Raw genomic sequence first — 108,701 nt, 5'->3', positions numbered from 1 at the left:
ATATGCATTATAGACATATGCAGCATCTACATATGCATTATAGACATATGCAGCATCTACATATGCAACATAGACATATGCATTATAGACATATGCAGCATCTACATATGCAACATAGACATATGCATTATAGACATATGCAGCATCTACATATGCAACATAGACATATGCATTATAGACATATGCAGCATCTACATATGCAACATAGACATATGCATTATAGACATATGCAGCATCTACATATGCAACATAGACATATGCAGCATCTACATATGCAACATAGACATATGCATTATAGACATATGCAGCATCTACATATGCATTATAGACATATGCAGCATCTACATATGCAACATAGACATATGCATTATAGACATATGCAGCATCTACATATGCAACATAGACATATGCATTATAGACATATGCAGCATCTACATATGCAGCATCTACATTTGCAGTGAACGCATGTGCAACATACACATATGCAACATCTACATATACATGCAACATAGACCAACGACATAGACCAACGACATAGACCAACGACACATAGCAACGACACATCTGCACATATGACTTCTACTTATTTTTGACACAAATGGAACCCCATACACATATGACTTCTACTTATTTTTGACACAAATGGAACCCCATATTAATTTGGTTGAATTGACCATTTTTTTTGTAAAATCCCTTAAGATGATGCCTGTTGTGACAGCCTTCTGTCACACTCTGAAGCTGTGTGGTAACTTTTATATTTTTCATTTTCAAAATGAGTTGCACATTTCAAATATTTTCATTAGCCTGACTTTAAGTTAGTTTTTTGCAGTGCACACATTTTGTTAGCTTTCTTTGTCAGGTTGTTAGATTTTTTTAAATGCAATTGATTGAGTTCCTCTTTGAGTTGCCAGTTTCCTTTGGATCGGCTGCTGGAGGGCTGCAATGAGCTCCAGCTTTCCTCTCAATTGATCGTTGCAGGCTAATCAGTGGGTCACACCATTTGTAATGGGAAGGGTTTTGTTAATTGGTTAAATTTAAAAAGTACTTAGTGTCTTGCCAGTATTTATCTGTTAATTAAGTTTATTTGTTTGTAAGTTTGTCAGTCAGTTATCCCCCTTGTGTGCCAACAGTGGTCTGATCAGCCACTATTTAAGTTTACCTCATGTCTTGTTTGATAGGTCAGTTTGTGCTTGAGTTCTTTATTTTAGTACTTGAGTTGAAGTCTGTTTTGTTGACCTCTGTTTTTGGGCCCCGTTTTAATATTTTGAACACTTAAAAACAATAAAATAAATTAAGACCTTTTAATTTGAAAATTTTCAGTGGTTTTCTTGCTGGTTTGTGCAAATCCTTCACATCTGTTATAAATTGGTGCTAAAGATAAACTGAATTGAATGATGTATTATGCTACAGATTTTCCTTTCACTTAATTTTCCACAAGCTTTCTTGAAAATGTCTGCAGAAAAAAGCAAAAGAGAGAGAAAAAAATATTGAAATGTACCTATACAGTTTCAGGTTATGATGTTTTAGGGTTTTATCCACTAGATGACAGCAAACTTTCATCAAATATTCTACCTAAACTTCGCACAGGCAACATATATATAGATAGATATCTATATAGATATATAGATATCTATATAGATATATATATATATGAAGGCACTGAAGGCATCCAAACTATGAATTAACACATGTGGAATTATATATTTAACAAAAAAGTGTGAAACGCCTGAAAATATGTCCTATATTCTTGGTTCTTCAAAGTAGCCATATTTTGCTTTGATTACTGCTTTGCACACTCTTGGCATTCTCTTGATGAGCCTCAAGAGATTAAAGATGAAAACTTTGTGTTGCAGCTATTTTTTTCAGTCGTAAGATTTTGTCTGAAATAATTTTTCTCTGAATACAAAATCAAAAAAAGTCCCAATCCACACCAAAAAACAGTCCTTGAGGAGAAAATAGGTTTAATTTCGAATTGGTTTCAGATAATACACACAAAACCATGCAGGGATTTTTTTTTTTGTCTCTACAGAGATAAATGCTGATGAAGGTTCTCAGAGATATAGAGATAAATACAAAATTTTCCTTTTGTCTCTACAGCACCCTCTAGTGGCGAATCCTAGAGCGCACTGTCATGTTTTCATAGAGCACACATATGCCTTCCTAGTCAAATTAAATGAGCAGGGATGCCATAATAATTTCTTGGAGACAATTTCCAAATACGATTAGGAACTAGATGAACTAAACACTTTTCAAATAATGAAGACTGCTTTGTTGTTCTGTGAAACAGACAAAAAAAAAAACAAAAAAAAAAAAGAAATCTATGTCTGTCTGCACTAAGAACTCATAATAAATTCGATTTTGAGCTTTTTTTTTAAAGATTGCACAAATCAAACATCAGACATATGTAAATTAAATTTGCCTCAAATCAGTGTTTGATGTTTTCTATCTGCAGTTTTTAAAATCCTGTTATTAAACAACTAAAATTGATGAATGAGTAGAACTAGAAGGTTCATATAAAACAAGGACTTATAGAGTGTGATTTATCACCACTAAAACCTTAGATTTTACAGATTTCCTTCTGTATTTATCTAATACACACAACTACAAATGCTGCCTAAAGCCCTTTACAGTTTGTCACCTAAAAATACAAACCTTTTAACATTTAACTTGTTTTTATATGACGGGGGAACTCACATCAAAGCCTTATTGGGAAGTTAAAGCAATGTATTTTATTTTTTATTTTTATGAAGAGAAAAAACCCCAAAAAAACTGAAGCTTTGGTTGAATGTTTAGGGTTTTCATCCCTCCTGGAGGCAAGAATCCCCACAGGATGATACTACTATCGCTGTGCTTCACTACAGGGACAGTGTATTATTATGACATAGAATTTAATGATTTAAGAAAGAAAAAAATGGGTGCTCATTTTTGGATCTATTGTGGAGATTCTTCTGTATTTATCATAGGGATACAATTATATATATACAAACTCAGAAAGGATAGACATACACCATGCTGCAAATATTATGATACATACTGCTCCATTACTTTTCAATTTGAAATAGGTTAAAGCTATTTCAGAACATGGCTAAAGTTGGACCTGCTCAAATGATAAACAAGCTCTGAAGTGTTTTATTTTTTCAGATTTTTGTAATAAAACCCAACTAAATTAAAGTTTCAAACATCTCACTACTAATTTGCTGTGAAGTTGAAGACTTTGCAATGAATCCCCCTTTTTTTTTTTATTCCATCTGCGCTGAAATACACATATAATCCTGGTGGGTAGTGATTCTCAGCATGTTGTTTTTAAGTTTTAAATTATTTGACTTATGAATGCCATTTTGTTCTCATTAAACACCTCATCATATAATTATACATCTGAGTGTATGCATACATCAAGTATAACAGTTCAAATGTTTTAATTAAAGCTAAACTCAATCCATTCATGAAGGGTATGGAAATAGAACAGATCTTGTTTTTTAATGGTATACTTGGCTAAGAGTTTTTTCTAAGCAGCTGCTAAGAGCATTCACTGCAGCTGCATTTCCCTGGAATTTAAAGTGACATTACCTGAATTGAAATGGACAGTGAGCCATGGTGGAAAAGAGGGAATTAAAGGTTGTTTCCTGTAACTCTCGTGGAGCCAAGTGCTTAGGTTTTCCGCTCACTCAGGCCAAAACATATGGAAGACTTGAAATGAGTGCTTGACCTTTATTTGCACAAAAAACTTGAGATATTTTAATCTTGTAAACTTCGTAGGGAACAGCATTTTAATGTCAACATGGAAGCATTCAGGTTTTTTACACATTAGGAACAGAAATGTGTGTTTGGTAAGTAGCAGAAAGCTGTGAATAAACTTATTCTACAGGATTATAGATTTGAATCTGCAGAACTCACTTAGATAAAAAAAACCAACATATGCATAATTTAAACTGAATATATTAAACACCTAAAATAAAACACATCCTTTTTTGTACATGGATATACATCATCCCATATTTCTACACTTTATACATTATTTTAGATAAGTAAAATTAATCTGAAATATTTTTCATTAAAGAGGACAGATTAAGGATTAAGATGTAAGTAAATCATGGAAAAATCCAATGTTTCACAGTGATTGAAAAAATTATTTAGACTAACTTTTTCCTGCAGTTTTTGCTGATGACACATTTTAAGTTTTTCAGAATAAGAAACACTTAAATATCAAAGATAAGTTGAGTTAAACACAAATGAGCTTTCAGCTGATCTATAAAAGGGGGAAAGGCTATCAATACCAAACATGAACTATGTGGAAACTAAATTGTTCTTTTTATTTGTGTTAAATCACAATTTTTACTTAAATTTTAAAGGCCTGAATTCTACCTGGAGTAGAAAAAAAAGCACACGCACAAAAAAAAAAAAAAACGGTCTTACAGCAGGAGGTACTGTAGGCTACAGGAGTTCAAAAGTAAAATCCTTTTGTACTGATCTAATGAAAATATTAAAGAGATAAGGAACAGAGTGAGTGACACCACCGGGAGAGCTAATATCCATCAAAAATTACTGAGAGAGGGGAATAATGTCTCACCTACGGGGTCACAAAAGAATCCAGAATGAAATCTAAAACAGACTTGGTTTAGTTGAGGGGAGGGATTTAGCAATAAGAGCCACATTAGGAGAGATCTAAGTTGAAACCATCTTAAATCAGAAACAACATTGGCATGTCTTGCATTTACCAAATCAATCTTTTGATAGTCCCCATTAATTTTTACTTTAAGTCTGTAGGTTGAAGAGACAGAAGTGCTTTTTTTTGGACGGTGTGTTTCATGTTATCATTTTCCAACACGGCAGTGGTAGTGTGATGGCCTTGAACAGAACCATGAAGTCTGGTTCTGTTCACGGTATGGTTTCAAAAAGGTAGTGTAAATGGGGCTAATAACTCTTCTCCAACCTGAAATATAGTTGTTTTCTTCCATAAAAGAAGAATAAAAAACTTGCCTTCAAAGCGAAGTTGCATCTCCAAGTATGGGTGCAGCCCATTTCATGTCATTGCATCATACCACATAGTCTGAGCCGACAAATAGATTTTGACAACATGGACATTGGCAAGAAAGAAGAGAGGTTCCTGCCCCGTGCAAATTTTGTGCAAAAAGAGCCCAGTGGAGGTCTTTATACAAGCCTCTAATTAAAAAACGAAGAGGTGATCTCCAATGGAGGATCACCACAAACTCGTTTTATCCATTATTAATCAGGGTCTTTTAAATAGGTGTCCTTTCTGGAATCTGTCTTAAATGACACATTTATATGGAACGCACAAGACTAAAGACAATTTTTAGCCTTTTGATAAGTGTTTTTAGTCCTTTTGGGATGTTTTTTTCCCCAAATATTGCATTTATAGGAGAAGTTTGCCAAAACAAAAGAAACAAACCAAAAGCCTGACTTTTAAATTTTCTAATCAGCGAAGCTAAGATGGAAATTTACTTGTTCCGCAAAGACAGACTGCATTAAGAACCTCACCTTGATGCTTTGGCTCTGTGGAAGTGCAACGTTAAAGCCAGAACAAGGCCGGAGTTTCATTTCCACAGAGCCACACAGAACATGGTGGATTTTATGCAGTTGTGGGGTTTTAACAAAATTTTACATACTGTGTCAGATGTTGGAGCTCTACAATTTAACAAACATTTAAGTGATTTTTAGCTGGCACTTATTTTATATAAATTACTGAATATATAGTTTTGATTTGGTAAAAAAAGAAAGCGTTTTGTTAAAGTCTAAAGTTTGAGCTGGAATTTGCATAAATCAACATAACTAAGATTTTGATGAAGAGCTAGCAGTATAACATTTTTTTTTTTTTTTTTTGAGTTTTAAAGCACTAGTGGCTAATTTTTATGGACAGTAGGCTGACAGGAAAGGGGGTATGAGAGAGGGGGAGAAACATGCAGGAAAGAACTACAGACCGGATTCAAACCTGGGTCGCCTGTGTCGAAGACTAAGGCCTCCATACATGGGTCGTGTGAGCTAACCCCTGTGCCAGCCAAGCATGCCCACTATAACACAATTAAAGTTTTAAAAAAGTTGATTTTGCACTATAATAATGAGAAGCACATTTGATTTTAGAGAGGCATTAAAGTTGACTCTACCGTTAACATGAGTGGAGATTAAGGAACCTAATCAAACTCAAAACCCCTCCATTGAGGCTCTATTCAAACCAATCAGGTAAGAAGAACGACCCCAAGTTAATAGATTTATCTTGGTCTAAATGTTTAAATTATTTGGGTTTGTGTACATGCCGTCATTGGTTTTATTTTTAAATGCCGATGCAAGGTCACAAGATCTCATACTTCACTTGCATCCACTTTCAATGGGTCCAGTGATGTGAAGTAGAGATGTTTTATGGCCTCTGAAACATCTGGGAGGCAGAAACCTTTTAAGGGTTAATGTGCAGTGAGTGGAAGAGCATGAGATTCCAGCCTGAGTCAAAAATAGCTCCGACTACCTGCTCTAAAAACACAGTTACCGGGTAGTTCTTTATTTATATTTCTAAACTAAAAGACATAAATAGGACATACTGGTTGATGCAGAGCATATATTTTATTTTTTTTATGCATGCAAAGCAGAACAGCTTTGGCATACCAGCATCTAATATGAACCCGATCTACATTGTCTTAGATAGCTTATAATTTACGGTAAGTGTGTTCGTACTGGTGGGAAACACCTGAATGTGACTTTTACAAACTGGTTTTCACAGCTCCAGGGGAAAGGTGGACCTCAGTGGCCGTCAGGGTTTCAAAGATCAACACAGCCAGTATTTAAAACGAAACGAGCTGCATGTTTGAAGTATTAAAAGTCAATATTTCTCTGTGACACACAGACCAGCCACACAGTGGACTTCTATGTGCAGCACAAGGCGTCCATTGAAGGAAGTGAGATGAGGGGGCTGGTTTGGGGAGGGGTAACACTTCATGCCTCCAGTGAGGTTGCTCACAGATTAATGAGGGCTGCTTCAGATTGCATGGATTTTACTATTTAATGAGGTTAATTAGCAATATTGTTGAGTTAAAGAAAAATTTCCTTTAAGGAAGGATTCATGATTAGATTTAGAGTAAAGAGTATTTCACACTTGTTGACATGCATGGTAAAGATGTGTAAAAAGTTTTAAAATAAAGTATATTTTAATGAATTGTCTTAATCACAAAGTACCACTTTTAATTTGTGATTATTAGATTATTTTTTAAAAATGTTTTAACAGTTCAGGAACCATTATGGCTTCCATGTTCAGGGCTGTGTTTTCTGAAAGGTCATGGTTTAGAACAGGGGTCTGCAGCGGCTCTGCAGCCGCATGTTGTTCCTTAGACCTTCCTCGTGGCTCTTATTAACTTTGGCTAAAAATCTAAATTAAGCATTTTTTTTTTTTTCTAACTAAGGATATAATGAAAAATACCACAAGATTTTTTCATTCAAGAACTGCTCTGAATTTGTGCTGGAGAATACCACTAAAGGTACCAGGGTTTTTTTTGTTTTTTTTCCACCATTAAGTTAAAAATAATGTTCCCAATTAATTTTCCACAAATAGTAACATGAAAAAAAATATATTTTGGGGGGAAAAAACTGTAAATATTTGCGCTCTTTAAAAAAATTGAAATGTTTTTTTCGCCAAAAATTAAACAAATTATCTTAAGTAGATTTTTGTATGTTTTTATTTAGCTGGACTGGTTGCCTATGACTACAATCAGAAAGCTGAAGGTTGACTGATCCATCTTTATGTTGCCTGTAGGTGTGCAGGTGTGGGGTTAAGGGACAGTTTTCATATTTTATATGTAATGAGGGGATTTTTAGTTTTAAGCGGGAACTTTTTTTAGTCTGCACTGTTCTTTGGGGTGACTAGCTGTTAAATTTAGGACTAAGGTGTGAATTAGTTTTAATGTCAGGCCATAGAAAATGAATGGAAGTAAATGTAAGGTGTGTTGTGGATTCATATTCAATATTTATGTTGTGAATAACTGTTATATTTAATTCCCTGTAAGCAAGGAGTTTATATTTCTGATACTTAAGATTGTCAGGAATCCTGTTTCTGTGGTCTGTTTTTGTGTTTCCTTTCCTCCTCCACCAGGTGGTGCCCTGTCCTCATTGGGTCTCCCTGCACACCTGCAGCTCATCGCCTCATTACCTGTGGAGTGTTGTTAAGCTGCTGACTGCCACTACCCTCGACACCAGAGTGTTTGCCAATACTGGGCACTCTAGCTTAGTTTAGCAGAGTCTAACCTGAGTTTTTTTGTTTGCCAGTTTTTGGATTCTCTAGTCAAGCTGAGTTTTGTCAACCTGAGTCTTAACTTTGTTTTTGTCTTTGCCTCTCAGCAGGAAGTCATGCTGCAAACTGGATCTGTTCGGTCCTTCTCTCTCTGGAAGGTTCAACTGAGCTTCTAACTGAGCTGGGGTTCCAAACAGGAAGTTTGGATCCACTTTCCCCAAGAGGTCGTTTGAGCTTCGCATCAAGCAAAGGTTTCATCTGCACCTCATTCTGTTCAAGTACTGCAGGAAATCTGAGTGGCAGTAAGCTTCTCCATTCACCAAGGAACAACCGCAGTCTGAGTAACCCAATCCACCCATCACCAAACAACAATCTCTGGTACAGTCCTCTCAGTCTGGATTCCATAAAGGACATCTTTCCCTGGAGAAGTGAGTCTGCAACCTTTTCCTCAAATTCTAAACCTAAGATTCAAATTTCCCACTGAGCCTGAACTAACCGCAGTGTCTTCCCCTCACCTTTCAGTCCCTGTTGAGCAGTGCTCAGAGCAGCACTGGATTCATCACATTACTCCTAAAATTAACCTGTTTAAACTTTTCCCTGGTCTCGCTGTTTGGTCTTCTGCATCTTGGGGTCAGACCTTGATAAAATCATGACAAAGATGTTTATTGCCCCCACCCCCCGGTTGGGGTGTTCAATAATAAAATCATGGTCAAACAGTAAATTCTGCACATATATGGAATAAACTACAACTTATGTCCAAAATATAAGAGTTTATTAACAAAAAACATTCAGCTCCAAGTCAAACATATTTCAGCTTAAAATTCTTAACTAAAACTAGTGAAACTAAACTACTATGAACAAAGAGAAGGGAAGTATGGTTGAAAACTATTTTACAGTGAAAATCAAGTTCAAAATCAAATTTTATCCAGAAAAATTTGGTCAGATTGATATAATAGAAGCGTATATGCTGAAATTTAACTAAAAGATGCTTCTATAAACTAATGAGCAATCTGCAAACATTTGAAACCAGCATTTACATTTTATCTTCTTTCTAATACATATTTATCTACATATTTGTCATAATATATGTAGACCAATGACTTTTGATTGCTAAAGAGACAGATGTTTGCCTTTTTTTTTAAACACATCGATCTCTATGAAGCTTTGGTCTACGTTTAACTTTAGCCCAGCTCTCCCTGTGCTTGTAATGTTTCAGCGTGCATGGTGACAGGGGCGCTGTGAAAACACGGCAGAGGAGGTCATCCTGTAGTTTGCACAGGAACGGGGTGGGGGTGGGTGACTCTGCTGTGGTGAGCCCGAGACTGAGAGAGATGGATGTCCCACCCTGTGAAAGCAGAGGATGAGGCTGGGGAAGTGTTATTTGTCTCTCATGCTTGGCTGGGCACACGTCGGGCCAAATGAGGCCGCCACATGATTTATTGCTGTCATTAATTTTCTGAATGGTAGGTCACCACTGCCCCCTTATCAGATTGACAGCCAATTTTGCAGCTAGGCCTGACTGGTGTCTCATAGTGTCGTATTTTCGGCTTTTTTTTGTTGTTGACAGTGACAGGTTGAGATATACGTCAACAAAAAAAGATGCTACTCTAACATACAGTGCCTTGTCACAAATTTAACCATTTTGAATATAATTTGTATCCTAATCTCAATAACTAATACTTGGTTCTACCAACAATTAATGGTGACAAATAGTTTTTTTATTTTGTATTTTTTACTTTTATTTTTTTTATAACTGGGTAACCGTTTGCACTGGGAAAACAATCTAGAAATAGATTTACACCTCACCTCTCATAGTGTCGTATTTTCTGCTTATTTTTTTTGACAGTGACAGTATGAGATATACGTCAACAAAAAAAGATGCTAATCTAACATACAATGCCTTGTAAAAGTATTCACATGGCTTGGACTATCTCAAATTTAACCATGTTAAATATAATTTCTATCCTTATCTCAATAACTAGTACTTGGTTCTACCAACAAATAATGCTGATAAATAGTTTTTTATTTTATACTTTTATTTTTGATAACTGGCTAACCGTTTGCACTTGGAAAACGATCTAGAAATAGATTTACACCAGTAAAGTAAGAAAATTAAACTTTTCTTAAATTAAATGTATCTACCCTTAATTTGAGTAGATAAATTATGTTTGCCAATGGAATTAGTATTTGTTCTATATAAGATAATTAGACAATTTGCTCTTGAAATAAGACAATGCAATTGTTTTTTCTTATTTTAAATGTCAATTATCTTGTTTCATTAGCAACATGATTCACTTTCCTCCTCGATTCAGGAAAAAAATCCCCACTTATTTTAGGTGTTTGTGCCACCCTTCCCAGCAGCGCCTGCCGTCAATTTACGATAACTAGCGAGAATTCTCTCGAATCTCAAAAGAGGCATTTTGGATCCACTCTTCTTTGTTGAACTGATTCAATTTTAGCCACATTGGTGAGTTTCCAGAAGGGATACACACTCCTGTGAATTGGATCCGACTGCTACTACATAACAGGTGTTCCTGAGCTTAAAGTCCTGAGCTGATGGCTGAATATTCTCTGTAATGAGAAGTTGACATACAAATGTCCAAATTATGTTAAACGCTGACAGATCCATCTAATAATTTTGGGTAAGGGTAAGATAATATCTGTTGATCATGATTATATCAAAACGGATATTACGAAGTGAGGCATTGAAACGTAGAGTAGAGGTGAAAGGTCATATTTGAGCTGCCACTGAAAAGGAAAAGAAACTAAACCAGCAATACAACATCTAAGGTACAAAATGTTGAATTTAGAGCAACGATATGAAGACCCATTCAAAGTAAGCCAGATGTTACAAATATTGATTTGGTCTAAAACTAAAGCCTGAAGCAAAAACACCTTACAGCAGCAGGAGGCAGCGGCTGCAGTGATTGAAGTTCTGTCAATTCATAAACCAGCTGATGAATTGATGAAATCAGAAATAATCAGTCTCTTTCATCCTTTATGTAGATTATGATGGCAATTATAGGAAAATAACACAACAAAGATCTTTTAGTCAAAGTAACAAATTAAATAAAAATCAAGTTTCAGCTTATTTCTGGCTCTGTTTTAAAACAAAACCTTGAACTAAGTCTTAACTTGGAGTTTTTGGAGGGGCTTTACAGTTTGCTGAGCACAAACAGAAATGACCAACCCTCTCTATTCAATCGGCCCCTCAGACACACACACACACACCCTGTTACCTCCCTCCACCTCCCCGCTCCCTCACAGCGTGCGGCTGAGTGTCGATGTGTACCAAGTCTCCCCTCGTGGTCTTCATACCTCTCTCTTTCTCTCCAGCCATGTGAGGCACAGGGACCTGCTCCGCTCGTTTTGGTCTTCACACTCTGGAGGTGATGATGAGAAAGTAAGGGATTTTTTTTAACCATCATAAATTTGCAGGGTGTTTGCATGTGGTCTGTTTTCTGTCTTTGTGGGTGAATCTCCTGCTTTTTTTTCTGCAAACTTCAGCTTATCATCACCCTGAGCTTCTACCCATTTGTTTAGCACATCAGGTGATGCATGGTAGATGTTTCTGTTCAGTTTGGGCCAAAGTTGGATGAGAGAAAGATAAGACTGAAGGGAGTTTTATCTCAAATCAACAGCATCTGGTTAATGAAATGGTGCCTGATTTTTAATATGAAGCTATACCTAAGTTTGCCACTAGCTGCACGTTACAGTAAGTGAACAATGATGATTTGATTCTGTTAATAAGGGGAAAAAGCAATTTTGACCAAACTGTCCCTACGTCAAATAATAATTGCCTCTTTTATACAAAAGATCTGCACAAGAAAAACTATTGAATTTCTAAATGGCTAAAAAAAGTAAGGCTTTAAAGTGGCCTAGTCAAAGCACGGTCCGACTTAAAGCTTATAGAGTGACTGTAAACAAGCCACTGGCTGATTATTCTAACAAACAAGAGTGTTACAAAATTTCACCACAGGGATTTAAAAGGCTATAGCTAATTATTGCTAATTCTTTTTGGCAGTTGTTGTTGTTCAGTTTAAGCAATAGCCAGTCACACATACTCCTAGGTTGTTTGGATCGTTTGATTTCTTTAAATAAAGGAACAATTTGAAATTTGAATATTAATCAGAACAAATTTGGTATTACTTCAAAATCTCTTTTAATTTAGAACACTAAGTTTTAGCAAAAAAGTAAAATAGAAGAAGCAAGGGAGGAAATACATATTTACATATTTATTTTGTATTAACTAATGATGAAACTTAAAACTGCCAGTGTAATTACATGCTCCATATGTATGTTTTAAATGATAATGAAGAGCAGAGAGTAAGTAATTTCTCTATATTTCCACTGTTAAATTAATATAATAATAAAAGTAGGGTTTTCAAGCCAAGCTTTTGCTTAAGCATTTGCCAATTACAGTGTTTTAGTAGTCTCTCTTGTGCAAAACACTATGAATTTTAACTAAAGGGGTCTGGGGAACTATAAATGTACAAATAATGTTTAATAAGAAAAAAAAAAATTCCACTGACCAGGGCAAACCTGCTAAATATACCATGCATGTCAATGAACATGTCAATGATTTCTTGGTACCGTAAATGTACTCTAATTAGGCTAAGGACTCCAAATATAATTTCCCACCTCAATTAAATACATACAAGGAGGAATAAATTAGTTAATAAATTCAGTGTTGTGAAGTAAAGTGGAAAGAAACAGTGAATGAACAAAAAGAAAAGAGCTTATAAAAGATACAAAATCCCAGGAAGCAACCCACCATTAGTATAATTAATTAGCAACTGGTCTATTCTAAACTTGTGGTCTATAAAAATGTTTCTCATTACCAGTGGCTCATACAGGAACATGACCAGATGGGTTAAAGCAAAGAGCTTCCATAGACATTTGCTACCTTCTTTTTCCAAAGCACTAATGGTATCAGTCATAAACAGGTCTCCAACCCTTTAAATGACCACAAACCAGTGGTGATCTGGTGCTATTTGGAAGATTTCTGACAGAACATTCAAACAAAGTAATCAGAAGAGAGGAAGCACACATGAGGATTATAGAGAAGCTTTGGGATTACAAAATAGAGCTATTTTAAAACAGGAAAATATGTTGTTCACAGTCGTTCTAATTTCCCTGAAAGCTCATGCCGCAACACTCCACTCCTGAAGAAAACACAAATTTAAATTTAAAGATTGGCTGAAACGTCTAATTGAAAGGGCTGTCCTGTCATTCAGTGAATTACTAAAGCACTTCTTTAAAAGAAAAACACTATTTTGCCAGTTTTGTTTTTTTGCCCATACTAAAACCAGAAGTGTGACATCACTAGAGATCGGCTAGCCAACATGGCAGATAAAGCGATGAAGATTCTCACAAATCTTCGTCAAGTAAAGGCTGATTTAGGTCATCTGCGTAGGTGTCGCAATGAACAAAAAGCCGTCCTCCGCCAAAATTCTAACTGCCCGCAGACAGTGCCGCAGACAGGAGGCCGGCTTGTTTTGTTTATATGACCGAAAATGCGGAAAACAACTTGTGAAGTTGGACTAGCTAGAAGATGGAGATGCGCGAGAACGCTGGGACCCTTTCTCCACTTGGATCCCTGCTTTTTTTCGCCTTCATTTCCCTCCGTTGTCAGACTAAACTCACCCCCACTTCCTATCCGCCTCGGCCGTATCTAGACCCACAGTGTATAGCACAGACCACGCTTCAATATTGAGCATAAATCAAAAATATTTGCGTCAAGCTCACTGCGACACACTGCTGCAGGAGTATAACCAGCCCTTAAGCGTATATCAATGACGAACAGAATCCTGTTGATGAGCACGTCCTGCAACTGCTGCCCCATATGTTCAAGCCTTAATGCCTCATCAGATTTTAGGCCACTCAAAGATCCCACTGAGCAGATCAATGCTAAGGATCTTCAGATTATTTGGGATAACAGAAAAATTCGTAGATCAAAACCATAACAGCACCTCCTAACTCCTGTCAGTTGAGAGCATATCACCCAGTGTGACATCATTGTTTTTTTTGGGGGTTTTTTGGCGAAAGCATTAATTTGCTTAGGCTATTGTAAAGGACAGTTAGAAAACATCATCTAGTCATGACACCAACATTTAATTCTGAGAATGTCTTTTCCCACATTCTGTTTGTAGAATGTCTGAAAACGTCAAACCAATTGTGAGGTTTTAGATGAAGTGAGTTCATCCTTAAGCGCAAGGCACTGGTAGGACTGAGTCTATAAATATAGAAGAGGAGGGGAAAAAAAGGAAAATAAAAGGAGAAATTTCCTGAGACGATTTTTAGGAGAACATTGATATAAAAGTAGGAGAGATTTTTCAGACAATTTCAAACAAAACCAAAAGAATTTGTTTTAGAGAAAGAAAATAATGCTGATACATAGATCCTGCCAGTCACCTGATTAAGACTCTATTAAAACATCTGAAGCTTTAAGGTAGGAATTGGTTAAAAAAACACCCAGACAATTCAAATCACCAGTTTCTACATACAGGAGATGCCTTAAGTTACCAACTGCTTCTTATACTATGTATTCATTACATTTTCAGTTCATTTTTATTCTTTTGTTATTATTACATACTTGAGATGTTACCAGTGCATGTTGTGAAATTTCTGTCAACATATATATATATATATATATATATATATATATATATATATATATATATATATATATATATATATATATATATATATATATATATATATACCGGTACACATGTTATTTGGTATTTGGGTGCAGTGCAAACTAAGTAGGACTAGTCCTTCTTGGAGCTCTCTACTTGTTGGCTTTTTTCAGGTCCTCCTAAATGACTAAGGTTTGCTAGGTTGTCATGTACCAACATGTGACGGAAACACTGGTCATGTGAGGCTTTCCTTTAAATGGATTAGTCTGTCTTTTTTTTTTTGCTGCTCCTGCATGTTGTTGATCCCTGCTCTTTGTCTGGTGAAAAAGGTTGAGGATGTGAAGGAGTAGTGTTTACAAATTAGACATCTATGGGTCAGATTATGTTTGTTTATCTCCACCTGGTAATACTGTTCTATTCATGTCTCCTGCTTTAAAAAAAAAAAGCAATTTTTTACTCTGTTAGTAATTTATAGATTATCTCTCTTGGTCAACAGAAATTTACTTCAATGTATTTGTAGATCCTCAATATATAAAAAAAAAAAACTGTCTCTATGTACAAGACAAATTGGTCCAATGCATGTCAATCTATATTAAATCGAATTTGAATCATATTCATTTCAAATCAGTCCCATTCACTCCAGTCTAATTCAATCACGTTGTAAGATTTGATTTCATAAAGTTTATATCAAAACAAATTACTGATAATTTAAAAAGCCAACCTGGTAAGAGTTATCTAAGGAAACCCAGTGTATTGCTTTAAGTCAATGACTTTGCTGCAGTTTCTTATTCTGAGAAAGAACTTGGCAATAGTGGAGAGGAAATCAAAAGAAGAACCAGACAGATATCACCAGTCACCTGCTTCAACCAGAGGAAAAGAAGGAGATGCATGAAAAGAAATACTAAAACATTGGATGAGAAGTACTTTAGGAGAAACTGAATGAACACAGAGATAACGGGCAAATATGTGTAAGGTAAGATCACTATCAATAGAAACGTATGTCTAGGTGTCTAGATTTCTTAAAATATGTCAATGAACATGAATATAATCGAGGCTTTTGTTTCTTTTTGTCAATTTATACACACATGTGACATTAAATGTTTCCATTACAAATGACAGCATCGCAACAATAAAACTACAAATCAAAAATCTACAAGAATGAATCGATAGCGCCTGATGAAGCTGTTACACTCCTTACCAGTTGATAGTGGTAATGCACCTGAAAGATGTTTTCATGCTGCCTTTAAAGAAGAAGAAAAAGATGAAAACGGAACCATCTGTCATTACACAAGTGATAAAACAGAAAGGATTTTAAAACATTTATTTTCTGAGAAAATACATAATTAACCTTTAACACATTATAGTTTATTAAGCTTACTACTTTGAGGGAGGGAAAAAGATAATTTAGGTCTTTTTTTAAAATTTGAAATCAAGGTTGACCCGGATGTACATCTGGTTGCGCATGCTCACATGAGGTGATGGTATGGATGGGTAGAGATGGGTAGTTCTGTTATCTTCTGCTTCTTCTTGTTTAATTGTAAAATAAAAAAAATGAACTTCATTGATCAATTACAATGGAGAAATTAACTCTCTGCATTTACCCCATTCCCTTGTGCCCGTAGCAATCATGGGTTAAGGGTCTTGCTCAGAGACCTAGAGTGGCAGCCTGGCAGTCAGTGGGAGGGGCCTCCCACTCCCTTTAGTGATTGGCAAACAACCTTCTGGTACGGTACATTACCGCCACCAACTGATGAGGGGTATAACAGCTATATCAGGAGTTGTAGTTTGTACTTGTAAATTAGTTATTCGTACTCATAGTTTTTAAAAGTTTTAACTTTTACACTTGTTTTAGTAACCTTTAAACATGTTTTTTGACAGATAAAACATCTGATGTCACATTTATGTGTCAGTTGACAACAAGAAACAAATCTTAAAATGCATTCATTTGCAAATTAAGACACATTTGCATACATTTTATTTTTACTTTTATCTAACAAGGTAGGCATTGCTTTGTCTAGAAAGGGGCAGAGCTAAACAATAACTTGACCAGGGGAACTTTCTGCAGAAAGAAGTAATGTTAGGGGGGGTGGTGGCCTAGTGGTTAGGGCATAGAGCTTGAAATCCAGAGGTTCTGAGTTAAAGCCCCACTCCCACAGACTGCCACTCTGGGTCCCTAAGCAAAGACCCTTAACCCCACACTGCTCCCCGGGCGCCGCACAATGCAAGCCCACTGCTCCCCAAGGGATGGGTTTAATGCAGAGAGTGAATTTTGTTGCTTTGTACTTGTGACACTGTAATGACAATAAAGTTGAATTCTATTCAAAAAATCAGAGATGAAATCTGCTACTGCAGAAAGGTACTGCAAAATCACATTTGCATATTTTTTTAATAAGATAACAGTTTTAATGTTAATATTGTATTCAAATAACAACTAGAAGTGTTTGTTTTATCTAATCTACAGCCCTGATAAGGATTACCGATGATTACTTCATAAAAGAAATTGAACACCACCTTAAATCAGAGGTCTGACTCTGATTTAAGGTGGTGTTCAATTTCTTTTATGAAGCATGTTGTGTTTAAAAATCTTCTAAGAATCATTTCAAATGTTCCTTAAAGGGATTTTCTCCCGTATGCATTTCCCTTAAGATATCAAACACCTTCTAAACCATCCTGGCTTGATTCTGTCTTCTAGAAAGCTAAATAAATTGGGTTTACTGATAAGCAGGACAGCAGGAGGAGAAACAAGATGATCTGTGCAGCTGTGTGCCTTTTTAGGATTCCTTCTCTCTACCTCCTCTTGCCGGGGCCAAACCGCCATCATTAGGTTTGGCACACCACCAGAGCATCCATTGTTAGGGCAGCCATGGCACGTTAGTGTGTCTTTTTAACTGTGGCTAAACTCAGTCTATTCACTTGTAAAAGAGAGCAGCCATTGGCAGAAAGTTGGCAGGTTGCACAGAGAGGCCATTCACCCTGCTAGGAAGGAGCTGAGAACACTGCCTCGGAAATGGTCCTCTGTGAATATTTTGATGGAGATGCTTTGGGTGCCCTCTCAATATCCATTTGCTCTGAGTAGAAAATCTCCAATGAATGACTTCAATATTATTGCTGGTTACAGCTGGGTGATTGCTTGATTTTATGTCGGGGCTGCTGACTGAAATAGAATTTAAGGAATCTGCATTTGGTTTGTCGTCAGTCTTTTGTTTTAGATTAAGGAGGAATCCGGATCTGGAATCCCAGGTTTTCTGGCTGTGAGGAGGACTGGGTTAATTCACTGTTGCCTTTCAAGATATCTGGGCCGAGTCCAAGTGCTCGGGTGGTTTCAACAAGAGGCTGATATACGAGGGTCAGATGCAGGACCCCCAGCTTTTATTTAACAGGCTTGCAGGGAACAAATTACAGGGCCTCTGAATGAACAAATAATTACTTGTAATTAATTTCCCTGTCATACATCTTCTTACCACTAAGTATTTAGCTTAAAGCACTCTCGTGTCCTCCAGTGACTCGGCAGGCTCATATTTTGCTCAAATTCTCCATCTTTTGTTTTTAGAACACAACATATGATGATGTTATTTAATGGAAGTTCTGGGAAAAGTGAGAGAAACAGTCCTTTCATCCATAGAATAAAAAAAAAAATAGAAATAGCACAGTGTTTGCATCAGTAGGTTGTTTGATGTATTGAAGCTTGTGATCTAGTCACAAAGGGATTTAGCTATGCCCCGCTCTCCCCTCCTTAGAATCAACTCATTCATAATCAAGCAGTGGGTTGAAGGTACCCAAGTGAAACGCACCATGGGAGGGCCATCCTTTTAACTTCTGGTAAGAGTAAAACGTTCTCACTATAGTTTCTTCTGAGGACAAAGCCAAGAGTGCATGAATAGGTGGTTCTAGTGAGTAAATGAGACAGACTCTAAAATACAATAGTGGCTTTGGATGAATTTGAACAACCATTTTACAACTTTCTGTCAGGATTTGGTTGAGGTTTATGGACCCAAATGCAGAGGCAGGGAGGCAGAGGTGAGTTTCTTGTGGATTTATTGAAGAGTTAACAAACAACTGAGGAAGGAATCCAAAGATCCAAAAATCAAACATGAAAACAAAGTCAAACAAACCAGAACCAAGGCGACATCTGGGGGAAAACAATCATGAAGAAGAAAACTCAGAGAGACGGAGTTGGAGGAAGTTTGACAAGGAACCAACACTGAGGAACTGAACAGAGCATGTATTTATGGGAGACTGAAACAAAGAGAGGACTAACGAGCAGATTGGGAGCAGGTTTGAACAGAGCAGGCAGGAAAAGAGTTAGAGAAAGAGGAGAACACAAGAGGGCAGCAAAGGCCAACAAATAAAAACCTGAAAACAATCAGAAAACACAACAAAAAAAGAATTAAAACACTAAAACAAGAAAACATGGAGCAAAGTAAAACTAAAAACTCAAAAGAAAACATAACAGAACCAGAACTAGGACACTTTCCATTGCAATCTTTGGTTGTAATATGTTCAACGAAGGTTGCAGAAACACCGTTTGCAGTATATTGTAGGTCATGCAGCTTTTTCCTAACGTATCATAAGTCAGATTGATATGTGTAGTTAATTCTGATACAGAAAGCCTCCTTCGGAAAGTGTTCACAAAAGGGAGTATCAGTTTTATTTGTTGCATATGCTTGAATTACAGAGATAAAATACCCCTATTTACCCCTTTAAAAACACGTGAAAGGAAGATGTAGGATGCTTTAATTGACATTTTCGGTTGTAAACATGGGTATGAACTGTCTTCCCCATTTGGTCATCAAAGATCCTAAATGCTGCTGAGACACATGGTCAATATGCCTGCAGCACTGCTTAGAGGTCAAAGACAATTAAAACTAAACAGGGATTAGCCTGTGCCTGAGAGGACAGTCATGGTGATGGTAAAAACAGGATTTGGTGAAGTACTGTGGTTTGCATTTTTAAGGAACAGTAGTCTATTAATGCCTTTTTTACCCCTACAGGGTTATATAAAGACATGCCAGAGTTTGTCTATTAGTTGAAAAGGCCTACAGTTGTTTCTCTTATCTTTTTCCTCTTAGGCAGTTGCTTTAAAAGTATATAGTCCATGTGCTCAAAGTCAAGGATATGCCTCAGTTTGTTGTGAGATTACAACCACTTCACTGAGCTACCAGGGGTGAGTCACTGAAGAAGTCATGTGTCAAGGAAGGCGAACAGGGGGGAGGGACAAGCAGACGAACATAATTGACGTGTCATGGAACATGGAACCAATCGTGTACAATGGACCGTCTTTTGTGATTGGTTGGGGTTATTCATTGATTTCTCACTGTAGCAGGGACCATTTATTTTACTTTCACTTCCAGACCTTCTATTTAAATACTTGCAAGGCGGCTATGGGGAGATCTTTAGGCCAAATGGCAAAAAATGCGTTAGAAGAGATCTCCTACTGCACCTTTAATTAAAGCAAACAAAACAATTTTCCTTTTTTTTTTTTTTTTTTTTTTTTTTTTTTTTTTTTTTTACTAAAACAAGCAAATTTAATGAGTTAGGGAAACTGATCAGGAAGCCTTATGGAAACCTAGTAGTGAGATTGTATGAAAATATTTTACCATGAAAAACCTGCAGAACCTACATAGAACTTACTCAAGATATAGCTTGCCTGCAATTTAAGAATCATTTAAATAAATGTTGGAATTTATGGGAGCAAGAAGGCTCAGATTTCTTTACATGAGAAGTTTCTGTAGGATATGGCCCCTGATAAGCAGTAGTTCATGGGTAGATGTGCTTTGACTTTCAAGTATTTACTTTTGAGAGATTTAGCTGCTATATAAATAATGATTCATACAAAACTTTATAAAGGAGCAAGGTCTTCCAGAAAATTGCTCTTGTGAAGAGACCCCCAGGTATGATCAACAACAGATTTTGTGTGGGACCAGATTGCAATTATAGAAATGTATTGCCACAGGTGGAAAATCTAAGAAAAAGGTTAAATTTTAGAGGCAGCCATTGTTTCACAAACCGCTGAAAATGCCAGAATGTGCAACGTAGGGCAATATTTATAAAGGAGGCCACAGAAAATAGGATGAGCACATAGTAGTTTACATTTTGAAGTATTTCCACATCTGGAAGACCTATTAGATGAACTTCAAAGGTGGATGTCCTTTTGAAGCTTGGAGGTCTGGAAATGTGAACATCTTTGGGATTTATCTGACTCTAGAGTCTCTTTTTTCTGTTTCATTGTCCAGCAAAATCATATGTACATTGCAAACATGTATATCCTTACAGACCAAAGCATTTTTTTTTTGCAAATTTAAGCCTTTGCAAACATCCCTATATGTTGTATTTCATGTTTGAATACTCCACTGTGTTATTGGTCCAAGTAAGTAGTTATATTATGCACAAAGTACCGTTTACAGATATAATCACAAGGGGATCTTGTTGAGAGAAGATCTAAGAAAAGACAATTGAGCTGTTGTTTGTAAAGGGCTGAATCATTTCACCAAAGAAAGATGAATATTTAAAGAGCTTCCCCAAATCATGTGGCATTGACAAATGTTAGTGTGAAGCAAAAGAACTAAAGAGTTGTCCATATATAGGCATTGGGTTTTAAGAGGAAGCAAACAGAGCCATTTCTGGTGTAGGAATCTGTTAACATAAGAGCCGATGATGGACAACAGACCTCTAACAAATGACCTGAGGTCCATGTTTGTTTGGGTCAACATTATTTATTTCAAGATCTGATGAAGCATGCTCTCAGTGTAACATTTAATACTTGGCCTGTTTTCTGACTGTCAATTGTTTAGGTTTGCAGAGTCATTATTTAATTAAAGCAGTAAGTGCTAAGATGACTGCTGAATCTGCCTTCTTTTCTTTGTTTAAGACTCTCCTTGTAGAAATCCAAGTATTTAGGAAGCAAGATTAGTCCAAGATTAGTAATACAGCAAATACAGAGCTACATATATACAGAGCTGTAATACATGCTGAAACATAGAGGTTTCTTTCACTGGTTTTATTTGCTGTGCTGTACAGCAGCTGGTTCCTGAGTTAAGACCTTGGCAAGGTTTCTTCTACATGGAGGTTACATGTTTTACTTTGAGGTCCTGCGGGATTTTTCCCCCCTCCATCAATGCAAACATAAACAGGTCACATGAATTGAAGAGGGCATTTCAAATCTCCACAGAAGCTGTTATGGCTTTGTGGGAATTTTCCAACATCATAAATAAATGTTCCGACAGGCAAGCAGCAAACAGTGCTAAACCTGAATTTCTTCAACTTTACTTCCTACTTGACCCAGACTCTGGTTTCCCACTTAATCAAAAATAGCTAAGGGCTGATTTAAGCTGGAAGGCTAAATGTTTTGTGGCTAATATACACAATTTAGAGTCAGAAGAGTGATGCTGGGATGTACTGTAATGGCCCCAAAGCTGTGAAAGTAATGCAACTTTGTATTCCAAGGTCAGAAGATATTAAATCCTCCATAAATAGTCTTTTAGCTATTTTGATGCAGAGAATAGAGTTATAGTCAAGACCACACAAACCAAGACCAAGGAGTACTGAGACTGAGACAAGATCAGTTCTTGTCTTGATCTTGGTCTCTAAGGCTACGTTCACACTGCAGCCTAAAGTGACCCAAATCCGATTTTTTGGCCCATATGCAACCTGGATCTGATCTTTTCATGGCAGTCTGAACAACACAGATCAGATTTTTTCCAATGCGACCCAGGCCACTTGGCTATGTGGTCCTGAATCCAATGCAAATCTGATCTTTTCAAATGCGACCCGTGTGTGAACGGCCAGGTCGGATTCATCAGTTCACACAGGAGATCACACACAAGTTGCATATATTTGGAAATATAAACGGCAACGCAAAAAAAAATCGGAATTGAGCATCAAGGTCTGCAGTGTTAAGGTAGCCTAAAGGTCTTGGCCTCGTTTCATTACTCCTTGGTCTCAGTTGGAGTAGTCTTGTCTCTAACACTAGTGAGAAGCAGTGCATTTGCTCTAAGTCATTCCAGGAAGATGGAGCTCATTACCGTATCTCTAAAGGGGTGTCACCACCAAACAAAGGAGCCAAATTTCAGTCACATGAACTAAGAATCTCATTCTTTGGTCATAAATCACACCTCAAGACCAAATATGGCAGAACATAGCTTGTTATATAAATACAGAACATTGCTTTAGGGCGCAGTTATTTCTTCACCAAAACAGACATGATTAACATTTATATAAGTAACGATAAGGCTCCAACTCATGTATTCATCTCCTGCTTCCTTGTATTACCCATAAGTTAATATAGATAAATTACTTCTAAAAACTAAGGGTTTGTTCAGAGTCTATTTTACTGGCTAACCAGTTGAGTATGTTTGTGTTTTTACTTCTACCAGATACAGACGGACAGTCTGTGTATGTGTATAGTTTTTTTTTTATGGTTCAGCCCTAAAGAATCTGACTGACACCCTCATTGTTGCAGAGCACAAAAATCCCAGAACGTTAGGCCTCTCAGTAGCCCTGCTATACACTGCGTGATGTGCAAAGCCAAATTACAAGAGGGAGGCCAGCGGTGGAAGCTGTGATTCCTTTGCTTCATTGAACAGCAATGTAAGAACCAGCAGGTTCCAAAAACCTCTGCCTCAACACACAGTCAGGTCTCACAGTTAGTAAGAGACAAACAGGCAAATCTTCATCACTGTCTTTTTCATGGCTGGCAGCAAACTAAAGAGATAAACTGACGTCATGAAGTTGCATGCCTTTCTTTCTCTACAGTCTGAAAATGGAGTACTATCTAACACCAGCAAATACTTTTTTAAAAAGAACTGAAAATGATCAAACTTGTATTAAAACATATAAATAGAAAGAACAGCTCATCTTTGGAATTTTTTCAGATTTGGAAAAATGGGTAATTTCATTCCTTGGATGCAAAAATAACATCAACCATCACTCTTGTTAAGACCATGCCATTATGAAGCAATAGTTTAAAGCAAGCTGCGAGGGTTAGCATATCTGTCTGTTAAACGGCATACTGCTGGTTACTGCTAGCTCTCTGACTTCTGTCATCTTACAATCAAAAACTTCAAAGTCTTTAAATCTGATTTTATTTGATAGTTTAATACAAATTTCATATGTGTTGAATGAATTTGCCTTCAGTCTTCCTGTAAGAATGAATCGGTGAACCGGCTTTTACTGGAAATCAGCTAAAGACTACCAGTTTCACACAACTAAAGAATTAAATTTTTGCAGAGTCTCCTTTGCAAAACAGAGTAATTTTAAGTATTTCCAAACAATCACAATTTCTATTTGAATTAAAGAATATGCTTCCTTCTAAACCTATCCATTCTAGCTCGGTCCTCCATGTTTATGGTTGTTGTCCTACCAGAAGGTGAACTTCCCCCTAGTGTACAGTCTAGTTTTCGTCTATGCCTTACATGTATTTAGCATAACTAAGCTTCCCATCAACTCTAACTGCATTCCATGTATCTGCAGAACAAAAGCAGGTCTTTGGCATGATTCTGCCACTTCCATATTTTACCAAGAATTTGGTGCGTTAAGAGTTGTAACTTGTGTTTTCATCACGCAGAGGGTTTTGCAAAGATAGTGTTGCAGTCAAGACCACACCCAACAAGACTAAGGAGTACCAGGACAAAGGCAAGATTAAGACCTTTAAAGGCCAAGACAAAGATCCACCCTTATATGGTCTTGTCTTTGGCTTGACCTGAAGATCTTGGCCTTGTCTCAGTACTCCTTAGTCTTGGTTGGAGTGGTCTTGACTGCAAAACTATTCAAAGAGGTCTCAGCAAAATGGATCAAGGCAGTGTCAAATTTGCGGAAATATCTTTATCAAATCCATGGTCGATCTTTAAAATAGGAAGATCACTATAATGCTATAGTAGCCTGTTTTGGCATGACCTTTAACCATTTGGAGCAATTACGTGTTAGCAATTAACATGTATAAACCATTGAATATATAAATATAAATAATTGTGTTTTTGTTACAATGAAATTAGAGTTTGTAAACTGGAGGTGCATGTGTCTGAGTATGGTGGGAACAGTAGAAAACCCCCATCCTAATAGCAGCAAAGGGCAGTTGGACCCAACCCAAGAGGTCCAAAGCAGATTCAGGCAATTCAGTCCAGCACATCTCCTCCTGGTGCCACGAATTATCCCACCTGAATAGTAACAGAGCATTGCTGCCATGGCACAGGATCCACAGTAGGACCCAGGGTACTACTTTGTACCAAAAACAGCCCCACTTGTTGTGACAGTCTATGTCTCTGGTGTTGCACCTTAAATATATCTAAACCTGAGGTGTAGAGTAAGGACAGATATGACGAAGTGGTTGGGACCATAAGGCTGTAAGGCCTATCCCCCCCACACCCCAAGACGAGTGGCAATTTCTCATTGAATACTAGGGAGGCTAAACCTCACCTGTCGATTTCATAAAACTATTGGTCAAATATGCATCGTCAAACTTCATTAACTTAGCTTTAGCTTTTAAACTGCATTAAATAAGTACTGAAATGCGACTGATTTAATGCTTATGTTGCACATCAATTAGCTGTTTATTCTGCTCTTAGACGAGATCTCTCCTCTGCTCAGGAGAAGCAGGACGCTGCCTGTCAATCTCTATAAGAAATCCCTGTTGAGGTTTGAGCCTCGGTCTATTGAAGTATAAGCAGTGAGAATGTAGAGACCTGATTGGATAACACACCAAAACATGTCACTTCCAGTGAGGCTAAACCTCTTAGGGAGAATATGGAGCAGGTTTTCCTCATGATTTAAGAAGGAAAAACGATAATTCAGTCAGAATAGTCATCTTGTGCTGAACTATTGCCATGGTTTCTGGAATGTACTATTTCAGAGTGGTTCACAAGCGCTAAAGTATCCCCTTGTAGTGATGTTTATTATGTGTCTCAACATTTGTTAATGCAATACGTGATGTTTGGATTTAATTAACATCACTGAGCCTCTCGTTTCAGAGAGCAGCAGCCGCCACTGCCCAAGAACCTCTTGATGTTTCTGTGTTTAAACGTTCTTAAGTAGCTCATCTTAAGAATTTATTTTAACTGACTTTCTTCAAACCATTTTTACACATAGACCAGATTTATGGAGCAATAAGATTAGCATATCCCATGCATGAACTGTAGATCTCAGCAGCTTCCCATAGACCCAGTTCCCATAGACTGCGTGGCTTGAGGTACCCCTCAGTGCTCTCAACATTACAGCAATATGTGGTATTACTTTATCAGTAGTGTTAATGGTAGTTGCATTTCCGTTCAATCTGTTACATTTTCTAAAATCAGCCCTTTCTGAGATCATATTTTTAACTTAATTGTTCTTTTTTGCTGCCATTTTAAGCCATTGCACATGTTTTATTTTGAATATTTGCAATTTCCCAAAATTAAACAGTGTCCTGTTTAAAGAAATCTATGATCACCTCCATAGATACAAATATATCTTTTTAACTTTTTTTTAAAAGTCTTTGAATATCTTTAATGTAATCTTTGAACAGCTTAGCTTTAAACCCCCTGAATCCGTTTAGTTAGACCCAACAGTAATGACTGAAAAAATCCACTCTTCTACTGACCCCTAAATCATCACCGGCTCATCATCTGTGAGCAGATTTGATGAACAGAAATGGATTTTGATGAGAGTTCAAGCTCTGTTTGGCTGCAAGCCCAGACTGATATCTCAGAGGAGCCCCTCAGTCAGAAAGGACTCTGCGGATGGCACCCTCAGTTTGAGAGCTGGCTATAAAGAGATTGGTGGTTCTGGCTCCTTTGAGGTGAATTGGCCATGACAGAGTCCCGCTGACAGTGAGAGCCTGGGATGTCAGAGCAGACAAACAGAGGCAGCATGGGGACTCAGGACTGATTTAGGTGAATGTGGAATGGGGCAGAAAAAAGGCGGGCTGTAAGATACTATTTGGTCAATGTTTTTGATTCATTTAAATATTACTATGAGCTTTGCTTGTTGCATTTTTGGTTTTGTTTTGGTGTTGCAACATCTACTTATTTTTGCAGGTGATTCTTGGGGACCTAAATCAGGACTGAATGTGGTTGCAACTATGGTAACGACAGGGTGGGGGTTATGGGCCCTTTCCCCTTTTGGACTCATGCTGGTCATCGGTTGGTCTGTGTGTCTGTCGCAGCAGCAGAACGTCAGCCTCACAGACTGCAGCAGAAAAGAGCATCCAATTGTCTCCAATAAAGGTAAGTTTGTTTGTTTGTTTTTTTAGCAAGAATGTGCAAGACTCAGCTTTGACTTTGTTTTGCACAAATAATCTTCTGCAGAGCTTTTAAATCTTGAATATGAAAAGCACAGTGCACATTTCTCATCGTGTTGATCATGCAAAGGCCAAAGTCCAGGGAATTAAAGCAAGTCTGTGTTAGGATAACAACTGACTTTCCTGTCTAAGCCTCTGGATTACTGTTGTGAATGTGAGCGTGTGTTTGAGTTCGCATTTAGTGGCTTTGCAGCCAAGTTCACCCAAAGCATTAAGTGATCAGCCGGATTCACAAATCCGCTGATTCAAACTTTTCTTACAAAATGCAGGACCAACATTTACAGAAACTAGGAGATAAGTTTGATAAACAATAATAATTGTTTTACTTTGAATATGACGTGTAACTAAGAGTATAATTTGGGAATTTTACAATGCCATATTAATTGTAGGCCTTTGTGTTTTCACTACAGGGTTAGTTAGAGAAAAGACCCTTAACCCCAAAGACCCTTAACCCCACACTGCTCCCTGGGCGCCGCGTAATGGCAGTCCACTTCTCCCCAAGGGGGATGGGTTAAATGCAGAGAGTAAATTTCGTTGAGCTATACTTGCGACAGTGCAATAACAATAAAAACGCTGAGGTAAGAAAAAAAAAACATGATTCCAATTTAACAACAGTAGATACCCCATATTCTCGTAGGAGGAACATTGTTGCAAAGGTAGATAAAGGACAAAACACAGAAAGAAGTAAATTAGTCATATAAGATTTTAATCTATAGGATGCACAATCTGCTTTAGTTTTTTTATTTATGGAAAAATCAAACAACAGGCAACCACAAAGCATTGGAAACAATAAAAATTACACTTTTCTTAATCCATTAAAGGTCCTCATAAAATCTAACACATTTCTTTCGAAGACAAAAAAAAAATTCTGCTTTTAAATACCTATATATTGATTTTTTTTTTTTTATTTAAATATCCAAGTTAAAATCTATTCATGCATGAAAAAATGGTCTAAAATATTAACATAATTTCAGGGTATTTAACTCAATGTTAGCATCTTATTCACCTCTTTTTGTTTCTATTTGAACAGCACAAAAATATGTCAAGCTAAGATATACATGATGCAAAGATTACCAAAACAAAAGAAACAATAAGAATTTACATTATCAAATCATTAATTATGAGGTAAAACAAGGCAGTTCAGACCTTTTAAGAAAATTTTTGTAGAGTAAGGATGTGCCAGTCTATGGCAATAACTGCTGTCAAATGTTCCTAAAGCAAAAACATCACCTGGAGGACTTCTGACCTTCATTTTATAAATTGTTTTAATTCAGCTACTATGAAGGGTTTTCAAGCATATATGGTATTTTTTTACTGAATTTATGACCAAACTTTAACCAGTCCTACCCACATTCCCTCAGAGGGGGACTTGCTGCTGTGCTTGAGAAAAAGATCAGAAATCCACGGCTGGACGTTCTGTTTCAGGCATCATTAGACAGCTGTCTTAGACAAAGATATGTTTTTGATAGATGTGAGATGGCCCTTTTGTCCTATGAAGGGCTGATTTTGCCCAGCCACTTTTTCTAAATATTGAATCATGACTTTTAACTGTATCTGAGCCAGTTGAGGCCTCCACAGCTGTAGGTGTTATAGATTCTTCTGTGACCTCACGGATGAGTGCCTCTTGGAAGCATTTTGGTAGGCTGGCTAAATATTTTGTTCATTTGTGATTAATGGTGCCCACTGTGGTTCACTGGAGTTAAGAAGCCATGGAAATACCTTTGTAATACTTTCTTGACTGATGTGTGTCCATTTAACCTCCCGGAAAACTTGAGGTTGATTGGCATATCTTTTTCCCTTAATAAATGCAATACATGTTAGATAATTTATGATCTCCTCAAAATCTCATTAGGTTCAAATATGTGCATTATCCTAGCAGAAAATGAAGAGCTGGATGTTTTATAGCTTTAACCGTGTTTGTATGAATAAAAATGCATAAATTATGGAGGAAAATTGAGTTTATAATGTCAGCTTGAGGTTCGAATGCTAAGGGCAGAAAAATAGAGAATAACATACTCCATCTTTGGCCATAACTGAGGATTTTCAGTTAATGTCAAAGCATTTTTCTCACCCAAATGTATCAGGCTTAGAGGTTAATGAAAGGTTGTGAAGCTGTCTGGATCAAGTGGTCAGATGACACAGCAGAGGAATGGGACAGACTAGTTTAAAGTCAAAGCTCAGTTGAGCATTAAGCTGCGAGGTCCCACTGAAAGCAAAAGATTTACAGACAAAGAATAAAACTTTTTTTCCCCCCCGTTTCTCACACTTGTCCATCCAATTTATTAAATCTTTTGATTTCCTCTTTAACTTTTTCCTCTTATGCCTTCTAATTCCCAGCTCTGAAGATGTGGGTGTTTGAGTTTTCCTATCCGGGAGTGAAGGATTTCTCCCAGCTAGCCATGGACGTCAGCAGAAACCAACTAATTTTAGGAGCAAGGTAAAAAGAATCAGCCCAGTTATTATAAAACCTTCTTTTAATTTATACTATATTAAAGATAGAGCAGATCCTTTATACTGTCCTTTAAACAAAAGAATGGTTTTTGACAGAAACGTCCTCTTCCAACTGAGTTTAAGCAACATCTCCCTCATCCAGGTAAGGCTGCCTAAAATATAATGAGTGTCTAGAATTCAAATTCTGAAATTCTGAATATAATTGTCGGTATAAGGACAATTTTCTCTTCTAAACTTTCTGATGCACAGACACAGTATTTAAACACCCTGAAATGTAAGACCAAGAACTGGTTATCTTTAGATTTTATTTATCTATATTTTAAGTTTTAAATTTATCACATTTAGGCAAGAACTAAAAAAAAAAAACCAAATGAAATGAAATCTCAGTATTTATCTGATTCCCCTGCCTTTCGGTATGATCAGAAACATATAGCTTAGTTGTTTTCACACTTTAACTAGGGGCTTGCATAACACACTGACACACTTCAGTATGGAAGTTGCATTGTGGCGTGGAATAACATAGCGCAGACCACGCTTAAAAATTGGGCATAAGTCAAAAATATCTGCATCATACCTGCGACAAGCTCACTGTGACACACTGCTGCAGGATTATAACCAGCACTTTAGGCTGCTAATTTTAAACAAGAAGTTAGACTTCAGCAGATAGGTTGACTTGAAGTGCTGCATTTTGGTCTGATTTAACCTTTTAGCTACTTAGCTATTGAAGCTACGGCTCTGATGGTGCTAATCACTAATAGGACAAGTTAAAGAGAACTGCAAATGAGACCTTAGTAATTGTTAAGTCTTTGTCAAAAATAATAGAATTACAGAAATAAAGTGGAAGACTAAAATTTAATTGTTTCATGGGCTGTTGTAGTTCTTACAGATAAAAGCTGTACATGTAGTCAAAGCCTTAGAAAATAGAATTAAATTATAAACCTTTGATTATTTATCATCCATATTTTGGTAATTTTTAAATAAAATGTTCTATCCTAAAAAAAAATTGGCTTTTGGTCTTAAGCGAAACATAAATCCCCTGCCTTTGTGGCATCATTGCAATTGTTTCCATTTCAGACTCTGTTTAATTGCTCGAAAATTCCAACTTCTTTATTAAAGTAAAGAATTAAACATAAACAGGCTGTTGGGTGGAGAAATCAAGTCTTGAGGTTTACAATGAATCAAACTGCACCTTAATTTTATAAGCAAAAAATGTAAGCTATCTTTCCAATAGAGCTAACCTGAACATAGACATCAACTATGGGCAATAATGAGGGAGCTTTCTTACCTAATGCCTTTTATTGGGAGGAAATGCAACATTGGTCTCAAGGTGAGAAAACCAATATCCTATATTGGGTCCAGCATGTGATGCTTCTTATAATCTGTTTGCTATTGATAACTTGATTGAATAATTTAGTCCCAAATGAAATCAGTAGTGCGTCTCAGGTAACATCAGTGGTCCACTTTACCCACCTCGCCAGACCAGTGACACAAAAAAAATAATATTAACTGATGGTAAATGAAACACTTTCCTGCATGTTTTTGCTAATATTCATTATATAAAACCCCAATGAAAACTTTTTCCACTTTTTTTTTTTTATTCAGGCAACTGAATGGGCTCCCGACGAAGACACAAAGCGTTCATGTCAAAGCAAGGGAAAATCTGAGGTCCGATGTTACAAAATCAGGCCAAACACACAATTGTTACACAAACACACAAATAAAAAACCTTTTACTCTTTGGTGAAATTACATTATTTTCCTGCAGGACGAATGTCAAAACTACATACGGGTTTTGCTGATTAGTGGAAGAACGCTCTTCACATGTGGGACCAACGCTTTTACACCTGTCTGCGTATCTAGACAGGTTGGAACTCATTACTTGTTCTAAACAGTACCCCCATATCTTTGATCAATTTTTTTGTGTATATAGAAACTAAATTTGTGTATATTTTTATTCCCTTCTGTCAGATTTCCAACATCAGTCAGATTTTGGACACAGTGAATGGCGTTGCACGCTGTCCCTATGACCCCCACCACAACTCCACCGCAATGGTGACACAGAGGGGTGAACTGTATGCCGCCACAGTGATCGACTTCTCTGGACGTGACCCGGTTATCTACAGGAGCCTGGGGAACATGCCGCCTCTTCGGACCGCACAGTACAACTCCAAATGGCTCAATGGTTAGCAGAGCATTACACCAGTTCACGCTTTTCTTTACTGAACTAACTTTCAAGTTCCACCTTATGAAATTCCACAGAAACAGTAAATAATGGCAGGCGGTGGGTTTAACCATCAGATAACTCTAAAGTGTCCAACTAATTTCTAGAATGGCTCTACATGTTCTTTATTCACGTTTGTCTGATTCATCATCAGAGCCTCATTTTGTGTCCGCCTATGAAATCGGCCGATTTGCCTACTTTTTCCTGAGAGAAACTGCTGTGGAAAACGACTGTGGGAAGATGGTGATCTCTCGGGTGGCGCGGGTCTGCAAGAACGACATGGGGGGACGTTTTCTGCTGGAAGACACCTGGACCACCTTCATGAAGGCCCGTCTTAACTGCTCACGATCTGGCGAAATCCCCTTTTACTTCCACGAGTTGCAGAGCACCTTCCACTTGCCAGAGCAAGACCTCATTTATGGCATCTTTACCACAAATGTGTAAGGATCATTTATTCAGTTTTGACATGTGACATCTTGGCTCTATACCTTCTCAATTTTACTAATCGGTTCAGATCAGATTACTATTAACATCATCTTCTTTCCTTTAGGAACAGTATGTCAGCTTCTGCTGTTTGTGCCTTCAATCTGAGCTCCATCACTTTGGCTTTCAATGGACCCTTTCGGTACCAAGAGAACCCTCGCACTGCCTGGCTCTCTGCTCCAAATCCTATTCCAAATTTCCAGGTATAAACCTCAAAGCATAGAGAATCTATTGCACACTTGGGTATTCACAGACTAACAGTAAACTTAACATCTGGACAAGTCGAATAATGTGATGTCTTCATAGAATGATGCATCAACTCGACTTCGACTTTCACTTTCAAATAGTAAACTTGGAAAAATCTCAATTTGTTAATGCCCTATTACACACTGAATTCAAATGAAAGCTGTTCCTTTCCAGTTCTTTATTTTTACAGCTATTTCACCCAAAGAATGGAAAATACTGGAATTAGAATTTAGTAGGTCTAGGTTGAGGTCTGGGTATGATTTGAAAGTAAAATGTACTGAAAATAATTTTAGGACTTTACTCTGTCTTGTTATTTCTGTCCTGCAGAAATAAAAAATGTTATAAAAAAAATACATATATATTTGATAAAAATGTGGTAACCAGGCTGTAAAATGTGTAAAAACAGTGATATACTTGAGTTATTTGTGAGAGGCAGTGGTTTGCTGAATTTCTTGAAATGGTCACAGCTGCATCTGTTCCACCATCCATTCCTTTAATCTGTAGTATTTTGGATCTATATTTAAAGACAGATCTTTACAGAAATGTTCGTTGCATATTCATGAACTTTTGTGTAGAACCAGAGCTAAAAAAAATGTGTAATATCTATGAAAAGTTTTCAAGTGAATTTTTTTTTTTGCTCTCCTCAGAAAGTCAAAATCACACATTACATGGATCTCTTACACCAAGAGAGAAATAGCCTTTCTTTTTTGTAATTTCTATAATTATGGCTTACTTGTAAAACAAAGGACAGCAGGAATTGTTGAACTGGTGAAAAGGTACCAGCCTTGAGAGGATTATCAAGCAAAATTCTTTTTCCCAGCTGTCACAAGTACAACACAACGAAATATACCATCTGCATTTAATCCATCTCCTTGAGGAGCAGTGGGCTGCAACTGTGTAGTGCTTGGGGAGCAGTGTGGGGTTAAGGGTCTCTAAGTGCCAGGTTAAACGTTGTTGTGCAACAAACGTTTCTATAAAGATCTGTCTTTAAATATGGATCCAAAATACTACGACTATATGGACAGATGGTGGAGACTTTGAGGGCTTTTAATAAATGATATACGAGTTTCACTTTCTGAAAATGAGTAACAAAACATATTGACCTTTTTCACATTACCTTTCTAGAATACCTAGAGACAGCCCAAAATGGCTCGAGGAGCCTATACAGTTTTAAAATGAAAGTTTTAACAATAATCAAAGAGTTAATACGCACGTTTATAATATTTGTGATACTAGCACATCACAAAGAAAGCATTTTGAAGAGCCGAAAGCTGTTTAGAAGAAAAAAATATCTCATTTGTGGACGCCAAAATGTGAAATACAGAATCCAGAACATAACGTTTTCAATTATTTGTGCCTTTTGATCCCTATTTTAGTGTGGCACACTAGAGGAGGATGGTCCAGGGGGAAACCTGACGGAGCGCAGCCTTCAGGACGCGCAGCGGCTGTTCCTCATGAACGATGTTGTCCAACCCATTTCCGTCAACCCTTTGCTTACACAGGACAACATGCGCTTCTCCAAGCTGGTGGTGGACATTGTGCAGGGCCAAGATGCTCTCTACCATGTCATGTACATTGGCACAGGTGAGAAAGGGAGATTTTTTTTTCCTCTGTAAAATTCTGAATAATTTTCTTGGCAGTTAAAACCCGATTTGGTCTGACCAATCAGATTATGGCAGCATCCTGAAGGTTCTGGCTACGACCAACAAAAGTCTTCATGGCTGCTACCTTGAAGAGCTCCGGATCCTCCCTGATGGGCAAAGGGGAACAATCAAGAGTTTAAAAATCCTTCAGAAGGACAGGTCGCTGTTCGTGGGGCTGGATGACCGACTGGTGAAGATCCCATTGGAACGCTGCTCCAGTTATCCAGCTGAACGGTACAAACCAACCGCCTTTTATACGAGACTCAGAATTACCAGCCAGATGTAGAATCCCTCACAAAAGTTTTAGACATCCAGACTGAAATCCTTATATGAACATCAGATATCATTTAGACAATGTTTTGATCTAAGCTATAGTATTGTAGCACTGGCAGCATTTTCACTTATGCCTAGTAGGTTCATCATCCTGCTGGTGGGCAAGGACCATCACAAACTCACATCTTTGGCTGCATCCTAAAAGTCTTAGTATAGGCTTGTCCTGTATATAGCTCCAACCATTTCCCCATCAACCCTAATCAGATTCAAGAAATCTGTCCCACAGCAGGATGCTACTACCACCATCTCTCATAAGAATTTTTCAATGTTTGGATATTGCAGTTTCTGCATTTTCCCCAGCGCTGCTCATAGCAAACTGCAAAGGGAACTTCCTGTCAGGTTTGGTTGATGTTTGTTGAAGACCCAGATGCAGAGATGAAGAGAAGGAGATGATTTCTTAAAGATTTAATGAAGATGTTAATAGTACAGAAGCAAATAATCCAGAAACAACAGGCAAGGAAATCAGGAATCAAAAACTAGGATATGCTCAGGAAAACTAACATAAGGAATAAAATAATGAAGAGAATCCAGCAATGAGGCACCGCAGAGGAAGAGTATATATGGGACACAAAAAAAAGATTGGGCTAATCAGCTGATAGAGAGCAGGTGTGAATAGAAGTACCTAGAAGGGAGCTAGGGGAATGGAGACAAAGGGCAGAATCATGACACTTATTGAAGCTTTTTCTAAACAATTTGTTTGTGAATCTCTTAAGTTTCCCAAGAATTATTATCTCTGATGGCTTTCCTTGGGCACCGTCTTAGTTTTAACTAACAACCATGCCTTGGTTGAGATTGTGTCATACTTTTTGCAGATTATAACTAAGCAAATCTATCTGAGACATTCACAGCAAAATGATTAAGACTTGAAGTTTATGCAGCAGACTAAATGGGACTGGATAAGAATGTACACCAAATATTTCATATTTTTATTTTAAAATATCTTGAAAACAATACATTTTTCTTCAGCCATTACCAAGTTCTTAATCGATTATAATGATAATTGATCTCACATTGGAGAATTTTACCTCTGTATTTAACTCATCCCTTTGGGAAGCAGTGGGCTGCCATCGTGGGGCCCTTTGGGAGATTAAGGGTCTTGCTCAGAGACCCAGAGTGGCAGTCTTTGGGAGTGGGGATTCAAACTCAGAACCTCAGGATTCAAAGCTCTATGCTCTAACCTCCTAACTCCTGTTTTTATCCCCTCTGATTACTCTTTTAAGTTCTCTGGTTTCCAGAGAACCCTTTTGAAAATTACAAAAAAGAGGTGAGGCTTTTTCCTCTGCTTTAGGGACTGTTTGGAGGCTCGGGACCCTTACTGTGGATGGGATCTACAGAAGAAGCGCTGCACTACCATTGAAGGGAGCTCCAATATGAACCACTGGACCCAAAACATCACTGAATGCCCAGTAAGAACGAATAATATACAGTATATCTGGCAAACTGCATTTTCAGGCAATAGTGATTAAGTGTGATATGTTTGCCCCCCCGGAGGTCAGGAACCTGACGCAGGATGGTGGTTTTGGTCCCTGGGCAGCGTGGCAGCGTTGTAACCATGATGATGGCGAGGGCACTTTTAGCAGCTGCAAGTGTCGGTCCCGCTTGTGTGATGGACCGGTGGCCAGATGTGGGGGGGTTGAATGTAAAGGTCCAACAATCCAAGTGGCAAACTGCTCCAGGTACAGTTCATTTCAACAAAAATGCTCAGGATTTTAAAACCCATCTCTAAAAAATATATTACAGCAGACTGAACAATCAACTAAATTTTTTTATCAGATCAACTTATCAAGTGATGTCAAACTTTATCCTCAGTGCTAATTTTTAAAGACAGCTGCTGGTGGTTCTAAAAGTTGATCCCATGCATCCTTAGCTGCTCATTTCCACAGTGGCAAACTTTCACCCTTCCTTCTCCTGTTAACTCAGGAATGGTGGTTGGACTCCCTGGTCCTCCTGGGGTCAGTGCAGCAGCAGCTGTGGCATTGGATTTGAGGTAAGGCAGCGGACCTGCAACAACCCTTCACCCCGCCATGGAGGTCGAATCTGTGTTGGCCAGGGTCGGGAGGAAAGGTGAGGAATGTCTTTGCTGCAGTCACTACAAACTCAGTCAGTGCTGACAGTGGAGATGCTGCACATCTTTGTGATTTTGCAGGCTGTGCAACGAGAAAAAGCCATGCCCCCTGCCTGTGTTGTGGACAGCTTGGGGGCCCTGGGCTCACTGCAGCGCTGAATGTGGTGGAGGAGTCCAGTCTAGGACTAGGATATGTGAGAACGAGAATAACTGCCCTGGATGTGCAATGGTAGCGGAGACTTTGAATACAATCAAATGTGTTTGTAGGGAGAAGTCTGTAGAAAATCTAATATTTTTGTTCTTGAAACAAACTGCAATGCCTAAAAATGTATAGAAGATTCTGAATGTTCTGATATCTTCAGCATATTTTTTTTCGTACAACACTATCTTCTTAGATGGACAGTTAGACAGAGATGTGTCCTTCAATATAAACATGTAATATTAGGATTCCTACGATACGTTTTCCAGGAGTACAGAGTCTGCAACCTGGAGAGTTGCCCAGAGGTTCGCCGCAACACTCCTTGGACCCCCTGGATGCCAGTCAACATCAGTCATGAAGGATCACGGCAGGAGCAGAGATTCAGATACACATGTAGAGCACCACTCCATGACCTCCAGCAGCTCCAGCTAGGAAAGAAGAAACTGGAGACCCGTTTCTGCCCCAACGATGGCTCTGGAGCTTGTCAAACCGATTGTAAGTAGTGGACATGGCTGCATAACAACTCAAAAGAACATCGACCAGTAAATCCAACATTCTTCTTCCCGATCTTAAGTTGATGGCCACCAGTATTTGTCAAGGCAGAAGAATGTCAATACCAGTTAGATGACTGGGAGGCATGAGTGGCTCTAGACAGTGATCTGTACAGCTTGTCCTGGGCCCTGTACCCTAGACATAGTATGATAAACAAGAATTTATGATAAGATGTATGCGCTGGCAAAGAAACCACATCGGATTGGTCCCAATTTCATTTGACAAATTTCTGTTTAAATTTTTACAGTTATACTTTAGTCACCATGAAAAATGAAGGTAGTCCCCTCATAGCCTCAGCCATGTTGAGATGGGTTAACAGTTCTCAACTGTTAAAAACAGGGATCTGCAACCCTCAGCTCCAAGGCCATAGATGGCTTTATGATTCTGTGGCTCACTTATTATATTAAACAATTGACTATTCCCTATTTTTGTTTTGTGTAATTTTTATTGATTTGTGCCCACATGATAAAACCACTGGCCCCAGTCTGTCCCCCATGGTAAATTTGGTTTACAACCGCCAATTCCCGGAGGGTAACTCGAGTTAACTGAACCCTAAAGACCAGACTAATAATTTTTAGCTGACTTTCATTGAATCCAAGATTAATTCCCTCCCAACCTTTGTTCATTATTTCTTTTCTCACTAATTTCTTCCTTCTTTTCCCTTCATTAGTTCATCGTTTTTTTAAATCCTTCCAAATGTTTTTTTCATTCCTTTCTTTAAATGTTCTACCGAATTTCTTTTGCTTTTTTATTCCCTTTATTTCTTCCACTACTTTGTTCTTTGTTCTAAACCTGGGTTACACATTTCTGTTGGCTTTGTCTGAGGGCCTACAGTATAAATGACTTTCTGGGTGTTCAGTTTGACACATATTTTAAATTAATTATTCATAACACGCTGACTGCTGTATCTGGGAGGGTAATTACCCGAGTCTTTCTCTGAATTCATGTACAACTAAAAGGGTTGAATTTTCTGAGCCAGTCACTCGCTCAACGGAATTGAAATGAAAAAAAAAAAAGTAAAATAAAAAGTATTTTCCTTGGATTTCTAGCACTAGTTGAAGAATTGGTCAGGACCAGTGGCAGAACTATGTCTCAGCCTCAAGGTGCCCGATGGGGACCCTGGGAGACGTGGTCCAGCTGCTCCCAAAAGTGTTCCAGAGGTTTCCGAACCAGAAAACGTAGCTGCTCCACGTCAGAAGGCAGGACCAACTTGGCGGCTTGTTCTGGATCCCCAGTGGAGTATCAGGACTGTAACGTCCAACCCTGCCCAGGTAGCAGCACAGTTCAGTCACTCTAGTTTTAAAACACTGGCACATTGCATCAATAGTTTTTTATATGGGTGCTTAACAGTGAGTGGAGCCTGGTCATGCTGGTCTGCCTGGTCCCAGTGCTCAACAAGCTGTGGAGGGGGCCACTATCAACGGACACGGACATGCAGCAGCCCGGCCCCTGCCAATGGGGGGGACATCTGCATCGGCCTGCATACAGAAGAGGCCCTCTGTAATATACACCCCTGTGAAGGTATTTAGTGCATGCATTGAGTTCCAATAGATCAATAAAGTAAGACTTTCTTTACTCTTTGCTATTCAACAAAAACTGTGTTATAGTCAAAACCTCACCACAACAAAACATGGTGCTGGCAGAATCGTGTTGTGCAACTGTGTTTGCAAGAGATTAGAGACTAGAATGGACCAGTAAGACCAAACTTAACTGGAGTGGTTCGATAAGCATCGTCATGTGTTAGAACGGCCTCTTCAAAGTCCAGATCTAAGAATCTAGAAAACGGATATTCAGACATTTTCCAATAAAAAAAACCCGTATTAAAGTTTTATGTCTGGACTGGCAAAGCTGGTGTAAACCTCTAAACGGGCTTGCAGCTAGAATTCAAGAAAAAGATAATTCAACAAGGTGAATTAGACAGGTTAAATACAAATGCAAAATACACTTGGTGTTGGCCTACCACATAAAATGCATATAGGCAGTGTTGGGCACGTTACTTTGAAAAAGTAATTAGTTATAGTTACTAGTTACTTCTACCAAAAAGTAACTGAGTTACTAACTGAGTTACTCCACAATAAAAGTAACTAGTTACTAGTAAAAGTAACTATTGCGTTACTTTTGCGTTTCTCGCCCCCGTAACCCTCACCACCCAGCCCCCACCTTCTCGCCGTGTGTTTCCAAAGCCAGCTGAATAGAGCGAACGACAAAGACAAGAACCTGCAGAGAGTTTTGCATTTATTGCAACTGGTGAGTATATGAAATTAATAACTGGGGATGTCTAATTCGGAAATCCTGTGTACTGCAACATCTATCTATCTATCTATCTATCTATCTATCTATCTATCTATCTATCTATCTATCTATCTATCTATCTATCTATCTATCTATCTATCTATCTATCTATCTATCTATCTATCTATCTATCTATCTATCTATCTATCTATCTATCTATCTATCTATCTATCTATCTATCTATCTATCTATCTATCTATCTATCTATCTATCTATCTATCTATCTATACTCTGTGTGTGACATAAAATATGGATCTCCATTCCTGCCACAAAGGCCATCAAATAATGTTTAAAAAAAAAATACAGTAGGTTGAGAAGGCAGAGTATCCATCCATCCATCCATCCATCCATCCATCCATCCAGATTTCTCCCTTTCTCCATATAGGCTATCATTTGATCGTTCACGCTCTCTATAGTTCTCCTGTGGCGTGAGCACAGGGCGACTGTTGCGCGCCTTTAGCGAGCATGCGCGTTTCCTGTCGCGGAGTGCGCTGTGCGCTGTGCGGAGATGCAGGGGAAACCGTATGTGATGGGGAAACGCAGCTCGACCTAACACCGGTATTTCTATCAGGAAAACGCTGTTTTGCTGCTGGAGTCATCCTCACTCTCCATCTCTCTGTGTGTGCTGTACGTTAACACCCGCCAGCGGAAACACCCACCTACCCAACTGACAGATGGAATCTCACTCATCAGCCATTCTCATCCTCCCCTCTCTCATGACAAGGCGCGCACCTCTGGATGACCTAAAAATAATCTTTAATATCTCTTAAACAAAAGTAGCACAAACAATATTTTTTTCTGCACAAATCTGCACTAACGTTGCACTAACCATTCAGTCTATTTGCAGAGTTTTTTTTGACGTGGGTGAGGTGTCAGCTTCACGCAGCTGCGCACGAGTCTTATCATGAAAAAAGGTTAATTGTGCGACCTGAGTAACGCGCAGTAACGGGGTGTATGGAATGGTAACTGCGTTATAGTTACAGTCAAAGTAATTAGTTAGATTACTCGTTACTAAAACAAGGTAACGGCGTTAGTAACGCCGTTACTTTCAACGCCGTTAGTCCCATCACTGCATATAGGATACGCTAAAGTTTGTTTTACCATGTCAAAATGTGAAACATGTAAAGGGGTTTGATGCTATTGCAAGGCAGGTAAATAGATATAAAAAGCCTGAGTTAAACTAAATATATTTAAAATCTAACTTGCAAAGAACGTCAGTGCAAAGAAAGTTGGTGTTTTTCTCAGGTTCCCTCTGTTAAAATTATCTTTTGTTTGCTTTTCCCAATAAATATCTTGTTTATATTTTTTTAGATAATAAAAACCATAACTGCCATTTAGGATTTGCTATAAGCTGTTCTGTGGTGAGGTTATTTGACTTTTTAACCAGAAATACACTGGACTAATTCACTGTGTCACCACAGGTTATAAAAATGGTGCACAAATGGACAAGCTATAAAAACCTCCCACAAAAAGATCAATATTTGCAGAAGAAGGAAACTATTTTAGGTGTTGGACCTGACCAGCATAGACAGGCTGAAATATGTGAGGGGAAGAGAAAATGGTGTAGGAGAACTGCCCAGTATTGAGCTATAACCCCCCTCAAAAACAACAATAACAAAAAAATAAATAAATAGATAAAAACATGTTATTGTTTCTATGCACTGTGTTTGCAGGGTGGGGTGAATGGACTGACTGGGGTGAGTGTGACGACGAAGGTCTGCAGCATCGCAGCCGTCGCTGTGGTGAGGAACAGGAAGCTGAGGCCAACACCTGTCAGGGAAACCTTACTCAGTCCAGACCATGCCGGCCACATGAGGTGCCAGGTAAGCCGGTTGAATTTCTCTAAAAAAAAAGAAATTTAATTTATTTATTTATTTATTTATTTTTTTTATTTACAACATAATTATTTTCTTCTCCAATCTCTTTTTTCTTGTCTTCAGTGATTTTACCAGAACAGGAGAACCAGAGCTGTGGAGGTCAGTCTGCTCTTTAATAAGTTTTGGGATTTTGTTGTCGTTTTGATGTGAGGGGAAAAATAAATAACAATGTTTTGCTCAGGTCACATACTAAAAAAGGAGCCTGTTGGCATGAATTCAGATTAGATGCCTGTAACGTCAGCTTTACTGTGTTTTTCTGATAATGAGGTTTCTTAGCCTAATGTGTAAGATCCTAGTCTATTCTACTCTGAGGGCCTCATATTCAAAAATTCCAAACAAGAGGCACTAAACTATATGTGCATTGTTTATAATTTTTTTTAGAGTGTGCAATAAATTGATGTGTTGAAGGTGATCTACAAAGATTGCTGTGTAAATGTAAGGATGGGCAAACCAGTTTGGTTGCACCTATTACAATAAGCGGATTGCTAGCTAAGAGTCATCATAAAAGGAAGAAGAGGTTCAAAGCCATGTAGTTGAAAGAAGTAATTAAAAAGAAACCCAAAAGAAATAATTATAATAAGAAATTATATTTATGGAACATATCTGTAACCTATGTCTAAGTGCTACCGATAAAAGTAAAAAAATTTGATTGAAATTTACTCAATAAAAATAAAATATTGTAAAACAGGTGCAAACATATAAATCATAACTCTACTTTATACTTTGCTGAATTGTGGTGAAAAAAAAAAGCTTTGCACCGATAAAGAGATGCACAATCTCTCTTTGCAGGCTCTTTTGGTAATCTACCTTTTAATGTAATAACATGCCAATTCATTTTTTTTTTTTTTCAGTTAATGTAAAAGATGTCTGCAGTCTCGCCTCATTAATTTGTACCCATCTAGACATTTTTCCCTACTAATATTGCACTACAATTGTTAAATCTGACCGTCCAGCTATTCTTTATACTGTATGCACACAGAATGCCTCCTTTGTGGCAACAAAAACAACAGATATTTTTGCATGTCAGTTTGCACCTGACTTTCACAAGTACTAAAAACTGCATATTGATGAAGGCAAACACACAGATAATGGTTTGCACATGCTGTACGTAGAGTAGATCTTCAAAGGTTTGCAGGTGTTTTAGATGTGCAAACCAAGTGAAGATTATGCCCTTAGACTAGTGCTAGTATGTTTACCTAACGGTTGTCAAGGTTCTAAGAGAGTTTCTGGTTTTTTCCACCACTATTTACCTGATATACCTAATAAACAAGCTTCCGTGCCTTTATTTTTTTTAACAGTAGTGTCTTAAGCAGTGAATGGGCTTAGAAGCTGTAGTGGCTAGTTACATTAATTAACTGGTTTCAAGGACAGAGGCAGTTGGATTCCAGCTCCTCTTACCTCCTTTTAGAGGTACCTTTTTTTTTTTTTTGACAATGTGAGAAAATCTTGAGAGGCACCTGAATACAGTAACGTGAAGCAATCATCCCACCCACTAAAGAAGGTTAACAAGTCCACTGTTGTCTTCAATGCCAGCAAAGGAATACCATATTATGTTATGCAATAACTTGATATTCTGAATCAAGAGCAACAGTTTGGTCAGATGGTGACATCATTGCAAAAATAAATTCTTACAAACAAAAGAAGTGCAAATGAAAGTTTAACCTGCACAAATCTAAAGGACACTTCCCCCTAGCTCTTACAATTATTGGGACACACAACCCTTACACCTTAACGTGCAAAACTGAGTGCTAGGGCCCAAAACGAGTGCAAGTGATAGAAATTGGGCAGGGCCTTAGCTTCCAGATGTAAATTCTGGAGCTGAGGAGAAAAGCTAAAGAGATCCTAAGTAAGGTAGCAAGACTGGACAATCGAGAGAGATTGTGGATTGTGGCTTTGGAGTGGTCTAAGCCGAGAAAACACCATTAATATCCCTATGCCCAACCATCAGAGAACCCTGCATAAGATGTTCCTTGAGGAATAAATCCACATTTCACTCACAATGGGCTACCATATCTTTTCCTTCTTCCTCTCTGTTTCCAGCCTTTACCTTGTTCCAGTTGGTGGCGGTGGGCTTAGCCAGCTTCTTTGCTGCAGCTCTCCTCTCAGGCCTGGCATACTCCTACTGCCACCACCTGAACCGACCATCGGCCGAGTCAGCCGTCATCCATCCCAGCACACCCAACCACCTGACGTACAACAAGCAGGGCAACATTGCGCCAAAGAATGAGAAGTACATCCCAATGGAGTTTAAGGTGAGCCAGCTGCAGTTTTGGGAATCATCAGCTGATTTTTGGGGTAAAAGTCAGAGACCCCTGTCTTCATGATCCTTCCAGGGTGTAGGCCTACCCTGTTTCTTTGAGTTTCTCTTCCTTTTTGTTGAATCATAAAGTATAACTTTGACATGTGAGGCCTATAGTACTTATTCACTTCTTTCTGTGCTCTATGAGTCATTAAGGTAGATTGGTCCAAGTTGTGGATAATAGCTCTCACCGTGGTTCCCAATAGTTAAAAAGTCCTAAAATAGGAAAAGACATTCTTTTCTCTAAGCTATTGTTTGATTTTATTCTAAAGGAACATGATTTGTCCATTTTTCTGAAAACTTTCTGTCTACCTCATGTTGCCATACTCTTTCTACTCAAATGGTTTCTTAATTCTAGAGGACTGGGAGTAACAAGGAATAGATCTGGCTGATCAAACTTTGACATGTGAACCAAAATGTGTTTTTGTATTTTTTTTCAATCAAATGATTTAGTAATTTATCAAAAAGTGACTTTTTTTTCTTTTTTAAACTCATTTGAACAATTAATGTGTTGTGATAATCCCAATTAAAACATTTTATTGTTAACAAAAAAAAAATTAAACACTCTCTTCTTGCTGCAGATGCTAAACAAGAACAATCTTCATGTGAACGATGAGACGTGCAACCACTTCTCCTCCCCGATGGCCTCCAGCAACATGTTTACCACCACCTACTACCCTCCCTGTGTGAGCAAGTACGACTTCCGTCCGGACTCCCCCTGCAGGTCCTACATGCACAGCTGAGAGGGGCTCACTCTGGGGTCAACAAACACAAACATTCCCTTTTTTTCTTTTCTGCGCCTCCGTGAACAGTTTCCTTCTTGACATTAGAGGAGGAACAACCTGGAGGTTCAACATCAGAATGTTATTATATAAACTTTTGTTTGGGTTTTATTGAGTAGATACATTTTTGATAAAGGTCCAGTTTTACCCTAAACCAGAAATGTCCTATTTAAGGAAAAAATCCAAATCTCACAGTGACACTTGTGCATTGATGCAGTAATGCATGCATAAGGGGCCCTGACCAAGTACTGAATGCATATATTGGACAGTACAGGGGCATTTTTCTTAGCAGGCTAACATTTCTGCATGAAATGAGCTATAACTGTAGCTTCTATGTAATGCTCCGCCTTCCTTAAGAAACTAAATGTTGGCTTTTCACTAGCGGTAAGCCGCAATCATGAAAATTATCTGAAATTAACTCAAAAAAACATTGATTTCCGCTTTTTGGATGGAAATACTGTATCAAACGAATTTTCTGATGATATTCAAATCTACTTAAAATGTTCCCATTGTCATTTTTTATTTGTTCATTTCCTGGTCTCACAAAGTCAATTATAAACAAAGGGCTGGGTTTGGTCAGACTGACGAAGACATCACTCATAGAAGCTCACTGAAATCAAAATGAAATCGTAGAAGACTCAAAAAGGCAGATATGATTTCTTAAATACTCTCTGAAAGGTAAAACCAACACCTGCAGCAGCTGAGGTGAAAGCGACAGAGAGGTTTTAACCAACAGGGCTGGACATCACCGGAGGATGATTGACCGCAATCTAACAACAACCATCCACCTGTCATGAGGACATTTTTTACATTTTTGAGACCCTCATGAACTACGGACTGATTTAACCTCAGCTGGGATGCATTGAATAACACATGGAGACACTAAATGGATTTATTCCTTTAAGTGCAAAACTACGGCTGACTTGCTTTAATTTTTTACTTTGATCCAACAATGAAAAGTCAACTAAATAGAAAATGTTGTGATCTACTCGACGTTGCTCACGTTGCAGAATATATAAATGATCTTACATGCGTTCCGTAGAAAAACTAAAACAAGGAAAGTATTTGGTATGTTTCCCTTGAGATGTTTCTTCTTGACATGCTTCTTTTAGCAATCAGCAAGTTTCTGGGACATTTCTGGATGAATATTTGATGACGTACTCGCTTTTAGACATTGATCATAAATTTTCAATGGGGTTGAGGTTGGGGCCATTTCAGAAATGTTATGTGAGCACAGTTTGACCATTTTAGTCCATTTACCAGAGTCGATTCGTTACCAAACTATCAGATGACATTTCTACAAAATCAGTAAATCAATGGTGTAATAATACTACACACAGCATCAACAACCAAAGTAGTCGGTTTTGCTAATTTTCAAGAGATGCTTTGATATTTTTAAGCACTTTAAATACTGTAAATGTTTATTGTCAAGTTTAATTTAAAGACCCCATACTGGTTTATTAAGTGGGGTCATGACCCCTAATTTTTTGCAATCAATATTCTAGAGGTTTTGGGACAACATTAAGCTAAATTGTTTTACCAATTTAGATGGAATTGATGGAAAAATGTGGATGTTCCAACGGGATGGTGGTCTCAAAAAAAAAAAAAAAAAAAATCAAAACTGGCTCTAGAGTGAAAACGGCTTACATAGAACTTTTGGAATGGCTCAGACTCTTAACCCTATTGGATATTTTTGAGTTATGCTTTCAAAAATGGATCAATGCTAGGAAATCGATGTTCAAAATTACTTAACTAATACTCCTAAGGAGTGAGGCTATCCCACTATCATCAGATGCTTGTAGATTACCATAATGGAGGGGATTTAGTTTCCAAAAGGTCTTTTTACCAAATATGAATAGGAAAATCTACACACACAAAAAAGTATTTTAGTTTTCGGTTGTTTATTTCACTCTCATCTAAACCTGTAAATAAAAAAAATTAAAAAATAAGGACAAGTAACTCATAATAAGCCACAAAATATTATAACAATAATTGTATCTTTAAACATCTGAGGGCATCCTGAGAATAAATTAGGCAGCCTTTGTTTCTTAAATTGAATAGAAACAAATCATCAATAAGTCATAAAAGGAAAAAAAAACAACTCAAAGCAATCAAGCTACTTTATATGATGTGTAAATACTGTATAATTTGAATTCTTTTATCATTAATTGTTTGTATATTGGACAACCAAGCGCTCTGGAAAAAGGTTTTTGCCCTATAAAAGTTGATTCTTTCTTTTCTTCATAATCATGTCTGTTCTTTTTACAAAGATGCATAAAAAACATTTTTAAATAAACATTGAATGTAATTTAAATGTATTTCCCCAGAGATAAAACAAGGGATCCAAAATGAGAAAGAAGTTGCTACATTTGTTTTGTCACAATGTCAAATTTAAATGTAGATTAAAAGATAATAGGACACAAATTGATATAAAGCTTACTGCTGGCAAACAAATCCTTTAAATTTGCTCCATAGTAGATTGAGAATATGCATCAGCAGGCATCAGTGGCAGATTTCCCACTTTAGTCCACTAAAGGTTCAAGAGATAAAGTCTTTTTCTTTGCACTATAAGATGGCTGTAAAATTAAAACAGAATACAAAATATATAAATAAATTTTGTGACATGGTTTCTGTATAAGTACGAATTATGAAAATAGATCATAAAGTAAACTGGAGACATTCAAAGTTTACATTAAACATACAATAAACTGGAACATTTCTTTACTCTTGCCACTGCAACTTGTGCCAAATTATGATTGTTTGCTTTTTTTCTTAAAAAAAATGTAGTATATAGCAAAAAATAACCTTTAACAGTTTGCTACAATTTTTGTTCAATTCTTGGTGATGTTGATAAAAACTCAACTTATAACAAAGAATCTAAGACTAAACAAAATGTTTACTTATTTCCACTATAAAGAAGAAATCAAACTCGTTTTCAGTATCAAATTTTGTCCATCAGGGCTTCTGCACAATTAACTACAAGATAAACCTTTGCATAAATATGGTAGGCCTTGCAATAGTATTCAACCTACCACATGATCTGTCCTGAAGAAAACCTTTCCCACAGCATGATGCCACCACATCCATGTTGCAAAGTATACTTTTGTTTAAGCATGCAGACTAGTAGGTTCTTATTTTGTCTCATCTAACCAGACTAATGGTTTTGCAACATAGCCTGTCTAGAACCTTTTATGGCTTTATTTAAACAATTAAAATTCAAATCTCTTGAATGAATTAGTACTTGTCCTGTCGAGCCGCTTACAGTATATTTTCAGCAACTGTGGAGCTCTAGATTCTAATTCTCTAATTGCCCAACCTGCCAGTTAAAGTGGAGAGCAATAATTTGAGGGATGTAAGGCGTTAAAACTGTTTAATACTAATGCATGTCACACTTTAAAGGTTTGTATTTGCAAAGACAACATAGAAAACTATGTATGTTTCCCTTTTACTTCACAAGTGAACCCTACTTTCTATTGGTGTTCTATAAAAAACTTTTTTTTTTAATCCATTGCTGCTTGTGATTAAAACTTGTGAAATGTGAAAAATCATTTTGAAAGGCCATGGGCATTAAGCATGTATTTTTTAAAAGACTAAACTGTTTTATTTATTTTGCAAAGAGAGTACAAGCATTCAGCTGGGAATCAGAAAACTCTAATTCGAATAGAGAACTGTTACACATGCTATGCTCATTGAACCCTAAAACACATTTCCTTATTCTATGAAACACTTGCTTGATGTGAATTTGAGAGAACACTGCAATTTTTTTGGATGCTGTAAACTTTTTGGTACTTTATATTTTTGTATATATACTGTGAAAAACAAACAAACATCCAGTTGAATAAATAAATGTTGATGGTAGTATCTTTCATTATTCCTGAGATCCAGAAAACGGCAAATGTCTCTCGGGCTTACTGAGATCACTTCTGACATTGTTTTGTGTTCGGCTACAGTATTTAGGCGAGACACAAAGCAAAAAAAACAAGGAAAATAACCGTATTCTTTGGAGTATGGAGCACACCTCAATATAAGCCGCACCCACTAAGTTCTTTGAAAAAACTGGAAACGTAAATATATAAGCCATGCCTGCTGCTAGCACGTTCTTGTGCTTCTTTCATTTCCAATTTTGATTTCACCCTCTGATGGTCAGGAAAAAACCACAGACAGGCTGCACCTCCATATAAGCTGCATGGTTCAAAGTGTGGGAAAAATTTGCAGCTTTATGCTTATAGTCCAGGAAATACGGTAAGTCATAAGGTTCCCTCTGCAGAATCTTCTATATGTTAAAAAAAAATGCTTTTAATAGCCTCTATATTAAAAAAAGAATTTATTTCTTGAATAAGAGACATAATAATTGTGTTATTTTAAACACTGCATAACAGTACCCCTGTTTTTAGATATGGGAAAGTGTAGGGGCCACTTTGTTTTGGCCATTTCCTGCTTTATGAAGAAAAGACCACATCTCAGACTAACAACTGCCATGTCATCTTTTCCCAGAAGAAATAATCCTCTGCGTCACTTCATATTTATTCTGCAGGAAAGCAGGGATTAGCAGATTACAGTACAGTAGACAAATCACATTTACCATTTTGAAGAGACTTTAATAAATCAGCCTTTGTGATGTCAGATCTTTACTCCAATGAAACAGGAAAAAATATTAATTAAAGGTTCAGATATAAATAGTAATGTTTATTTCAGAGGAACTGTTAGTAATTATTGCATGATTTTTGACACTAAGTTTTTGCATTCAAGCTTCAGTTTTGAATAGCTTGATTTACTCCATGATAGTTCTTACTCAGGCTAGCCCTTCCATCTTTCAACACTCATCCGATTAAAATGCAAGGAATTATCAGAGCAGCAGACCCCAACTTGACGAGAAGACACAGAAAACATCTTGAGGATGCAACTTGCAGATAAACACAGTTTATTTGGGTGCTAGTGTGCTTCCACCTTCAGCAATCACCCAAAATCTTAACACCAATGTTTGCTGCCAAGTATAGAGGAAGCTGGAAGGGAAGGGTTTCAATTTTGGTTTGTCTTTACAGCATCTAATAGCAATTCAACTAGAATTTTATTTTTATTTTTTTAAAAGGAAAGCAGGTAAACAATTAGTGGAAAATTCACACTTTACAATTAAATCACCAGGGACAGACCAAACTGCAGATATGTACACATATATACCATCTAATTTAATCATTTGTTTCTGCCCAATGCACACACTTAAAGGGTTGAACCGTTATTCCTTGACTTGCAGAAGCACATAACTGTCATTACTGTCCCATAATACACTAAACTAGTTGTAAAATGCCATTAACTCTATTTCTCATCTTTAATTAATATATTAATGTGAACAATTACAGTATTTTTTTAAACTAGCAAGCAGAACATTAGGACGTTCCACCTGAGCGTATCACTACCGCCATCCTTCTGTTGTAGAGAGGTACTGCTTGTTAAATTGAATCCGTATGAAAACCAAAAAAGTCAGAAAAAAATCACTTGGTAGGGGTTTGGATTGCCAGTACAAACACATAGTGTTATTATAAAATTCTGATCCGATGCATTCATCAGAGCATATAGTCTCTGAGGCGAAAAAATATATCAACTATAACTAAGAGGAAATCAACAGAAGATGGCACGAGCTGCTCATATGTGACCCATCTTCCTTCTTTTTTCTCTTTGGTAATGAAGAACACAGGTGGACATGTTTTCTTATGTTGAATCTGCGCTGCTTGTTATTGTAAGAGTGGGAAAAAAGTGCTGAAGTGATGAATAATAGAAGTCGCTCCGAAAGATGTACAGGAAGAGCAGATTCCTCTTGGAGCCTCTACCCAATACAAAGAACATGGAGTAGAAGTCAAAGCAATCTCCTATGACTATTTTAGCTTGTTATAAAAACTCCCCAAGGATAATACTGCCTAGATTACTCTCAGCATTTACTGTTTGGTCTTCTACTACACTTCCTATCCAAACAGCTTTGTTCTCACACCATTACACCAAACGAACGACTCTGTAGTGTTTACAGTTGAGAAGGCAGCAGCGTTTTGCTGTGTGACATTGTAAACTGATCACAAACACACCAAATAAACACACCAATTTACCCCATATTGTTAAATACAGACACATATTGAAGTATGAAGTCCACATATATAAAAAAATAAGCGGTAGAAGCAAGGGCGTAGGTTTGATTTCAACTTTGGTAGGGACACTATTCTTCAGTTTCATTGATCCTTTGCAAAAATATGCATCCTCTTTTTTATGCTTAATGTGAGCATTTCTTGCTACATTTATACAAATCTTATAAGCACTACATGCACTAGATGCTGTTTATCAATATTTAAAGCATCACTGGCTCTGATGAATGTGGAATTAGGACTTTTTCCACTTTGAAAAGGATTGCATTTAAATTTACCTGCGACTAGGACAGTGTCTGTTAATATAGTCTATAATATATATAGTCTATAATATGTGGATTTATCCTGTGTTTTCTTCTGAAGATATAGAATTGTGCAGAGGTAAAACCCACTCTTATTTTTTTTTTTATGTAATATGCTCTCTCTGGATCATGCAAAATAATACATTCAAGGGACGGCAAATAAATGTATTGTATTTACATGTGCACTGGAACTATAAGAGGAACTGACACTGAGCATTTAAAGTATTAATATTAGAAGTTGTACATCTGGGCTGTAGTTACTCTGTGTAGCTAAATCATGTATTTTATCTATGGCTGAAACAATTAATCATATTAACAAATTATTTAAATAATCGTGAACTAATTTAGTAATTGATTAATCGTTAACTGGAGTATAGGGCCACTAAAATGTGCCTTTAGCCGACAGAGCGACCCACTTAGAGCAGGAATTATACCAAGATTGTAAAAAATATGTAAATATTTTGCATTTAGGAAGTAAAACATTTGTGTCTGTCAATATTCTCCATCCAGAACTCCTCCAAAGGAAACGTTTAAACGTTTCTGTTTCACCTGGTTTCATTTAATAAAAGATCTTCTTTAAGGAGCCTTTGGCTATCTGATTAAAAGATAAAATAAAAGAAATCATAACGTTGTTAACTTACATTTCTCAAGTTCCACAAATAAAAAAACCCTCTCCTGCTTCTTTATAGAACTCCAATCAGAAGCTTTCGCCTGTTTTAGCGTAGATAATAAGTTTTTTAATTCGGACTAGTTTCGTAGCCCAATATTAATTTATTTTAGCGTCTTTTTTTTCGCGCTCCAAGCACCCGCGCGCGCACATACAGACTAGAAAACACGCAATCAGAAAGAGAGAAGGCGGAACTTAAGGCAGAATAATCAGAGAGTTAAACCGCGCAGCAAAGTTGATGCGCTGCTATGTGAAAGGGACAGGAAAGAGCAGCAGCTGCAGCTACCAGGCAGAGAAGCTGCGAGAGGAAAAGAAGCGGCTGCTGTATAGTAAATTATAAACATGTTGTTTACATCCAATTATTGGTAGGGACAAATAGGTCCGTCCAAAATTTTGGTAGGGACATGTCCCTATGGTCCCTATGCAAACCTACGCCCATGGGTAGAAGGTAATTTTAATAATTATTTTCTTTTTAAGGTAGGAATTTCTCTAAACTCATTATATTGGTTGAAAACTAGTTTTGATAGATTATTATTTTTGCAAGCAACATAACTGGTTAGCGATGGAGCTGATCGGTTCAGAAAGACCAAAACAACTAAATCCTGCCAGTTTTGAAGTTGCGCAATCCGCTGCACACATACACACATTTTGAAGATTAGTCTGATCAAAGCGAGTCTGCACATATGTGGACGTAAGTCTGGGAGAGAATTGGCTCCTTTTCATTTGTTTGGCGCATGATATAAAGTAACACATGTAGCCTCTGGGACCCTGTACATCACATGCTTCACCTGACAACCCAAAAATAAGGTTTGCACTTAGCTTTGCTACCTTATCCAGTGGACTGGCATGTTTCCATCATTGAACTTTTCTAAATGGATTCATGCTACATTGAGTAACAGAAGGGTTTGAATAAGGTCTGTAGAGGTGGCTATAAACAGCCGAGTGAACAAACAGTTTGGAAGCTGCATGACGTCAAGTTTGTTCAGGTAAGTGCATGCACCAGGATACCTTACAGAAATAACAAATGGAGTGGAGAGTAATGGAAGAGTTTCTTTGCTTCACTTTTAAGTTTTAAGTCTATTTTCAAACTGAATGTGAACAATCAAAATATGAGAGCAGCAAACTGTCCCAATTTCCTCAAAATTCAAACCTAATTTAGAAAAATAATTGCCATCTCTTTCCAAATATTATAAATTGTAGCTCCAAAGCTAATTTCCCTAGCTTCTATTCCTTCACCTTTCTTTGAGGTCAACAGTAGGAACTCTATCTTATGAAAAAACTCTCAGGAGTTGTGCACTGAAGTATTAGAAAGGCAGGAAATGTTCTTGTCCAGAGAGGACTTTTTCTCACCACCGTTGGTAAATAGTAACATTTTTTGCTTTTCTAGAGTAGGTTAATGGTTTCATGGGCATAACTTACCTATATGAGGAAGGCTGGGTGACATTGCTGAAGCCAGGTCTTTGGTTGGGATCTTGCCAGTGATTGCTGGAGACTGGCTCCTTTGATAAAAAGGTAACAGTACAGGATGTGAACTCTAGGAAGGCCCGCCACTCTACAAAGAAGTTGAGATCAGGCAAGGCTAGTTTAGATTTGTAACATTATGACAAGGCTCTCGGGACGAGGAAGACAACACTATTTGGAATGAATATCTCTCTTGCATACATCTATTGATGATTCCCAAGACTAATGATAAATTCACAAGATAGATATAGCTTAAGCTTTGTCCAAAAGCAGTTAAAAAACTGATAACAACAAATTCCTCAACTAAGTAACTTATGTAACTGCAATACTACTAACACCTTGTAAACTCCTTCTACATTTACAGTCAGACACCCTCTAAGCTAAATGATTAAAACAGTACAGAACCTAAAAAAGGACAGATTGCAAAGGGTTTAAGTCATGGCTGAATTTTATTAGAAAATGTAGTACTTAACCCAAGGGTTAATCAGTTCTTTTCCTACAAACTAACTGCTCAAAAGACAAAGTAGTTTTCTGTAAATGGACATTTTGAGTCTGTAGTACATTTCTGCTGATCGGTTTTTTGGGGTAATACTTCCCTCTGCTGGACAAAGGAAGCGACTGCACAGCGTTTCTAAAAAAAAAACATTTAAAACTATACATCTCTCGTTCTGATAACCATTGGAAGGATGTAACAGGCTACGGTAGGTAAAAAATGTCAAAAAAGAAAATATGCTTTAAGGGAAAATTGAAATTAATTCTACTGATATCTTATATCAAGAACAGGTATATCACGGTAGAATATGTTCAAATACACAATATTTTAGGTAATGGTTTTTCTGTTGATCTGTAACTTGCAAAAATGAATAACTTGAATTACACAAATCTTAAAGTAAGGGATTTTCTTTCTTTTTTTCCAACTCTCTATTTAAGGTAAGTTGTAAATGTGAGCTCAAAGCATGTGCATTATATAAGGAAAGCACCATTTGTGGTCAAATTATAACAAGAAACCCCTAAGTTAAATGACAATTAGAATAGTATATTTGCTTCAGTTTATGTGAACCGATTTCATAACGTCCATATCTCCCCATGAATGATTGTCTGACTCAAAGACATCTAGGGACCAGAAGATAGTGGAATATTCAAAACATATAAATTTTTCATACATTACCATTTACTTGACAAAAAAACACTGTGGTTAATTTTGCACATCAATATACTGACATTAAAGATAAGTACATCATTCATGCTCTTTTCCAAACTAGATTTTGTGTTATATGGGGTAAGAGAAAATTATTTGTCTCTGCAAGTAACATAGGAGTATTCAGTGAAATCCTATATAACTATTTTAATAAAAACTTGTTAGATAATAAATTTATGTAGATATTAATACTTATAAATATAATTCTTTTGCAGAATGATTATTGATAAATGTAACTAATGACAAAGGAAAAGATGTTCTCCCCAGAACCTGAAAAAACTGTATTCACTATACCTTTTATCTAGGCAAATGTTTAAATATATGCATCTATTTTCTAGCTAAGGCTGTAGGAAAGGATATTTTGTCTTTATTTATGAAATATGGATGTTGTGCTCATTAGTTTTCCTTTTGGAAAGGTGTAGATTAACCCTGAGGTTCTGGCACCGATCCACTTTTGGCCACCCCTCGGTGTACATTGGTTATTGCCTGCCCACCCTTGTAAAAATTTTCAGGCTACGCCCCTGAATATAACCTTGGGCAATTCCATTTCTACACTTTAACAGCTCAGATTAGATCTATGTAATTTAAAAACTTCTTAAGGAGTACCTTATAAAATATATAATTAAAACAGGAGTGGAGGTATGCTATTATTTACTTTCAAAATGTATTTGGCTCATTATAAGCCACAGTGGTCCACCTTAGACTGTAATTAATATTAGTTATGCTCCCTAATATATGTATTAGGTAATTTCCTGTTGTTTCATGAACTTTATAGAGAAGGCTCATTTTAGAGAGAAGTTTTGGAGCATCTCAGTGTGCAGCTTCCCCCTCCTGTGTGGCTCCATTGGACTCGTCCACAGTGTCTGCTCTGAGCGCCTGTCTGCAGGGGGACAGTGGGGGAAACAGCTGCAGAAGAGCGCTCATGTTCTGCAGCGCAGAGTGAAGCTGGAGCACGAAGCCAGGAACCCACCTCCCCTGCGCTGGACTGGACCGGAGCAGCCTGCTCTCTGGACCGATGTCCTAGCCGAAATGTCCCGACACATATACATTCGGAACAAAATAGGAGAGGGCATCCAAGCTCCTATCTTTCAGGTTTGCTCAAGCTTTATTGCTCTTCTTTCCATTTATCTATTTTTAATAGGGCTGTAGACATTCAAAGCAGGGTTTACAGTCAATTTCAAAACTTTTTTAATAACTTCAATAATAAATTCATCATGCATTGCTTAGGGACTAAAGAAAATAGAGATTACAGGCTGATTTTTCTCTGTATTATAAGTTGCTAGACAAAATCAAAACATAGTACTGTTTTTAAGCATCTATCTTTCTGCACTCTTTTTGCTGCTTTATTACAAAAAAATCATTTCTAAAAGTTAAATAACCTCTTAAAATTAAGTTGGCAGCTTTAATCTGCATCTGTTTTATTCAAACATGAGTTTTCTAAATTGAAAAGCTTTCATCATGCAGAAACATATTTAATATATTTTGTTTATGACAATTTCTTCTGATGCTGAGCTGTTTCAGGATAAACATATTAACTGGAAAAATATATGTAGCCTATTAATAAAACAGACCATGATCATAAATTAACATATTGAACCAATCATGTGTTGATGTCATAACCGCTGAGGAAATTTGACAGCAAAAACCATCTAAAAATATTTTCTAGGGGAAAAAAATAAAATTTACATTTGCACATCTAAAAGTTGCTTCATATACAGGTCCTGGTCATAAAATTAGAATATCATGAAAAAGTAGATTGATTTCAGTAATTCCATTTAAAAAGTGAAACTTGTATATTATATTCATACATTACATACAAACTCATATATTTCAGATGTTTATTTTGTTTAATTTTGATGATTACAAATGACAACAAATGAAAATCTCAAATTCATCATATCAGAAAATTAGAATATTGTGAAAAGGTTCAAAATTGATGGCCCCTGGTGCCACACTCTAATCAGCTAATTAACTCAAACCACCTGCAAAAGCCTTTAAATGGTCTTTCAGTCTAGTTCTATAGGCTACACAATCATGGGGAAGACTGCTGACTTGACAGTTGTCCAAAAGACGACCATCGACACCTTGCACAAGGAGGGCAAGACACAAAAGGTCATCGCTAAAGAGGCTGGCTGTTCACAGAGCTCAGTGTCCAAGCACATTAATAGAGAGGCGAAGGGAAGGAAAAGATGTGGTCGAAAAAAGTGTACAAGCAAGAGAGATAACCGCACCCTGGAGAGGATTGTGAAACAAAACCCCTTCAAAAATGTGGGGGAGATTCACAAAGAGTGGACTGCAGCTGGAGTGAGTGCTTCAAGAACCACCACACACAGACGTATGAAAGACATGGGTTTCTGCTGTCGCATTCCTTGTGTCAAGCCACTCTTGAACCACAGACAGCGTCAGAAGCGTCTTGCCTGGGCTAAAGAGAAACAGGACTGGACTGCTGGTGAGTGGTCCAAAGTCATGTTCTCTGATGAAAGTAAATTTTGCATTTCCTTTGGAAATCAAGGTCCCAGAGTCTGGAGGAAAAGAAGAGAGGCACTTCATCCACGTTGCTTGAAGTCCAGTGTAAAGTTTCCACAGTCAGTGATGGTTTGGGGTGCCATGTCATCTGCTGGTGTTGGTCCATTGTGTTTTTCTGAGGTCCAGGGTCAACGCAGCCACATACCAGGAAGTTTTAGAGCACTTCATGCTTCCTGCAGCTGACCAACTTTTTGGAGATGCAGATTTCATTTTCCAACAGGACTTGGCACCTGCACACAGTGCCAAAGCTACCAGTACCTGGTTGAAGGACCATGGTATCCCTGTTCTTAATTGGCCAGCAAACTCTCCTGACCTTAACCCCATAGAAAATCTATGGGGTATTGTGAAGAAGAAGATGCAATACACCAGACCCAACAATTCAGAAGAGCTAAAAGCCACTATTAGAGCAACCTGGGCTATCATAACACCTGAGCAGTGCCACAGACTGATCGACTCCATGCCACGCCGCATTGCTGCAGTAATACAGGCCAAAGGAGGCCCAACTAAATACTGAGTGCTGTACATGCTCATACTTTTCATGTTCATACTTTTCAGTTGGCCAACATTTCTATAAATCTTTTGTTTTTATTGGTCTTCAGTAATATTCTAATTTTCTGATATGATGAATTTGAGATTTTCATTTGTTGTCATTTGTAATCATCAAAATTAAACAAAATAAACATCTGAAATATATGAGTTTGTATGTAATGTATGAATATAATATACAAGTTTCACTTTTTAAATGGAATTACTGAAATCAATCTACTTTTTCATGATATTCTAATTTTATGACCAGCACCTGTAGGACACTGAGAACACAGAAGCTCACCGTCCTAACTTTTAAAATTTCATATTTTTCATGTCATTATTTCATCAACTTTGACAAAGGCCTTAGTGAGATTTGAAGAAATGTGAGTCAACAGCATGATGTTGCCACCATCTTGCTTGTTTTTTATGTCAAATATTTTTATTAATTGTAGTGTAATCTGACCTCCTTCCTACTCAGGGGTTATAAAACTTGACAGCATGTTTTGGTGTATTTTTAATGAAAAAGGGATTCTTTTTGTGCAACCCTGGTGCCTTTTAGCATTGTTTTACACGTATTAAATCTCATATATTTGATACGATAAGTCTATCCAGTGAAACCCAAACCTTCTTTGCCTACCATTTTACCCCTAAATGTGTGTCAAGTTAGAAGATTTCTCCTGTCAAAATGAAGCCTAGATAACTAATTTTCTTCACATGTATTAATAGAAACATATTTCCAGACTTCATTCTTCACATCACTGGTGTGCTTTTGGACACTTTGTTTTACTTGAGGGGCCAAAGAAAGATGTTGACCCAGATTAATGACCCTGTTTCATAAATTCAGGGAAATAAGCTCAGACTTTTTAATGGTGACATTGTCATTAACTCTCAAGTATAAAGCAGAAATGGGACAATTCACAGGCAGATAATTAAGTTTCCCCCCCCTGAGATTGACTCTGTTGGTATATTTAGATCATTTTGGGGAAAAAGACAGACATTCAAAGGTAAAGACATTAATAAATTAGATTCTATATGCAGTGAAGCATTTTCTGGGGGCATAGTGGACTTAGAAAACTGCAACTCCAGTGTATGAGTCTGTTTATTAGGGTCATCAGATATGGTGAGAAAATCTCTTGGGACTCAGGTTACAAGTTTGTTTTTCCATACAGGTGAACCGAGGGACTTATTCCAGGAGAAGCCGGCTAAAGAGATCAGATGGAAGCACCACCTCCACAAGCTTTATCCTCAGACAGGTACTTAATCACAAGGGGAGGCCTCAGATTTGTCAAAGTTTCCTTTTTTGAAAAGTATAATAGAAAACTGAAAACAAGGTTTAAATATGAGGAAAAACGGCAGTTCAATTAGTGTGTGTGGGTTGGAATGAAGTGTCTTACAAAACAACGTCTAAAAAAAAAAATATATATATATATATATATTAAAGTAGTGTTGTGCCGATGCCATTTATTGGCCTCGATACCGATACCCGGCTGTGCAGTATTGGCCGATTTCAATCTCATACCTATACCATCTGTTTGAAATTGATGTGTGTGTGTGTATATGAAAAACAGCATACTACTTGGAAAATAATATAATAATTGTAAAACAATTGCCATCATGGCTTAGTCAAACTGCTGCCCACCTTTGTAAAGCAGGAAAAAGACTAATACAAAAAGTGAATCAAGTAGAACTTTTTTTTGCCTACCTGGAATGGGTGACAATAGTTGAATAAACTTTTAGCTCTCAAAATGGCATTAGTGACCTATTTGTCGGTACTCGCCTATATCGATTACCACCAATTTAGTGCTGGATTGAGGCTCTGCCCGATACTGGTATCGTATTGGTGCAACACTAAGTTTAGGGCTTACTTCCTCTCTGGCAAAGACATTTCAAGGTTCTACAGTGCCCTCGGGTTGTCAATTACTAGTCAAATTACTTAGAAAGGAGGTCATGCACTCAGTTTTACTTTCATTTTCATGCATCTAACATCCTGAGGTGAGATGACGTTCATTAGCAGTAACAAGGCATTTGTACAGTTTGTTGTTTGATTGGATTATAGAACCTCGGGTCATTAGTAAAACTTTTGTGAAGGAGTTGTGCAAATGGTCAAGTGGAACGTGCAGTTGACACTCTTGATGGTCCAAAAACAATGCATAATTGTTTTAAAGCCTTTTCTGCAGAACTTTCCAACCTTTTGGTCTTATATTTGTGTTAAACTCGTAAGGTCAAACTACCGCTGCCTGTGCGTTCACAGATGTAAGATTTAACTAAGCACATCTTTGAACATTGCGATGGACTGGCGACCTGTCCAGGGTGTACGCCGCCTCTCGCCCATTGACTGCTGGAGATAGGCACCAGCACCTCTCGCGACCCTGCTCGGGAAAAGCTTTTCAGATAATGGACGGATGGGCATCTTTTGACATCTATTTAAGTCATCTGACAGATTTCTAATTTGATTTAGGTGCAGACTTTGAAAATGCCTTGATTAAACTGCAGTTATTCCGATTTTGTTACCAGTATTGGAAATGTCTCTGAAATACTGCCGAAAAATACTGGCATCGGAATCGATGGGTAATGCAGTACATGCACCGATCTGATAGCATGTAATTTAAAAAAGGAGTTAAAATAGGAATCTATTTACTAGTTAGTTCCATTAGTTCTGAGACAGTTCTTTTTCATTGCTCTTAAAACATTTGGTTGTGCTGCTGCCTGCTGTTTTAGATGGGTGAAGAGCACCTAACACCTATCAGAGACGAAGCTTGCTACTACTTTTTTTTTTAATATACTGTTCTATTTAAAAAATAAATGTTTTAAATTGACTGTATTAATTGTTTCCATCCAAGGGTTTAACCTAAGTCAGGCCTTAGCACAATGATAATCATATCACAGTCATGCAGGCATATTATGACTATTTTTTCATTTATTTTGTGAAACACTGTTATTAGTACCTGGTATCAGTCAATACTTACAACACAAGGATCGGAATCCCATTGGAAATCAATTAATCTGTCAATTATTTTTTAGATTAATTGATTAATAATCGGATAGACAAAGGTTCCTTAAAGAAGGGTTTTCTAGGGAATTAAACCAGGTGAATCTAAAACTTTTCCACTGAAGGAGTTCAAGTTAGAGCACGTTGATGGAGAAAAACATTTTTTTAATCTTAAAGGTACACTATGCAACCGGTGTTGATTTTCCAGCGAGGCTCCCCCCAGAGGGCGAAAGTAAAAGTGCACTGTCGTAAATATGCTCACCTGTTCTCCTGGTTTCTCCGTCAAGCCAGGCGCGGTTGTTTTGAGCTTAGCAGCGAATGACTAATGCTGCGTTCACACTGGACGTAGCTGGCGCGACAGAAGCAGCGAGTTTACATGCAAAGTCAATGGTTGACGCGCGTCAAGGGGCAGCAAAAGGTCCCGCGGTGCGTTTTGAGCAGCCGGTGCAGCACGTCTGAGCAGCTGAAGCAGCGCGTCGGGTGCGTTTAACGCAGGGAGAGAGACACAGCGCTGATGATAACTCCTCTTAAACAGTTTATTGACGCCTAAATTAACTTAAAATGCAGAAATCTGCCGGCAGAATATGCAGTTTGGATTATTTAGATGAAAAACACCTACCAGCTGCCGCAGTGAACCGCTGCTGATGAAGGGATCCATACTGTCAGCGCATCACTGGTATGTGGGGGTCTGAGCGGCTCCGACAGAAAAAATATTGAAGGCAGGATAATAATCTGAATGAACTGACTGCACTGATTACGTTTTCAGGTGTATTTTCTCACTTAAACACATATTAAAACTACTTTATTCCCACTGATCACAGCAAATATAGCTGCAAGGCAGAGAAAGGATAGTGAAGCTCCGCCCAATGCGCCTCAGACACACTTTTGCACCGCGCAGCCAGAGCAGCAAAGCCGCTTCAGCAGCGCGTCAGAACTAACTGGTACAAGCAGCAAAAAGGAAGCAGCAGACGCGATTTTGCTGCTTTTGCTGCTTTTGCTGCGTGAACGTAGCATAACTGCACAAAGATCGCCACTGTGCTAGCAACGAGAATGCTTTTAACTGGGGGCGTGTAGCAGTTCTCGCCGTAAAGCAAGACTGACTCTCGCGAGACTTCTGAGCCTGTGGGTGCGGGTCGGTGCTCCTGCAATTGCAAGTGCAGTATTTCCCCCACAGACCACCAGGGCGGCCGAGAATACCTTTGTTCAACCTGAAATGACTCATTTAATCATCCATAACGTTATGGAACACATTAATTAACTGAAAAATGTTGCATAGTGTGCCTTTAAATGCAAAGTGTTTCATGTTTTTTTTTTAACAATCTTGGTATAATTGCTGCTCTAAATGTGTTGCTCTGTCAGCTAAAAGCATGTTTTAGAGTCTCCATTCTACAGTAAAAGATTAATCTTATACTAAATTAGTTGATTATTTCAATAATTAATTAATCACAGTTAATCTGATTAACATTTTCAGCCTTAACTCTAGATTAAAATACTCTTCTTGAGTCCAGGGACCTCATCAATTCTGGTCAGAATGCTAAGAAAAACAGCTTCTTCATAGCATCATTCTACTACAACCTTATCTGACCAGAAGTTTCACGTCTTTGAGAACACTTTCTTGCAAATGTTTCCCATTCCCCTTAAAACAGACTTTTTCAAAATTCTTTCAGAAAAAAATATTTTTCTTTTTAGAGATTATGATAAATGATTCTCTTCATGGGGCTGCTCAGTGGTGCAGTGGGTAGCACTGTTGTCTCACAGCAAGAAGGTTCTCGGTTCAATTCCTGGCCCGCATGTTGCATGTTCTCCCTGAGCATGTGTGGGTTCTCTCCGGGTACTCCGGCTTCCTCCCACAGTCCAAAAACATGATTATTGTCAGGTTAATTGGCTTCACTAAAAGTTCCCTTAGGTGTGTGTGTATGTGAATGGTTGTTTGTCTCTGTGTTCCCCTGCGATGGACTGGCGACCTGTCCAGGGTGTACCCCGCCTCTCGCCCATTGACAGCTGGAGATGACCCCTCTTGCGCCTAAGCGTGTCAGAAAATGGATGGATGGTTGTCTTCATTTGATCTGAATTGTGGAAAAAGGTGAAACCTGAATTTTTGCTGGGGTGATCAGAGATTTGCAAATATTTAATTTTTTTATTGTATAAATAAGAAAAAAAAAGAAGCAAAAAAACCAACAACAACAACAAAAAACATTATTTTGGAGCTAAATTAGAGTGAAAGTTTGTTTTAAAAAAAAAAAGAAAAAAAAAATTAAAAGGAAAAAATGTTTTAGAAACTTTTGACAAGAAAAAAAAATGATTTTCATTCTAGGTATAGGCTATTTCTGTGGTTTTGACTCCTTAAAATGTTGAAATTCAAACTTTTCCCCCGTTCTGTTATGGGAGCAGGGCCTTAGATGACAGGGGTGTGAAAGCACTACCAACTGCTCAACAGCTGTTGCTTTTAGAAAGTATGGGAACAGAAAATACCTTTAAAATATTGAAGCTAATTTATCTTTTTGCAACTAGTAGTTAAAAATTCAATGCCTTACTGAACTAAAGCTACATTCACACCGCACGTGCTTCAGGCAGCAGAAGCAGCAGGTTTAAATGCAGAGTCTATGGTTGACACGCATCAAGGTGCATCAAAAGGTCCTGCAGCACGTTTTGAGCTACAAGAGCAGCGCAGCTTGATGCATCTGAGCAGCTGAAGCAGCGCCTCATGAGCTTCTGAGGCGTGCGACACACTTCACAGGCAGCAGCTGCTGGAGTTGGAAATTTTATATTATTGCTGCTTGATGTGCCACATTAACCAATCAGAGAACCTGATCTGAGGCTGGCAGGGAGACCAGTCACAGCGCTGCTGATGCAGAGCACTATGATCCCTCCTATGAAACAGTCACGTTTTGGTTGTGGTTTAGAGGACCCAAATGCAGAGGCAGAGAGGCTGAGGTGAATTCTTATAGTTTTAATGATGAAAATAGTTAACAAAGGCAGGAATCAAGGAGCCAGGGAGAGACGAGGTGAGACGACAACAGCGATGCCAGAACCAGCAACAACAAGAAACCAACAAGGAGTGACTGCAGAGGGAGAGTATATGTAGCTGACTGAGACAATGGCAGGGCTAACGAGCTGATAAGGAGCAGGTGTGAGAGGAGACAACGAGGGAGCCAAGGGGAAAGGAACACACACAAAAGGGCAACAGAGAAAAACAGAAAAACCTGAGAACTAACATAAATCTAGAAACTACAACAAAATAGGAATTAAACCAATAAAACTAGGAAACATGGAGCAAAGTAAAGTACAACATAACCAAAACCATGACAGAAACTGTTTATAAATGCCTAAATTAACTTAAAATGCCAGCAAAATATGTCAATTTTTTATTGTTCTGATGCCTGTAGTTTGTTAACTTGGCAGTAACCAGATTGATATAGAACTGACTTGAGTTCTACGTTATCAATCTGGGATGGACAAAACAAATAGCCATAGCAGAGGAATTTAAATCAATAGAATTTGTCTAAAAACTAGAAGTGGGCAGGAATATCTCAGTAATGCAACACATAATTTTCCAATTTTACAAACAGAGAATACACGTACAAGTAGTGACCCAACAATCATTCTGCGGCTTGCTAAGTGAATATTCTGCAGGATGCTGAGACAAAAATGGACTTTTATCTCTAAAGCCAAACAGAAGAAACTATATCATAAGAGTCATAGAAAGACAAACGTTTTTCTCTCCTAAATATGTGAATTCCTTGATGTAACTGATCCATTCAATTCTTTAGGCTGGAAAAGGTCGGGTCACCCTATGTGGAATAGTAGCAAGATATTGATACAAAATAAATGACTAAACAAACTAAATGATGGATAAAATGTTCTTATTCAAAGCCCGGATTTAGATCCAAAGAAATTTTTGTGGTTGGACTTTAAAATAAAATAATATTGCAAAGAAAAATGGGCAGAACTCCTCTATAGCGAGGCTCTTAATTTCTTGGTAGTTATTGATTGATTGACTTTATTGATCTCATAGTGGAGACATTTCTTCTTTGGAGAAGAATGTGGCAAAGGAAGAAAAAGGTGCTATACAGGGTTATTGCACAGGGTGTTTACATGGGTATGTATATCGATGGATATATATATATATATATATATATATATATATATATATATATATATATATAGTCATTGCATTGGGTGCCAAATGTAGAGAAGCAGGTTATTGCACAGGGTATCAAATAGTAATTGCACATTATACATTGCACAAGTTATTGTTGTTTTTATCATTAAAGGTATTGTGGAGGATGTTCTTTTTCTGGGTGGATCATCAAAATCAGTGGTCCTCCTAACTGTCAATCATTCTGGTGATATGTTCACGTAAGGCCATCCTACGTGTTTGTCCCCATTTTTACTTAACGGTGGTGAGTCTGACATAGTGGAAAAACTGCAAATCTTTTGGAAAGTAAGCTTGTATGAGCGATGCAAACAGCAACCTTTAAACAGAGCGTGCATGAGGAGAAATCTTGCATGCTCTTGCACGCCTTTAATAGTCGTTTCCTCTCTGGAGCGTGTACAGGGTTGTGAATGTGCTTTTTTTTATGACTTGAACTTTATTTAGGTTTTAACAAAATAAAACATACAAAGTATACCATGTTGCACATTAAACCAATTGGGTATGCAAGCACTGAAAACATAGACAATATAAAACAAAACAAACCATAAAAGAAGAACAAGAAAGATGCCAACAATACACTTATACAAGGTTACAGACAGACATTACTGATTAAGGTTGATCTGAGCTGGAAACGTCATTGACCCGTATAGGAAAAGTAGGGGGCCCATTTGTCATTATAATCATCTACTCTATTTAACAGTGTGTATGATAATCTTTCAAATGCTGCCAGTTGTCCAAGTGAGGTGTACCACTGGGTGAAAGTAGGTGTTGATGGGGCCTTCCACTCCCTTATCAAAAGTTTTCTCCCCAGCATGATGGCTGTCTGTACCCACTGTGCAAGAGAAAAGGGCAAATAACTCAAAGCTAAGTGAATGTGCATTTTTTTAAGTGGAGAGGGCAGGTCTTTTCAAAAATTAGCGAAAATCCTCCACTATACTTTTAATACTTAATTTGGAGTTATTGGGGAACGACTAATTTTTAGTGTTGGGGAGCATTTACTGTTTCACACAAGGTTGGTTTGGATTATTTTTAATTAATAAATTATTTAAATTAACATTTAACAGCTGCTGTTTGTATTTCCTTTGGTAATCTTGATTAATCTTGATTGATCTTAATTGTTGAAATATTTTAAACACCGCTGTTAATAAAAATTTTTTTTCTTCTTCTGGTCTAAAAATAGAAAGAAACAGGATGAAAGGTATAAGGAGACCAAGAGGATGCTATTTCACTGCTTTCAAGCGTCATCCCCCCTCCCCAAATCATTCTACCTTACTGCACTGAAGAAGAAAAAAAAAAGCGCTCACCCAGCCTGAGTGGACAACCATTCAGCCAATCAGCTCCTTGCCTCCTGATTCTGTCATCAGGCTTGGATATCGGGGAAGGATTCACAGCCCCTCTGCTGCTGCCTCTACTGTTCTCTCTGCCTCTGTGTGTAGGTTTTGTACATACGGACGGCTGATAAAGATGAAATGCCAGGATTGGGCTGCCTCCAGGGACACCGTCTCCATCCTGTAACGTGAGGCAGCCAGCAGCACCGGGAGATCAGCGAGAAGCTGCATCCATCTGAAGAGGCGCCTCCAAAGGACCAGGCGTGATCCAACAGGAGGGGATATTTATATATATATATTTTTTATTATTCTCTGCTGTGGAGAGGAGGAATTGTCGTCATCCCCCCTTCACAAGCATCCTTTTTTTTTTCTCTCTGGTTCCCCCTCCTTTCTCCTCCGCCCCCACTTATATTTTCCCCCTCATTCTTCTAGAGGAGCTCGTTAGAAAACCAAACCTCCATGTATGACAATTTGTACCTGCATGGATTTGAAGACTCGGAGGCGGTGAGTGTAAATCTGCTTATATTGTCCCCCTGCTGTGTGCTTATTAGTAGCACACACACACATTCACAAGAGGCCTTTGATGGGTTAGCCAGTATAGTGTGGTCCTGGGCTACGCTTGGCTGGAAGGGGGTTGGGTGGGTGTGTAAAGGAGGGGAGGGGAATGCACATTAGGCAGATGGCTAAATGGTTTCTGCATATATCTGTATGTATTGGTTGGATATATCAAAACCAGGGGAAACCAACAGAGCCATAGAAGAATCATCTAGTCTTCTTTACACGCTTTCTGTCCAAGGTTCTCAGAGGAAAACCAATGGATGCAAATGACCCCTCGTCATTCCTCACCCCCCCAACGGGTCGCCACCGAAATGACAAATCATGTGTCACATTCCTGCACCCGTCACTTTTCCTGAAGAGTATTTCTCATCCAGATGCGCTGCTGCGCGGCGTTCTGGCTCTGACGGGGCTCTGAGAAACATGCATCGTGATGTCATTAAGTGGACTCTGATGCTGATGAGTCACATGCTGAAGCTACTCCATTGGATAATACCTCTGATGCTACAGTTCTTCTCTCTTTTATGCATGTTTTGGATCAATCCAGGTTTTTGGAGAACATGCTGATTTCAAAATCTTAATTTGTCTCAAAAGAACAAATTAAGTTTGAAAGATGATCAATATTATCTGACAGGGGGGTTTCCGGCATCTTTTTCACATTTTGTCAGTTTACAACCACAGAACAAATGTATATTTGCTTTCATCCCTCCTTACTCGAGTACCTCTTAATAAATCCCAGAAAACTACCTTTGTTGGTTCCCAACTTCCAACTTTCCTTTCTCTAAAGGCCAGAGAGGGTTGCCAGTGATTATTGGTGAACAAACAACACCATGAGGACCCAAGACAACAAATAAGTGATGATTAAATATGAGGAGAGGTTCCTTTGTGATCTTTTGGGAAGTCAAATTTAGTGGATTACTTCACATCTTCGTAACCCATAAGAAGTCTTGTTTGCATTTTGCCACAAGGGGAGACAGAAAACATGCAGAAGAAGGTGCTCTGACGCTAATCGTTACCCATCATCCATCTCACTCTGTATCACCATCACTGCAGTAAACCATGATGGTAGTACCATCATCAGAAGGATGAAGCTGGTCAGATATTGAACTTCTCAGAGGCTTGAAATGAAGTTGAGTTGGAGTTTTAGCATCTATAAAGACCGTGACTCTTAACATACAAGCAGAGCTAATCAAAAAGAAAGCCAATGAAATGTTAAGGACTCCACGACCTGGACTGTGCGCATGCTGTCAGCCGTACAGAGTACATACACATGCTTCAGCCTTCATAGTCGGCCAAGCCTGTTTTTACATTTCTAATGACATATGGCATGTTTTCCAATAGGTCCATGGTATCATTAGACAAATTACAAAAACAAAGTTAGATGCGCTCCTTTTGTTTATTTTTTTCCAGCTTTTTATTGCTATTACAATGTCACAAGTACATAGCAACAAAATGAACTTTCTGCATTTAACCCATCCTCTTGGGGAGCAGTGTGGGGTAAAAGGTCTTGCTCAGGGACCCAGAGTTTCAGTCCGTGGGAGTGGGGCTTGAACTCAGAACCTCTGGAATCTGAGCGCAATGCCCTAACCACTAGGCTGACACTTCCCTTGTGCCACTTCTTACTTTGCACACCTGTCGGTGAGGTGGACAGAGTGGTTGAGACGCCATGGGTCCTTGCAACTGTCTGCTCTAGGCAGTGCGCTACTGCTAGAGCCTATATCTTTGAGGCTTGTCACCTCAGTGTCACATTTACAACAATTTTGTGTCAATACTTGATCCTTTCTCGCTTTGTCTGCGTCAAGTTCACGTTAGATCCAAGCGGACTGCGTTTAGAAAATGGCCTAGTCAAAGTCCATAACCATATCTAAATCAAAATCTGTGACAAGACTTGAAAACTGATGTTCTTAGATGATTTTCATCTAATCTGGCAAAGTTAAGGTGGATTACAAAGAGGAAAGTGTATGAATTATTGGTTTTACTTTTAAAGACTATCAGCTGTGATTGCATTGCCTAACAGGGCAGGGTGAAAAAGCAGCCGACTTTTCAGACTATTTAATAAATGCAACTATTAATTATATTGGTCTATTGGATGAAACCGTAATAAATAAGCATATGTGGATTTAATGTGACAAAGCTTAAAAGGGTAAAAATACTTTCACAAGAATCTCCAGATTTCACTTCTCCTTTAACATTTATCTTAACGAAGAATAAATAGACAAGCTTGATATCTAACTATATAAGCGGCAGCCAAAACATTTGACTCCTTATTTCTTTTAGTAGCAGTTTTATGGAAATCTTGCACATGCCCAGAAACATCCTTAGACAGGGTGCTTACAATCCAAAGAAGCAGTGTGCTGAAGTCAGGCTTTCCTCTACTGCTTACTTGCCTTAAAAGAAAAAGAAAAACTGCTTAGCTGTGATGACTAACTTGATTGATCATCTTGGGACTAATGGTCCTGCTTAATTGAATCATCATTAGTAGCTGATTGTTTAGATTAAAATAGCAGAAGGAAGCATTTCATCTAGTCTTGTACTGGCAATAAAACAACACAATAAAGTGGTTCTGGGATGCTGAGCGAAGGGACTGCAAGCCTTGCATCCCTAAAAGCGTCGGTTTAAGATATTCTCCATCTGTGTAAGAGAGTAAAACAAAAACTTAAGAAGATGAATGTTGGGTTCAGCAAGATTCAATATCAAGCTATGCTAATCAGAGTTAAACGGTATTCAAAAGAAAAAAAGCTTGACCCTATATGGAAATAAAATACTGGCTCCCCAGCCTTGACTCACATATAAACTAAAGTCGCATCTCATCTCAATAATATTTAGATATGACACTGGTTTACTCTTAGCAGCTATAACAGCCTTAACTGTTCTGGAAAGGTTGCTCAAAACGTTTCGGAGCTCATTTCTGTCAATTTTCATATTTCCCAGTAAGGTCACAATCTGAAGAAAGAGGAGGCCTGGAGCTCAGCCTCTAATGTAAATGATGCTAAAAGATGTTCTTTCAGGTAGAAAACTGCCTATGTAATTACTTAGGTGATATTTTAAATTTGTAAATCAATCTGAAACATAATGAACAAAAGGAAAAAACACTAAAAACAGGAAAGAAAAAAATACCCTTTACGAATAATAAAACCAGATAAAAATGTATTAATCCAGCATTTAAAAGGTTTAATGTTCTAACCTCCAATTTAAACCGTGTGTTGAAGAGCTGGGAGTTCACCACCATCTAATGGAGGTCATGATCATACAAGCAGCTGATGTTCCTGCTAACTTGCTCCCTTCTATATTAAAATATTACCTAATTTTCATTAATGAAAACCAGTCCTGCACTATGAACTTGGCACACTGCAATCCCTCCATTAATTATCTATTTTTTACCTTTATATCAAAAAGCTTCAATCCAGTGGACTTTGTTTCACAGTTTGAAGATGTTTGGCTTCCCATCCAGGAAGTTTTTTTAATTAAAAATGTCTGAAATAGCATTGAGTTTGAGGCTTTATAGAGTGGAACGAAATCAAAGCCTTGTTTTGGCTTAGAACACAGGCTTGGTCTGTAGTGCATTTGTATTTAGCTGGTTCATAGGTTTTGTTTGATATGAAGGCCTTCTTTAACATGCTATTCAACAAGTTTACCCTTTGTTGTTGATCTCAATTTTAAAGACTTTCAGTTATCTCTGACTTTAGCTTTTTTTGGGTTGTAACTGTAATGGTATAAAGGGTTATTTTTTATGCTTTAAAATTGATAAAACAAGAGAAAATCTCACTCATTGTATTTAATGTCTTTTTGCTTAAGTTTAATTACTCATGATGTCATTTCTGTCTGCAGGGCTCAGCTGATTCGTATACTAGCAGACCATCAGACTCAGATGTATCTCTGGAGGAGGAGCGCGAGGTGCAGGCTCAGGTCCAGAGCCAGAGCCCAAGCCAGAGCCAAGGGCCGGGACAAAGCCGTCAGGAGAGGGAGCAGCAGGCCTCCGTACAATTGGAGAGAGCCAAGGTTGTTACCCTGAGGGAATACTGGCGAAAACCAGAAGATATGCTTCATCGTTTTATTATGATGGAACATTGTTTTGATACCATGATGCACTTAATTTCAAAATGGTTTAGTTCAGGTTCTGTAGCTTTAAAATCATAGGATGAGTTATATATTCACAATCTAATTACAAATTCTTGCAGCACTCAGTCAAATCCAGTTCCTAATTTAAAGATAATTTGTAAGTGGAAAAGTATAATCACACCCACCTGAGAGCAGTGAGGGATTCCCTTTACAGCAATCCCTCATCCTGAGCAAACAACAGAGAAGACAAAAACCCAATTCCATTGCACTGGATGACGCCTCCCGAAGAACCCAGCTTTGAAGACTGAGAGGACAGAAAAGAGACCCAGCAAAAAAACAAAAAAAACAAACAGAAAACATGCTGGTTTAAGAGTTTGTTTTGAAATGACAAAAGAAGGGCTGAGATTACTTAGCTAATGGCTCCATGTAGGAAAGAGAAAGAGGCAGCCAAACAGGAAGTTCTTAGCCAGGTGTACTTTCCAGAACCCCTTCCCGAGGAAATTAGTTATTGGCAGCAATAGCTCCTGGAAAGAAGTTTCTACGAGAATGTGCTCATATGAATGACTTTTTCCAAGGAAGAAACACAGTTAAACAGTGAAGTAGAAGGACAGGATAATTTTTTTAAGGGAAAGTTAATAGGGGCACCCTAAATTGGAGGCAGCAATAGTGACAATGGTATAGCGTGGGTCCTACAGCCCTTAAAAGTTGCTTAAAAACATAAAACTGAATAGATTTTAATTGACTGGATTTGTGTTTGTGTCTGTCAGAGTAAACCAGTTGCATTTGCTGTAAGGACCAATGTCAGCTACTGCGGCGCCCTGGATGAAGATGTTCCAGTACCAGCCACAGCTATCTCTTTCGACGCCAAGGACTTCCTCCACATAAAAGAGGCATGTCTGCGTATTTCTACAGCATAAGTATCCTGACTTTCTGTCACGCAAAATGCATTGAGTAGATATTTAAAGTGCTGCTTATGTTTTCTACGGTTTTCAGAAGTTCAACAATGACTGGTGGATCGGTCGCTTGGTAAAAGAGGGCTGTGAGATCGGTTTCATTCCCAGCCCTCTGAAGCTCGAGAACATCCGGCTCCAGCAGGAGCAAAAGAGAGGACGAGTCCAAGGGTAGGTAACAGATAAACATGTCTAACAATGCAGAAAAAGGTCACATTACGAGAAAGAGCTTTTTAGGTTAAGATGTTTGCATAAAATCTCATGTTACTTCAGCGTTTTATCCAACAGTTTCTTTTTTATTTGATGATTAGGAAAAAAATTTAAATAAATCACAAATCAAGGTGACAGACACATGCTACCTAGAAAAAAAAAATTATGAACTACAAGTCTGAAGACAAAAAACTGAAATCTTGTCATATCATAATTTCTTGAAATATAGGTAATGTAAAATAAAACTCTTTACATTTAACAAATTCTCAATTTCATTCAAAAACATTTTGTATGGAATTTGTTTAAGTTAACTTTTAATTAGCAAATTTAATTTGAAGATCTGTAATTTTCAATATTTTTTTTTTACCTGTATGGTTTTGGTTTGATTTCAAACAGGGCCAGTCAAAGATAATATGAGGCCCCAGAGCAGAATTTGATTTGGGGCCCTATACTAAGTTAAGTGTATCAAACAAAGAAATCACAACTAACGAAGAGGATTTTTGTTAATTTTTCCCCTTAAACATTTAATATGGTTAAAAAAAAAATTTTTAAAAACTAGCTTATCATCTAATTAAATTTTCTTCAGAACCGTTCTGGTTGCTCGCGCTATCTGCTTTTTATAAAGCCTCTGATCAGATACACTTCCAGATGCAAATATACAAAAATTATTCAAAATATTTTCACAGAAAAAAATGGCCTATATCCATCAATAAGTTTTTCATTAAACTGAGATTCAACCTCTGTCTGTAATTCACAGCTCCGTGCTATGCCTGTTTCACTCATGCTTTATACAAATTAGCTCTTCTTAGTGTTTCTATCGCTGCTTTCCATTTCACTATGTGTATAACTGGTCATTAATATTCTGTCATCCCTAATTAATGCAGTAACTCATTCTCACATCCATAACCCTTGCAGGGTGCCCCGCCCCTTCTTATGACGTCATTATATGGCAACTCAGACTGAACAAACTGTATTGCATCCGTTTCTTAAGAATCAGATCTCTTTTGAAGTCTCAACATTTCACTACCTATATTTGCTGTTATTTTGCATTGGTGATCTAAAGTAGCCGAAAGTAGAAAACAGTTGTTTTCAGTCTTGAAGGTAAATACTGTGTTGCCTGGGGAGTGCTGGCCTAGTGGGTTAGTGGAGTGCGCTTGTGCTCTGAGAAGGTTGCAAGTACCCGGGTTCGAGCAGCCCACTGCTCCCCAAAGGGATGGGTTAAATGCGGAGGTTAATTTCTCCAGTGTGAGATTAATAAAGTTCAATCATTTCTAAGACAGACTGAGCTCTGCCATTTACCAAGCTTGTTTTTATTCTTTTTATTAAGATCTGATTGCAGGGAAAGACAAATGGAACATCCTAAAAAATTACTTTTATAGAGATTTTAGATAAAGAAAACAACAGTTATTCCAAGTTATAGAATGCAGGTTGTTGCCTAATATGGCTAACTGACTGAGCTAATCAAGGCTCTGCATGGTTTTGTAGTGACTTTTTTTTATAAACATGTTTTTTGTAGTTTTGTTATTAATCAGGTAAAACGTAATCCGTCACTAGACACGCTAATGCTACAAATGCTCCCGACTCCGCATACAGAGGCTGCGTGATGTTACTAACGTTGTCTAGGCAACCACAATGTTTTACATCATGTGGCAACGTTCAGCCAATCATGTAGCGTAGCGTCACTGGCACGCAGGGCCCGAGCAGATCTGGTACCTACACTGTTTCGAAGTACTATATGTTGTAAATATATAAGAATAAGAACATGAATCCAGGTTTTTGAAATTTTCAAATATCAACTATAGCATACATTTGTGAATCCTTTGTTCAGTATTTTGTAAAAAAAAAAAAACATAGTGGTAATGTGTTCAAACTGATATGCAGGGTAGATTCTTAAAAATGCATAGTTTTTCAGTCACTTTTGGTTTTATCCAACCAGAGGCACCTTCTTTCACTTTTGTATGACCCCAAGATCATTTTAGGTTACTTACTATCGTATTAACCAGTTTTTTTATCTAAAGTTTCTTAAACCAAATCAATCATTGCAGCTATTCCAGCCACACTACCTTTGATTATTAATGCCTCCCCTGGTCTCTGAGCTATCTGGCCATAGCAACTGTACCATTCCTTTTCCAGTTGATGAAATTAACAATATTCTGTAAGATTTTAAAAGCTGGATGATCTTTAGTTACTTAAACCTTTATGAAGGTGAAATGAATTTATTTATGGGTATCTGAGAAAAGGGGAATACAAATGTAAACCACACTTTTGAGATTCTTATGGGTAAAAACCCATTTATCATTTTCCGTCCAATACACAACTATGCACTTGTTTGAGTTGGTCCATCTTATAAGTTGCTTAATAACCATGAAAGAAAAAAAAAAGGTAATGAAGTATGAATAATTTTGCCAGCAATTTATTCTGCCATGTGTTATGTTTCTGTCACGTGTAATTCCTTGGACCGAAATCTGGTTACTTCATTAATTTTAAGTTTGTGGATTGTTGTTTCCTATTCAGATGAAAACCTCTGAGGTTTATAATATATAGTCATAGAATGCAAACTTATTATCTTTCCTGGAGCCATAGAAAAAACATGATTTTAAAACTACATCACTCTAATGATCTGGGCCTTTTTTAGGCCTCCATCCTCTCAAACACTCATAATGTTCCCAGTTTACATTAGCATTTGAGCTGCAGATACTTGTACTACCATAATGCTACCCTAGCACCTGGGGCTGCAACTATTAGACTAATTTAACTATTTTGGGCGAACATCCTTTCCATTGTCTTTACTTACCTACTTTTATGAGTAATTATTCGGCATACAATTGATATTTACAAGTATTAATATCTACATAAATTGATCATTTAATAGGTTTTTATTAAAATAGTTATTTATCTATGATTTCACTGAAGACTCCTAGATGACTTGCAGAGACACATTATTTTCTCTTTAACCCATATAACACCAATTCTTGTTCTGAAAAGAGCATGAATGCTGTATTTATAATGATTTTTAATGATAGTATATTGATATGCATAATTAATCTCAGTGTTTTTGTTGTCAAGTAATTGATAATAAATATATGAAAAATTAAAATGTTTTGCCACCATCTGTATTAGAGGGAAATAAATGGTAGCGGGGGCAACATGGGTGGTCAACGATTGGCTAAGGGTGACCATAGCCCCCCCTGGCCCCCCATCTAGCTCCGCCCCTGTCCTTCACCTTAGTAGGTTGTAATCACATGTAGTTCCTGATTGGTTTTCTGACACAAATATAAACAAAAGTTTATATTTTTCAGTTGAGATTTCGCATTACTCTCACTCAGCAGCATTTGCAAAAAAAATGGTTTTGTTTCATTAGACTCGAGACCTTAGCATCGCTCCACCTCTTTGCATTCAAGAGCTGCCCTCTCCATAGGGATGTAATTCATTTGCTCCAGCCGCGAAATTCGCATTCGGTGTGAACGCACCTGAAGAGAGCAGCAGAAATGACAGCTTAACCTCATGTTACTCTTTAACCCGATGCCATTATCTCTTCTGAACTAACATGTCATCAGTTGGACTTTTAACTAATGCATGCATATTAGTAAAAGCTGTCATATTATTGCTGCATTCTGTTTATATTGTCTTAAATTTTCTCCCCTCTTGTCTTAAAGTCAGAAAAAGCTGGCATACACTTGATCTTTGCTTTTATTTTTTTGCCTATAAACAAGGTTGTGAAACACTGCAAAGTAGTATTTATCTGGCCGGCTAAATGGTAAAAAAAAAAAAGGATACAGAACTTCTAAACAAATCCATTGTTGATGCAAATACCCGCCATCTTGAACCTGGAAGTCAGCATGACTGCTTTGAACGGAAGCCGAGAGCGGTTGTACTGAACTATCTCATTATCACGGTTAAACTGTTAATTGTTTTCTCAGGATAATAAGATAATTATCTTATTATCACAAAAAAAATTATTGATTTCTTGAGATAATGATTAACCTATATGACTAATGAATGAGGCTGGCCAACAGACCTGGATTCCCAGTCCATCCATGCCTGCGGGGCCCGCAGTTGCGCAGTTAGTTATTTAGTTTCCTTTTTCTTTTCACTCATTGTCAAGATGATTTGATTGCATGGAATACAGTAGTACTGGTTGTTTTTTAATGACAGTCTTTAATCTGGACTCATTTTGGTGGTTAATGCATCTTATATCTGTTACAGGCGTAACACCGGGGCTGTTCAGAAAACACCCGGCGCTAAGGCGGGGGAGGCATGGGTCTAATTGCTTAGGAATCATAAGTGGAAGCAAATCATCAAACCAACAATGTTGTCTCGTTACCTAAAAGTTAAACACAGGATTATTTACAGAATTATACATAGGCTGCCAATACTTATACTTATAAATCCTCTCCCACTGTTCTGGTATTGAAGGATGTAAAGAGTTTTAAGACACACCAATCATCTCGTTATCACGAGAAAATGTCTTTCGTTTTCTTTAGATAATGAGAGTGTCGGAGGGACACGACCGCTCTTGGCTTCCGTAGTTTTGCCCTGACTTTCCTACATATAATTCAGCTTTTTTAGCTGAAATTTACTTCTCAAAGTTTTGAAATCAAATGCCGCACAACTAACTTTAACATCGTTATAAATTTACTGTTGAGCTAATGGTAGTAGCTGAGTTGCTGTTAAAATGCAGTTATCTGTTAGCTGATATGCACTATTTTACACTTCCTTTGCAATATATTTAAGAGTTGTACATCAGTTATTTAAATACATTTTCATGGCAAACATTCATGAATTCAAAAGCTGTAATCGACTAAATCTGAATAGGATTTCTGGGGTAAAAAAAATTATGGAATACTGTTTTAAATGTAGTTTGAGGCTAAAAAAATCAAATAAATTTTTTCGTTAATTTTTAACATTAATGCTGCCATGTTTTTCTGTCTTTTTTTTTTATCCCTTCTTGTCTTTTTCAGTAAGTCTGGAGGAAACTCCTCTTCCAGTGTGGAGGATGAGGTCTCAGCCTCTATCCGACCACTCATATCCTCAGCAGGTGAGAAAATCGGACGGGGGGGGAGAGGACCAATTATAACCCGCCTGCAAGCTCACAGCCAAACATCCTGAAAATCAAAAATCATAGATAGTATAAGAATCTAAAGCCTTCCCATGTCTCCACATAGAGCATAAGGTTACTTCATAGAGTCGCTGGTACATTTTTCCATGATCCTCCTCTTCCTCCAGTTGAGGACTGCAGGCGCTCTGAGACTGGGGCTAACCAACGACAAGACTATGACCCCCCCCTCTGAACTGCACTTTGTGAATATAACTTTAGGACTATAGATATACCTTTTCATTTGTTTTGTAGATATTATTAATAGGTTTCATTTGTTATGAATCGTAACAAATATCTGGTTATATAAAGTATGTTTAAGTATTTATTAAATATTGCAGCTACTGATGGCCTTTCTCTTTGTCTTCTCTCCCTTCCTACAGGAAAGCAGAAACAGAAAGTGGTAAGTTAGTGGCTGTAACTCACCCATTCCCCCTTCCTCAGCTTTTGCTGATTCCATAGTAACGTGACAGGCTCATACTGTACATTGCTTCAGTTTTACCGAATCAAATCAACACTTGCAGCTTCTATTACTCATAAGGAAATACTCCTTTAACAGGAATGCCCTCACCTTTGTAGGTTCAATGTAAATTTTGTGCTATACTACAATACTAAGAATCAAAATATAGAAATGTGATATGGATATAAACCTATCCAATCAAAATTTAACTAACATTTAAAACTAACAATCTGCACATTTTGGACAATTAAACCCTGGATATGATAGAGATTGAGATTATTTGTTGACTTTCAAATGAGTTGCAAAATTATCTAACAGATGAATCCTTGGTGATGTTAAAATAGTATAAAAGTTGAAAAGTTTGAGTACAATGAGTGAAAATATCATACACTGTATGCCCGCCCTATCCCAAATACACTTCATCTAAAGCGACCAACAGATTCCAACATTTTCCTTCAGGGTTTCCAACCAAAGAGCAGACTTCTTGGGTCCATTATTTATGAAATATCATGCCAGTTCTAAAGCAACAAAAGCGACAACAGACTATCAAACTACCACTGCCATGTTTGATTGTAGGTATGATGGTGAATCAGTCAATTTATGACTTAAAACAAATAGTTATTATATTATCAGATAGAAGATATATGATATATGATGTGTAGCGTTTCTGCATAAAAATGTCCTCAGTAGAAAATCAACTCAGATCATCTTTCTCCCAAATATTTGTTTATCTGAAACTGATAAAGAGGTAAATACATCTTTAAAGCACTGTATCTGAAATTCTAATAATATATTTCCTATTAAGGTAAACTTCTGTATGTTTTTTTTACCTCCCCTATGACATTGTTTAGCAGCGTGCAGCAAATAAATCAACAATCTGCAAGTTATTACAGGTTTAATGTTTGTGCATAAAAAAACAAAAAAACAGATTTTTATTTGAGTAAATTTAAAACCATCTATAATTATATCACATTTAAGCTATTTTTTAATGCGGATAACTTGTCATTTGCTCCATGCTCCAACATTGCCATATATATCGCATTTTACATGCAGCATTCCTTTGGCTTCAGCTCATTGTAACCATCTGCTGTGTGCATTTATGTGGTTATTCTGAGCTGTTTTCCGCATTTGTGACAAATCATCTCCTGCCACTCTATTAACAGACGGAGCACGTCCCTCCATATGATGTGGTACCCTCTATGAGGCCTGTGGTGCTTGTGGGACCTTCACTCAAGGGTTACGAGGTAAGCTGGGTGTCCTTATGGACGAATCTAAAATTAGAATCATGCAGTTTGAAGCTCCTCACTTTTACCAACACATTAAAGCAAAGAATCAGTGCAGAGATGGACATAAGGTCTTGCAGGTTTTGCAACGAGTCCCTAAAAATAGCTCGCTGTTGGCAAAGTAAATTATGAGTGTTTCATTGACCATGTGATGCACTGATTGCAGTCTAAGATGAGAACAGGAGGTCAGTTATAAATATGTTGAGTAAGTGGACCGATTTGGTGCTAGTAGGAGCTGTATTGTATTGTTACAATATATCACTGAGCCACAGATAAAAAGGCATGAACAGTTCATCTGCATTGTCCTTCTCTGCACAGATGAGGAGGTTTATCTCAACAACTGTAGCAAGATTCAATTTTGAATATCCTTTAACAAGCCTTGCAAAAACAATATAACTATGTTTGTCCCCATTGAAAGAACAAACTTCAATGTATATTATTTAGATTTGATTTTATAATTTTCTATACATAAAATCAGAAAAGCTTCTTATGCATTGATACTTAGCTCCCTTCAATCTCAAATCTTGTGCATCCGACTGTCTTGGGATTAACAATTTGTTTATGTTGCAGGTAACAGACATGATGCAGAAAGCCTTATTTGACTTCCTGAAGCACAGATTTGATGGCAGGTGAGAAGAAAAAAGATGAATTTGCATGTTCCCACCGGTCTTACAATCTAAGAGTTAAATGACTAAAAGTTAAATGACTTTGGACATAAAGAGTCTAAAACGTTTTTCATAACTGCAAACTGGATATTTGGCTTCAATACCTTCAAAAGAAAAATACTGCAATTCCCAAATACATCAAAGTTAATATGTTAGCAAGAGGTGACAGGCTGATCCTGTTTGGACCAATAGTCAAGAAAGGAACACATTTTTTAAATGATATTTATGTAATAAGTCATATACACAACATATTGAATCCCAGTCATTACAGTATGAAGGCTAGTATGAATTACAGTATGAAGGCCAACTTGGATGCAATATTAGGAGAATTTATTTACCCAGCATGGATAAAAATAATGTATATTTTTTTTGCTGGTTTGATGTTTAAGAAAAATGGTTAGGACATTAGAATTAAATAAAAGACTAACTGACCATTTATTATTTCTATGTGTTGCAGATTCATCCGTTTCATGCAAAGCTCATTTAATTTGTTCAATAAGCAATCACAATTCTTCACTTTTAAGTCCTCTTTTGCAGTAAAATCTAAATAAAGGGTGTTGAAAAAGCTCCCCCCTGGGCAGTGAAAATATTAGACATCTGTCAGTTAAAACCTTCATGCTACATATTCAGATATGGAGAGAGATCTGACTTGTCATGTTTGAAATATCTCTTTTTGTAGAATAACGATAACAAGGGTCACCGCAGATATCTCATTGGCCAAGAGGTCTGTTCTCAACAACCCCAGTAAGCGAGCCATTATAGAAAGATCCAACACTCGCTCCAGTTTAGGTAAGATTTTCACGGGCGATTATAAGTCAAAACATCTTGTAAACACATTAAAACTCAAATGCGGTTTATATTAAGCTGCCAAACTAAAGAGTTTTTGAAACTAACTGGAAATCTTGGTCCACAGCTGAGGTGCAAAGTGAGATTGAAAGGATCTTTGAGTTGGCGCGCTCCCTTCAGCTGGTTGTGCTGGACGCTGACACCATCAACCACCCAGCCCAGCTCCTCAAAACCTCACTGGCGCCCATCATCGTCCATGTCAAAGTCTCCTCGCCAAAGGTAAAAATGGAGTTAAAAAATATGGGGGCCTCAAACTTAAAGCTAGAGGGTTAGACTGACTACATTAGTCAAGCACTTTTAGATTTTTTGCAAGTTTTGGTAATCATAACATTGTCGTTTTTGAATAAACGTCCTCATTTTATCCACAGAAGGATTATGCTGAATCTATACTACAACAAATAAGGTAGCTGCAGTATTCATGATGAGGAATACTGTGGATTTTGGTAAAACTGGAGTTTTTAAAATTGCTTTTGTTTTAAGTTTTACAACTGTTTTTAACTTAATCACATCTTTTTAAACAGTAGACTATAAGGATATGCATTTCATGGGTGCAGATTGCTAAGAAAGTGACATGCATCTGACTACCAATATTAAATGTATACGACATCTGCCTTGAGCTCTTGAAGTTGTCAGGGGTTTTATCTGGCACCAACAGGTTGAATTTCTTAGAACAGAAAGGAGACATTAGAAAAACAACAAAATCAATGGTACTATCTACAAATGATGCCTTCCCAAATAAAGGGTACATAAAAACGTAAGATTTAGGTAAAAAGTCTTAAATAGTGCAGACAATAGCTCAAAAACACTGAGTTGCAGTGCTTTCTTTGTGATAAAGGCCACAGAGTAAATGACAGCAAAAGCAAGTTTAGCAAAACATTGTTAGCCCCGAATCTTTTATTTAAGACCGTTGTCTATGAAGAACAAAAAACACACACCGAGAAGACGCAGCGTGATAGTTTGTGCAAAGATAATCAGGAATTTCAACTGAATGGAAGTCAGCTTTGTCAATTCTTGCATCCAGAAAGAGATACAGCCCACCACAGAAGCCCGCAGATGTCAAAGGAAAGACAAGGTGCCTACAGAGTTACTGACGGTAAAGACAATCAAGGTTTCCAGGCAGGAAAGAGACACTGTTAAGCAAAATGTGTTGCAGAGCCAGGAGGACTGTTCTTAGTATCAGCCGACCATTTTTATTTTGAACAAAACAAAGCTAAATCTCTAGAAAACTTCATTTGTTTCTTTTCTCATCATGAGCTATAGCCTACATCGTTCTTGAAGGTAACTCCAACTGAATGTGTTTTAATGTTTGTGTTCAAGGACCTCCTTCATTTTTTCCATACTCCAGGTTCTTCAGAGGTTAGTCAAGTCCAGAGGGAAGTCTCAGAGCAAACACCTCAATGTCCAGCTTGTGGCAGCAGAAAAACTGTCTCAGTGTCCACCGGTAAGCACCCTCTTTGGGTTTAAAAGGCCATTGTTTAACATTTCTGAATCAAGTAATAGGGAAAAAGAAACCATGCAATTGTAGACGCAAGTATAAACTCTTACATCGTCTTTAATAACAACTTAAGTTAATCTGAGCCGAAATGGTTTCCATATTTCTGTCTAATGCCTCCTGCAACTAACAGGAAATGTTTGACATCATCCTGGATGAAAACCAGTTGGAGGATGCCTGTGAACATCTTGCTGAATACCTGGAGGCCTACTGGAAAGCAACTCATACCTCGATGGCAACACCTCTAAACCCTCTGATGGGACGAAACCTTGGATCCACTACACTCACTCCTTACTCCACCAGCATCTCTGGTCTGCAGGTATGTCCAATGGCGTATTTGACATAAGACCACTTTTGCCCTATCCTTTTTTCTTAAGAGAAGTGAATATACTTAAATTTAAGCATATTTATATTTTAGTTAAGCTCCTCTTGCCCTCATGTTATCCACGTTGGTTTAGCAGTACCGTCTATTTGTAGTGGCTTATCAGTGTCCTCGGTACGTTCTTGTGATTACCAGAGCCAAAGAATGCGACAGAGCAACCACACAGGAGACCACTCTACAGCCAATGAAAGGCGCAACCTGATGACATCAGACGAAAACTACCACAATGAGCGAGCGCATAAGGGACGCAACCGCATGTCTTCTGGCTCGCAGCACAGTCGAGAGCAGCAGGACCCCTACCAAGATTACCAGGAAACCTATCAGGACGCCTACAAGCCCCATCGCAATCGAAGTTCACCAGGCAGCTACAGCCATGATTCCAGGCACCGGCTCTGAGCCCACTTCTGCCATCGCCAGAACTCCTCAGACCCAGGTTTCAATGAAAATAAACCCTGCAAAAGAGCAAAGATGGTCCCCAAATTGTCCCCCCTTTGGTCTGACTGGCAAGTTTTCTTTTTCAAAGTTGAGTAGGATACTGATCAGGTATTTGTTTTTAATCAAACTGTCAATCAAAAGCATGAAGAAGTCAGAAGATTCTGAATGCCAACAATAATTCCCTCTGAAATTCCTTTTATTTGTCCTTTGGGGATCTTCTTGGATTGCACTAACACATGCTCTGCAGATGTGCAGCATGGATTCTGCTTGTTGCGTCTTTCAACGAGATGGTTTTGGATACTGAACCGGTGGTGATGTAAAGGCACTGGTGTGCCTGGAGTAACACCAAGTAAGAGGAACATTTACTGCACAGAGACTGCTAAAAGGCTGCTGCCCCTATCCCGGGCTGTGTATAAATCCTCTCACCATTTAGCTTATTGCATGCTGATTAGTATGTCAACCTCCGCATCCACTTAGCTAACATTTTGTACCTAGCATTCTGGTTAAGGTTTAGGTCCAATTTTCTAAATTAACTGATTCTGGATCTGTTATTGGTGAGGATTGTGGTCCGGTGTGCAGATAGGTTTGAAAACTGGTGCTTCACATACCCCATCCCCATATCCCTTAACATGTTTTTGCTATTTGCAAATCACTTTAAGCAAGGCCAGCTTTTCTGTAGCATAGCTTTAGCATCTTATTAGGGAGTAGCCCTCGTGGTCACAGGCGAAACAGATGCTGATGGTGCTGGGATCAGGTTAGAGCTACACCTTAGAGCCTCTGCTCTGAACAGGTGGCACAACGAAGGCACTATCTGTATGTGTGTGTATATATAGGATAGTTAGCTACAATAGTAAGATGCAACCCGAGAGGTTTTTTGTGTTTATATAACGGGGAGATCGTCTGAAGAAAGTCAGGATGTCTTTTTGGTTCTTATTTCCCCTAAACTTCAGTGAAATTACAGTATCGTCAGCATATGTAGAGAATTTGTGTCTATTCTTTTTACATAGGAATACACCCATCAGTTTATGCCGATACATTTATCTTTAAATGGGGTTGAAACAAACAGAACAATCATGTCATAATAATTTAATGTGTAGCTACCATGATACCCTGATGGCAAAGCATGATCCCTATGGATGTAGAATAGGAAACCCAATGCACTTAACCAATTACTTTTATGAAAGTAAGGAGCTTCCTCACCTCAAACCCAAAATGTAGTACAGGTGAATACTTCCCAAGTACGGATGAGATTTGCATCTCATCTAAAAGAAAAAAAAAAGGTATATGCAAAGAAAAGATTTTGCATGATCTAAATTGAAGAAACCAGAATCATACATTTCTGCTTATTTTGTCCAATTAGTTATTCATCAAGGTATGCGATACACTTAAACTTACTAAACATCCAGATGGTGCTTTGTATAAATACAGAGAGCTAACTTTGTTCATGATTCTGTTTGATTTGCTGTTGTGCTGATTTTTTATACATACCATATGCTTCTAAGATACCATACACAAAAAAATAGATTATCCAAAAGACTGCTTGAAGAGATTTATCCATTTTTATGACGATGTGTCTAATTTGCTGCAGAAGGCTTTTTATTTTTTCCTATTTTGTTCTTAACGGGACATATAGAGTGGGATAAAAAGCTATTGCTCCTATTAGGGAATTTTATTTCTGCTATGTCAAAAAAAAACAAAAAAAGAAATTTATTGATGGAATAGCTGGCCAATGACAGCAGCAAAATATAAAAGTCACACTTCCTCTTTTAATTATCTGTAATATTTAGGGAAAAAGTTTAGCATTTCAAGCTCAGAAGGTTGCCTAAACCGTACCACAGTTGGTTGAGTTGTGGTGTTGCATGCATTACGGTTGCAGTAAAGATGCCTGGTAAATAAAAGATTAGTAAACATTGTTACTAATTACATTTGGAAACAAGTCACATTTATATTCCCTGAGAGCGTGGTACGCCAAAGTTTAAATCAAAATGTGAATCAGACACACTAAACAGGCTTTATCTGAGAAGCTTTTGTACCTTTCTTAATACTATACAAGTGTTTGCATGCAGCTGGTTTAAAATTGTATCAGTCTGGGCTTCAATGATGAAAAGTCTATACTTTTAGAGGACATGTTACAGATGTCAGGCATGCAGCTGTGCAAAAGTGGAATGCAACTCTTAGTAATGCATCTGAGATCTAGATCATTTATTTCAATTCAAGGTTTATTAGAAATATTGAGCCCCAGTGCAAACCAGCCCCAGCAATAAAAGAATGAATATCCCAAAAATATTTTTAGCCCAAAGGTAGCAAACCCTGGACTATCCCGTTACATTCTTTACGTAGCCTCAAGATGGCAGTAGCATGCTATTGGTAGGTGAGCTGGAGGAGCAGCGCCACGAAATGTATGTTAGCACATGTAGGTTAAGTGTTAACTGTCGTACCTGCATCCAGTAAATCTCTTGGCATCTTAAGTTAAGATAAATTCAGATTAGCTGGACGGCTAAGACTCCGAGACATTGCCTGCTACCATCTTAAAAACCGCTTATTCTCCAATTTATGCAATCGCTTCAACCTTTCAACCTTTGTGACATTTGAATGTTGGTTATTTAAACAGAAGTTGATGATGATTCCAGATATAATGTGAGTAGAATGATGTTCCTGCATAAAACATATACTAGGATGGAACATGTAAAGGACTGATCGGCAGTTTTTGAGCTGATTTTATACGTTTCTGCATATTTCCAGGTATGCCAGCATATAAAAAATATGCCACATTACTCTAGATATGAAGAAAGAAGGGGGTTTGAGTACATTTTTAAAATAGCATGTGTGTATTAGGATCAGAGGTGTGGACTTCACTGTGATTTTCTGGCTCATGAGGAGCTTCATAACTTTTTCTATGTCTGTTTTATTTTAATTGTATTCATCATAATAAAAGATCAAATGACCATCTGGGAATTGCATTGCAAGGCTCTCTGGATGCCCCCAGTTGGTCAGACTAGTTTAAGTCAAGTTAATCAGACTCCAAGAAATGTGAAACATCTGCCTGGCATAATGAGGAAGTACGTTATCTTATTATAAAGTCATTGTGATATTTGAGTAGCAGTTGTCTGGATTCTGTTGCAGTGGCAGCTCAGAGCGTTGCTTCTAATGTAGCATATTGCATCGTGTCTAGAACTCTGTCTGTGAGTTTGTTTAAATGTGAAATGCACAGACGCACAACTTAACACAAAAGAGCCAACTTCTTAGGACGAGATGTTCATCAACACCTTAAGAATAACAGAACCTGTTTCAAGGAGGAAAATGTTCTGATTTTGGACAGAAAAGATCTCTAAACTCTTGACTACAAGAAAGCTACACATTTTAGCTTTCAAAAAGCACTGAACCTTATTATCAGTCAGTTTTAAACCAATTCAAATCTGCATGTGACTTAACATCTCGAACTGAGTCAGGCTAACAGCTGCTGTACCGACACCCTACTGTACAATCGCATGTGAATTTAGATCCACAGAACATCTCAATTAGCTACAAACTTCTTCTTCTCTGGCTTTAAATTGGGAAAGAGCTTTGGATAGAAGACAAATGTTTTTCAGCTACCAAAGTCAAGGTCAAGTAGTTTTGATAATACTGTTTTCTAGGAGTTGCCATATCTTAGGTGACGAAGAATATTCAACAGTATATCCCAAACATTGCACCTGATTTCTGATAGGAGTGTGGGAAAACGTTTGGTGATATGTTGCGATCTGGTATAATATTGATCTTTCCGTTCCTAGTCCATCCATCCATTCCATTTTTCGTCATGTTTATCCCAAGCGGGGTCGCGAGGGGTGCTGGTGCCTACCTACAGCTTTCTATGGGCGAGAGGCGGGGTACACCCTGGACAGGTCACCAATCTGTAGCCGGGCAACACAGAGACAAACAGGACAAAAAACCATTCACACACTCACACCTAAGGAGAATTTAGAGAAGCCAATTAGTCAGGTTTTTGGACTGTGGGAGGAAGGCAGAGTACCTGGAGAGAACCCACACATGCTCAGGGAGAACATGCAAACTCCATGCAGAAATCGAACCCGGAACCCTCTTGCTGCATGGCAGCAGTGCTATCCTCTGTGCCAATGAGCAGCCCCTCCATTCCTAGTATCGATTAAAAAAAACACACTGCAGAAACAATCTCAAAATGAGTTAATTGTCTTAAATTATTTAAGGGTATTTACCCCTGATTTCCGCAGGTAAATAAGATTATTTGCCAATGGAATGAGTATTTTTACTCTTAAAATAAGGTGTCTAGATTATGCACTTGAAAAAAGACGATGCAATTGTTTTTTCTTATTTTAGGTGTAAATTGTCTTGTTCCATAGGCAAAGTGTCTCACTTAAATTCTTAATTCAAGAAAAAATGCACTTGTTTGAAAAAATTAATTATTTAGATTTAATGTTTTTGCAGTGCAAAACAAAATTTTGTACCTAAAGCAATGAGGGGAAGTGGGCGTCACCGACGCTATGGCAGATAGTCCTGTGGAGCCCTTTGGCTGTGCAGCGCAGCACCATATCTGTAGTAGAGACACCCATAGTGGAAGAAGTAGACGGACCCAAACCACAAAAAACATGCATACTAAATTAACTAAATTATCAATATCTTCTGATGAAGAAATACAGCCCTTGCTTTTGTTATCTATACATTTAATTTTGAACGCTGAGGGGGAAAAAATCGCAATATATTCCAATGTGGGTATATTTTGATAATATTTTGATAGTATCGTATCGCTACACCCATGCTAATACTTAAATTTCTGGGGACTGTAGGTCCTTCATAAGTGCAATACTTCCAACCCGCATTCAGACCTATACAATTTTGAGGTGAGGTGAAAGGTTTATAAAAAACAAAAAGTCAAGTTGCCAATTTTCAAGCACCTAGCTTGGTCTGCTAAAAAACGTCATTCCTATAAGTAGAGTAAACAACACATGGTTTATTTATGCTTACTGCGCTACTAGGTATATATGCCAACATGTCTTATTTAATTTATGAAGATCATTCTCCATCAAGCATTTTTCATGTAAGGTGATCAGGATCTACATAAATTACCACCTAATATTTAAATATTAAAAAATGGGTAAAAATAGTGATGTACTTTTACTTTACTATAATATTGACAAATGATCAAACCTGATAAAAACTCAGTTTTGTAATAAAATGTGTTTATTATCCAAACTATTAATGCACTCAATTCTCTGTGCAGGTAATTTATATACTTGAATACTCTGTGGACAGTTTGAGCCAGTATCGCTGTAACTGACTGATATTACATTTACCAGGAGAAAATACAGGGGTGTCGATTTTCGGGATTGGTCATAAAGCCCCCTCCACCACCCTTAAACATGGCAACATGCCCCCCCCCAAAAAAAAAGAATAAACCAAAAAAAAACTGCAAAAACAATCTACAAGTTGAAAAAACAAAAAAAAGAATCTGAAATTTGTTTTTCTTTTGAACAAACTATAATTTTTCAGGCTTCATTCTTCTTAATTTTTTTTTTTTTTTTGGCCCCAATTTAGCTCCATACATTTGGTCAAAATATGTTAAAAGTCATTATTACAATTATCCACATTGTACCGGTAAATAAAAAAAATGTTTTTTATAAAGAGGTGTTAAATAATCTGGTTGAATTAGAAGATTTCCATAAGTTTTAACTCACCACCGTTGTCATCTTGCCAAAGGAACCCCTGTAGCTGTGCTGAATAACCCATTGGACACATCCACAGTCGCCAAGGTCTGTGCTTGCTGCATCACATTAGACTTCCATAACTTCTGCGAAATGTTAAACCTGGAAAAAAAACCGCTAAAAAAACAAAATAAAATAAATCCAATCACAGATAGATCAGGAACATCTCTCAACATGGGGAACCTAATTTACCATTAGCTTCTGCTCTTGGAAAGACGAGGCATTCAGTGCTAGAGCTGCAGGTAATCCTGTAATCCCAGAGGTCTGGATTGTGCAAAATTTATAAACAAACAAAATGAAATTGGATGAGAAATAAAGAAATCGGTGAGGCTAAGAAGTGTGAGAAAGAATCCATTAACCCTTATTGAACTATTACACTAGACATTGTTTCACATCCCAAGACAAAGCATGGGATGTGAATTTATAATGATTTCATGTATTGTTTTCTTCTTTTTTGTCCTGTAATCCATTCTGTTTTAACAACATATGATCCCCATAAATAGGCAGGACTGGAGGCTTACTGGCCACTAATCTTTGATGTGTAAATCAAACACGATGTCAGTTTAAAGCCTCAAAAACAGTTTCCCTTAACCACTTTGGACATAAGGGTCTAGATTAATATAAAAGAAAAGATTTGTTTAAAAAAATTTAATATACAGCAAGTTAAATATAAACTTTGTTGGTAACCTTTTAAAATAAGTTCTCTTAAAAAACCTTAAGGTATCCTTTTAATTTAACCATTGCTGTGCTGTAATGTAGCAGCGGCAAAACGTGTTCTTAGCCACTAGATGGCAGCAGAAGCTGCGGATGAGTTCATCACGACTTGTTGAGTCACTGCAGCAGAATCTATCATGAGAGGATTTTTTTTTTAAGATTGAGCAGTACAGCTCTCTGTTGAAACAACTGAAAGATAAGAGTGATAAGATCTGTACTTTTTGTATCATTAAGTTTATAATTGCCCAATAGATTGCATTTGTCATTATTGGTAGCTCCCAGCCTTACAAAACACTTATTGAATATTTACAAAATATTGATTTATGAATTGTGCTCAAAATATAGGTCTCCGATTGCTCATTTTAAATGATGTGTGTTTTTTTAAGCCTAAAGAGAACTGGATAGTTAAAAAAATAAAGCTGGATTAACCTAAAACGAACTTTTGGTGCACATATTTGGGCAAAATAACAGCTGATTTACACCTTTTCATGTAGTTTTGAACTTCCTGTGTAGCACAAAGGCAAAGTTCTGAAAATATGGTATGCTGGAACTGGTACACAGATGGGGTTTGTTTGCATACCATGGTATCAGAGCCACTTTATGCATTCAGTTTGCATGTTTAATGCAGAGCATTAAAAAAGCATTGGTTGATTCTTCATTAGAATATCCACCCAATTAGTGTTGAGCTCGGCTCGTTCAAACAATCAGGAGGGATTCCCACACCAGAGCTCCAACACCCTTCTCTTTATAACATCCTTAATGCAACTAAAGACAGATTATATTGAAAAAAAACTCTTTCATAGACCGTTCTGGAGAGTTTTTTGGTCAAAAACTTCTCTGTGTACTTTGCTTTTGGATAAAAACAGACAAACCTATAGAACACATGGGGGAAGATTTTTCATTCCGAAAAACAAAAGATGCAAAAGAGCAACAGTTTATTCCAGTAGGAAAATAATGTACAAATATTTCCTGCCAATTATTTTTCTAACAAATATATTTACATATTGCCTCTGAGAGATGCTATTTGTTGTATACATGTGCTATGATAAGACTACAGCGAGGTTCAGTATACAAAGTTTCAGTAATGTGCAATACAAAACAGCATGCTGTTTTAAAAATGAGGAACTTCATGTACTGTACTATGCAACCGCAAACTGTGTACATTGCTTCATGCTGTGGCTTCTCCAAACCACCCTTTTTCCAAGCAGCATCATCTGGACAATTGGGGGAATTTTTGTGTTGTTGTTTTTTTTGGGGGGCGGGGTCTGTGAAAAATGAAAACTTAAGAGGCTAATGCGGTATTGCATGCGTGAAATACCATTGGATTAACTTAAAAAAAGAAGGAAAATACTAAAATACACGTATTTCATCAAAACAAGCGACTTAAAACTTTTTTTTTTTTTTTTATAAAAGATTTGTTCGGAAGTTGTATTTAGTGTTGTTGTGTTTTACTTTTACTGTAGCATGATATGAGAAATTCATGGCATGAGATGGTATTTGGGGGGGGGGGGGGGGGTGGCACACAATTACGTTACCTGGAAAATACAATCCAATTAGCTCCAAAAAAATTATGAAGTGGTTTTCCGCAAATTAAATTCAAAGCTCTAATTTTTTAAGGGCCACCTACTGCAGTCTCATTAATTTTTAACCCTTTCATGACAAACATCTTAATGGTGTCTATTTCAGCGATGGAATTTCAGCAGAAACAGAAGGATGTAATATATGAGGTGATAGAGATACAGTTTAGTTGTGGAACTGCTCCATTGTTCCTTTTATGACAACTAGAGCCATTGCATCTGTGGACAAAGCCCACGCATGCACAGGGAGAGCATGCAAACTCCATGCAGAAAGACCCCTGGCCGGGAATCAAACCCAGAGCATTCTTGCTGCAAAGCAGCAGCGCTGCCCACTGTGCAGCCTTTGTGTTACCATAAATCTATATAAAAAAAGTACTTAATGTAGACAAAAAATACTATATTGTGTACGACGGAGTATTAGAGCCAGGCTATAGATGTTTTTTCCCTTCTATTTTGAGAATAAAGTCATAACATTACGAGAATAAAGTCGTAAAATTACGAGAATAAAGTGGTAACATTACAAGAATAAAGTTGTAAAATTACGAGAGTAAAATAACAATTACGAGAATAAAGTCATAAAATTAAGAGAGAAAAGTAACATTACGAAAATAAAGTCGTAAAATTATGAGAATAAAGTCGTAAAATTAAGACAGTAGAGTAACATTACGAGAATAAAGTGCTAACATTACGAGAATAAAGTTGTAATATTACGAGAATAAAGTTGTAACCTTACGAGAATAAAGTCATAAAATTAAGAGAGAAAAGTAACATTACGAGAATAAAGTCATAAAATTAAGACAGTAAAGTAACATTACGAGAATAAAGTCATAAAATTAAGACAGTAAAGTAACATTACGAGATTGAAGTAACATTACGAGAATAAAGTTGTAATATTACAAGAAAAAAGTCGTAAAATTATGAAAATAAAGTCGTAAAATTATGGGAGTAAAGTAACATTACGAGAATAAAATCGTACATTACGAGAATGAAGTCATCATACAACAACCCATTTCAGAAAGAAAGCTTTGAGCTTTGACCAGCTCCACCAATCACCAAACGGGAGTCCACTTTGACCTACTGCCCAATTTGATGCTAGTGTGCTAAAAGATTTTCTTATTTGTCAAACTAGAGCCAAAGTATAACTTAATGCTCAACATTCCTCATTTTAGGGAAGAAAGTGCTTCTTGTAGTTGTCAAAAAAAAATACAACTTTTTTCTTGTAATTTTATGACTTTCAGGTTGTGAATTTGTTTTTCGTAATTTTATGACTTTTTTCTCTTAATTTTACGACTTTATTCTCGTAGTTTTATGACGATATAGAAGAAAAGAAAAATTTCTAGCCTGACAGTAATTGTGAAACAGCCTCAGTCTCACGTGTAATATATTTTTTAAAAGTAAATCCGAATAGTGTTAGAAGATCTCTGCGTTTTTGTTAGCGCTCCCTCTAGTGGAAACAAAGCCCTCCATAGATTCCACATCTAGAGCGGATTTTCTAACTTGCATAAGTTGGGATTTTCAGAAAATATATAAATAAATGTTTATCAGAAACATGTAATATTCATTCAAGATTTCTTTAAAAATGGCAAATAAAGTCAGAAGCTTTAACCACAAACTGTGCAGCTTAAATAATTGTAATGAAGTTATCAAAACTGTCAATTATTTTGTTATATTTTCAGCAAAAATAAAACTTTAGTCATTCTATTGATCCAGAAGCATTGCATTCAGCATATTTCCCACTTCAGTGAGCTCACTTTCTTATTTTTTTAATCCACACTCAGGCAATATAAAAGAGTAAAATTGTTTATTTTATCAGTAAAGATCAACAGAAGGCACACATACAGTATCTGAGGGTAGAAGTCACACCAGCGTCAGGATCTTAGTAAAATATATCATTACGAACATCTTCTGCCTGCAGGATTCAGATTTTTCTTCATCCTTGTAGAGCTGATGCAACATATTTGCAAGCAAACACAGCCTTTTGCAAAAATATATCCATATATAATTATAACTTTTTTTTTTCCTCTACACATCGAAGCAAACAAATTATACAAAAATGCAGAAAACTATCTCGGGACAAGATCTGTTTAGAAGAAAGAACATGCTTTTTTATAAGCACAAGAGTGGCAGTCATACAGAATCCAAAGAAATAAAAAATAGAAGCAATACTTTTGTCATAAATCGTTATATGAAATACATACAAGTCCATATAATGCTAAAAATATTAGCTTTGAAACCCAGTTAAGAAAAAAAAAAATACACAAAAAAAGATATTTTCAATATAGACGTCTCAGGATTATAAGTTCCCAAAAAATACAAGTGTGTCCCTTTCGAGCAGACTGGGTATTACCTAAGGAATAAAAAGCTTACTAAATTAGTAAAAGGAGTGCCATGGCTTTAAGATTTTTGTTTTTGGCTGCGATAAAAAGGTCCCAGAGTTTACAAACGTGAGAACCAAAGCGATGGCCATGCTACAAAAATTACCACAATATAAAACACTAAAACAGAAAAAGACATCTGAAACGGTCGTAAAGAGTCGATGCCACAACAAAAATGCATATCTGTGTTTAAGTGCAGCAGAAATTTGAGAAGGCTCAAAACTTCAAAGTCTGACAAGAATATATATAGCTACAAATATTAGCTTTGAATTAGATTACTATTATGCATGTTTTGTTTCTTTTCAAAAAAGGAAACTTGGCAGTGGCAGTTCTGGGTATAAGAAATGTGGCGTATGATCCGGAGGGGGCAATGTAGGTACCAGATCAACTCGGGGCCCTGCCCCTTATTATGACATCATAATACGGCAACTCCATTTGGATTGTATTGCACCCATTTCTTAAGAATCAGATCTCTTCTAGAGTCTCAACATATTATTACCCACAGATCTAAAGTAGCCGAAAGTAAAAAAAAAAAAACAAATCAACAAAAAAAAAAAAAAAAAAACAGCCATTGCCAGACTTAAAGGATCTATTTAACAAGGTGACACAATAAGTCTCAGCTTATCTTTAATCTTTTTATTAAGATCTGAGGGCAGGGGAGGAGAAATCAAACATCTTAAAAAGGATTTTCGTGGAGATTTTAGACACAAAAAAAGTTCTACTTGTAAAAGACAAATGGTGGTTTTTGACATGAAGTTAAAAGTAATGGAGCTTAATATGGCTAACTGACTAAGCTAAAACAGGCTAACCTGTTAGCTATTGACCACAGCTAGCCACAGAGCTACCCAGCTCTTCCCCTTTATACTTTTACCAGTTACTTTGTTCAACATTAACATTTTCTTTCAGTTTCACTATCCATCAGGTAAAACATCGCTCATTAGACACGCTAACGTTACAGATGTTGCACACAGATGCTGCGCGTTGTCTGGGCAACCACAACGTTTTACATCATGTGGCAACGTTCAGCAAATCATATATTGCAATGTCACGGGCGAGCAGATCTGGTACCTACAGCGGCACTGTATGATTAAAGTAAAAAACATTGTAAATAAACTACAAGGATTCCTTGATGGGGAATCAAATGTGTGGCATTAGGTGTTGGGACTAAACCAGATCTGAGACAAGCATATACACAACTCAGCCTGAACTGAAATAACAAATGAACTTAATGTAATACTTTAATCGTAAGAATAAAAAAAAAAGAAAACAAATAGTAATTTGGCAAGAAAAAAAAAACAAAAAGTATGAATGAGTGAATTTGCACTTAGGGCACCGTTTAGTCAAGAACTGCCACTTAAATATTTGCATTTCTTTGATGCAGAATTAAAATAGTTGAAAGGTTGATCCTTCTCTTGTCGACTCCTCCTATTAAACCTCTTATTTCTTGTTTAATTTAAACCGTCATGAAGCTACACTGAGTTGTTAAAAAGAAAGAAAAAAAAAAAAAAACTTGCAGCCTTCCTTCTCTGAAAATGCAGCCTTTCTTTTAATCCCTGTTTAAACCTTGGAATGTATCCAGACAACCATTTGAATGAGAACTTAAGTTTGGGAAGTAGTTGCGTTTTTCTTCGTGGGAGTGAGTTTAACAGTCTTAGAGACTAACAGATTTTCAGCGTTGTCGTTGCATTGAAATTTTTAATAAAGAACAAAATCTCTTGTTAGAATACAGATCAGAATTAAATCTCTTATCTGAAATGTAGCTGTGTCGTTAAGGTTTTGCCGTTTTTTTTTTTCCTTTGAGCTGCTGACTAGTATGGGTAGCTGTCGGGGAAACCCAGCCCCTGGACGCACTGCTCCCCACCGTCCACCAAGTAAGGCCCTTCCTCCTCGTAGCTAGGGAGGGGGAAGCCGTCCTCTTCGCTAGGGGGCAGGATGGCGTCAAGGTCGGCTTTCAGACTGGGCCTCTGGTTTTCCAAGAAGGCCATGGAGAACAGTGCGTCGGGGTTGCACACAAATTTGTAGACGTACCTTTCCCCGGCAACCTGCATGAGAAAGAAGTATTTAAACAAACAAACAAAAATCTTTAAAGAAAAGAGAAAGAATCCTATGAAGCTGTGAAAAAGGAAGAAAGGAAATGTGACTCGCCTTTACCTTCTGCATGATGCCCTTTTCGTAGTAGTACCGCAGTGAGCGGCTCAGTTTGTCGTAGTTCATGGCTGGTCGGTTTTTCTGGATGCCCCAAAGGCGAGCCACCTGGATTAAAAAATAAAAATAAAAAAAATTAATGCATAAAGTCCAGTTAGAATCTAAACTTTATTCTGATAAATTGTTCAAAATCAATCTAAAAGCTTCACCTCTTCCGGATCGATCAGTTTAAACTCCATGTTGCGCCCCGTCCACACAATCAGGTGTGCATTTGCCGGATTGTCGAGCAGCGTTAGCAGAAACTGCCAGAGCTGCAGGGAACCGCGGCGTTGGTACGGCAAACCCTCCTGCTTCACTTTAGCTGGGTTCAAAAAGAAAATGCTGACTGTACTCATCTCAGAACAATCAAGCTCAACTGATTACCAAAAGAAAAAAGATATTTTTTAACTCTGTATAGTCGACATACTTTCCAGTCTTTCTGGGACAACGCAGGTGTCGTCATAGTACCTAACAGGCTCTCTGTCAGAACCAAATCCTGCAAAATAAATGATTTCAGGGTTTGAATCTATTATTGTGTTAAACCTGCCTGTAGAAATCATAATGAATTAAATAAACACCCACTCATCTCTTGGTTTATTGTGTGATTTTTAATGTTACTTAGTTGGCGGGGCATAATGGGATGAAATGCTAAATTGATGCCATTACTGGCACCACTGGTCAAGTTAGAGCCATGATGCCACTAAAATGCTCCAATTTCTCAAATAAATAACTTTACACATGTGTAAAACCTTACATGCAATAAAAACTTAATAATCTAATAAAGAATTAATAGACACTGACACAAAAAACATACATACAACATACATGCAATGTATATCAGCCATTGACAACTTAATTAATATAATTTCACAAACTAAGCATTTTGGTATTTATTAATCATTTATAATGTTTTGGAAACTATTGGTTTATTTATTTGTGGCATTTCTGTATCCAGCAAGAATCAAAAAATCGAATGCAAAGATTTTAGAAGATATATTAAACAAACGTGTATTATTCATAATGAAGCTTAAGAATTATTTTAAGGTTTTAATTAATATAAAAAAAAAAAAAACAGTATACAGAAACACAAGCTCTACTGAGAAGTTTTGAAAATTCTACAAAATTACTTTAATTTAAGCAAATTCATTAAAATTGGAGACGAAAGTTGCAGCCAATTCTTATCTTTTCCTGGTTTTGAACATTTTTCAAATATTTTGCTACTTTTGTTTCTCCATGGTTTGGACCAGGTAAATAACTCACCGGCGCCGCTTTTCTGAAACGAAACTGGAGACTTTCCAAAAGATGACTGGCAGGTTTGAACTTCTGAAAAAAACAAAAACAAAAGATGACTCATCGGTTTTCTTTATAGCTTTCATAAAGTGTTTAGGATGGGTTATTTAGACCACAAGTGCCAAATCTGGCCCTTCATAGCCAATCATAAAGCCCTCAAGGGCCAGAAAAGTTATATTGTCATAAAATAGATCAGAGATGAACCAATGGATTGTTTTTTTTTTTTTAGCAATTTTTTTTCTTTTATCGGCATCAACCTGGGCATGTGTGTGTTCACCTATTAATTAGTGAATTCAGCAAAAATTGCTTTAAGATATAGTGAAGGATGTTCTTTTTCCGGGTGGATCATCTAAATAAGTGGTCCTCCTAATTGTCAATCATTCTGATGATATGTTTACATAGGGCTGTCTTACGTGCTCGACCTGTTGGCTATCTTTTTCTGCGCACGCGCACTTTCAGACATATATACACTCACCGGCCACTTTATTAGGTACACCTGTCTAACTGCTCGTTAACACTTAATTTCTAAGCAGCCAATCACATGGCGGCAACTCAGTGCATTTAGGCATGTAGACATGGTCAAGACAATCTCCTGGAGTTCAAACCGAGCATCAGTATGGGGAAGAAAGGTGATTTGAGTAACTTTGAACGTGGCATGATTGTTGGTGCCAGAAGGGCTGGCCTGAGTATTTCAGAAACTGCTGATCTACTGGGATTTTCATGCACAACCATCTCTAGGGTTTACAGAGAATGGTCCGAAAAAGAAAAAACATCCAGTGAGCGGCAGTTCTGTGGGCGGAAATGCCTTGTTGATGCCAGAGGTCAGAGGAGAATGGCCAGACTGGTTCGAGCTGATAGAAGGGCAACAGTGAATCAAATAACCACCCGTTACAACCAAGGTGGGCAGAAGAGCATCTCTGAACGCACAGTACGTCGAACTTTGAGGCAGATGGGCTACAGCAGCAGAAGACCACACTGGGTGCCACTCCTTTCAGCTAAGAACAGGAAACTGAGGCTACAATTTGCACAAGCTCATGGAAATTGGACAATAGAAGATTGGAAAAATGTTGCCTGGTCTGATGAGTCTCGATTTCTGCTGCAACATTCGGATGGTAGGGTCAGAATTTGGCGTCTACAACATGAAAGCATGGATCCATCCTGCCTTGTATCAACGGTTCAGGCTGGTGGTGGTGGTGTCATGGTGTGGGGAATATTTTCTTGGCACTCTTTGGGCCCCTTGGTACCAATTGAGCATCGTTGCAACGCCACAGCCTACCTGAGTATTGTTGCTGACCATGTCCATCCCTTTATGACCACAATGTACCCAACTTCTGATGGCTACTTTCAGCAGGATAATGCGCCATGTCATAAAGCTGGAATCATCTCAGACTGGTTTCTTGAACATGACAATGAGTTCACTGTACTCAAATGGCCTCCACAGTCACCAGATCTCAATCCAATAGAGCATCTTTGGGATGTGGTGGAACGGGAGATTCGCATCATGGATGTGCAGCCGACAAATCTGCGGCAACTGTGTGATGCCATCATGTCAATATGGACCAAACTCCCTGAGGAATGCTTCAAGCACCTTGTTGAATCTATGCCACCAAGAATTGAGGCAGTTCTGAAGGCAAAAGGAGGTCCAACCAGTTACTAGCATGGGGTACCTAATAAAGTGGCCGGTGAGTGTATGTGGTGAGCTATAGTTTCAGGCAGTCATCGAAGCTCAACTTTCTCACTGCTGTTCTTTGAAAATGGCAGAGGGTCATAAGAGAAAAAGTGTCTATGAAGCATATGAAAAGAGAGGCCTCAGAAGAGGCAGATATATCCCAGAATGCTTTGCGCAGAGAGCTCTCCTCGCAAATCATTATAGGATTTGCTGTTACAGCGGCCCGCTGTCGCCACCTGACAGCAGCAATTAATAAAGATGGAGCAGGCAACGCCCAGTGGAGGAGGAGTTACTTGACCAGCAACTTTTAAACATGGCGTGCATATGAGGAGAAATGGGCTCTGCATGCTCTGCACAGCCTTTAATAGGTGTTCCCTCTATGGAGCAGGTACAGGGTTGTGCATGTACATTTTTTTTAAGTGGATAGGGCAGGTCTTTAAAAAATATTTGCAAAAATCCTCAAATATACCTTTAAGAGTACAAGTACTCTTAAAGGTATACATAAACATAAGCAATAAACATAAGCAAGTACACATACATAAAGTGTGTGTATTTGCCTTTTTTCCATTTGAAATCATTGCTGTTGGATTTATTTAGGTTCAACATAAATTTTTTATCATGTAAATGGAGGAAGAAACGGATATAAGAGTCAAAAATTATCGTTATTAGAATCTGTCTTAGATAAACCCTGTATCGGTCCATTAAAAAAAATTAAATAAAAATAAAAAGTGGCAAAAGCTGCTAAATAAATAGGAGTAGAATTATAATACCAGAGGAAAACAGTAGTTTAAAAAGTTGAACTGGCCTTTTTAAGGCCTGATGATGCCGAAGAATTTAAAAATGACATTAACAAACTGTTAATGTGAAATCACAAGATTAACATCTGAACAGTACCGGGTTCAAAGCCGAAGTCTCTCGGCTCCTGTTTGATTTTGACGTGGTTGAAGGCGGTTTGGGGCGGGGTCAGGCTAGAACCCGCCGGCCCGGCATCTGGATATCGTGGATCCACCAGCTCCTGTTTGAAACCATGAGGAGGGAGCGGGGTGAGGGGCTCCGACAGGTGACGCTGGTACATCGGCCGGCCGTCGCAACCTGAAGGGTGGTACGGCTTGTTTGCAGTTTTCTCTGGAGCCAGGAAGGGCAAACAGGGATCTGACATTTGCCGGTGGAACCTGAAATGAAGGAAAAACGTTTGAGGTGCCTCTGAGAACTTAAAACCACAAATATTCAGGTAATAATCAGGTTACCTTTGCTCTGGATTGAAAGACGCCCCTGAGCAGCCGACGGGGTTACAGGGCAGAGCGAACTGCTGGTTTGGGTTGGACTGGGGGAGATTTTGGCGGTGGAAGGGGCTGGAGGCTGGAGTTTGGCCGGTCATATGAGGCGGGGATGGCTGAAGCTGCCTCCGTATGGGTGGGGGTCCAGCGGAGTGGATGGAGCTACGCTGCTTTACAGGTGCGTTAGCCGGACCTGGTTTATTTTCACAGGCACTGAGAGGGGGACAACATAAAGGTGAGGTGAAGCAGAGAAACCCAGCATCATGTTGGTTGATGTTAAACACTGATATGATACCTGTAACTGTAAAGGCACATATCAGCCTGGGGGGTCCCGCAGGGGGACAGATCTTTGGACGGACTGGGCTCTCGCTTCACTTTGCTGACATGTGGGCTGTGAAGCGTCGCTGCAAAGACATTACAGGAACAAAGCTTAGACTTTCTATCTACTATATTCTACAGCAATCGATCCTCTTGGGATCACATGGTGCGATTCAGCTTTCCTCGAAGGAGCCTTCAGATTGAAATCAGAGTGACGCCAACAGGCAGCGGATGTTTCCACGTCGGCTTTATGGCTTCGAGCCGTTCTGTTGCCCTCATTGCGTCAAATGCATCTAATGTTTTTTTTTCCTATTCATTCATATCTTATCAGCGGCTATATTTTCCAAAGGTGGAAACACAAGCTCTGGATGTTTTTTATGACCCCCTCCTTTCCTGTCCTCGTGACTTCTATCATTAATGTAAACATAACTGCATGCGACGACGGAGTCAGAAGGGTCAACTGGGTTCATCTAGGGCACGTGTCTGCAACCTGGGGCTCTTTGGATCCTCTGTTACGGCTCCTAATGGCTGATAAAATGAACCAACTAAAGGTTTTAAATACGGCGTAATAACATCAATCTTGGATGTTTTAGCTTTTTTTTTAAAAAGAATTTCTGAAGTGAACTTTCCCAACAAAATAGAATAGAAAATCCCTTTATCGTCTCACAATTGGGACATTCTGGTGTTTACAGCAGCAAAAAGATTTTAAAAAATGATCACACAAATGTAGAAATTACATTTAGATCTGCTATTTTGTGATTATTTTGGACATTTTTTTAATATTTGACCTAATTTTCAACAAATATCAACATCCTATTGAAGAAAATCCATGCAGGTTATGCTTTTCCTCATTTCTTAAATAAAATATACGAAAAACATAGTTTTTATAGCAGATATTTATCAGAATCAAAGGTCAAATTTAATCTAAATAATTTCTATTTGGCTGGAAAAATAGCTTTTAGGATTTCAAAGGATCCAGACACCAGATCTAGGTCATAAAATATACTGTATGTAATAATAATAATAATGATGATACAGATACTCTGGTACAGATATTCTATTAGTGTTTTACTTCATGTTTAAATAAATAAATAAAAAAAAACAATTGTGCACTTCATTAGCATAAAGTCATAATATATTTTAAAAATTATAAAGATTATAAGATTATAAAGGCCTACTTTGTGTTTTTTTGTAATATTTTGGTGTATTTATAAAGCTAAACCTGTCATTTCTAGATCAATTACTTTTTACATTATTTTCAAATTAGATTCATACTTTCCCACATCTTCCAATAAACCCCTTTTAATTATTTTAAGCACTTATAATAAAAAACAGTCCATCGGCTCTTTTTCTCTCCAAAATAAAGAGTGAAATCATAATAAGCTCTTTATCTAGAGAGACGTTTATTTTCCTCCACTGAGTGGGCAGGACTATTTGGCTCAAACTATTTTCAGCCACTCACACATCATCTGCAATTTGCAACAACAGGATAAGACTAAATATATATCTGCAGCAACGGCAGGAAACTAAATGACTTGATTATTCAGTTTTAATGGTTTGTGTTCAAGAATAGATCTCTGTTATGCAAGGAAACACAATTTGCATATAGGGCTCTCAACCTGAATGCATGTTTGCATGATAAATCGCCACCATTTATTGTGTAACCGAGGGTGACATCTAGGATTTTTTGAGAGGAGAGGTGGTTACTCACAGTTATTGGACTGGAAATCTGGGACAAACTGCTCGTCATCAGGAGCCTGAGCTGTCAGACAGAAGAAGAGAGGATGATTAAAGAGCAGCAAGATGCTGAGAGGAAAAAAGAAACTATTTATGCAGTCATTTTTAGCTTTATTTCTAGTCTTTGTTGATTCTATTTTAGCAATGTTAGCTTTGTTTCTTTTATTTTCTTACCTTCTGCAATCCATATTTCCTGGAGCTGGCTCAGATCCTGAAAAAGCTCTAAAACACACGCATTGATCGTATTTATGGATGAGGATGCTACATTTAGAAATGTCAAGCGCAGAGAGAAGAAAACAAGGTGACTTACCTTCTGTGTCCTGAGCCAACTCTCTGTCCAAGAACCTCCTCCGCCTGTCAGTGAGACTCCTCTCCTCAACTGTGTGGCATTTCTACAACAGAAACCACTCATATTAAAACGGGCAAACCCAATAAATCTGTCAAATAAAAACTGGCAGTTTAAAAACTCACACTCTCAGGCACCATAAAAGGGACCTGCTGGTCATAAAAGCCATCCATGTTTCGGTGGTCTTCACTGTGGAGGACGGCATAAGGGGGATATATTAGGTAAACACTTAAATGCATCACTTGGTATAACAACCATCAGCTTAAAGGGACTCAATTGGTTTTCGTTTTTCTAACTTCAAGGACTAGTATGCTTATCAGTGCATCTAAAAGCTCCACTGGAAAGGAAAGCTGTGAGTGAGGTGAGTTATAAGCATTTAGGAAGATTGATATGTAGAGGCGGGAGAGGGTTGATTACAGGGTTTATACAGGAATCAGTAAGTCTAATTTAATGCTTTTTTTTATGCTCTTAGAAATAATTTTAATGCCATCAACAAGTACCCATGAGCCATTTTTGCTGAAATTAGCATTTTCCCCCGATTCTCTTCTTTTTCTTTTAACATACGGCTTTACGATCAACCAGAAGCAGTTCCGCACAAATATGTTGATATAATATATCTGACTAAATTGCTTTTATGAGCTTTTTTTTTTTTTAAACAAAGTTTTTTTTAATGGCACAATAATCACATTTAAGGAACTTTAATGCAATTAAGGCCTTAATTAAAAAAAAATTATAATTTAATGACTTTTAATGACCCGCGGAAAACCTGGATAAGAAAACACGTCTTTCATCTTTGGGCTCTTCCACCAGTGGCCTTGAAATCCCCCCCTAGTCAAATAACAATAAAAATGAATTGAATTAGATCCATTTTTTTTCTCGAAGTTCCTTTTCTCTGGCTATAGTATAGCCCAATAAACCCTACTCTGATTATATTATTCTCAATTAGGTGAGGAGGATTATGGAAAATGGTGAGCATCCTCTTCAGAAGATTTCTAAACAACAAAGTGTCTTTATTAAGAGGCTTCTAAAGATGCGGTGGAAGACAAACCACTACAGATAAGCTTACAGCTATCAAAACCTACAACAAATCGATGAAAAAAAACAACAACCTATGAATTACTGTAGCATTTAATTCCTCTGTAGTAATAAAGCATTTTTGAAATGAACATAATTTTTTGCTCCAGAATGAACAGTTTTAGGAGTCCTACTCCATATGTTTACTGTGTACTCTAAGCGACCTTTGATGTGGTTGGAAATACGACTTCTTGTGGCTTTCCTCTTGATTCTTCTACAAAAGCAGGATTTATGGAGTTCACAATTGTAATTCCTATCTACAGAGACACAAAAGGGCCCTTTGGGTGCTTCTCAGCCCTTCTTCTTGCTTTATATTGATAGCCCTGTCTGGGTCTTCATGATACAGCAGATATACATCCATAACACAGTTGTTTTAATAAGGAAACTGAAGACCATACTTTCATTTTTTTTTTTTGTATTTATAATATGCTTCCATCTAAAAAAAAAAAAAAGAAGACAAAAAAAATAAAACTATCCCCATCTTTTACTGGATCTATGACCTAAAATCCCCCCCAAAACACATTGAAATTGAACTGTGCATTAGCTTTTTTTAAGAATTAATTCTATGAAACAAAAAATTTTGTTGCAGTTTATTACAATATTGTGAACTTTTTGTGAAAAAAATGAAAAGAGTCAAGGTAGACTTATGTAACAGAGCCGAACGTAAAATTAGCAGAATTTTGAATGGAGTTTGGCGTAGGAAGCAGAGAAAGCGCTGACCGCTATGGGACCTCCTTGTTTTTCTCAATGAAGTGAAACTTGATCCTCAGCAGGAGGAGGAGGAGATGAAGAAGGAGGGGGGCAGCTCACCATTTAGAAATGTACCACACTGAATTAGTCACAAAGCTAAAAGAGCAAAAATGTAAACAAATGCAAACGGAAACGGTGGCCCGCCTGGCCGGTATATGCGGGGAAATGGACGCATGTTGCCTTTGATTGTTAGAAAATGGCGTTCGCCTCTTTAACCCCGTATCTGCTCCCTTCACAGCCAGCAACAAACCGCGACGCTGCGGTTCGCCCAGATAGACTAATCACGGCAAAAACAGAAACAGTTTTTTTTTTAAAACAAACAAAAAAAAACTTCGGTATTAAAATGCAAAACATACCTGTTTAGTGAAGTTCGTTTTGGAAGAGTGACTTAAATACAAGTGGTTGCGATTTCGCCCCCCCCGTACATCGCCTGCAGCTCCTCGAATAAACACTCGGCTGTGGATTTTTCTCAATGAAGAGCTCTAAGATAATCGAAGCGCAGTACATACCTCCCATTGGCTCAGAAAGGCGTCAGACAAGAATTCAGCCAATCAGATTTAACACAGTGCTGACGTCTTCTTCTTCTGCTTTTTATGAATGGCTGCGTTTCATTCATGAATTCACAGCTTTCTTAAAGGGAGAGAGCCACTAGTCTGTTTAATGGAGGGTTAAAATTAAGTTTAAACTAACATATTTAATCCTGCTATGTATATTTTATGACAAGATTTATAGATCTATATATTTCAACAACAATTTGACAATTCAATTAAATTCAATTAGTGAACGTAAATATATTTACTTAAAATAAATATTGATTTAAAGTATCAAATATATAACAAAAAAGTCTTAATGGCTAATGCATTGAATGACTATGGCAAGGAGTGTTGGTCTAGAGGTTAGAGCAGTGAGCTTGTGCTTTGAAAAGGTTGCAAGTTGCCGGTTCAATCCCCACAGCCTCCACTCTGGGTCCCTGGGCAAGACCCTTAGCCCCGGAAGATTAATAAAGTTCAATTGTCCAGTTATTATTGTTGTAATTTTACCAATGGAACAGAAAACACAATTGAATTGTCTTATTTCAAGTTCATATTATCTAATTATCTTATTTTAAGAGTAAAAATATTAATTCCATTGGCAAACTGTCTGATTTACCTACTCAAATTAAGGGTAAATACATTTAATTTAGGAAAATTTAACAAATTTCTAGATCGTTTTTCCAGTGCACAAGCTCCTGATTGACCTTCCATCTTTTCGTGTGTTATTTGCTGTCAACACTGTCACTCCCGAGAAGCTCACTTTACAAACACCCGAATCAGGTCTGTGATTGGATAGTCGATTCGCTGCTGAAGTCATAAATGCTACCGTAATTAGAACAGCAAGATTGCATGTCCTTTTCTCTGCTTTCTGATACATTTTGGATTTTTGAGATATCTTAAATGGTCCAGTATATATGCTCTTGGACAAAAACGTGGGTCGGCAAAAGACGACAGATAGTGAGGGAATCTGCTACTGTGAGTTCTCAGCCATGGTGGATATTGTTCTCTTGGGCATTCTTGACTTTATCTTGGCCAAGCAACTCAAGAATCACTGTATATCAGCTCATTAGTTTCTGTGAAGGTCACAGTTGGGATTGTAGTAAGTGCTGTATTCATATCAGCCACGAGATCATCAAAAAAAGCACAAAAAAGGTTCTATTAACAGTCCATTTCAGAAAGGGTTTTATGTCATGTGAGTTTCACACCGCTTTCTCCCTTTTACCTCTACCTTGATCCTTTTCCACTTCATTTTACATAAGCTGCAGCAAAATCACCAAAAGGTTTCACGTGATAATTGGAGGAAAAAAAAATCTGACAAAGCACCAACTCCATGACTGATAGCTCTGAACAATAGAGAGAATAAAAGCACCGTAGTTGGGGAGACTTTAATCCAGATATGCACATAAGGAGATTAAAGGTCAGCTGCACTCATGATGGAGCAGAAACCACTGTTCCTTTGTGGGCTTATGTGATGAAAATCATAAGATCCTGCTGCAATTAAAACTTAGAGGGGAGAACCAGCTGGTACCGGCAAGAGAGAAGCCATTTTTGTATCTTTAACCTTTTTGTAATGAGTTAATCAAGGATTGTTCAACTATTATATACTTGGAAGCATTTTTTTTCTCCATCTTCTAAACATTTTCTTGCAATCAAATGGTTTAATGAGGAATAGATCCACATTGGCATTTTAGCAGAATCTCATTGGAAGTCAAAGAGTTTGCAACTCTATGATTTCACTCTACATTGTTTGTCCAGGTGGACTTTCTCCCCCCTTTTTTATTTGGAATAGCAGCACTGATTGTTTGCACTCCTCAGTAAAAAAATGCCCGATCAGCGTCGGGAGATGCCAGAAACGGATCTGTGCATGCGATAAAAGTCCCAGTTCAGACAGCAGCTGAGCTCAGCAGCTCTGTTACTGATTTGCAGTGTCTCCTGTTTACTTCGCTGATGCACGTATACTCCTCTGCACAAGGCAGCATGGCTCGGTTTCATTCTTCCGTTCTGGCAGATCGAAAAACTTGATATAAAATAACATATCCTGTAACAGGAAATTGTGCACTGTAATCTTACAGCTGATTATCAAACATATCTGCAGATTAAAATGCATGTATAACTTTTTGTTTTTTAAACTATTGGTCATATAACACAGTCTTTATGTGTTTATACTAAATAAAGCAAACATTCAAGAAAAGAAAAAAAATTGATTTGGTTGGTTTAAGTCAATTTTCCAATATAAATATATATATTTTACTAAAAAAACCCAAACCCCTTTTTAAAGACTGCACATTAAATAAAATAAAAATAAAAAAACAAGGTTAATAATAATGGCTGATAATGATCTAAAATATCATAATTTATTAGGAACTGGCCATGTACAATGTAAAACTCATTATGTTGTATTGTTAAAATATGACATTGAAAATGTTTTGAAATCATCCTTTACCTTGCACGTTTTTAGCCACTCCCCTTTTTGCTTTTTTAATGTGATGAAATAAATATCACCTGTTGCATCGCAAGAGCACCTGTGATAATCGAAGATAAAATTAGCAACACCTTTAAGCTATTCTGCAAGCTCTCCAACATAGAAATCATGGAGGAGTCTGATCTTGTAATCGTAATTGCATGTCCATTGTGAGAGGCATAATTTAAAACAATAACTCCAGAAATCCCCATATATTAATTTTGTAACTGTTTATTTGTATGATGCAGCTGGAAATAAGCATTGGAACACCTGTCATCGGCTAGAATTCTGACCCTCAAAAACCTGTTAGTCGGCCTTCAAAATGACCACCTCCTCTCCATTTATTATCCTAAATTAGATACACCTGTTTGAGGTCGTTAGCTGCATAAAGACACCTGTTCACCCCAAATAATCAGTAATAATCCAACTACTAACATGGCCAAGACCAAAGAGCTATCCAAGGACACTAGAGACAAAAGTTTACACCTCCACAAGGCAGGAAAGAAGAAATTGCCAAGCAGCTTGGTCAACAAAAAGGTCCACTGTTGGAGCAAAAATAATTTGAAAATGGAAGCAGCTAAACATGACTGTCAATCTCCCTCAGACTGGGGCTCTATCCAAGATCCTCATGGGGTCTCAATAAACCTAAGAAAGGTGAGAAATCGGCTCAGAACTACACAGGAGGAGCTGGTCAATGTCCTGAAATGAGCTGGGACCACCGTTTCCATGGTTATTGGTGGTAATACAGTAAGACATCATGGTTTGAAATCATGTGTGACACGGAAGGTTCCCTTGCTTAAACCAGCACATGTCAAGGCCCGCCTTAAGTTTGCCAGTGACCATTTGGATGATCCAGAGGAGTCAGATGAGACAAAAATAGAACTTTTTGGTCATAATTCAACTAATCGTGTTTGGAGGAAGTGGAATGATGAGTGCCATCCCACGAACATCCCTACTGTGAAGCATGGGGGTGGTAGCATCATGCTTTGGGGGTGTTTTTCTGTATGTGGGACATGGTGACTGTACTGTATTAAGGAGAGGATGACCCCTGCCATGTATTGGGAGTGTTTGGAGAACAACTTCCTTACCTCAGTTAGAGCATTGAAGATGAGTCGATGCTGGGTCTTCCAACACGACAATGACCCGAAGCAGACAGCCAGGATAACCAAGGAGTGGCTCTGGAAGAAGCACAATAAGGTTCTGGCATGGCTTAGCCAGACCTAAACCCAATAGAGAATCTTTGGAGGGAGCTCAAACTCTGTGTCTCAGAAACCTGACTGATCTAGAGAAGATCTATGTGGAGGAGTGGGCCAAAATCCCTCCTGCGGTGTGTGCAAACCTGCTGAAAAACTACAGGAAATGTTTGACCTCTGAAAATGCCGACAAAGGCTACTGTACCGAATATATTGATTTTTCTCAGGTGTTCAAATAATTATTTGCAACTGCATCATACAAATACATAGTTAAAAAAATCATACCTTGAAATTTCTTTACTTTCTTTTTAAGATTATGTCTCTCACAGTAGACAATGCACCTGACAATTTTAGACCCCTCCATGATTCTAAGTGGGAGAACTTGCAAAATGTTCAAATAAATTTCCTCACTGTAAATCTAAACCTTGATCAACAGCATTAGGGTAGAACCAAATGAAGAAAACAGTATTACAATTTTTAAATGTTTGTTCCATCCACCCCTTTTTTCTTGTTTGTTTCTCATGTGTAATGTAACTCTGACGCCACTAGATGGCACAATTTATGAGTATCTAAGAAAAAAAACAACCTCTGCTGAAATGTGTGAACCCTCTGTTAAAAAAATATAAGTACTCTTTTAAGAGTATTAAAACATGCCATAATTATAAACAAACCTGTTCTCTATCCATAAGTGTATTTTTGGAAATATGTATTTGTAGAAGCTGTTGTCCTAAAGTGTTGTGGTTGATCTCCTCTTAGTTTTCAGGTCAAAACTATGTTTCATTTTGATCAGTGTTAACAAATCTTAAATAACTTCCTGTTTATTGAAGATATGAATATGCTGCAATAATTAGACTCTTTTCACTTAGCAGTGTTTCAACAGAGTTAATGTTCAAAAAAGGAAGATGTGTTTTGATTTGTAGATAATAAACTTGCCTATATCTCCTGTAATGCACCCAAACACACCAGATGTGACCTTTCATCTTGTGTATTTTCAGGTCACTCAAACAGAGGAATCTTATTTCAAAATGGCAGTGCCGTGGTATATTTTTTTTGAAATTATTTTTATAAACTTAATTAGAATATTCTTTATAATATACAAAAATAGATAAGTAAAATTTTTGGTGAACAATAGCCAGGGGTTTGAACAAATATAATAATAATAGATTTAAAATAATTAAATAAAAGTAAAATTAGTA

The 108,701-nt window shown here is 37.6% G+C and overlaps 3 protein-coding genes across 6 annotated transcripts; 2 read left to right on the top strand and 1 right to left on the bottom strand.

Moving 5' to 3' along the window:
• The first annotated feature begins 11,475 nt into the window (after positions 1-11,475).
• LOC119792333 (semaphorin-5B-like) lies at positions 11,476-46,100 on the top strand. Its single transcript, XM_038298930.1, has 22 exons — positions 11,476-11,630; positions 26,874-27,062; positions 29,474-29,573; positions 29,684-29,729; positions 31,190-31,252; positions 31,352-31,450; positions 31,555-31,768; positions 31,962-32,247; positions 32,358-32,493; positions 33,913-34,120; positions 34,206-34,413; positions 35,801-35,918; positions 36,004-36,188; positions 36,433-36,576; positions 36,659-36,806; positions 37,046-37,271; positions 38,378-38,599; positions 38,679-38,849; positions 41,294-41,443; positions 41,561-41,596; positions 43,538-43,749; positions 44,378-46,100. Exons 2-22 carry the CDS (start codon positions 26,918-26,920, stop codon positions 44,537-44,539), a joined length of 3,279 nt encoding a protein of 1,092 aa, XP_038154858.1. The 5' UTR covers positions 11,476-11,630; positions 26,874-26,917; the 3' UTR covers positions 44,540-46,100.
• Positions 46,101-55,261: 9,161 nt separating this feature from the next.
• LOC119792313 (voltage-dependent L-type calcium channel subunit beta-4-like) lies at positions 55,262-84,182 on the top strand. 3 transcript variants are annotated; one of them, XM_038298906.1, is made up of 14 exons: positions 55,262-55,426; positions 58,558-58,641; positions 70,245-70,415; positions 71,243-71,365; positions 71,469-71,596; positions 76,597-76,673; positions 77,114-77,133; positions 78,354-78,434; positions 79,044-79,102; positions 79,818-79,927; positions 80,052-80,203; positions 81,330-81,425; positions 81,610-81,795; positions 81,994-84,182. In XM_038298906.1, exons 1-14 carry the CDS (start codon positions 55,364-55,366, stop codon positions 82,252-82,254), a joined length of 1,611 nt encoding a protein of 536 aa, XP_038154834.1. In that variant the 5' UTR covers positions 55,262-55,363; the 3' UTR covers positions 82,255-84,182. The 3 variants fall into 3 exon arrangements, with proteins under 3 accessions (XP_038154834.1, XP_038154836.1, XP_038154837.1); XM_038298908.1 differs by lacking the exon at positions 76,597-76,673 and having other exon boundaries at positions 77,115-77,133; XM_038298909.1 differs by lacking the exons at positions 55,262-55,426; positions 58,558-58,641 and adding an exon at positions 65,880-66,365.
• Positions 84,183-94,408: 10,226 nt separating this feature from the next.
• LOC119792315 (ETS translocation variant 5-like) lies at positions 94,409-103,823 on the bottom strand. 2 transcript variants are annotated; one of them, XM_038298911.1, is made up of 13 exons: positions 103,675-103,823; positions 101,620-101,683; positions 101,459-101,540; positions 101,323-101,370; positions 101,123-101,173; positions 99,389-99,497; positions 99,064-99,306; positions 98,711-98,988; positions 96,118-96,180; positions 95,285-95,353; positions 95,028-95,179; positions 94,819-94,926; positions 94,409-94,715 (listed from the first exon to the last, which is right to left on the bottom strand). In XM_038298911.1, the coding sequence occupies exons 2-13, from the start codon at positions 101,665-101,667 to the stop codon at positions 94,482-94,484; spliced, it is 1,485 nt and encodes a 494-aa protein (XP_038154839.1). In that variant the 5' UTR covers positions 101,668-101,683; positions 103,675-103,823; the 3' UTR covers positions 94,409-94,481. The 2 variants fall into 2 exon arrangements, with proteins under 2 accessions (XP_038154839.1, XP_038154840.1); XM_038298912.1 differs by having other exon boundaries at positions 94,825-94,926.
• Between the last annotated feature and the right edge of the window lie 4,878 nt (positions 103,824-108,701).

Source organism: Cyprinodon tularosa, unplaced genomic scaffold (genome assembly GCF_016077235.1).
Source record: "Cyprinodon tularosa strain WSP-4 unplaced genomic scaffold, ASM1607723v1 ctg417, whole genome shotgun sequence".
Lineage (NCBI taxonomy): Eukaryota > Metazoa > Chordata > Actinopteri > Cyprinodontiformes > Cyprinodontidae > Cyprinodon > Cyprinodon tularosa.
Note: the sequence above shows the minus strand (reverse complement) of the source record. Positions and strands in the feature narration are given on the sequence as shown.

Excerpts from the sequence above, each read along its gene's own strand:
- LOC119792315 (XM_038298911.1), bottom strand. The coding sequence starts at position 101,667 with ATGGATGGCTTTTATGACCAGCAGGTCCCTTTTATGGTGCCTGAGAGT. Across the intron at positions 101,541-101,619 it reads CTTTTATGGTGCCTGAGAGT|AAATGCCACACAGTTGAGGA; the intron begins GTGAGTTTTTAA and ends TTTCTGTTGTAG. Across the intron at positions 99,498-101,122 it reads AGATTTCCAGTCCAATAACT|CGACGCTTCACAGCCCACAT; the intron begins GTGAGTAACCAC and ends ATGTCTTTGCAG.
- LOC119792313 (XM_038298906.1), top strand. The coding sequence starts at position 55,364 with ATGTCCCGACACATATACATTCGGAACAAAATAGGAGAGGGCATCCAA. Across the intron at positions 71,366-71,468 it reads ACTTCCTCCACATAAAAGAG|AAGTTCAACAATGACTGGTG; the intron begins GCATGTCTGCGT and ends TACGGTTTTCAG. Across the intron at positions 80,204-81,329 it reads TCAAAGTCTCCTCGCCAAAG|GTTCTTCAGAGGTTAGTCAA; the intron begins GTAAAAATGGAG and ends TCCATACTCCAG.
- LOC119792333 (XM_038298930.1), top strand. The coding sequence starts at position 26,918 with ATGGTAACGACAGGGTGGGGGTTATGGGCCCTTTCCCCTTTTGGACTC. Across the intron at positions 35,919-36,003 it reads AAAACATCACTGAATGCCCA|GTCAGGAACCTGACGCAGGA; the intron begins GTAAGAACGAAT and ends GCCCCCCCGGAG. Across the intron at positions 36,577-36,658 it reads GGCCAGGGTCGGGAGGAAAG|GCTGTGCAACGAGAAAAAGC; the intron begins GTGAGGAATGTC and ends GTGATTTTGCAG.